The 142,294-nt window shown below is 45.8% G+C and overlaps 4 protein-coding genes and 1 pseudogene across 12 annotated transcripts; 2 read left to right on the top strand and 3 right to left on the bottom strand.

The window, feature by feature from the left end:
• The first annotated feature begins 44,291 nt into the window (after positions 1-44,291).
• On the top strand, positions 44,292-45,038 carry LOC128578008 (actin-related protein 2/3 complex subunit 3-like). The gene has a single exon (XM_053580409.1). The coding sequence runs from the start codon at positions 44,314-44,316 to the stop codon at positions 44,818-44,820; it is 507 nt and encodes a 168-aa protein (XP_053436384.1). The 5' UTR covers positions 44,292-44,313; the 3' UTR covers positions 44,821-45,038.
• Positions 45,039-55,566: 10,528 nt separating this feature from the next.
• LOC128576799 (U4/U6 small nuclear ribonucleoprotein Prp4-like) lies at positions 55,567-59,462 on the top strand (annotated as a pseudogene).
• A 10,512-nt stretch (positions 59,463-69,974) lies between these two features.
• Positions 69,975-87,278, bottom strand: USP11 (ubiquitin specific peptidase 11). Of its 3 annotated transcripts, none has more exons than XM_053579242.1 (21): positions 87,071-87,277; positions 79,608-79,717; positions 79,304-79,434; positions 78,851-78,968; positions 78,333-78,478; positions 78,125-78,186; positions 77,895-77,997; positions 77,165-77,338; positions 76,915-77,073; positions 76,364-76,588; positions 76,150-76,233; positions 75,946-76,040; positions 73,992-74,198; positions 73,098-73,150; positions 72,653-72,898; positions 72,486-72,556; positions 72,093-72,205; positions 70,710-70,859; positions 70,508-70,623; positions 70,224-70,312; positions 69,975-70,134 (listed from the first exon to the last, which is right to left on the bottom strand). In XM_053579242.1, the coding sequence occupies exons 1-21, from the start codon at positions 87,229-87,231 to the stop codon at positions 69,997-69,999; spliced, it is 2,751 nt and encodes a 916-aa protein (XP_053435217.1). In that variant the 5' UTR covers positions 87,232-87,277; the 3' UTR covers positions 69,975-69,996. The 3 variants fall into 3 exon arrangements, with proteins under 3 accessions (XP_053435217.1, XP_053435218.1, XP_053435219.1); XM_053579243.1 differs by having other exon boundaries at positions 72,653-72,895; XM_053579244.1 differs by lacking the exon at positions 70,508-70,623 and having other exon boundaries at positions 70,116-70,134; positions 87,071-87,278.
• Positions 87,279-90,433: 3,155 nt separating this feature from the next.
• Positions 90,434-104,197, bottom strand: CDK16 (cyclin dependent kinase 16). 5 transcript variants are annotated; one of them, XM_053579760.1, is made up of 16 exons: positions 103,988-104,197; positions 98,206-98,413; positions 97,451-97,584; positions 97,239-97,364; positions 97,086-97,142; positions 96,802-96,988; positions 95,311-95,405; positions 95,160-95,222; positions 94,784-94,907; positions 94,465-94,585; positions 94,281-94,378; positions 94,090-94,195; positions 93,962-94,025; positions 93,713-93,803; positions 91,747-91,824; positions 90,434-91,666 (listed from the first exon to the last, which is right to left on the bottom strand). In XM_053579760.1, exons 2-16 carry the CDS (start codon positions 98,405-98,407, stop codon positions 91,629-91,631), a joined length of 1,584 nt encoding a protein of 527 aa, XP_053435735.1. In that variant the 5' UTR covers positions 98,408-98,413; positions 103,988-104,197; the 3' UTR covers positions 90,434-91,628. The 5 variants fall into 5 exon arrangements, with proteins under 5 accessions (XP_053435735.1, XP_053435732.1, XP_053435733.1 ...); XM_053579757.1 differs by lacking the exon at positions 103,988-104,197 and adding an exon at positions 103,548-103,970; XM_053579758.1 differs by lacking the exon at positions 103,988-104,197 and adding an exon at positions 103,548-103,970 and having other exon boundaries at positions 96,874-96,988.
• A 6,276-nt stretch (positions 104,198-110,473) lies between these two features.
• On the bottom strand, positions 110,474-135,984 carry UBA1 (ubiquitin like modifier activating enzyme 1). 3 transcript variants are annotated; one of them, XM_053579750.1, is made up of 26 exons: positions 135,854-135,984; positions 127,851-127,967; positions 127,666-127,724; positions 127,397-127,565; positions 127,153-127,287; positions 125,493-125,599; positions 124,600-124,690; positions 124,356-124,488; positions 123,808-123,905; positions 123,561-123,707; positions 123,247-123,423; positions 123,018-123,122; positions 122,851-122,931; positions 122,349-122,504; positions 119,872-120,037; positions 119,544-119,740; positions 116,044-116,108; positions 115,605-115,800; positions 114,806-114,880; positions 114,507-114,696; positions 113,276-113,364; positions 112,921-113,013; positions 112,610-112,801; positions 111,148-111,249; positions 110,937-111,037; positions 110,474-110,805 (listed from the first exon to the last, which is right to left on the bottom strand). In XM_053579750.1, the coding sequence occupies exons 2-26, from the start codon at positions 127,965-127,967 to the stop codon at positions 110,670-110,672; spliced, it is 3,177 nt and encodes a 1,058-aa protein (XP_053435725.1). In that variant the 5' UTR covers positions 135,854-135,984; the 3' UTR covers positions 110,474-110,669. The 3 variants fall into 3 exon arrangements, with proteins under 3 accessions (XP_053435725.1, XP_053435724.1, XP_053435723.1); XM_053579749.1 differs by lacking the exon at positions 135,854-135,984 and adding an exon at positions 132,319-132,565; XM_053579748.1 differs by lacking the exon at positions 135,854-135,984 and adding an exon at positions 128,405-129,382.
• Positions 135,985-142,294: the final 6,310 nt, after the last annotated feature.

Below are 142,294 nucleotides of genomic sequence, written 5' to 3'. Positions count from 1 at the left end.
TGTGGAATCTCCCGTTGTTCCATTTTCAAACCCAGACTTGGCATTGTTAACTGCATTTGTAAAGGCATTTATTATAATTCTCTAATCATTTGCAAGAAGCAGTCCTTTCTGAAACATCAGGGGAAGTCACGGCTAGAGATGAGACTTGAATCACATTGAGTTGCTATAAAAGGTCAAGTTAACATAAAAACTAGAGGTAAAAAAAAGTGTCATTATTCAAATCACTCTGGTTCTGCAGGTTTAGATGTGCTTAGTTTTTTACTACAGGCTTTTTAAAATAATAGTCTCTGTTAGCCTTATAACTACATTGACTCCTGGACCTAAGGTAGGTCTCAGGAGTGAGCACCCTATTTTTATTTTGCATTTTATATCACAATATGAAAGATAATATGGTGCATTAATCTAGATATAAAATGTATTACTTCTTTTTTTTTTTTTTTTTTGTAGAGACAGAGTTTCACTTTATTGCCCTTGGTAGAGTGCCGTGGCGTCACATAGCTCACAGCAGCATCCAACTCCTGGGCTTAGGCGATTCTCCTGCCTCAGCCTCCCGAGTAGCTGGGACTACAGGCACCCGCCACAACGCCCGGCTATTTTTTGGTTGCAGTTTGGCCAGGGCTGGGTTTGAACCCACCACCCTCAGCATATGGAGCCGGCGCCCTACTCACTGAGCCACAGGCGCCGCCCTAAAATGTATTACTTCTTCCCCTCGCCTTCTTCCCTCTGTGAACTGAAACATGGTTCTCTGAAATACTATTTGATGGAGGCTCGGCGCCTGTAGCTCAAGCAGCTAAAGCGCCAGCCACATACACCAGAGGTGGTGGGATCGAATCCAGCCTGAGCCTGCCAAACAACAATGACAACTACAACCAAAAAATAGCTGAGCATTGTGGTGGGCACCTGTAGTCCCAGCTACTTGGGAGGCCGAGGCAAGAGAATTGCGTAAGCCCAGGAGTTGGAAGTTGCTGTGAGCTGTGATGTCATAGCACTCTACCCAGGGCGACAGCTTGAGGCTCTGTCTCAAATAAAAAAAACACTATTTGGTGGAAATCATATCTTTACTTTTTTTTTTTTTTTTTTTGAGACAGAGTCTTATACTGTTGCCCTGGGTAGAGTGCCGTGGTGCCAGAGCTCACAGCAACCTCTAACTCTAGGGCTCAAGTGATCCCCTCGCCTCAGCTTCCTGAGTAGTATGGACTACAGGCACAAACCACAACATCTGGGCAGTTTTTGTATTTTTAGTAGAAACAGGGGTCTCACTCTTGCTCCAGCTGTTCTCGAACTCCTTAGCTCAAGCAATCCACTGGCCTCCCAGAGTGATATCCTTACTTGTAAATATTCAACTACTTTGATTCTAAACATCATAGTCTGTATTTCTGATAGTTCTCTAAACACAAATAGTATCTTGGCTGACACCAAGGGGCAGGGCTTTGAACAATGATCTTTTTAGGAAGACAAGCTCATGAACTCATGGCTAAGGAGAGGACCCAGCTTCTCCAGGAGTACCCAGGAGACCAGAGGCTATGAGATGGCCTGGTCTGCAGCTGGTAGAGTCCCTTCCCGTTGTACCCCTTTGCCTCCAACTTGGGTAGACCCTAAACAAATGCCCACTCTCAATCATCTCTGACCATTTCCCCCTATAGTTTTATATCTCAAGTTCAAATCTATCAAGTCAAAGTATTATTACTGTTTTTATATGATTCTAGTAACTCTATTTTATGTGCAAGATGTTTTTAAAAATGTTTTGAGGGCGGGCGGTGCCTGTGGCTCAAGGAGTAGGGCGCCGGTCCCATATGCCGGAGGTGGCGGGTTCAAACCCAGCCCCGGCCAAAAAAATCACAAAAAAAAAAAAAAAATGTTTTGAGGGCGGGCACCATGCGTGGCTCACACCAGTAATCCTAGCACTCTGGAAGGCTGAGGCAGGTGGATTAGTTGAGCTCAGGAGTTCGAGACCAGCCTGAATAAGAATGAGACCCCCTCTCTAAAAATAGCCAGGCATTGTGGCAGGCATCTGTAGTCCCAGCTACTGAGGCAAGAGAATCTCTTGATTCCAAGAGTTTGAGGTTGCTGTGAGCTATGATGCCATAGCACTCTACCAGGGGCAAGAAAGTCACACTGTCTCAAAAAAAAAAAAATATTTGGAATGCTGTATTAATAGCATCTTACGGCCAAAAGAAAAATGTTTACAATGAATGCACACCAAGCATGATATTATCTCTAGAAAGGTCTCCAGCATTTGACAATGATTTTTACAGAAAATTATTTTAGCCAGGAATGAAAATTTAAATAAAGAAATATGATTTTCCTTCCCAACTTGCAATTTTTCAATAATTATTTGAATGATTAAAAATAAGATTTTTCTTTTTGAGGCAGAGTCTCACTATGTCACCCTCGGTAGAGTGCTGTGGCATCATAGCTGACAGCAACCTCAAACTCTTGGGCTTAAGTGATTCTCTTGCCTCAGCCTCCCAAGTGGCTGGGATTACAGGCACCTGCCACAATGACCAGCTATTTTTTGGTTGTAGTTGTCATTGTTGTTTAGCACGCCTGGGCTGGATTTGTTCCCACCAGCTCCGGTGCCCTAGCCACTGAGCTACAGGCTCCGAGCCTAAAAAAAGAAAAACTATTCTGAGAGATTGGCTCAGTGCCTGTAGGTCAGTGGTTAGGGCGCCAGCCCATACACCAGGGCTGGCGGGTTTCAAACCCGGCTGGGCCTGCTAAACAATGACAACAACAACAACAAAAAAAAATAGCCAGTGTTGTGGTGGGCACCTGTAGCCCGGCTATTTTTTTTTTTTCTTTTTTTTGGTTGCAGCCATCATTGTTGTTTGGCAGGCCCCGGGCTGGATTCGAACCCGCCAGCCCAGGTGTATGTGGCTGGTATATTAGCCACTTGAGCCACAGGCGCCAAGCCTACAATTACCTTTTTCTCTTGTCCTCTTTAACTTCAGCTAACCACTGGACCTCTGGGTGGGCATTCTTCCTTTCTTACTTTGGGATGCCATTCCTTCTTTGCGCTCTCTCCCCTTTCTCTCTTTGCCCACCCTCCTTCCTTCTCACTCTCTTTCCTTCTAAGAAGATGAAATAAAGTGTATACTCGTATATACTAATCTTGGTCTAGAGAAATTCTTTCCTCTACCTGTGCAGAACACTTACTGAGCTTTCCACCCTAACACTTTCTTCTTCCTTTTTTCCTCTTCCCCTTCTAAACATATGTTGGCTCGGTGGCTGTAGCTTAGCGGCTAGGGCGCCAGCCACATACACCAGAGCTGGTGGGTTCGAATCCAGCCCGGGCCAGCTGAACAACATTGACAACTGCAACAAAAAATAGCTGAGCACTGTGGCTGGCACCTGTAGTCCCAGCTACTTGTGAGGCTGAGGCAAGAGAATCACTTAAGCCCAAGAGTTTGAGGTTGTTGTGAGCTGTGACTCCATGGCACTCTCTACCCAAGGCAACATAGTGAGACTCTGTCTCAAAAAAATTAAAATTAATAAAAGCAATTTAGATATTTGTGGGGTTTTGTTTGTTTGTTTTTGTTTTTGAGACAATCTCACTATGTCACCCTCAGTAGAGTACTGCGGTGAAAGAAAATATTACCATGAGAATGTGACCACTTCTCGCTCCCTACCATAGGAATGTGACCTTTTGTAACTGTTCCAGGAGATAGCCCCAGGAGCTGCAGCAAATGTTTACTATTAAGCAAATATTTGATTGTTAGTCTTGTCTTAAGACAGTTGAATAATGAACCAGAGTTCTTCTTATCTGGTTACAGCCCCAGCTGTGTCTATACCCTCTTACTTTATTGTTAGAGTCCTCGGCATGTCTGCTATTCCCGCCTACTTTGTAGTTTTTGCCTTTATAAGTTTGTAAAAAACTGCTGTGCGGGGCTTGACTTCTCGGCTCCTAAAAGAGTTGTGAGTCAAGTCCCAGCATGCTGGAATAAAAATCCTCTTGCGTTTTTGCATCAAGCGACGTCTCTTGCGGTTGATTGGGGTGGTCAGAGCTCCGGGCAGAGTGGGGGTTCTGCCCCAAGTCTTTCAGCGGCATCACAGCTCACAGCAACCTCAAACTCTTAGGCTTAAGCGATTCTCTTACCTCAGCCTCCCAGTAGCTGGGACTACAGGCGCCTGCCAGGACGCCCAGCTATTTTTTTGTTGCAGTTGCCGTTGTTTAGCTGGCCCAGGCTGGGTTCAAACCCACCAGACTGGGTATATGTGGCTGACGCCGTAACCACTGTGAGACGCACACCAAGCCAGAAATCCAGATATTCGGATAGTAATGTTGATTTAAATAAAAGTCTCTGGCAGCAGAAAGCTGTTTTATTTACAGCCCTTGAGGGTTTACAAACAGTGACTAAGAACGTACAGTAACCGGACAAATATCAGAATGCAAAGGATGTTTACATTTAAATGTGCAAGATTATTCTATCCTAAGGCAGGAAGATTTTACCTTATCTACTTAACCTCTTATTAAATTACTAGAGCTGAATTACTGGAGCCTTATTTCACTTATAATTCTTATTTTATTTATTTGCATCTACAATTTTATTGGGAGAATTCCAAAGTTGTAATAATGTCATGATGCATGAATAAGAAAACACTTATTTTTGAGTTCTAATACTTTTTAAAATGTTTTCATTTATTTATTTATCTATCTATCTTTAAGGCTAGTTATGTGAAGTGGTGGGAATGGAGAAGGAATAAAGGAATCAGTAACTCGTTGTGATCAATTAGTTGTAAACACCCCTGCACTCAGACCAGCTGTGTTCTAATATTTTTAACAAAATATTTTCTAACCAAATCACATAAATCAAGGCTTAATAAGATCATCTTACAGGTAATGGTACCACTTAAAATTCCCTATTCACTTGTCATTCACGACTAGGCTGTCATTTCTTACAAAATGCTGATAAGATTCTAAGCTGCAGGGCGGCGCCTGTGGCTCAAGGAGTAGGGCGCAGGTCCCATATGCCGGAGGTGGCGGGTTCAAACCCAGCCCCGGCCAAAAAAAAAAAAAAGATTCTAAGCTCCAAGGCCTGAGTCTTCTTGTATAAATTATAGGCAAAGGGCCCCAGAAAGGTATCCTGACAACCTTGCATTTGTCCCCATAGGGCCTGGAGTCAAAGCTCGACCACAGTGACCGGAGTCCTGCTGTACCCCATGAATATGAGGCCTGCACAGAAAGTATACATCCATGTATGTCTCTATTTTTTTTTCTTTTTTTTTTTTTTGTAGAGACAGAGTCTCACTTTATGGCCCTCGGTAGAGTGCTATGGCATCACACAGCTCACAGCAACCTCCAACTCCTTGGCTTAAGCGATTCTCTTGCCTCAGCCTCCCGAGTAGCTGGGACTACAGGCGCCCGCCACAACGCCTGGCTATTTTTTGGTTGCAGTTTGGCGGGGGCCGGGTTTGAACCCACCACCCTCGGTATATGGGGCCGGCGCCTTACCGACTGAGCCACAGGTGCCGCCCTCTTTTTTTTTTTTTTGAGATAGTCTCACTATGTCACCCTCGGTAGAGTGCTGTGGCATCACAGCTCACATCAACCTCAAACTCTAGGGATCAAGTGATTCCCTTGCCTCAGCCTCCCAAGTAGCTGGGACTACAGGTGCCCACCACAATGCCTGGCTATTTTTTGTTGTTGTTGCAGTTGTCTTTGTTTAGCTAGCCCGGGCTGGGTTCAAACCCGCCAGCCTGGGTATATGGCCGGCGCCCTACCCACTGAGCTTCAGGTGCCACCATACATCTCTATTTTTAATAGTATGTGGCTGGATACTTTCTGGACAGCCCTGGGGTGTGTGTGTATGCATATACAAATATATATGCATGTATAAAAAATAAATGGAAAAAAATGGCCCCATTGTAGTTTGGAGGACAGTCCTCCATGACAGGTGAGTTATAACATGTTTTCTGTCATCTGGTCCCTGTGGTTCAGTGTCATCCTCTGGGATGAGGCACATGAGAAGTAACACGATACTGACCTTGCTTTTACTGTCTGTGTACATAACACACTTGATGGGTTTAAGGTTAGCACAGGGGCTCACACCTGAAATCCTAGCACTCTGGAAGGCTGAGGCAGGGGGCTTGCTTGAGCTCAGAAAAAACTAGCCAGACGTTGTGCCAGGTGCCTGTAGTCCCACCTACTTGGGAGACTGAGACAGGAGAATTCCTCAAGCTCAGGAGTTTGAAGTTGCAGTGAGCTAGGCTGACACCACAGCTCTCTAGCCTGTGCAAAAGAGTGAGACTGTTTCGGGCGGTGCCTGTGGCTCAAGGAGTAGGGCGCCGGTCCCATATGCCGGAGGTGGCGGGTTCAAACCCAGCCCCGGCCAAAAAAAAAAAAAAAAATCACACTCACAAAAAAAGAGTGAGACTGTTTCAAAAATAAAAATCCTTATGAGTTTGTTGTCTCCTTACCAACTGACTCTATAGAAATATGAAAATGTGACGAACCGATTTAACTACTGCTGCTTAGACACTGTTTCACCACTTGACCAACTAGCACCCAACATTAGGTCACAATGCCTCTTTGGAGATGAGGCAGACATGAGGAGACCCCCTGGGATCTGGAAGTGTATGTTCTTTCTCACATGTAAAAGGCACTTATGGGGAAAACTCCTGCTAGCATTCATCACCAGTATGTGAATCTAGATTCAGTGCAAGCAGACGGGCCCGTGGATCAAATGGGTAGGGCACCAGCCCCATATGCCGGAAGTGGTGTGTTCGAACCCAACCCCGGCCAAAAACTGCAAAAAAAAAAAAAAAAAATTCAGTGCAAGTACTTCTGTCTTCTGATGTCCAAAGCTTTCACTATATAGATGATGTCCTTGTTGGTTGGCAGATCAAAAGCCTTAATCTCAACAGTCCTGACTCTGGGTGTTATCTCACCTCCACCAGCAGGGGTAGCTGGTCAACCCTAAAGACAATCCGGAGTCTCCTTTGCCAAGTAAAGTTTCTTATGCTGTATCTGTGTGGGCAGATTTACAACAGCCCTCTGGAAGCCAAGAAAAAAAAAAACTGCTGTTTTTTTACAAAGTAAAGGACACCATGACTGTGTGCCAGACCATTAGTCTTATAGTCTTATAGCCAAAGAGTCCCCATTACACAAGACATTGGCTTCACCTGCTCCTAATAGATCAACTATGTTGGACCTGTGACTCTTTTCATTTCTCAGTGGTCCCTTACCATAGTTGATACCTGTTCAAACTGTGTCATGCTTCAATTAACAGAGGCACCCCCAAGTGATTTGAACTGATGCTGCTAAAAGTACTATAATAATTGATGATTTAGGTATGTGTATTACTTCTCCTGATTATATGGGATGTTTCTGATGGAGAAATGCCACAATTAAAACCATAGCCATAGGATAAGGTACAACCACGAGCCCACCTGTCTTCCCCAGCCCAACCAGGTGGTATCAGTAAAACAACACAAGATAGAGGGTGCAGGAACAAGAACAACCTATTAAACAAAAACCTAATAGATATGGAAATATCTGAAAATAGATTGCCATCCCACTCCTAATGGGCCTTTTGAACTGCAAATGCCAGTGACCAACAATTATGCAGACTGGGTGCTGTGCCAAATAGAAGCTGCCACTACAGCAATACTTCCCCCTGGGGGGTTGCATATGGTTCTTGCCTTCTATATAGAGATTTCTGTGGATAACTGGAGCTGATTCACAGGCAAATCAGCTAAGTTAGTTAAGTCTGATGGGGTATCCTGGGCCCCTTGCAGCAGTACAACCACACACACACAAAAATCCTTTTTAAAACTTTGCATCATAAAGCCCCGGAAAGGCTTTGCATCCCTAAGGGTGGCTCCAGAGCAGATGGAGCAGGAAGGCTTGTCAGCATCAGAAGCTGATAAAAAGACTCCCACTTCCCAATCCCACATCTTCCCTCCCTCACCCAGCAGGAACAGATGTGACCAGGGAAGCAATATACACCCTTCCCACCAACAAAGACTGAGATGGTGTTCCAGTGGCATTGGGCAAATGAAGCAGGCCAGAAGGGTATTGCAAGTTCTCTGAAAACTAAATTGTAATTGGAACCCCAGGTCAAACGGTCAAGACCAGCACACTTAAACCTAAACACAATGCCTACTAAAATATAAGATTTGAATAGGATCTTGAATGTCCTAACATAATAGACAAAATGTCCAGGATACAATAAAACAAATCAAATCTCATCCCAAAACCCAGAAAAATATAATGTTAATGAAAGAAGACCATCGACAGAAGCCAGCATCAAGATTAATCAGATGCTGGAATTCTCTGACAGGATTTTAAAGTGGTCACTACAAAAAATGATTCAATATGGAATTACTAATAAACTGGGAAAAATGTAGCCGGGCATTGTGGTAAGTGCTTGTAGTCACAGCTACTCCGGAAGCTGAGGCAAAAGGATCACTTGACTCCAAGAGTTTGAGGTTGCTGTGAGCTATGAGGCCCTGGCACTTCTTGGAGGGTGACAAAGTAAGACTGTCTCACAAAAACAAAAAGAAAGAAAAATTAGTAAAAATAACAAAATTAGCGAGCTGTGTGGCAGGCACCAGTAGACCCAGCTACTCCAGAAGCTGAGGCAAGAGGATCACTTGAGCCCAGGAGTTATAGGTTGTTGTGAGTTATGACACCATGGCACTCAACCCAGGGTGACTAAGTAAGACTCTGTCTCAAAAAAAAAAAAAGAAAGAAAACAAAACAAAAAGGAAGAAATAGAAATTCTCACCACATTAGATGTATTAAAAAGAACCAAATGGAAATGACAAAACTGAAAATTATAAATGAAGGCCGGTCACGGTGCCTCACACTCGTAATCCTAGCACTCTGGGAAGCCAAGGCAGTTGGATTCCTTGAGCTCAGGAGTTTGAGACCAGCCTGAGCAAAAGCAAGACCTTGAATGTACTAAAAATAGAAAAATCAGCCGGGTGTTGTGGTGAGTGCCTGTAGTGCCAGCTACTCAGGAAGTTGAGGCAAGAGGATCTCTTGAGCCCAAGAGTTTCAGGTTGCTGTGAGCTATGACACCATGACAGTCTACCCAGGGTGACTGAATGAGACTCTTTTTTTTATAATAATCTTTATTATTATTTATTTATTTTTTTTATTTTTTTTTTGTAGAGACAGAGTCTCACTTTATGGCCCTCAGTGGAGTGCCATGGCATCACACAGCTCACAGCAACCTCCAACTCCTGGGCTTAAGCAATTCTCTTGCCTCAGCCTCCCAAGTAGCTGGGACTACAGGCGCCCACCACAACGCCCAGCTATTTTTTTTTTGGTTGCAGTTCAGCCAGGGCCGGGTTTGAACCCGCCACCCTCGGTATATGGGGCCGGTGCCTTACCGACTGAGCCACAGGGGCCGCCCGACTGAATGAGACTCTATCTCAAAAAAAAAAAAAAAAAAACTATAAATGAAATTTAAAACTTACGAAAAAGGGCTGGGCTCAGTGGTTCACTCCTATAATCCTAGCACTCTTGAAGGTCAAGGTGGGTGGATTGCTTGAGCTCAGGAGTTAGAGACCAGCCTGAGCAAGAGCAAGACCATATCTCTAATAAAAAGAGAAAAACTATTGTAGCACTGTGGTGGGTGCCCGTAGTCCCAGCTAGTGGGGAGGCTGAGGCAAGAGGTTCTCTTGAGCCCAAGTTTCATGTTGCTATGAGCTATGACGACACCATGGCACTCTACCCAGCCTGACAGAGTGAGATTCTGTCTCAAAGAAAAAAAAAAAAAAAGGGCCCCTGGGTGGTGCCTGTGGCTCAGTGGGTAGGGCTCTGGCCCCATATACCAAGGGTGGCAGGTTCAAACCCGGCCCCTGCCAAACTGCAACAAAAAACTAGCCGGGCGTTGTGGTAGTTGCCTATAGTCCCAGCTACACGGGAGGCTGAGGCAAGAGAATCCCCTAAGCCCAGGAGATGGGGGTTGCTATGAGCTATGACACCATGCCACTCTACCAAGGACGATAAAGTGAGACTCTGTCTCTAAAAAAAGTAAATAAATAAATAAAAATAAAAAAAAGAAGGGCCCATGATGACTTCATCTAAACCTAGTTATCTCCCCAAAATTCCCATCTCTAAATACCATCACATTTGGGATTAGGGCTTCAATATATGAATTAAATTCAGGCTATAGCAAATTTGTAGCCAGGATCTATTCCCTTAAAGAAAGGCTAAAGGCATTTATTTAAACAGAGATAAAATAACAGACAAAGGCTTGGAACTTCAGAAAAGAAAGAGGTTTTTTCTTTTCTTTCCTTTTTTTTTTTAGACAGAGTCTCACTCTGTCCCCCTGTGTAGAGTGCCAGTAGTGTCATAGCTCACAGCAACCTTGAATTCTAGGGCTCAAGCGATCCTCCTGCCTCAGCCTCCTGAGTAGTTGGGACTACAGACGTTCATCACTACACCTGGCTAGTTTTTCTATGGTTAGGAGAGATGGGGTCTTACTCTTGCTCAGGCTGATCTTGAAATCCTGAGCTTAAGCAATCCACCCTTCTTGGCCTCCCAGAGTGCTAGGATTACAGATGTGAGCCATGGATCCTGGTCTCTTCATGAGGTTTTAAAATCATATTTGAATAAAAATTATAACACTAATATGATGCTCACTGTATATAAAGGAAATATTTAGGACAATTGTATTTTAAAAGAAGGGTATTGATAGGGCGGTGCCTGTGGCTCAAAGGGGTAGGGTGCCAGCCCCATTTGCTGGAGGTGGTGGTTTCAAACCCAGCCCCAGCCAAAAACTGCAAAAAAAAGAAGGGTATTGATAGAATCAGGTGTACCTGCCCAAATAAACTTGTCCCACCAAGACAGGATCAGGTTCATGGCCTGCCCAGGAAGGGTCAGACTCACGTCCCTCCTAGGAAATAGAAATGCCACCAATTGCTGCCCTCCCTGGCCCTTTAAGTCCCCATCTGCCATAACCCACATGTGGAATTCCTTTCTTGATTTCACCCTATCTGCATCCAGGTGGAAATAAAGACCACTTATTTCTACAGAACAGAGATTTTGTTTTCCTTTGTTTCACGTCTTTGAATAATCTTTCTTCCTTGGGCCCCGGGCCTTTCAGGTATAGGGATCTACAGGGAAGTAAAGATTCTCTACTTTAATCTAAGTGGTAAAACATTGATATTAGTAGACAAATACATGGAGTAATCACTAACAAATCTGCACAAAAGAGATGGTCTTAGTCTGTTTTGTGCTGCGATGACAGACTACCTTAGACCAGGTAATTTAAAAAACACAAACAATTATTAATTTGGTGCATTTAAAAAATTTGTATATTTTCTTTTTTTTTACAGTTTTTGGCTGGGGCCGGGTTTGAACCCACCACCTCCACCATATGGGGCTGGCGCCCTTACCCCTTTGAGCCACAGGCACTGCCTAAAAATTTGTATATTTTCATGGAGCACAAGAAAGAATCGTTTTACTACATTGATAAATTGCATGGAAAAATTTATTTCTCATAGTTCTAGAAGCTGGGAAGTTTAATATCAAGGCAATGGCAGTTTTAGTGTCTGATGAGATCTGCTGAGCGTGCAGTCTCTGCTACCAACCTAAGTGTCTCAGATGGTGCTTTGAACACTGCGTCCTAACATGAAGGAAAACAGAAGGGCCCAAAGGGAGGAATTCCCTCCATCAAGCCCCTTTGTTTTTTTTGTTTTTTTTTTCTTTTCAGTTTTTGGCGGGGGCTGGGTTTGAACCCACCACCTGCAGCATATGGGGCAGGTGCCCCACTCCTTTGAGCCACAGGCACCACCCTCATCAAGCCCCTTTGTAACAGCATTAATACCTTCATATAACCAAAGCCTTCATGACTTAAACATCTCCCAGAAAGCCCTACTCCCAACACTATTGCATTGGGGATTAAGTTTCAACACAAATTTTTGGAAAGAACAAAACATTCAAATAACAGCAATGATATTCTCAAAAATTATATATAACAATTAATTCAAAATGGAATTCAAAAAAATGTTCATGGACCCAAAGGAAGGCAAGGGAAAGAAACAGGAATGAGAAGCAGAGGGAAAAATAGCAAAAACTAAAATATGCAAATTTAAACCACAATGAGATCTCACCTTATATAAACCAGAATGGCTATTGTCAAAAAGATGAACAATAAAAAATGTTGGCAAGAATGTGGAGAAAATTCATCCTGATACACTGTTGGCAGGAATTTAAAATAGTATGGTTAAAACTTTGTCACGCCAGGCACAGAGGCTTATACCTGTAATCTTACCACTCTGGGAGGCTGAGGCAAGAGACTACCTTAACTCCAAGATGAGGTTGATGTGAACTATGATATCATGGCACTCTACCCAGAGAGACAGAGTGGGACTCTGTCTCAAAAAAAAAAAAAAAAGGGTGGCACCTGTGGCTCAAGGAGTAGGGCGCCGGTCCCATATGCCGGAGGTGGCGGGTTCAAACCCAGCCCTGGCCAAAAACCAAAAAAACAAAAACAACAAAAAAAAAAAAAGAAGAAGGAAATCCTGTTGTTGCAATAACATGAATGAACCTGGAGGACATTATACTTATGTGAAATAAGCCTGGCACAGAAACACATCTATTGCATATTTACACTTATATGTGTAATCTAAGACAATCAACAATCAAACTCACAGAAGCAAAAAGTAGAGAGGTGGTCACCAGGGGCTGGAGGATGAGGGAAATGGGGTAGATGTTAGTCAAGGGGTACAAAGTTTCAGTTAAACAGAAAGAGTAAGTTTTTTGAGATCTATCACACAACTTGGTGGCGATAATTAATATTCGTGCATTAGGCTTGGTACCTGTGGCTCAAGCAGCTAAGGTGCCAGCAACATACACTGAGCTGGCAGGTTTGAATACAGCCTGGGCCAACCAAACAACAATGACAGCTACAACCAAAAAATAGCTGGGCATTGTGGGAGGCTACTTGGGAGGCGGAGGCAGGAGGATCCCTTGAGCCCAGGAGTTGGAGGTTTCTGTGAGCTGTGATGCTATGGCACTCTACCCAGGGTGACAGCTTGAGGCTCTGTCTCAAAAAAAAAAATAAATAATAATAATAATAATGCACTATATATTATTTTTGAGACAAAGTCTCACTCTATTTCCTGGGCTAGAGTGCCCTGGTGACAGCCTCGCTCATAGCAATCTCAAAATCCTGGCCTCAAGTGATCCTCCTGCCTCGGCCTCCCAAGTAGCTGGGACTACAGGCACACATCACCAAGCTCAGCTAGTTTTTCTATTCTTAATAGGGAAGGGGCCTTGCTCTTGCTCTGGCTGGTCTTCTAACTCCTGAGCTTAAGAGATCCTCCTGCCTCGAGAGGCGGAGCAAGATGGCAGCCGAGTAACAGCTTCCTTGCATCTGGGCACCATGAGTCTGGAGAGATAGGACTCCAGGCATCTCTGGCTGGTGGGATCTGCCTATCATCACCCCTGAGAGGATACAGGGAGTCAGCGAGAGACTTCTGGACCCCAAGAGGAGGACTAAAACAGTGGAAAACCAGCAAGTGGTCGCGTGTGTTCAATCCATCTAAACCCGCCCGCAACTGTAAGTTCAGTAGCAGCGAGACTGCAAACCAGAAAGGCCTTACCTGTGAACTGTTTTGGTGTCTTTGGACTTGGCACTCAGCTGAACTGCCTTGGGGAGAGCCTGAGCGGGAGTGCGGAGAACTTTGGCCTTTGTCTAGGGCCCCACTCTGAGCCGCTGAGCCAGACGGAGCTAAAAGTGTTTGGCTCTGGGTCACAGGCAGCCATTGTGAGCAATCTGCCCCGGCAAGCTCCGACCTCAGGGTCGCAGAGCTAGAATTGGGTGGGAACTGGTAACCCAGCGACCAAGTAGCCTAAGGGCGGGGTCTGAGCCGCCTTGCAGCCCTAACCCTCGGGGGCAGAGGGAGACCAGTTTTGGCACACAGGGTAAGAGGATAGCCACTTCAGCAGTGATTCCAGCGACAAGCACTTCCCTGGGAAAGCTTCTGCTCAGCAAGTGAACAAGTTCAAAGAGCCTTTTAAGTGGGCTGAAGAGAGATCTAGGGTGTCTACCTGCTGGGGTTTGAGAAACTAGCAGCCTCCAGTCATATCAGAACTGTGATTAACATCTCATACCCCAGAAGACCACGTGTTACCCAGACAATATTCAATAACATATACATACTGCTTTGTTTTTGGTTGTGGGTTTTTTTTTTGTTTGGTTGTTTTTCTTGTTCATTTTGATGTTGTAGATGGTTGCTTTGTTTTTTAAGTTCAACCTTTTCCATACAGATCCTTTTTCTTTCTCAATTTTGCTAGTTTAATTATAATTTCCCATTGCTGCCTATTTCAATAATTAGAACTTCATTTTTGTTAGTGTTTCTACCGCTATTATTTGGTTTTCCACCCAATTTTATCCCGTAAAGTTTTCTGTTTGCTTGTTTTGGTTTGATTTATAGCATTTTTGTCTTTCCTCTCTACTTGGTGGAGGTGGGGTACTGTGTCTGATCAGGTTAGCAAAGAGCTGCTGACCTCAAGGGAACCACCCAACTGGGCACCCCCAGAAGGTGTTTTTTTTTTAAGGTTGTATCAAAGTACCCTACTGTACACCTATATTGCTCTGTCTCCCTCTTTCTGTGCCTCTCTTCTTTTTGTCAATATTCCTTTTACCCACCCACTCTCCTTTCTCTATTTTTCTTTTTTTTTCTTATCACTCGGTCCTCCTTTCTTTCATCCCTTTTTTGCTCTTCAACCTTCTCACCCTTCTGGTCCTGTAACCCTTAGTCCACAGGCACGAGAACTTAAAGAGGAAGAGGAACTGAAAGGTAAATTAGGGCAAGGAAACAGATAAAAGAAATCACTCATGAGGAAGAATCAGCAGAAAACTCTAGGCAACATGAAGAACAACCCCGCCAAGGGACCATGAGGTAGCTACTGCAGAGGATTCCACCTATACAGAAATGTTAGGAATGACAGAAAGGGAATTTAGAATACACATGTTGAAAACAATGAAAGAAATGATGGAAACAATGAAGGAAACTGCTAATAAAGTGGAAAATAACCAAAAGGAAATCCAAAAACAGAATCAAATAAGAGATGAACGATATGAAGAATATAAAAAGGATATAGCAGAGCTGAAGGAACTGAAACAGTCAATTAGGGAACTTAAAGATGCAATGGAAAGTATCAGCAACAGGTTAGACCATGCAGAAGAAAGAATTTCAGAGGTAGAAGACAAAGTTCTTGAGATAACTCAGATAGTAAAAGAGGCAGAAAAGAAGAGAGAGAAAGCAGAACGTTCACTGTCAGAATTATGGGACTTTATGAAGCGTTCCAACATACGAGTTATAGGAATTCCAGAAGGGGAAGAAGAATGCCCCAGAGGAATGGAAGCCATACTAGAGAATATTATAAAAGAAAATTTCCCAAATATCACCAAAGATTCTGACACACTGCTTTCAGAGGGATATCGGACCCCAGGTCACCTCAACTCTAACCGAGCTTCTCCAAGACACATTGTGATGAACCTGTCCAAAGTCAAGACAAAAGAAAAGATTCTGCAAGCTGCCGGGAGTAAGCGCCAGTTGACCTACAGGGGCAAATCCATCAGAGTGACCGCAGACTTCTCTAATGAAACTTTCCAAGCAAGAAGACAATGGTCATCTACCTTTAATCTACTTAAACAGAACAATTTCCAGCCCAGAATTCTGTATCCTGCTAAGCTAAGCTTCAAAATTGATGGAGAAATCAAATCATTTATGGATATACAAACATTGAGGAAATTCGCCACAACAAGACCAGCTCTACAGGAAATACTTCAACCTGTTGTGCACACTGACCACCACAATGGATCAGCAGCAAAGTAAGAACTCAGAAATTAAAGGACAGAACATAACCTCCACACTGATGCAAAAGATAAAACTAAGCAATGGACTCTCAAAAAATGAGACGAATAGAATACTACCACACTTATCAATTATCTCAATAAATGTTAATGGCTTGAATTCCCCACTGAAGAGACATAGATTGGTTGACTGGATTAAAAAACACAAGCCATCCATTTGCTGTCTGCAAGAAACACACCTGGCTTCAAAAGACAAATTAAAGCTCTGAGTCAAGGGTTGGAAGACAATTTTTCAGGCAAATGGAATTCAGAAGAAAAGAGGAGTTGCAATCTTATTTTCAGATACATGTGGATTTAAAGCAACTAAAGTCAAAAAAGACAAAGACGGTCACTTTATATTGGTCAAGGGAAAAATACAACAAGAAGACATTTCATTTCTAAATATTTATGCACCCAATTTAAATGCTCCCAGATTCTTGAAACAGACCTTACTCAGTCTGAGCAATATGATATCTGATAATACCATAGTAACAGGGGACCTTAACACTCCTCTTACAGAGCTGGACAGATCCTCTAAACAGAAATTAAACAAGGATATAAGAGATTTAAATGGGACCCTAGAACAACTGTGCTTGATAGCCGCATATAGAACACTCTATCCCAAAGATAAAGAGTATACATTCTTCTCATCACCCCATGGAACATTCTCCAAAATTCATCATATCCTGGGACACAAAACAAATATCAACAGAATCAAAAGAATTGAAATTTTGCCTTGTATCTTCTCAGACAATAAGGCACTAAAGGTGGAACTCAACTCTAACAAAAATGCTCGACCCCACCCAAAGGCATGGAAATTAAACAATCTTCTGTTGAATAAGAGATGGGTGCAGGAAGAAATAAAACAGGAAATCATTAACTTCCTTGAGCATAACAACAATGAAGATGCAAGCTACCAAAACCTGTGGGATACTGCAAAAGCAGTTTTGAGAGGAAAATTCATCGCTTTAGATGCCTACATTCGAAAAACAGAAAGAGAGCACATCAACAATCTCACAAGAGATCTTATGGAATTGGAAAAAGAAGAACAATCTTATCCTAAACTCAGTAGAAGAAAAGAAATATCCAAAATCAAATCAGAGATCAATGAAATTGAAAACAAAAGAATCATTCAGATAATTAATGAAACAAGGAGTTGGTTTTTTGAAAAAATAAATAAAATAGATAAACCATTGGCCAGACTAACGAAGAATAGAAAAGTAAAATCTCTAGTAACCTCAATCAGAAATGATAAAAGGGAAATAACAACTGATCCCACAGAGATACAAGAGATCATCTCTGAATACTACCAGAAACTCTATGCCCAGAAATTTGATAATGTGAAAGAAATGGATCGATATTTGGAATCACACCCTCTCCCTATACTCAGCCAGGAAGAAATAGAGCTCCTGAACAGACCAATTTCAAGCACTGAGATCAAAGAAACAATAAAAAATCTTCCAACCAAAAAATGCCCTGGTCCAGATGGCTTCACACCAGAATTCTATCAAACCTTCAAGGAAGAGCTTATTCCTGTACTGCAGAAATTATTCCAAAAAATTGAGGAAGACGGAATCTTCCCCAACACATTCTATGAAGCAAACATCACCCTGATACCAAAACCAGGAAAAGACCCAAACAAAAAGGAGAATTTCAGACCAATCTCACTCATGAATATAGACGCAAAAATTCTCAACAAAATCCTAGCCAATAGATTACAGCTTATCATCAAAAAAGTCATTCATCATGATCAAGTAGGCTTCATCCCAGGGATGCAAGGCTGGTTTAATATACACAAGTCCATAAATGTTATCCACCATATTAACAGAGGCAAAAATAAAGATCACATGATCCTCTCAATAGATGCAGAAAAAGCATTTGATAAAATGCAGCATCCTTTTCTAATTAGAACACTGAAGAGTATAGGCATAGGTGGCACATTTTTTAAACTGATTGAAGCTATCTATGACAAACCCACAGACAATATTTTACTGAATGGAGTAAAACTGAAAGCTTTTCCCCTTAGAACTGGAACCAGACAAGGTTGTCCTCTGTCACCTTTACTATTCAACGTAGTGCTGGAAGTTCTAGCCAATACAATTAGGCAAGACAAGGAAATAAAGGGAATCCAAATGGGATCAGAGGAGGTCAAACTCTACCTCTTTGCTGACCACATGATCTTATACTTAGAGAATCCCAAAGACTCAACCACAAGACTACTAGAAGTCATCAAAAAATACAGTAATGTTTCAGGATATAAAATCAATGTCCACAAGTCAGTAGCCTTTGTGTACACCAATAACAGTCAAGATGAGAAGCTAATTAAGGACACAACTCCCTTCACCATAGTTTCAAAGAAAATGAAATACCTAGGAATATACCTAACGAAGGAGGTGAAGGACCTTTATAAAGAAAATTATGAAATCCTCAGAAAGGAAATAGCAGAGGATATTAACAAATGGAAGAACATACCATGCTCATGGATGGGAAGAATCAACATTGTTAAAATGTCTATACTTCCCAAAGCAATCTACCTATTCAATGCCATTCCTATCAAAATACCAACATCGTACTTTCAGGATTTGGAAAAAATGATTCTGCGTTTTGTATGGAACCGGAAAAAAAACCGTATAGCTAAGGCAGTTCTCTGTAACAAAAATAAAGCTGGGGGCATCAGCATACCAGATTTTAGTCTGTACTACAAAGCCATAGTGCTCAAGACAGCATGGTACTGGAACAAAAACGGAGACATAGACACTTGGAATCGAATTGAAAACCAAGAAATGAAACTAACATTTTACAACCACCTAATCTTTGATAAACCAAACAAGAACATACCTTGGGGGAAAGACTCCCTATTCAATAAATGGTGTAGGGAGAACTGGATGTTTACATGTAAAAGACTGAAACTGGACCCACACCTTTCCCCACTCACAAAAATTGATTCAAGATGGATAAAGGACTTAAATTTAAGGCATGAAACAATAAAAATCCTCCAAGAAAGCATAGGAAAAACACTGGAAGATATTGGCCTGGGGAAAGACTTCATGAAGAAGACTGCCATGGCAATTGCAACAACAACAAAAATAAACAAATGGGACTTCATTAAACAGAAAAGCTTCTGTACAGCTAAGGAGACAATAACCAAAGCAAAGAGACAACCTACACAATGGGAAAGGATATTTGCATATTTTCAATCAGACAAAAGCTTGATAACTAGGATCTATAGAGAACTCAAATTAATCCACATGAAAAAAGCCAACAATCCCATATATCAATGGGCAAGAGACATGAATAGAACTTTCTCTAAAGACGACAGACGAATGGCTAACAAACACATGAAAAAATGTTCATCATCTCTATATATTAGAGAAATGCAAATCAAAACAACCCTGAGATATCATCTAACCCCAGTGAGAATGGCCCACATCACAAAATCTCAAAACTGCAGATGCTGGCGTGGATGTGGAGAGAAGGGAACACTTCTACCCTGCTGGTGGGACTGCAAACTAGTACAACCTTTCTGGAAGGAAGTATGGAGAAACCTCAAAGCACTCAACCTAGACCTCCCATTTGATCCTGCAATCCCATTACTGGGCATCTACCTAGAAGGAAAAAAATCCTTTTATCATAAGGACACTTGTACTAGACTGTTTATTGCAGCTCAATTTACAATTGCCAAAATGTGGAAACAGCCTAAATGCCCACCAACCCAGGAATGGATTAACAAGCTGTGGTATATCTATACCATGGAATACTATTCAGCCATTAAAAAAATGGAGACCTCAGAGGCGGAGCAAGATGGCAGCCGAGTAACAGCTTCCTTGTATCTGGGCACCGTGAGTCTGGGGAGATAGGACTCCAGGCATCTCTGGCTGGTGGGAACTGACTATCATCACTCCTATGAAGATACAGGGAGTCAGTGAGAGACTTCTGGACCCCAAGAGGAGGACTAAAACAGTGGAAAACCGGCAAGTGGTCGCGTGTGTTCAATCCGTCTAAACCCGCCCACAACTGTAAGTTCAGTAGCAGCGAGACTGCAAACCAGAAAGGCCTTACCTGTGAACTGTTTTGATGTCCTTGGACTTGGCACTGAGTTGAACTGCCTTGGGGAAGGCCTGAGCGGGAGTGCGGAGAACTTTGGCCGTTGTCTAGGGCCCCAGTCTGAGCCGCTGAGCCAGACGGAGCTAATAGTGTTTGGCGGTGGGTCACACAGATCCATTGTCAGTGATCTGCCCCGGCAAGCTCCGCCCTCAGGGTCGCAGAGCTAGAAACGGGTGGGAGCTGGTAACCCAGCAACCAAGTAGCCTAAGGGTGGGGTTTGAGCCGCCTTGCAGCCCTAACCCTCAGGGGCAGAGTGAGACGGGTTTTGGCACACTGAGTAAGTGGATAGCCACTTCAGCAACGATTCCAGCGAGAAAGCTGGGAAAGCTTCTGCTCAGCAAGTTTACAAGTTCAAAGTGCCTTTTAAGTAGGCTGAAGAGAGATTTAGGGTGTCTACCTGCTGGGGTTTGAGAAATCAGCAGCCTCCAGTCGTATCAGAACTGTGACTAACATCTCATACCCCAGAAGACCACGTGTTGCCCAGACAATATTCAATAACATATACAAACTGCTTTGTTTTTGGTTGTGTATTTTTTTCTTCTTTTTTTTTTTGGTTTGGTTGTTTTTTTTGTTTGTTTATTTTGACGTTGCTGATGTTCTTTTGTTTTTTTAATTTCAATCTTTTCCACACAGATCCCTTTTTCTTTCTCAATTTTCCTAGTTTAATTATAATTTCCCATTGCTGCCTTTTTTAATAACTTCAACTTCATTTTTGCTAGTGTTTCTACCGATATAATTTGGGTTTTCACCCAATATTTCCCCGTAAAGTTTTCTGTTTGCTTCCTTTGGTTTGATTTATAGCATTTTTGTCTTTCCCCTCTACTTGGTGGAGGTGGGGTACTGTGTCTGATCAGGTTAGCAAAGAGCTGCTGACCTCAAGGGAACCACGCAACTGGGCACCCCCAGAAGGTGGGGTTTTTTAAGGTTGTGTCAAAGTACCCTACTGTACACCTATATTGCCCTGTCTCCCTCTTTCTGTGCCTCTCTTCTTTTTGTCAATATTCCTTATACCCACCCCCTCTCCTTTCTCTATCTTTCTTTTTTTCTTATCACTCGGTCCTCCTTTCTTTCATCCCCCTTTTTTTGCTCTTCAACCTTCTCACCCTTCTGGTCCTGTAACCCTTAGTCCACAGGCACGAGAACTTAAAGAGCAAGAGGAAGTGAAAGGAAAATTAGGGCAAGGAAACAGATAAAAGAAATCACTCATGAGGAAGAATCAGCAGAAAACTCCAGGCAACATGAAGAACCAGTCTAGAACAACCCCACCAAGGGACCATGAGGTAGCTACTGCAGATGATTCCACCAGTATAGAAATGTTAGGAATGACAGAAAGGGAATTTAGAATTCACATGTTGAAAACAATGAAAGAAATGATGGAAACAATGAAGGAAATTGCTAATAAAGTGGAAAATAACCAAAAGGAAATCCAAAAACAGAATCAAATAAGAGATGAACGATATGAAGAATATAAAAAGGATATAGTAGACCTGAAGGAACTGAAACAGTCAATTAGGGAACTTAAAGATACAATGGAAAGTATCAGCAACAGGTTAGACCATGCAGAAGAAAGAATTTCAGAGGTAGAAGACAAAGTTCTTGAGATAACTCAGACAGTAAAAGAGGCAGAAAAGAAGAGAGAGAAAGCAGAACGTTCACTGTCAGAATTATGGGACTTTATGAAGCGTTCCAACATACGAGTTATAGGAATTCCAGAAGGGGAAGAAGAATGCCCCAGAGGAATGGAAGCCATACTAGAGAATATTATAAAAGAAAATTTCCCAAACATCACCAAAGAGTCTGACACACTGCTTTCAGAGGGATATCGGACCCCAGGTCGCCTCAACTCTAACCGAGCTTCTCCAAGACACATTGTGATGAACCTGTCCAAAGTCAAGACAAAAGAAAAGATTCTGCAAGCTGCCGGGAGTAAGCGCCAGTTGACCTACAGGGGCAAATCCATCAGAGTGACCGCAGACTTCTCTAATGAAACTTTCCAAGCAAGAAGACAATGGTCATCTACCTTTAACCTACTTAAAGAGAACAATTTTCAGCCCAGAATTCTGTACCCTGCTAAGCTAAGCTTCAGAATTGACGGAGAAATCAAATCATTTACGGATATACAAACATTGAGGAAATTCGCCACAACAAGACCAGCTCTACAGGAAATACTTCAACCTGTTGTGCACACTGACCACCACAATGGATCAGCAGCAAGGTAAGAACTCAGAAATCAAAGGACAAAACCTAACCTCCACACTGATGCAAAAGATAAAACTAAGCAATGGACTCTCACCAAATAAGATGAATAGAATACTACCACACTTATCAATTATCTCAATAAATGTTAATGGCTTGAATTCCCCACTGAAGAGACATAGATTGGCTGACTGGATTAAAAAACACAAGCCATCCATTTGCTGTCTGCAAGAAACACACCTGGCCTCAAAAGACAAATTAAAGCTCCGAGTCAAGGGTTGGAAGACAATTTTTCAGGCAAACGGAATTCAGAAGAAAAGAGGAGTTGCAATCTTATTTTCAGATACATGTGGATTTAAAGCAACTAAAGTCAAAAAAGACAAAGATGGTCACTTTATATTGGTCAAGGGAAAACTACAACAAGAAGACATTTCCATTCTAAATATTTATGCACCCAAATTTAAATGCTCCCAGATTCTTGAAGCAGACCTTACTCAGTCTGAGCAATATGATATCTGATAATACCATCATAACAGGGGACTTTAACACACCTCTTACAGAGCTGGACAGATCCTCTAAACAGAAATTAAACAAAGATGTAAGAGATTTAAATGAGACCCTAGAACAACTATGCTTGATAGATGCATATAGAACACTCCACCCCAAAGATAAAGAATATACATTCTTCTCATCACCCCATGGAACATTCTCCAAAATTGATCATATCCTGGGACACAAAACAAATATCCACAGAATCAAAAGAATTGAAATTTTACCTTGTATCTTTTCAGACCATTAGGCACTAAAGGTGGAACTCAACTCTAACAAAAATGCTCAAGCCCACCCAAAGGCATGGAAATTAAACAATCTTCTGTTGAATAACACATGGGTGAAGGAAGAAATAAAACAGGAAATCATTAACTTCCTTGAGCATAACAACAATGAAGACACAAGCTACCAAAACCTGTGGGATACTGCAAAAGCAGTTTTGAGAGGAAAATTCATCGCTTGAGATGCCTACATTCAAAAAACAGAAAGAGAGCACATCAACAATCTCACAAGAGATCTTATGGAATTGGAAAAAGAAGAACAATCTAAGCCTAAACTCAGTAGAAGAAAAGAAATATCCAAAATCAAATCAGAGATCAATGAAATTGAAAACAAAAGAATCATTCAGAAAATTAATGAAACAAGGAGTTGGTTGTTTGAAAAAATAAATAAAATAGATAAACCATTAGCCAGACTAACTAGAAATAGAAAAGTAAAATCTCTAATAACCTCAATCAGAAACGATAAAGGGGAAATAACAACTGATCCCACAGAGATACAAGAGATCATCTCTGAATACTACCAGAAACTCTATGCCCAGAAATTTGACAATGTGAAGGAAATGGATCAATATTTGGAATCACACCCTCTCCCTAGACTTAGCCAGGAAGAAATAGAGCTCCTGAACAGACCAATTTCAAGCACTGAGATCAAAGAAACAATAAAAAAGCTTCCAACTAAAAAATGCCCTGGTCCAGATGGCTTCACTCCAGAATTCTATCAAACCTTCAAGGAAGAGCTTATTCCTGTACTGCAGAAATTATTCCAAAAAACTGAGGAAGAAGGAATCTTCCCCAACACATTCTATGAAGCAAACATCACCCTGATACCAAAACCAGGAAAAGACCCAAACAAAAAGGAGAATTTCAGACCAATCTCACTCATGAACATAGACGCAAAAATTCTCAACAAAATCCTAGCCAATAGATTACAGCTTATCATCAAAAAAGTCATTCATCATGATCAAGTAGGCTTCATCCCAGGGATGCAAGGCTGGTTTAACATACGCAAGTCTATAAACGTTATCCACCATATTAACAGAGGCAAAAATAAAGATCACATGATCCTCTCAATAGATGCAGAAAAAGCATTTGATAAAATCCAGCATCCTTTTCTAATTAGAACTCTGAAGAGTATAGGCATAGGTGGCACATTTCTAAAACTGATTGAAGCTATCTATGACAAACCCACAGACAATATTTTACTGAATGGAGTAAAACTGAAAGCTTTTCCCCTTAGAACTGGAACCAGACAAGGTTGTCCTCTGTCACCTTTACTATTCAACGTAGTGCTGGAAGTTCTAGCCAATACAATTAGGCAAGACAAGGAAATAAAGGGAATCCAAATGGGAGCAGAGGAGGTCAAACTCTCCCTCTTTGCTGACGACATGATCTTATACTTAGAGAACCCCAAAGACTCAACCACAAGACTCCTAGAAGTCATCAAAAAATACAGTAATGTTTCAGGATATAAAATCAATGTCCACAAGTCAGTAGCCTTTGTATACACCAATAACAGTCAAGATGAGAAGCTAATTAAGGACACAACTCCCTTCACCATAGTTTCAAAGAAAATGAAATACCTAGGAATATACCTAACGAAGGAGGTGAAGGACCTCTATAAAGAAAACTATGAAATCCTCAGAAAGGAAATAGCAGAGGATATTAACAAATGGAAGAACATACCATGCTCATGGATGGGAAGAATCAACATTGTTAAAATGTCTATACTTCCCAAAGCTATCTACCTATTCAATGCCATTCCTATGAAAGTACCTACATCGTACTTTCAAGATTTGGAAAAAATGATTCTGCCATTCAGACGAATGGCTAACAAACATATGAAAAAATGTTCATCATCTCTATATATTAGAGAAATGCAAATCAAAACAACCCTGAGATATCATCTAACCCCAGTGAGAATGGCCCACATCACAAAATCTCAAAACTGCAGATGCTGGCGTGGATGTGGAGAGAAGGGAACACTTTTACACTGCTGGTGGGACTGCAAACTAGTACAACCTTTCTGGAGGGAAGTATGGAGAAACCTCAAAGCACTCAACCTAGACCTCCCATTCGATCCTGCAATCCCATTACTGGGCATCTACCCAGAAGGAAAAAAATCCTTTTATCATAAGGACACTTGTACTAGACTGTTTATGGCAGCTCAATTTACCATTGCCAAAATGTGGAAACAGCCTAAATGCCCACCAACCCAGGAATGGATTAACAAGCTGTGGTATATGTATACCATGGAATACTATTCAGCCATTAAAAAAAATGGAGACTTTACATCCTTCGTATTAACCTGGATGGAAGTGGAAGACATTATTCTTAGTAAAGCATCACAAAAATGGAGAAGCATGAATCCTATGTACTCAATCTTGATATGAGGACAATTAATGACAATTAAGTTTATGGGGGGGAAGCAGAAAGAGGGATGGAGGGAGGAGGGTGGGGCCTTAGTGTGTGTCACACTTTATGGGGGCAAGACATGATTGCAAGAGGGACTTTACCTAACAATTGCAATCAGTGTAACTGGCTTATTGTACCCTCAACGAATCCCCAACAATAAAAAAAAAAAAAGAAAAGGAAAAAAAAAAAATTAAAAAAAAAAAAATGGAGACTTTACATCGTTCGTATTAACCTGGATGGACGTGGAAGACATTATTCTTAGTAAAGCATCACAAGAATGGAGAAGCATGAATCCTATGTACTCAATTTTGATATGAGGACAATTAATGACAATTATGGTTATGGGGGGGGACAGAAAGAGGGAAGGAGGGAGGGGGGTGGGGCCTTGGTGTGTGTCACACTTTATGGGGGCAAGACATGATTGCAAGAGGGACTTTACCTAACAATTGCAATCAGTGTAACCTGGCTTATTGTACCCTCAATGAATCCCCAACAATAAAAAAGAAAAAAAAAAAAAAAAAGAGAGATCCTCCTGCCTCAGCTTCCCAGAGGTACTATATTTTTTAAATGGCTTAACAGAGTTAATCTCAAATTTCTCACCACAAAAAAGGTAAGTATTTGAGGTGACTGAGGTGATGAACCTGTTAATTAGCTTGATTTAATCATTTCGCATTGCATACATATAACATCACTTTGTACTGCATAAATATATATAATTTGTCAACTGAAATGAAAACGAAATAAAGTGGCAAGCACAAGCCCAAACATATCACCAGTTACTTAAAATGTAAAAGATCCTAATAAACCAAGTAAATGATAGAGATTGGCAGAGTGGGTAAAAAACACAACCCAATTATATGCAATCCATGAAAAATTCACTTTAAATACAATGACATAGATAGCTTGAAAGTAAAAGGATGGAGAAAGACAAGCAATGAGAACATAAATTTTAAAAAGCAGGCTCGGCGCCCGTGGCTCAGTGGTTAGGGCCCCAGCCACATACACTGAAGCTGGCAGGTTCGAACCCAGCCTGCTAAACAACAAAGACAACTGCAACCAAATAATAGCCAGGCGTTGTGGCGGGCGCCTGTAGTCCCAGCTACTTGGGAGGCTGAGGCAAGAGAATCGCTTAAGCCCAAGAGTTTGAGGTTGCTGTAAGCTGTGATACCATGGCACTCTATGAAGGGTGACAAAGTGAGACTCTGTCTCAAAAAAATAAGTAAATAAATAAATAAATGAAACGTAGACTCCTGAGTAAATCAACTTAAGGGGAAAAAGGGGGACATTATATAATGGTAAAGAACCAATCCACTATTAAGATACAGCAATCCCAATGCACAGGCACTAAAGAAAAGAACTTCAGGGCGGTGCCTGTGGCTCAGTGGGTAGGGCGCCAGCCCCATATACCAAGGGTGGCAGGTTCAAACCGGGCCAAACTGCAACAAAAAAATAGCCAGATGTTGTGGCAGGCGCCTGTAGTCCCAGCTACTCAGGAGGCTGAAGCAAGAGAATTGCCTAAGCCCAGGATTTGGAGGTTGCTGTGAGCTGTGTGACGACACAGCACTCTACAGAGGGCTATAAAGTGAGACTCTGTCTCTATTAAAAAAAAAAAAGAAAGAAAGAAAGAAAAGCACTTCAAAATACATGCAGCAAAGACTTATCAGACTGAGAGGAGAATAGGTAAATCCACAATTATAATTGAGGATATCAACACCCCATCTCAGCAATAAATATAAGTACTAAAATTCAGGCCAGAGGCCAGACACTATGGCGCATGCTTGTAATCCTAGCACTTTGGGAGACCAGAGAAGGAAGATCACTTGAGTCCAGGAGTTCAAAATCAGCCTGAAAAATAGCAAGATCCCCACCTCTACAAAAATTAGAAAAAATTAACCAGACATGGTGGCAGGCACCTATGTCCTGGCTACTCAGAAGGCTGAGGCAGGAGGATCACTTGAACCTAGGCGTTTGAGTTTGGAGTCAGCTATGATGAAACCACTGCACTCTAGCCTGAAAAACAGAGCAAGAACCCATCTTCAAAAAAAAGAACTACTAAAATTCAACAATAAAGAAGTGAGCAACACCATTAATCAACAGGAACTAATCGACATTTATAGAACATTTGCCCCAACAACAATAGAATAAACTTTTTTTTTGAGACAGAGTCTCACTTTATCACTCTGTGTAGAGTGGTCTGGAGTCATAGCTCACAGCAACCTCACACTCTTGGGCTCAAGAGATCCTCTTACCTCAGCCCCCCTAGTAGCTGCGACTACAGACACCCACCACAACGCCCAGCTAGTTTTAGAGACAGTGTGTCACTATGGCTTAGGCTGGCCTCCAGCTCCTGAGCTCAAGAGATCCACCCACCTTGGCCTCCCAGAGTGTTAGGAGTACAGGCATGAGCCACCTCAGCTGGTGGAATACATGTTCTTTTTTTCTTTTTTCTGTTTTTTTTTTTTTTGCAGTTTTTCGACAGGGCTGGCTTTGAACCAGCCACCTCCAGTATATGGGACTGTCACCCTACTCCTTTGAGCCACAGACACCGCCCTACACGTTATTTTTGATTGCTCACGAAATATTTAGCAAGTTAGACTGTTAACTGTTTCATAAAACAAACCTCAACAAATTTATAAGAATTGAAATCTGTATGATTTCAATTCTGATCCTCTGACCATACAGAATCAAAATAAAAAACAGAAAGCAGGCTGGGCACAGTGGCTCATGTCAGTAATCCTAGCACTCGGGGAGGCCTAGGCAGGAGGATCCCTTGAGCTCAGGAGTTGGAGACCATCCTGAGCAAGAGTGAGACCCCCATCTACTAAAAATAGAAGAACTAGCCGGCCTTGTGGTGGCTGCCTGTAGTCTCAGCTATTCAGGAGGCTGAGACAAGAGGATCGCTTGAGCTCAAGAGTTTGAGGTTGCTGACACCCCCCATTAGGGTGACCAAATGAGATTCTGTCCCAAAAGAAAAGAAAACAAAAAACAAGAAGACGACATGAAAATCTCCAAATACTTGCTTATTTAGGGTAGCGCCTGTGGCTCAGTGAGTAGGGCGCTGGCCCCATATACCAATGGTGGCAGGTTCAAACCCTGCCCCAGACAAACTGCAACGAAAAATAGCCAGGCGTTGTGGCGGGCGCCTGTAGTCCCAGCTACACGGGAGGCTAAGGCAAGAGAATCGCCTAAGCCCAAGAGCTGGAGGTTGCTGTGAGCTGTGATGCCACAGCACTCTACCGAGGGCAACAGAGTCTCTGTCTCTAAAAAAAAAAAAAAAAAGTATATATATACACACACACACACAAATGCTTGCTTATTTAAAAACATGCTTCCCATGTGTTTAAAGTAAGATGAAGAGGTTCATGCCTGTTATTCTAGAACTCTGGGAGGCCGAGGCAAGTGGATTGTTTAAGCTCGGGAGTTCAAGACCAGCCTGAGCAAGGGCCAGATACTGTCTCTACTAAAAATAGAAAAAGTAGCGAGGTGTGGTGGTGGGTGCCTGAAGTCTCAGCTAGTGGGGAGGCTGAGGCAAGAGGATCACTCCAAGAGACTGAGGTTGTTGTGAGCTATGATGATGCCACAGCACTCTACCCAGGGAGACAGAGTGAGACTGTCTCAAGAAAAGGAAAAGTAACACAAAAAGGAAATTTTATAAATACATAGAACCAAAAAAAATGGAAATACAACCTGTCCAAACAAAATATGTGCAATGCACTAGTGCAGAGCTAAAGGGGAAAATTATAGTACTAGATGTTTACATTAGAAAAAAGAAAAGCACGGGTGGCGCTTGTAGCTCAAGCGGCTAAAGGTGCCAGCCAGCCACATATACTAGAGCTGTCGGGTTCAAATCCGGCCCGGGCCTGCCAAACAATGACAGCTACAACCAAAAAATAGTCCGGCATTGTGGCGGGCGCCTGTAGTCCCAGCTACTTGGGAGGCTGAGGCAAGACAATCGCTTAAACCCAGAAGTTTGAGGTTGCTGTCAGCTGTGATGCCATGGCACTGTACCCAGGGCTATAGCTTGAGGCTCTGTCTCAAAAAAAAAAAAAAAAAACACAAGAACAAAAATAAACAAATGGGACTTAATTAAGCTGAAAAGCTTCTGCACGGCTAAGAACACAATACTTAAAGCAAATAGACAACCTTGAGATTGGGAAAAGATATTTGCATGTTACAAATCTGATAAAGCGTTGACAACTAGAATCTACAGAATCAAAGTAATCAACAACAAAAAAATACAAACAATCCCATCTATCACTGGGCAAGAGGCACGAACAGAACCTTCTCTGAAGAAGACAGACAAATAGCTGACAGACATATGAAAAAATGGTCATGGTCCCTAATCATCAAGGAAATGCATATAAAAACCATCCTGAGATATCATCTAACCCCAGTGAGAATAGCTCACGTCACAAAATCTCAACGCTGCGGATGCTGGTGCACATGTGGAGAGACGGGAACGCTTTTACACTGTTGCTGGGACTGCAAACTAATACAGCCTCTTTGGCTTTATTAAAAGAAGTGTGGGCTGGCGCCTGTGGCTCAGTGAGTAGGGCGCCGGCCCCATATGCCGAGGGTGATGGGTTCAAACCCGGCCCTGGCCAAACTGCAACAAAAAAATAGCCGGGTGTTGTGGCAGGCGCCTGTAGTCCCAGCTACTTGGGAGGCTGAGGCAAGAGAATCGCCTAAACTCAGGAGTTGGAGGTTGCTGTGAGCTGTGATGCCACAGCACTCTACCGAGGGTGACAAAGTGAGACTCTGTCTCTACAAAAAAAAAAAAAAAAAGTGTGGAGAATCCTCAACAGACTCAAAATACACCTTCCATTTGATCCCAATCCCATTACCAGGCATCTACCCAGAAGAAAAAAAAATCATTTTATCATAGGGACATTTGCACTAAATTGTTTAATCAAAACTCAATTTGCAGGGTGGCAACCATAACTCAGTGGTTGTGGTGCCGGCCACATACACCAGGGCTGGCAGGTTCAAACCCACCTCAGGCCAGCTAAAACAACAATGACAAATGCAACAACAAAAAAACAGCTGGGCGTTGTGGCGGGTACCTGTAGTCCCAGCTACTTGGAGGCTGAGGCAAGAGAATCTCTTAAGCCCAAGAGTTTGAGGTTGCTGTGAGCTGTGACACCACAGCACTCTACTAAGAGTGACATAATGAGACTCTGTCTTAAAAAAGAAAAAAAGAATTTGAGGTTGCCATGAGTTATGATGATGCCAGGACATTCTACCCAGGGCAAGCAAGAGAGTGAGACTGTGTCTCAAAAAAAAAAAAAAAAATATATATATATATATATAATAGAAAAGGCAGAAAAAAAATCAATGAACTGAAAACTGGATCTTTGAAAAGCTCAATAAAATTGAAAAACTTCTAGCAAAATCCTCTGTGTAAATGTTTCATCTGGGGGAGAAACATCAAAGAGATTATTTTCATTTGATTAGGAGATAAGTAATTGGGATTTAGAATTGGTATGGTTTGGCCATGGAGATATGCTTTAGCTTATGTGACTCTGAATGACAATTAACCATAATATTACTAATAAGAATCATGCATTAGAAATTTTTATTTTATTTATTTATTTTTTTGAGACAGAGTCTCATTTTGTCACCCTCAGTAGAGTGCCATGAAGTCACAGCCAACAGCAACCTCAAACTCTTGGGCTCAAGCGATTCTCTTGCTTCAGCCTCCCAAGTAGCTGGGACTACCGGCGCCTGCCACAATGCCCAGCTGTTTTTAGAGATGAAGTCTCACTATGGATCAGGCTGGTCTCCAACCTGTGAGCTCAAGCAATCCACCTGCCTCGGCCTCCCAGAGTGCTAAGATTATAGGTGTGAGCCACCAGGCGTGGCCTTAGAAATTTTTAAAGATGGAAAAGATAATTAATTGTCATTTTTTGCTTATTTACTAATAATGGAAATCTGTCTTTAAGAAGAAACCCTGAATATATCTGCTTTATTTTTATGTTCTCTTGGAGTAGGGTTAAAGTTTTATTGGAACATATAAAAAAATCAATAGCAGGGCGGCACCTGTGGCTCAGTCGGTGGGGCGCCGGCCCCATATACTGAAGGTGACGGGTTCAAACCTGGCCCCGGCCGAACTGCAACCAAAAAATAGCCAGGAGTTGTGGCAGGCGCCTGTAGTCCCAGCTACTCGGGAGGCTGAGGCAAGAGAATCGCTTAGGCCCAGGAGTTGGAGGTTGCTGTGAGCTGTGTGAGGCCACAGCACTCTACCGAGGGCCATAAAGTAAGACTCTGTCTCTACAAAAAAAAAAAAATCAATAGCATTTCTATATATTATACTAACAATCAAAATTAAAAAAACAATACCATATACATTTGCTCGAAAGAATATGAAATATTTAGGTATATAGCTAAAAAAATACATGAGGAGGAATCAGTATGCTAAAAATCTCTAAATATCTATGGGAGAAATCACAAGAGATCTAAATAAATGCAGAGACGTATTGTGTTCATGGACTGAAAGACTCAACCTGATCAAAAAGGTTAAGTGTCCCCAGACCAATCTGAAGGGTTAATGTGTTATAATTACCATGAAAATACCAGCAAAATTCTCATAGATAGCTAAAATAATTTTGAAACAGAAAAAAAAAAGTAAGAGGAATCATGCTATTTGATTAAGGCTTAGTATATACAGTAATCAAGAAAGTTCAGGGCGGCAGATGAATAAGACACAGAGATCAATGGAACTAAGTAGAGAACCCAGAAAGGGTACTACAGAAACATGCCCGGAGAATTTTTAACAGTCATGCAAGAGCAATTGAACAGAGCCAGGGCAGCCTTCTCAACAGATGGTGCTACAGCCATTGGACATCTATAGGCCAAAAAAAATTAACTACAACCTAAATCTCACACCTTATACAAAAACTAACTTAAAATGGATCACCAGCTTAAATATAAAACCTAAAACTTTAAACGTTTAAAGAAAGACATGTGAGCAAATCTTTGGGCACTCGGGCCTAAGAGTTCTTTTTTTTTTTGAGACAGAGCCTCAAGCTGTCACCCTGGGTAGAGTGCTATGGCATCACAGCTCACAGCAACCTCCAACTCCCTCTCAAGCGATTCTCCTGCCTCTGCCTCCCAAGTAGCTGGGACTACAGGCGCCCACCACAACGCCCAGCTTTTTTTTTTTTTTTTTTTTTGTAGAGACAGAGTTTCACTTTATGGCCCTTGGTAGAGTGCCGTGGCATCACACAGCTCACAGCAACCTCCAACTCCTGGGCTTAGGCGATTCTCCTGCCTCAGCCTCCCGAGTAGCTGGGACTACAGGCGCCCGCCACAAGCTATTTTTTTTTTTGGTTGCAGCCATTATTGTTGTTTGGCAGGCCCCAGGCTGGATTCAAACCCGCCAGCTCAGGTGTATGTGGCTGGCGCCTTAGCCGCTTGAGCCACAGGTGCCAAGCCCTGACTAAGAGTTCTTATACACAACATGAATGGCACAATCGATAAAAGGAAAATTTGATTAATTGGGTGTCATCAAAACTAAAAATGTTTGCCCTGAGAGAATGAGAAGAGAATGAAAAGACAAGCTACAGACTAGGAGAAAATATTTTGACAGTTTCTTTTTTTTTGCTTTTTTTTTTTTTTTTTTGTGTAGAGACAGAGTCTCACTTTATGGCCCTCAGTAGAGTGCTGTGGCATCACACTGCTCACAGCAACCTCTAACTCCTGGGCTTAAGCGATTCTCTTGCCTCAGCCTCCTGAGTAGCTGGGACTACAGGTGCCTGCCACAACGCCTGGCTATTTTTTGGTTGCAGTTTTGGCCCAGGTCGGGTTTGAACCCGCCACCCTCGGTATATGGGGCCGGCGCCTTACCGACTGAGCCACAGGCACCGCCCTATTTTGACAGTTTCTTATAAAACTAAACATGCATTCCTGGGAATTTCTCCCAGAGAAATGAAAACTTACATTCACGCATAAACCTGTATACAAATGGTCTTAGTAGCATCATCCGTACATAATAGCCAAAAACTGGAATTAGCCCAGATGTCTTCAGATAGCCCAGGGTTAAACCGTGGTACTACCATACGTTACACTCAGCAATAAAAAAAGGAATGAACTGGCTGGGTGCAGTGGTTCACCCTGTAATCCTAAGGCTCTGGAAGGCTGATGCAGGAGTTTGACACCAGCCTGAGCAAGAGCAAGAGTTGGTCTCTACCAAAAATAAAAAAAATTAGTTGAGCAAAAATTAGCTGATAGATGCCTATAGTCCCAGCTACTCTGCAGGCTGAGGCAGGAGGATGGCTTAAGCCAGGAGTCTGAGGTTGCAGTGAGCTAGGCTGATGCCACTGCACTCTAGCCTGGGCAATAGAGTGAGATTCTGTCTAAAAAAAAAGTTAATAAAAATAAGTAAATAAAAAGGAATGAACTAATGATAAATGCAATAGCATTTATCCAACTAAGGATCTCAAAAGAAGTATGCAGAGTGGGAATAAAAAGCCAATCTCAAAGGATTTCTAGTATGTGATTCCACATATGTACCATTCTCGAAAGAACACAATTATAAAGATGGAGAAGGGATTAGTGGTTGCCAAGGAGACAGGGATGGGGGAAGGGCTAGCACGCAGTTATTTGTGCTGAGGAACCACTTCCCAATCTTAATGATAGTGGTCATTATACACATCTACACAGGTGATAAAATTGCATATCACTATACACACCCACATGCACAGGAATCAGTACAGCTAAAACTGTTGAAAGCTAAATAAAATTGGTGGATTGTACTAGTATCAATCTCCTCCTTTTGATAGTATACAAAAACTGTATAAATGATACATGGAACCACTTTGTATTCACTTTTTTCAACTTTATCTGAATTTATCATTATCTCAAAATGAAGTCCAGGCACAGTGACTTACACCTGTGAGAGGCCAATGTAGGTGGATTGTTTGAGCTCAGGAGTCCAAGACCAGCCCGAGCAAGAGGCACACCCTGTCTCTATTAAAAATAGAAAAAGTAACCAGGCTTTGTGGTGGGTCCCTTGTAGTCCCAGCTTCTCAGGAGGCTGAGGCAAGAGAATTGCTTGAGCCCAGGAGTTTGAGATTGCTGTGAGCTGGACTGACCCCACGGCACTCTAGTCTGAGGCAACAGAGCGAGACTCTGTCTCTAAATAAATAAATAAATAAATAAATAAATAAAAGGACTGGTTAAAGAAAAACTAAATAACCAACCTTTAGCTTCTAGTGGAGCACATATCTAAAATGGGCAATGGCCAAGTACAGTAGCTTGTACCTACAATCCTAGCACTCTGGGAGGTCAAGGTGAGAGGATCACTTGAGGCCAGGAGTTTGAGACTAGCTTGAGCAAGAGTGAGACCCCCATCTGTATAAAAAATATATAAAACTTAGCAGTTTGGGCTCAACTCCTCAAGCAGCTAAGGCGCCAGCTACATACACCTGAGCTGGCAGGTTTGAATCCAGCCCGGGGCCTGCCAAACAACAATGACAGCTGCAACCAAAAAATAGTCGGGTGTTGTGGCAGGCACCTGTAGTCCCAGCTACTTGGGAGGCTGAGGCAAGAGAATCGCTGAAGCCCAGGAGTTGGAGGTCGCTGTAAGCTATGATGCCACGGCACTCTACCCAGGGTGACAGCTTGAGGCTCTGTCTCAAAAAAAAAAAAAAACTTAGCAGTTTGTTTAATTTCTAGGACTTTGCGTACATTTGAATATTTTTCTTGGAGTTGATTTTTAGTTGTATTCCACTGTGGCCTGAGAAGACACATGGTATGATTTCAATTTTTTTGAAGTTGTGGAGATACATTTTGTGGCCTAAGATATAATCAATCTTGTCTTGGTGCCTGTAGCTCAAGCAGCTAAGGCACCAGCCACATACACCAGAGCTGGCGGGTTTGATTCCAGCCCGGGCCTGCCAAACAACAATGACAACTACAACCAAAAAATAGCCAGGTGTTGTGGCAGGCACCTTTAGTCCCAGCTACTTGGGAGGCTGAGGCAAAAGAATCGCTTAAACCCAGGAGTTGGAGGTTTCTGTGAGCTGTGGTGCCACGGCACTCCACCCTCTGGCCCGTATCTCTGAGGAAGGGCGGCATTCCCTTTGGCCTCAGGCTTAACAGGGTGCACAACTTCAGAGAATTGGCCTGTGGAATTTTAACTCCAGGCAAGCTAACTCTGCACGTGTCCCAGGGGGGCCCAGGTCCCTTAAGCCTCTGCAAGAATAGCAAGCCGTTTTTGTTTTTTTTTTTTATTAAATCATAGCTGCGTACATTAATGCAATCATGGAGCATCATACACTGGTTTTATAGACCGTTTGACACATTTTCCTTTTTTTTTTTGTAGAGACAGCGTCTCACTTTATGGCCCTCGGTAGAGTGCCGTGGCCTCACACAGCTCACAGCAACCTCCAATTCCTGGGCTTAAGCGATTCTCTTGCCTCAGCCTCCCGAGTAGCTGGGACTACAGGTGCCCGCCACAACGCCAGGCTATTTTTTGGTTGCAGTTTGGCCAGGGCCGGGTTTGAACCCACCACCCTCGGTATATGGGGCCGGCGCCTTACCGACTGAGCCACAGGCGCCACCCTGGGTTATAGCTTTCATGTGAAAGCCATAAATTAGTTTCATAGTAGGGCTGAGTACATTGGATACTTTTTCTTCCATTCTGGAGATACTTTACTAAGAAGAATGTGTTCCAGCTCCATCCATGTAAACATGAAAGAGGTTAAGTCTCCATCTTTCTTTAAGGTTGCGTAATATTCCATGTTGTACATATACCACAATTTATTAATCCATTCATGGATTGATTGGGCTTTTTCCATGACTTAGCAATTATGAATTGGGCCGCAATAAACATTCTGGTACAAATATCTTTGTTATGATGTGATTTTTGGTCTTCTGGGTATATGCCTAGCAGAGGAATTATATGATTGAATGGCAGGTCTATTTTTAGATCTCTAAGTGTTGTCCAAACATCTTTCCAAAAGGAATGTATTAATTTGCATTCCCACCGGCAGTGTAGAAGTGTTCCCTTTTCTCCACATCCACGTCAACATCTCTGGTCTTGGGATTTTGTGATATGGCTAATCTTACTAGAGTTAGATGATATCTCAAGGTAGTTTTGATTTGCATTTCTCTGATGATTAAGGATGATGAGCATTTTTCATATGTCTGTAGGCCGTGCGCCTGTCTTCTTCAGAGAAGTTTCTCTTCAAGTCCCTTAGCAAGCCGTTTTAAACTCACACTGAGTTCACTTTGTGTGCTTGATGTAGAATATGTTTATTTCTAAATATTATCCTACAACAGCTTGAGGCTCTGTCTCAAAAGAAAAAAAATGCTATAATCAATCTCGGAGAATGTCCCATGTGCTGGTGAGAAGAATGTATATTCAGTAGTTTTGGAGTAGAATGTTCTGTAAATGTCTGTTGGGTCCACGTGTTTTAGAGCCTCATTTAAGTCCAGTGTTTATTACTTATTTTCTGCTCTGATGCTCTGTCCAGGTCTGACAGTGGGGTGTTGAAGTCCCTGGCAGGCAATTACAATGCTACTACTTATTTCTTTGCTTAGCTCTAGTAGAATTTTCCTAATTACCTGGGAGCTCCTGTGTTTATAGCCCTGACTCAAGCATTGTAAAAGTTATCTGGGTAGGGGGTGGCGCCTGTGGCTCAAGGAGTGGGGCCCATTCCCATGTGCCGTAGGTGGCGGGTTCAAACCCAGCCCCGGCCAAAAACCACACACACACACACACAAAAGTTATCTGGGTAGCACCTGTGACTCAAGGTGCCAGTCCCATATACCAGAGGTGGTGGGTTCAAACCCAGCCCTGGCCAAAAACTGCAAAAAATAAAAAAATAATAAAAGTTATCCATGCAACGAAAGCATGTGTACTCCCTTAATGTTTTGAAATGAAAACAAATTGGCTCAGTGCCTGTAGCTCAAGCGGCTAAGGAGCCAGCCACATACATCAGAGCTAGCAGGTTCAAATCCAGCACAGGCCCGCCAAATGATGACAACTATAACTAAAAAATAGCCAGAATGTTGTGGCAGGTGCCTGTAGTCCCAGCTACTTGAGAGGCTGAGGCAAGAGAATCACTTAAGCCCAAGAGTTGGAGGTTGCTATGAGCAGTGACGCCACAGTACTCTACCCAGGGTGACAGCTTGAGACTCTGTCTCAAAAACAAAGAAAAAGAAATAAAACAAATTTAAAAAAAAGAAAAGAAAAATTATCTGGGGCTGGGCATGGTGGCTCACACCTGTAATTCTAGTACTCTGGGAGGCCATTTCTGTAGGATCTCTTGAGCCCAGGAATTTGATACCAGCCTGAGCAACAGCAAGATCCTGTCTCTATTGGAAATCGAAAAAATTAGCAGTGTGTGGTGGTGTGCACTTGTTATTAGCAGGGTGTGGTGATGTGCACTTGTTTACCTGGGAGGCCTATCTGAGCAGGAGAAGAGCTTGAGCCCAGGAGTTTTAGGTTATAGTGAGCCATGATGATGCCACTGCACTCCAGCCCAGGCAACAGAGAGAGACCCTGTCTCAAAACAAACACACACAAATAGCCTGGTTTTGAGGCAGGTGCCTGTAGTCCCAGGTACTTGGGAGGCTGAGACAAAAGAATCACTTAAGCCCAAGAGTTAGAGGTTGCTGTGAGCTGTGCCACCACGGCACTCTACTGAGGGCAACACAGTGAGACTCTGTCTCAAAAAAAACCAAAACACACACACATAATAATAATAATAATAATAATAATAAAAAAACAGGTAATAAGGGCTGTACATATGGCAATTTTCCAAAAGAGCACTTCCCATCTCCCATTTGGATAAAATGTTTAATTATGAAGTTAGGGGCAAGGATAAGAGACCCTATCCTGCATGTGGGTCTGATCATTCTACTTGGGGCCATAGCCACAGTTACTCTCATCTGATGTCGCGTAAGACAAATAGGAAGGATTCCATCCAATTACAATTAACCCTCTGGGTACAATTAAACAGGGCATCTGATGGGGTGGCGTATGCTTCTTGAATGAATTGTTAGCTGGCTCCATGATGGTCGGGTGGTACACTTGTAGGGGATCAGCTCTGCCATGATGCCATTGGGACCTCTCACGTGTCCACATATGGCCACATAGGCAAAGGCCTTACTGAAGTCTGTCTTGTGTCCTGTGATTGTTCCTAGAACAGAGCATTTCAAGCAGCCTGGGGACGCACTGCCCTGAGGTGATTTTTCCTTGGCCTCCCTGGCTCTGGTGAGGCCTAGTGCCTTCCACCCAGACCACGCTCAGGACACCGCTGCAGGCTGCTATGTGAGTCTTCCATAAAATTGCTTGGCTGTTAGTTCAGAGTTGGCTCTTCAGTGACACAGTGACTCACTACCTGTGCTGCCTGTCACCTGGCCCTTCTGATTTAGTGTCATCTTGTGGGACTGGGGACATGGGAGCTGACATCATGCTGGCCTTACTGTCTCTTTAAGCAATTTAACTATCTGAATGCACTAGCTCTTTATCGCTGAATCTGGGGACATGTGACAAGCCAACCTAGCAACCACCTCCACACGGTTGCTTAGGAACTGCTTGACCACTTGACATAATGTGCAGAGATAGGAGGGAGGGATGTGCTTTCGTACACTTTGGCATTTTGATGAAACATCTTTCCAATGTCACCTTATCTTACAACTTCCCACATCAGCTTCCTGTGTCGCATTGCCCTGACACATAAACACCTTTGAGGACTATGGAAATCTGCATCATATTTGTGACTGGGAACCCACTGGGAGCTTGAATGCAGAGTGTTACTTAAGATGTTCTAAAAGAGAAGACAGGAAATCATAACAATACATTTCAAAGAAAAAAATTCCAGTGAAAAGAAAGTGCATGTGTATAATGTAAGAATGCAGGCGGCGCCTGTGGCTCAGTCGGTAAGGCGCCGGCCCCATATACCGAGGGTGGCAGGTTCAAACCCGGCCCCGGCCAAACTGCAACCAAAAAATAGCCAGGCGTTATGGCGGGTGCCTGTAGTCCCAGCTGCTTGGGAGGCTGAGGCAAGAGAATTGCTTAAGCCCAGGAGTTGGAGGTTGCTGTGAGCTGTGTGAGGCCACGGCACTCTACACAGGGCCATAAAGTGAGACTCTGTCTCTACAAAAAAAAAAAGAATGCAGATCACAGACATTTCACAGTGAAAAGGATATATGCAGACTAGATAAGCCAAAAACCTAAACGAAATGGGGATGTAGCCTTGTACCTATTGAAGGAGCACAGGGAATTTCACCCCGAAATATGGCTTCCTGGTATAATGAATATTTTGGATTAAAGACCCTGAGAGATCAACAGATACTAGAAGAGACTTTCGCCCATCTACATAAAGTCTGGACAGATCCACCAAGAAAAGAATTGTTTTCCCTCCTCTCCTTCCTATCTCTCAATCTTCTACCTCTCTCAAAGCACAGGCTGAAGTTCCTCTATCTGCCTAAAGTATGGACCTACCAAAGAAAAAACAATTAACCTCTGGTCCCTTCCCTGAGCCTTTTTTCTTTCTTTTTTTTTTTTTTTTTTTTTTTGAGACCAAGTCTCACTCTGTCACCCTGGGTAGAGTGCCTTGGCCTCATCATAGCTCACAGCAACCTCAAACTCCTGGGCTCAAGCAATCCTCTTGCCTCAGCCTCTCAAGTAGCTGGGATTACAGGCACCTGCCACACATCTGGCTAATTTTGCTATTTTTACTAATTTTTCTCCTTGTATGTGTGTGTGTGAGACAGTGTCTCACTTTATTACCCTCCATAAAGTGCCAGAGCCTCATAGCTCACAGCAACCTCCAACTCTTGGAGTCAAGCAATCCTCTTGCCTCAGCCTCCCGAGTAGCTGGGACTACAGGCCCCTGACACAAAACACCTGGCTATTTTTTAGAGATTGGGGGTCTCACTCTTGCTCAGGCTGGTCTCGAACCAGCGAGCTCAGGCAATCCATCCATCTCGGCATGAGCCACCATACCAAGCCCAAAATTTTCACTCTTATGGAAAATGTATGCCCTAAAAATGGGACTCCGTGGAGTGTTCTGGTTAGCATTTGTAGTTGTGAGGGTACAAGGAACAGCCTTTCTCTCAGTAGACACACATGATGGGCACCATTTGCCTGCATGCCCCTGTGCTCCCATTGTAACAGCTTCTCCTCTGTAGCTGGCTCTGCTGTCACTCTTAATGACTGTTTGGATGTTATTAGGCCATCACTCCACTCTTGCCTATTGCATATTAAGATGTCTGGGCTATGTGCCTGTAGTTCAGTGAGTAGGGCACCGGCCACATACACCAAGGCTGGCAGGTTTGACCCTGGCCTGGGCCTGCTAAACAACAATGACAACTGCAACAACAGCAACAAAAAATAGGTGAGCACCTGTCGTCCCAGCTACTTGGGAGGCTGAGGCAAGAGAATTGCTTAAGCCCAAGAATTTAAGGTTGCTGTGAGCTGTGACGCCACGACACTCTACTGAGGGTGACATAATGAGACTCTGTCTCAAAAAAAAAAAATGTCTGTTTGTGCTTGTGGAGCGAGATTAGTAAGAGAACCAAATGCTTATTTTATTTGCAGGTTTTTTTTTTTTTTTTTTGGTTTTTGGCTGGAGCTGAACCCGCCACCTCCAGCATATGGGACTGGCACCCTACTCCTTGAGCCACAGGCGCCGCCTTATTTGCAGGTTTTGATTACACACATCAATCAAATCTGTAATTGCACCATGGTTATATAGCTATTTACAGTTAGTTACATAGCAAACATAGTCTCAATATTGGGCAAGAAGCAAAATATTGCCTTCTTGACCTGGCATTCCTATTTCTTTACTGAGTTTCAGTGTTGCTGTTTGAAAAATTCCTACAATATCGGGAGGCTGAAGCAGGAGAATCGCCTAAGCCAAGGAGTTGGAGGTAGCTGTGAGCTGTGTGATGCCACGGCACTCTACCCAGGGCAATAAAGTGAAACTCTGTCTCTACAAAAAAAAAAAAGAAAGAAAGAAAAATTCCTACAATAACTATGAACTATTTTGATTAAAGTAGCAGCAACGTGCTAAATTCTAACATGTTGCTTCTATCTTTTTGAATAAAATTAACTTTATTTCACAATTTATGTTCTTCAAGAAGAATATTTATATGATCACAAAGCTTTTTTTCGAAGTGATTGGTTTTCCTTCCTTATAGTCTGTGGTTAGTACAACAAAAACAAAACAGTTACTGAATTTTAGCTAAATACTACTATTTGATGGAGGCTCTGAGCATGATATTTGCTCTTCTATTGTCAAAATATGTACTAGTTCTAAACTGAGACTTTCTCCCCTTGACATCACAGGACTGAAAGAGACTAGGGAATGGATCATCTCTCTCACTCTGTGAATCACTAGTTTTAGTGCTATGCCCATCCGTGTCACCAGGGATAAATGTACCCTGCACTTTAGACTGAGCATCAGTTTATTTAAATTTTAAAATGTCTCCCAATTTAAAGAAATATGTTGAGTTGGGCATGATACTACACGCGCATAGTCCCATCTGCCCAGGAGGCTGAGACAGGAGGATCACTTGAGCCCAGGAGTTCAAAGCTGTAGTGTGCTATGATTGTCTTTGTGAGTAGTCACTGCACTCCAGCCTAGGTAACATCGTGAGACCCGGCCTTCCCTCCCCAAAAGACAACTAACAACCTGAAAAAAATGTGTTAAGTAAATCATGCTCATTTGTCATATGCATATGGCAAAAGTAGTTGTATAGGAAATTCTGAAGTCTGCAGTCTTATGTGCATATGGTTTTGTGTGTGCTATATGTCACATATAACATATATGACATAAAATATGAATATATTTTAATAATATATACCCTATATGTTAAAACCTGGAAATTATGAAAAAAGTATCACAATCTCTAGATTTCTGTTATTCTTCCAAAGATGACAATTACAGCTTTTTATGGGTGTTTGTACCATAGGCTGAGAAAGAATTCTCAACTCAAACATTAAGATATGTTTTTTGTTTGTTTGTTTTGAGACAGAGTCTCACTTTTTCATGCTGGGGTTGAGTGCCATGGCATCATCATAGCTCACAGTAACCTGAAACTCTTGGGTTCAAGTGATCCTCATGCCTCAGCCTTCTGAGTAGCTGGGACTACAAGCGCCCTCCATAACAGTCAGCTCATTTTCCTGTTTTAGTAGAGATGGGGTCACTCTTTCTCAGGCTGGTCTCAAACCCCTAAGCTCAAGTGATCTGCCCACCGTGGCCTACCATAGTGCTCCAGCCTCTAAGACAGTTGTTTTTTGTTTCTTTTTTGGGGGGGGGCCTGGGGCTGGGTTTGAACCCCCAACCTCCAGTATATGGGGCCGGCGCCCTACTCCTTTGAGCCACAGGTGCCACTATAAGACAGGTTTTTTTTTTTTTTTTTTTTTTTGTAGAGACAGAGTTTCACTTTATTGCCCTCGGTAGAGTGCTGTGGCATCACACAGCTCACAGCAACCTCCAACTCCTGGGCTTAGGCGATTCTCCTGCCTCAGCCTCCCGAGTAGCTGGGACTACAGGCGCCCGCCACAAAGCCTGGCTATTTTTTTGTTGCAGTTTGGCCAGGGCTGGGTTTGAACCCGCTACCCTCGGTATATGGGGCCGGCGCCCTGCTCACTGAGCCACAGGCGCCACCCCATAAGACAGGTTTTAAAGCAAGTTTATTTTACTTTCCAAGACAGGAAAAGGATTGGCATGAAAGCAAGAAGAAATGGCAAAGGTATAAAGAGTAAAAGGCAGTCTATTTTCCAGAGCAGTGGTTTTCTGTTAGGCTGGTCTTACTTGACTTCTTGGAACAGGGTCTGGTAGATGCTGAAGTGGCTATGTGCCCCTTTTTCTTTTTCTTTCTCTCTCTCTCTCTCTTTTTTTTTTTTTTTTTGAGACAGAATCTCACTATGTTGCCCTGGGTAGAGTGCTGTGGCATCACAGCTCACAGCAATCTCAAACTCTTGGGCTTAAGCGATTCTCTTGCCTCAGCCTCCCAAGTAGCTGGGGACTACAGGCACCTGCCACAACGCCCAGCTATTTTTTGATTGCAGTTGCCATTGTTGTTTGGCAGGCCCTGGCTGTGTTTGAACCCACCAGCCCTGGTGTATGTGGCTGGCACCCTACCCGCTGAGCTACAGGCACTGAGCCAATGCCCCTTTTTCTGTTTGTTCAGTATTTTTCCAGTTCTGCAAAACAAGCTCTTAAAAAGAAGAGAAAAATGAGTTAACACCTCAGGTTGTCAAGAAAGAAGCAAACACTGGGGCCAGCATACTATCGCATATAGTGATGTTTTTGTGTTTGGTGATTTACCTTTTACATCTATAATCTTTTTATTCAGTGCATTGAGGAGAAGTCAAATAGAGAATTAGGCTACAAATTTACACATCACACACCAACTTCAGAGAATGGCCTTCCATGGTCTTTAGCCCACCACTGTGTTTTGAGCACCACCTGGTTAGTAAGTTGGAGCTCAAAACCCAGTTCTCTTAACCCCAGTGCTAGAGTGGTTTACACCATGTTAGCTACTGCAAAAACCATAAGTGATGAAAAAAATGTATGGCCATGGCAATCAAAATGGATTCATTTCATAGTGTTTACACAATACAAAAATGTCAAAGGAAGCTATGTTCCCAGCTACTTGGGAGGCTGAGGCAGGGAATTGCTTGAGGCCAGGAATTGCAGGTTGCAGTAAGCTATGATGATACCACTATACTTTACCCAGGGTGACAGAGTGAGACTCTGTCTAAAAAAAAGAGAGAGAGAAAGAGACAGAGAGTGAGAGGGAGGGAGGAAGGGAGGGAGAAAAAAGGAAAGAAGGAAGGGATGGAGGGAGGGGGAAAGAAAGAGAAGGGGAGAGAGAAAGGAAGAAAGTTACAATCCTGTTGTGTTGCAGGTGTCCATGTTCTAGACTTTTGCTAAACAAAGATATCCTTTCTGTCTATGCTGGTTTGAGACCCAGTTGCCGCTGAGATGCCGGCTTACCATTCTTTTCTCATGGACCCTGACACCAAACTCATTGGATACATGGCACTCTTACCTATCAGAAATCAGTTCAAAGGACCTGCCCCTAGAGAGACGAAAGATACAGATATTGTGGATGAAGCCATAGATTACTTCAAGGCCAATGTCTTCTTCAAAAACTATGAAATTAAGAATGAAGCTGATAGGACCTTGATATATATAACTCTCTATATTTCTGAGTGTCTAAAGAAACTCCAAAAGTGCAATTCCAAAAGCCAAGGTGAGAAAGAAATGTATACACTGGAAATCACTAATTTTCTCATTCCTGGAGAGCCTGGTTTTCCACTTAATGCAATTTATGCCAAACCTGCAAACAAACAGGAAGATGAAGTGATGAGAGCCTATTTACAACAGCTAAGGCAAGAGACTGGACTGAGACTTTGTGAGAAAGTTTTTGACCCTCAGAATGATAAACTCAGCAAGTGGTGGACTTGCTTTGTGAGAGACAATTCATGAACAAGAGTCTGTCAGAACATGGACAGTGAAAGCAGCCTGAGCAGCCACTATCTCCAGAACCCTGGACAGCATTTTCTACAAGATGTACACAATCCTTTGCCTTTATTTCATAACATTATATACAGAAGAGAGATCAACATGTCTGTACTTGAAAAGCTCTTGATTAAGATTTGGGTGGGGGAAGGAGGTGAGTTGTCAATAGTGATTGAAATTTTCTGCAATATACACTTAATGGGGGCAAGACATGATTGCAAGAGGGACTTTACCTAACAATTGCAATCAGTGTAACCTGGCTTATTGTACCCTCGATGAATCCCCAACAATAAAAAAAAAATAAATTTTCTGCAATATTAAGCTGGTCTTGAGACAAGAAATAAAAAAAAAAATTCTATATAAAAAAAAGAAAAAAGATGGGCAGCACCTGTGGCTCAAAGGGGTAAGGCGCTGGTTCCCATATGCCGGAGGTGGCGGGTTCTAACCCAGCCCCGGCCAAAAAAAAAACAAAAAAACAAAAAAAGATACCCTTTCTGTATCACAAACTGTTCCCTGGTCATTTCACAATCTTTGTTGCATTCATCAGAGTTTTTTAATAATGATAAGAATGAGTTTATTTTTTTTCTTTTTTATCATTATGGCCTTTAAAAGGGTAGCAAGTCGTTTTGCTGTCCTTTCAAAATAAGCAGCCAGGAAAATAACAATGTAGCAGAGCCAAAGCTGAAAATTATTTTCAAGGACTACGTAAAGGAATGTGTGGTATTTGCTACATGTTATCTATTAAAATAGCCAACTGTGCTGAGATAGCTTCCACAAAAAAGAAGGGATTTTTACAAATGCAAAACAAAGTGTTACTTCTCTGGGTATAATAACTACAGTTTCAAGGACAGGGAAAAGTACATCAGAACAAAAGAAAAAAATGGGTTATATGTCCTGAGAATCAAAACCTCCTATTCATTCCCAATAAGAGAATGACCGTGAATAAGAAACTGTGTTTCATTTACAGCAACACACACACAAAAAGAAAAAACAGAGAGTGACAAAAGCAGAAAGAAAGTTCTGGTAGGCATAGGAGTTAGTTGCTTTGACTATGGGCATGATAGTATCAGAATTTCAAAAATGATAGCGAAAGCAGGCAGACAGATGGCAGGGATGTCTGCTCGAACCCTCAAGCCATAGGAAGGGTCTTGGTTATGTTATCATTACTTTTTTGTTTTGTTTTGTTGAGACAGGGTCTTGCTCTGTTGCTTAGGCTAGAGTGCAGTGGCCGGATCACAGCTCACTGAGACCTCAAACTCCTAGGCTCAAGTGATTGATCCTCTTGTCTCAGCCTCCCAAGCCTGGGACCATAGGCACCTGCTATGATACCCGGCTAGTTTTCCTATTTTTTGTAGAGATGGGGTCTGGCTCTTGTTCAGGCTGATCTCCAATTCCTGGGCTTCAGGGATCCTCCCTCCTCAGCCTTTCGAGTAGCTAGGACTACAGATGCATGCCATCGCGCCCCAAAGCACTACCCTCTGTGATGATAGTTCAGTCACTCCTTCAACCCTGATCCCTCCACAACACCCAAACAGAATAAAATCATGCTTCCTTTGGCCAACATGACATCTTTGTCACAGCCTATGGATCACAGAGGAATCCTGCTTCATGTGGATCCTTCTTATAACATGCATTTTCATAGGTCACAGGGTAGATAGTGAATTTGGCTAATTCTAATTCACCAGGGAGCATGGGATACATTTCTTTTTTTTTTTTTTTTTTTTGTAGAGACAGAGTTTCACTTTATTGCCCTCGGTAGAGTGCCGTGGGGTCACACAGCTCACAGCAACCTCCAACTCCTGGGCTTAGGCGATTCTCCGGCCTCAGCCTCCCAAGTAGCTGGGACTACAGGTGCCCGCCACAACACCCGGCTATTTTTTTGTTGCAGTTTGGCCGAGGCTGGGTTTGAACCCGCCACCCTTGGTATATGGGGCCGGCGCCTTACCGACTGAGCCACAGGTGCTGCCCTACATTTCTAATACTATGACAGAAATTAGTGGAAGGCCAAGGAAAGAAGTGAATTATCAACCACATGTACCTGGCCCGATGTCATGGCCCGAATCTATAGCTGACTGTCTTTTTTTTTTGTAGCGACAGAGTCTCACTGTACCGCCCTCGGGTAGAGTGCCGTGGCGTCACACGGCTCACAGCAACCTCTAACTCCTGAGCTTACGCGATTCTCTTGCCTCAGCCTCCCAAGCAGCTGGGACTACAGGCACCCGCCACAACGCCCGGCTATTTTTTTTTTGTTGTTGCAGTTTGGCCGGGGCTGGGTTTGAACCCACCACCCTCGGCATATGGGGCCGGTGCCCTACTCACTGAGCCCCAGGCGCCGCCCTATAGCTTACTGTCTTAACTGTGACCTCAGGAAGCCTCCAATTTGCCATGTGAACACTTTTTACAGCCATCTGATTTCATGAGGCTAGATAAGATGCTCTGTAGCAGTTTTTAAATTCTCATCATGGAACGTTAGAAAATGAGGCCCTCAAGGAGTTGTCCCCAGCAAGCATAAGGCAACTGAGCCTCTCTACCAAAAGGATTCCCCACATTCATTTGAACGCAAAGTGCTCTCAAGTCCACACAGCCCCAGACCAACTGCAGGGATTGAAAGGTAAGGTCAGTGCATATATATGTCACCACAAAAGGCTTGTGGAGGTGGTAAGAAGGAGTAAATACTAAAATCATCTTTTTCCAAAGTAATCACCTGTTTGTTCCAGAAAAGGTTAAAATGAGTCATCTCTCTCCTGGTGTCTCCCCCAGCCACCTCCTCCACACAGCTTTTATAAGATTCCAGAGCAGAAAGAATAGCAGAGTCACCACAGTCACAAATAACGAATGGTCACAAATGCATGATCATGAACATAAGACCATTTACATTTTTAAATGAAATTTACTGAAATGAGTAAAATATATGCATATCCATAGTCGATAGAGGTTGCCATAGAGACAGTCAGCCACATTGTACCCAATTTTATTGTTTATCATTGCTCAGGATTGTGTTCACTGTAATTATATACTTCAGAGAATACTAAAACACACACGCAGACATACACACACAGGCTAAATGCAGTCAAGCGACACATCCCTATAATTTTTTTTTGCAGTTTTTGGCCGGGGCTGGGTTTGAACCCACCACCTCCGGTATATGGGGCCAGCACCCTACTCCTTTGAGCCACAGGCGCCACCCATCCCTATAAAATTTGGGTTACACTGTTATTTCATTCACACTCTTGAAACCATGAAAACTCAGAGCAACAAGAGCTTTCTGTTCAGAGCATCGTTTGACATATTACTCTTACAGCTGCAGAGAAAAAGGCTAAGTCCAGAAATGCAAGTTAGGAGCAGGTGGGGTTCTGACTAGAATTCAACTGTGCTTGCTTCCTTGTGAGAAAGGTGGCAGGGACAAGCACCTGGAAAATGCTAACTTCAGATGAAGGAAGCACCTGTGGCTTCTGAGGCTGGTATCTATCACACATGCAATGCAACTGTAATCTGAATTGTTCCATCGTCTCTAATTTTATCATCTGAATGCTTTAAAAGTTCAAATATCACCTTTTGAAGCTATACTTTCAGTGAAATTAATAAGTGCCTGCTGCAGTTTTTAAAATTGTACTTCCAAGGGCGGTGCCTGTGGCTCAAGGAGTAGGGTACCGGTCCCATATGCCAGAGGTGGTGGGTTCAAACCCAGCCCTGGCCAAAAAATAAAAAAAAAATAAAAAAAAAAATACAGTTAAAAAAAAAATTGTACTTCCAAAACAGACAAATAATTTCTGATTTCTTGGGAAGACACGTAAAATGCTAATTTACAAAACCAACCAAGCAGGTTCTCCACAAATTCGATTTAGGAGACTGCCAGAGAAAAAGTGGGGGAAGGGAGGAGGAGGAATGTGAGGAGGGTGCTATGGGGAAAGGAAGAAACATGGTAGCATTTCAATAAGAAACTAAAGATGCCTGTTCTTCTTCAAAACACTCTTTGGAGAACACTGGCTATAGGTTCAGTGCACACTCTTCCTGTGTGCTCAGATCTCTTTGCTAAGATTAGGACTTCAGAAGTATCTACTACAAGTAAAATACCACACGCATTGAACACATTACCTTGTCATCTATTCAGTTCAGTAAATTCCATAAAAGTAGTCTATTTGGTGATGGGCATGATTCTGCTGGGTGGTTCTCAGACCTATCTCCAATTTTTTGTTGGCATTTTCTACTAAGTTATTGATTTATTGATAGATTGTAGAGATGGGGGGGTCTCACTATGTTGCCCAGGCTGGTCCCAAATTCCTGAGCTAAAGCAATTCTCCCCACCCCAGCCTCCCAAATAGCTGGGATTATAGATGTGAGCCACTCTACACAGATTCTGCCAAATTTAACGTCAAAAGAGATGTAAGCTTTGGAATATAATTATTATAAACTCTCTTCATTCTCCAAATACACAAAATAAATTTATTTAACTTCTTCTTCTTTGTTTTTTTTTTTTTTCTTTTTGAGACAGATTCTCACTTTGTTGCCCAGGCTAGAGTGCCATGGAGTCATAGCTCACCAACCTCAAACTCCTGGGTTCAAGTGCTCCTCCTACCTCAGCTTCCCAAGTAGCTGGGATTACAGGTGCCCACCACAACAACCCGCTAGTTTTCTACTTTTACTAGAAATGGGGTCTTGCTCTTGCTCAGGCTGGTCTCAAAGTCCTGAGCTCATGGGATCTACCCATCTTGGCCTCCCAAGTGCTAAGATTACTGGCTTGAGCCATCACCCAGACACTTTAACTTCTTTTCTTGTTAAAAAAAAAAAAAAAGACCTTGCTGAACACTTTCACAACAGCACAATCTGAAGATTTCTGTGTTTCTATGTTCTGTAAAAACAGGGAGGCAGCCTGTTCTCCCAAACAGAACAGTTGGTTCTGTTATGGGAGTCTTCAAAACATGCCAAAGATAGGAATGAAGACACAGATAAGTGACATTGTAGTCATCACAGCAGGTAATGTTTGTTCTCTGCTTGGGCAACAGAATAACAGCCTCCACTAATTTGATTCTGAGTTGAGACAAAGAGCTACTACAAATAGCTGAAATTTTGGGGAAAAAATTCCCAGAGAAAGTTAATCAGCTTTGTTAAATCAGTTACTTTCAAACTTCATGCCAAAAACACTAAGTAGAAATGATAGATTTATCTGTGTAGTTTTCAGATTGCAGATTGCTTTATATTCAGTCTCCTCATTCTTTGTCAAGTTATTTATTTATTTATTTTATTTATTTTTTTTTTTTTTTGAGACAGAGTCTCACTTTGTTACTCTGGGTAGAGTGCTGTAGCATCATAGCTTACAGCAACCTCAAACTTTTGGGCTCCTGCCTCAGCCTCCCAAGTAGCTAGGACTATAGGTACCCACCACAATGCCTGGCTAGTTTTAGAGACAGGGTCTTACTCTGGCTCAGGCTGGTCAAGAACTCCTGAGCTCAGCTCGGCACCTGTGGCTCAAGCGGCTAAGGCACCAGCCACATACACTGGAGCTGGCAGGTTTGAATCCAGCTCAGGCCTGCCAAACAACAATGACAGCTGCAACCAAAAAATAGCCGGGTGTTGTGGCAGGTGCCTGTAGTCCCAGCTACTTGGGAGGCAGAGGCAGGAGAATCGCTTGAGCCCAGGAGCTTGAGGTTGCAGTGAGCTGTGATGCCATAGCACTCTACGCAGGGTGACAGCTTGAGGCTCTGTCTCAAAAAAAAAAAAAACTCCTGAGCTTAAAAGAGATCTACCTGCCTCAACCTCCAACGTGCTAGGATTACAGGTGTGAGCCACCTCCCCTGGTCTAACTTGTAATTATTATTATTTTTTTTTGAGACAGAATCTCACTCTGCTGCCCCAGGTTAGAATGCCATGGCCTCAGCAACCTCAAACTCCTGAGCTCAAGCAACCCTCCTACCTCAGCCTCCTGAGTAGCTAGGACTACCGGTACCCGCCACCATGACCAGCTAATTTTTCTATTTTTAGTAGAGATGAGTCTCAGTCTTGCTCAGGCTGGTCTCAAACTCCTGACCTAAAGGGATCCACCTTCCTCGCTTCCCAGGTATAAGCCACTGTGCCCAGCCTAAATTGTAAATTCTCATTTGAGGTCCAGTTGCTACTCATAAAAACAGAGAAATGGCAAGTTAAATTCACTTCAATACATCCTTTTTCTCTTTTCTTTCTTATTTAAATTTTTTATATTGCAGACCAGTAAAGAAAAGTAATAATGAGGTTGTTGGTATTTTTTTCAGGATTTGATTTTTGATTGTACTGAATTTGAGGCCTTAGTAGTTGTCTTTTTTTTTCACTAATCAAATTAAAATTTTAAAAATTGGTTCATATTATGTATCAGTTGATATTTATAACTCAAAAGCTTTCAGCTCTGCAGTTCCAACTTAGAACTTCACTATTGTTAATATGATATTAGGATTAAATTTCAATAATAAACAGGAACACACACACAAAAAATAATTAACTGATTTTTTTTTTTTTTTTTTTTTTTTTTTGTAGAGACAGAGTTTCACTTTATTGCCCTCGGTAGAGTGCCATGGCATCACACAGCTCACAGCAACCTCCAATCCTGGGCTTAGGCGATTCTCCTGCCTCAGCCTCCCGAGTAGCTGGGACTACAGGCGACCGCCACAACACCCGGCTATTTTTTTGTTGTTGTTGCAGTTCAGCCAGGACCGGGTTCAACCCTCGGTATATGGGGCCAGTGCCCTACCGACTGAGCCACAGGTGCCGCCCAATTAATTGATTTCTAAAGAGTTGACCCTACCAGCATGACTCACCCCTTTGAATAATAGGAATACATGTTATTTTTTATTTTTTATTTTTATTTATTTATTTTTTTTGAGACAGAGCCTCAAGCTGTCACCCTGGGTAGAGTGCTGTGGCATCACAGCTCATAGCAACTTCCAACTCCTGACTTAAGCTATTCTCTTGCCTCAGCCTCCCAAGTAGCTGGGAATACAGGCACCTGCCACAACACCCGGCTATTTTTTGGTTTAGTTGTCATTGTTGTTTGGCAGGCCCAGGCTGGATTCAAACTGCCAGCTCTGGTGTATGTGGCTAGAGCCTTAGCTACTTGAACGTTTTCTTTTTTAAAAGTTTACATATAATTATACTCATTAGGAGTGTTGAAAAGTGCTTTCTTTTTCTGTAAGCAAAATTGCTTTCAGGCAGATGCTTAGAAGAAAAGTAGTAGAAAGGGGGCGCTTTGGAGAGAAGAGCTGGCTAAAGATACCACTTACTTGCTACATGACCTTGGGCCAAATGCCCCACCTCCAGGAAGCAGCTGCTCCATCATCTGTAACATGAGAACGGTAATACCACATTCCAGAGTGCTATCCCAGAGGGCAAATGAGAATATACCTGAAAGCTGTTTGTAATGGGGTTTCTGATAACCCCATTATTGTTTTTATGACATTAGAGCAGTGCACAGTTTTTAGCAATTATTTAAAAAGTATTTTGGTTCCCAGGATAGATGTGAAGGCAGATTTTATTTTAAAGCACACATACTACCTAAAACGTGTTTTCACATACCAAAACTCATAGTCCTATCCATATGTCACAAAAAGAAAGGGTCAGCTTAAAGCTGGAAACAGTGGCAGAAACTTGGAGAAAGGCAACGAATGGGACACAAAATCAGCTGTCTTCAGAACCATTTCTTTTTTTTGTTGTTGTTGTTTGTTTTTGTTTTGAGACAGTCTTAAGCTATTGCCCTGGGTAGAGTGCCCTGGCCTCCCAGGGTGCTAGGATTACAGTGAGCAGTGGCTGAGCAGTGGCTCACGCCCATTTTCCCTATTTTCTGTCCTCCTTCCTTGCTTTCTTCCACCTTCATGGCTTTTTTTTTTTAATTTTTTTTTTTTTTTGAGAAAGACTCTCACTATGTTGCCCTCAGTAGAGGGCTGTGGTGTCACAGCTCACAGCAACCTCAGACTCTTGGGCTTAAGTGATTGTCTTGCCTCAGCCTTCCAAGTAGCTGGGACTACAGGCACCCGCCACTGCCTTCATCTCTTTTTAATTTCCATATTTCTCTTTATCTCCTTATTACACTAAAAGAATGTGCAAACTTTAATTTTTATTTTTTATGAACAAAATTTTAAAAGGTACAATATGAAAAAGTTTATCTTACAAGGGTACATGTGAAACTTAGTAAATGTAGAATATAATTGTCTTAACACAATAACTAAGAAAATGCCAGAAAGGCTATGTTAACCAGTGTGATGAGAATGTGTCAAACTGTTTATAAAACCAGTGTATGGGGCCCCATGATCGCATTAATGTACACAGATATGATTTAATATTAATAAAAATATATATATGAAAAAGTTTAAAAACATATAGATACACATGTTAATATTCTCTTTTCCCTAATGATTAAGGAAACTTTTTTTTTTTTTGAGACAGAGCCTCAAGCTGTCACACTGGGTAGAGTGCTGTAGCAGCACAGCTCACAGCAACCTCCAACTCCTGGGCTCAAGCAATTCTTCTGCCGGCCTCCCAGGTAGCTGGGACTACAGGCACCCACCACAATGCTCGGTTATTTTTTTTTTTGCAATTTTTGGCCGGGGCTGGGCTTGAACCCACCACCTCCAGCATATGGGGCCGGCGCCCTACTCCTTTGAGCCACAGGCGCCGCCCTGCCTGGCTATTTTTTGGTTGCAACCGTCGTTGTTTGGCGAGCCCAGGCTGGATTCGAACCCGCCAGCTCAGGTATATGTGGCTGGTGCCTTAGCCGCTTGAACCACAGGCGCCGAGCCGATTAAGGAAACTTTTTTTTTTTTTTTTTTGTAGAGACAGAGTCTCACTGTACCGCCCTCGGGTAGAGTGCCTTGGCGTCACACGGCTCACAGCAACCTCTTAACTCCTGGGCTTACGCGATTCTCCTGCCTCAGCCTCCCGAGCAGCGGGGACTACAGGCACCCGCCACAACGCCCGGCTACGATTAAGGAAACTTTTTTTTTTTTTTTATGATCTATGAATTATATCTCAGTAAAGGTATTCTTTTTTTTTTTTTTTTTTGTAGAGACAGAGTCTCACTGTACCGCCCTCGGGTAGAGTGCCGTGGCGTCACACGGCTCACAGCAACCTCTAACTCTTGGGCTTACGCGATTCTCTTGCCTCAGCCTCCCGAGCAGCTGGGACTACAGGCGCCCGCCACAACGCCTGGCTATTTTTTGGTTGCAGTTTGGCCGGGGCCGGGTTTGAACCCGCCACCCTCGGTATATGGGGCCGGCACCTTACTGACTGAGCCACAGGGGCCGCCCGATTAAGGAAACTTTTTAATGATGAGAACTTTTTTCCCCCTGAGTCTGCTTGCTAGGGAAATGATGTGGGCTTTGATGTCACAAACAACTGTAAGCATTCCACAAAAAGGTCAAGGTCAAACAATTGTAAAGGTACTAGAAAGGGAGCAGATTGTAATTACATCTCAAGAATTGAGAAAAAGAAGTGGAAAGCAATTTTGTTTTTTCGACAGAGTCTCACTGTGTTACCCTGGGTAAAGTGCTATCGCATCATAGCTCACAGCAACCTCAAACTCTTGGCCTCAAGAAATCCTCTTGCCTATGGCGGCACCTGTGGCTCCAGGAGTAGGGCGCCGGTCCCATTTGCCAGAGGTGGCGGGTTCAAACCTGGCCCTGGCCAAAAACCAAAAAAAAAGAAATCCTCTTGCCTCAGCCTCCTGAGTAGCTGGGAGCTGGTACTATAGGCACCCACCATAACACCAGGCTATTTTTAGAGATGAGGTCTCACTGTTGCTCAGGGCAATCCACCTGTCTCAGCCTCCCAGAGTGCTAGGATTACAGGTGTGAACCACTGCTCCTGGCCAGCAAAGTAAATATTTAAAAGTAGAGAGAAAGCCAAGTGCATTGGTTCACACCTATAATCCCAGCACATTGGGAGGTAGAGGCTGCAGGATCACTTGAGGCCAGGAGTTTGGGGCTACAGTGAGCTATGATCAAGCCAATATACTCTAGCAGTGACAGAGAAATGTCTCTATCTCAAAAAAAAATTTTTTTTTTTCAAGAAAGCATTTCTGTTTCCAACCAAGATGGGCAACAGGGACAGGACTTACTTTCCTGCTTGAAACAACAATAGAACCAGATAAAACACAAGCAGCAACAGTTTGAAAAACAATGGACATCAGAAAATGAAGGGTAGTTGAAACAAATGAGGTGAGCCCTAAGAATTCCCCAGCTTACGGCTTTGGTGGGTTTTCCAGGCGTCTACTCAGGAAGAAGAACCCAGGCAGGGCCCTGCACACTTCCCAAGTAGAGGAGACAAAGCTGAGAGTCCAGGTAGACCAGCACAGCTAGAGTTCATAGGTCACAGAACCAAAGAGGAGAACCAGCTGCTAATAGAGAACCCTAGGCAGAGGGTCCTCCTGGGAACTTCAGCAGACTATTGATCACTACATTTGTGTGAGGAAACTACATGAAGCCTGGGCAAGAAAGAACCATCCAGAAAGATTATAGCAGCAATCTGCAATCTTTTTGGTACCAGGGACTAGTTTCATGGAAGGCAATTTTTCCATGGACTGGGGATGTGGGGCATGGTTTCAAGACTATTCAAACACATTATGCCTCCACCTCACATCATCAGGCATTAGATTCTCATAAGAAGTATGCAATCTAGATCCCTCACATGCATGATTTGATAGTAGGGTTTGTGCTCCTATAAGAATCTAATGCCACTGTTTATCCCAATGACAAGATGAGGAGCTCAGGAGGTGATGTGAGTGATGGGGAGCAGCTGCAAATACGGATGAAACTTTCTCACTCAAGCACTGCTCACCTCTTCCTGTGCAGCTTGGTTCCTAACTACCCATGGATTGGTACCGGTGTGTGACCTGGGAGTTGGGCACTGCAGAATTATAGAGAACAGTGCCTGCCATTCACACAGGGTGGGCAACACTGCCTGTTCCCACCAGGCAAATTGGAAAAGCTCATAATTCACAAGTCATTGGATAGAGAACTCAAAGTCTTGCCCCAGTACCAAGAAATAATTAGTCCTAGACTAACCACTTCTTTGGAACTGCCTAACAAATCATAAAGCAAGACCTGAAAGGCTCAAACTATTCCTAAGAAAATGAAATGCGCTATACTTCCCAAAGTGATCTACAGATTCAATGCAATCCATATCAAAATCCCAGTAACTCAAAATCCCAGTAACTTGAGCGGCGCCTGTGGCTCAAGTGGTAGGGTGCCGGTCCCATATGCCGGAGGTGGCGGGTTCAAACCCACCCCCGGCCAAAAATAAAATAAAATAAAATAAAAAAATCCCAGTAACTTGGCAGTGCCCATAACTCAGTGGGTAGGGCGTCAGCCACATACGCTGAGGCTGGCAGGTTCAAACCCGGTCCATGCTGGCTAAAAAACAATGACAAAAACAACAACAACAAAGAATAGCTGGGTGTTGCGGCGGGCACCTATAGTCCCAGCTAGGGACGCTGAGGCAAGAGAATCACTTAAGCCCAAGAGTTTGAAGTTGCTATGAACTGTGACGTCACAGCACTCTATCCAGGGCAACAGTTTGAGACTCTGTCTCAAAAAAAAATCCCAATGACTTTCTTCACAGAAAAAGAAAAATAATCCTAAAATTTAAATGGACCCACAAAAGAGCAAATAGCCAAAGCAATCTTGAACAAAAAGAACAAAGCTGGGTAGGGCACCATGGCTCACACCTGCAATCCTAACACTCTGGGAGGCCAACGCTGGTAGATGGCTTGAACTCAGGAGCTCAAGACCAGCTTGAACAAGGGCCAGCCCACTGTTGTGGTGGGCCCCTATAGTCTCTCCTACTTGGGAGGCTGAGGCAAGAGGATTATCTGAGCCTGAGAGTTTGAGGTTGCTGTGAGCTAAGATACCGTGGCATTCTACCAAGGTCCACAGAGTGAAACTCTGTCACAAGGGAAAACAAAACAAAGCTGAAGGCATCATACTACCTCGTTTCAAACTATGCCAGGAAGTTTTGGTATCCCAAACAGCATGCTACTACCATAAAAATAGACATATAGACCAATGGAACAGAATAGAGAGCCCAGACATAAATCTATACACATTTACAGCCAAATGATTTTCTTTCTTTCTTTCTTTTTTATTTATTTATTTTTTTTTTTTGAGACAGAGTCTCAAGCTGTCCCCTGGGTAGAGTGCCATGGCATCACAGCTCACAGCAACCTCAAACTCTTGGGCTCAAGCGATTCTCTTGCCTTAGCCTCCCGAGTAGCTGGGACTACAGGCGTCTGCCACAAGGTCCGGCTATTTTTTGGTTGCAGTTGTCATTGTCGCTTAGCAGGCCCAGGCTAGGTTTGTAGGTGTATGTGGCCATCGCCCTGCTGACTGAGCTACGGGCGCCGTCATGCAAATGATTTTCTACAAAGGTGTGAAAAACACCCAACAAGGAAAGGGGAGTCTCTTTATAAATAGCATTGGGAAAACTGGATATCCACATTCTTTAGTTTTTTTTTTTTTTTTGTGAAACGGAGTCTTATTATGTTGCCCTCGGTAGAGTACTATGTCGTCACAGCTCACAGCAACCTCGAACTGCTGGGCTTAAGCAATTCTGTTGCCTCAGCCTACCAAGTAGCTGGGACTACAGGCGCCCGCCACAACGCCCAGCTATTTTTTTTTTTTTTTTTGTAGTTGTCATTGTTGATTTTAGCAGGCCCAGCTCGGTTCAAACCCACCAGTCCCCGTGTATGTGGCTGGCGCTCTACCCACTGAGAGACGGATGCTGAGCCTGGATAGCCACATTCCGAAGAATGAAATTACAACATTCTCTCACACCGCATTAAAAGAAAATCAACTTAATGCTTTTCTTGGAAGCTCTAGGGAACATGTCACCTGCAGGCAACTGACTCTCTTGTACTATAACTCCCATCATGCCATGGGCCACCTAGGGTGGGGCCGACAGCTCTGAGCTCTCTTCTGGTCGATGACACAATTCTGCTTTGCTGACACAGTTCCGCTTTGTAGAGCGTGCGGAGGGACCCGCTTGAGCTCAGCATAGCTTCTTCAAGCGCTTCCGCGTGCTCTTCCTTGCGGGATTCCTCACGGGATTCCCCGCAGATTTCCTCAACGGCAGCCAAACCTGAAGCGTCTGATGATTTAGTAGCTCCTGTTGGAAAGAAACTACACATTCGTTATAGAAGTTTGGAAGAGAAGGAGAGGGAGAATCTGGCTAAAGTCTGAGATTTGGGAGGAAAAAGGACTTAAAGCAGGAATCAAAGCAAGACATACCTTTGGAGAAGTTTTTGAAACTGAGGAAGACACCAGAGTGAGTGCCTAGCAGAAGCGTTGGCTGAGTTTGGAAGATGGAAGCAAACTCAGCAAATCACTGTTTCCACAGATAACTCGGAGGTCCAGACTTGCCTTAGAGCTTTGGGGGAACTCATCACATTTTTTGGAGAAGGCCCTGTTGAAAGAAGAGAAAGGCTTAAAAATATTCTCTCAGTATTTTGTAGTGATGCCTTAAAAAAGATCAAGAAGGATGATAAGAAATCTAAGAAGTCCAAAGGACTGTATGGGCAAACCTGGTACCATGAAGGACCAAACAGCTTGAAAGTGGCTAGACTGTGGATCGCTAATTATTCACTGCCCAGGGCAATGAAACGCTTGAATGAGGCTTGTCTCCATAAAGAGATCCCTGAGACAACTAGAACCTCCCAGATCCAGGAGCTGCACAAATTTCTGTGTTCTTTGAATAATTTCTGCAGTCAGATTGGAGATGATCGGCCTATCTCCTACTGTCACTTTAGTCCCAATTCCATGATGCTGGCCACAGCTTGTTGGAGTGGGCTGTGCAAGCTCTGGTCTATTCCTGATTGCATCCTCCTTCGCACTCTTTGCGGCCATAACACAAAAGTAGGGACAATTGTATTCCATCCCCAAGCCACTATCTCCTTGGACCAAAAAGATGTCAGTCTGGCTTCTTGTGTTGCTGATGGCTCTGTGAAGCTTTGGAGTCTTGCCAGTGATGAACCACTGGCAAATATTGAAGGCCATATGATGCATGTGGCCCGGGTAATGTGGCATCCATCAGGACATTTTTTGGGCACCACTTGCTGTGACCATTCATGGCGCTTATGGGATTTGGAGGCTCAAGAGGAGATCTTGCATCAGGAAGGCCACTGCAGGGGTGTGCATGACATTGCCTTCCATCCAGATGGCTCTTTGGCAGGTACTGGGGGACTGGATGCATTTGGCTGAGTTTGGGACCTATGCATGGGACATTGTATCATGTTCCTAGAAGGCCACCTGAAGGAAATCTATGGAATAAATTTCTCCCCCAATAGCTACTACATTGCAACTGGCAGTGGTGACAACACCTGCTAAGTGTGGGACCTTCGTCAGTGGTGTTGCATCTATACCATCCCTGCCCATCAGAACTTAGTGACTGGTGTTAAGTTTGAGCCCATCCATGGGAACTTCCTGCTCACTGGTTCCTGTGATTACACAGCCAAGATCTGGACCCACCCAGGTTGGTCCCCACTGAAGACTCTGGCTGGCCATGAAGGAAAAGTGATGGGTCTAGACATTTCTTTAAATGGGCAGCTCATAGCCACGTGCTCATATGATAGGACCTTCACGCTCTGGATGGCTGAATAGGCAAGACTGGAAAAAGGGCCCTAACTTCATGCCCTCTCTTAGGAGCTATTTTCCTCAAAAGAAAAGAATCGAAGTGTTTAGTTCTGGCATGTTTTCTGCCAGACCACATACAGACTCTCAATAGAATCGGATTTCCATGTCATCTCCTGCTCCAGGTAAGCATCTCCTACTCCTACCCTGTTTCCCCAAAAATAAGACAGTGTCTTAAAAATTTTAAGGTGTGCTCCCAAAGATGCGCTAGGTCTTATTTTCAGGGGACGTCTTATCTTTCCTGTAAGTAGGTCTTATTTTCGGAGGATGTCTTATTTTCGGGAAAACAGGGTAGGTGATGACTAACCCATTTTATGGTTGAAAGTTTAAGTTTCCTCTTCATGACTTGCCACAAACTGTGTAGACTTTGCCTTTGTTAAGCTTTTGTTTGAATACTCTATAGCCTACCTCACAGTACTCTGAGGGAGTGACTGCCTCTGCTTATAATTCTTAAAACTTGGGTTGATATATCGTGGTGCATGCTTCAGGACTACATGTGACTCAGAGCAAGGTGGCTGGACTATAGTCTGGAAGCCTTCAAGTAAAGAGGCACATACCACCACTCATTGGTTAAATAATGCCTGACAGCAAGCACCTTTCCTCTCCCTTGAGAATGAAAACAAAACAGTAGACCACAGCTGTGCTGATGGCTATGCAGTGAAGATTTTACGTCTTCTTGTTGATTTCACTTGGAATGCTAACTGTACCAGGAAGCCTTGGGAAACTTGACCTGAACATTTGCCTTGTCAGAAAATGTCTTCCATTTTGCTTTGAAGTTTGGCATCCTTCAGGTTACTCTAAAGCAAGATGGTTGTGTCAAGATTCAGAGAAACTTTTAGAAAGTAAACATGATGTCTCTATTGTTAAAACAAAAAATACAAAATGTATTAAAGGACTGGGTACAGTGGTTCAGGTCTGTAATCCCAGCACTTTGGGAAGTTGGATGGGAGCTCAACCCTTGCCATGTGGTACCCTAAGCTGCCTCAAGACTGCAGAGTTCCCAGCAACAAACAGGCTACCACCAGATGTAGCCCCTTGACCTTGGGCTCACCATGCAAAAGTGTAAGAAATAAATTCCTTTTCTTTTTAGATTCTTCAGTTTTAGGTATCCTTGTTATAAGCAACAGAAAACAGACTAAGACAGTGGCTAAGGGTGGAGGTGAAATAAGTGAAATAAGCTGGGCACAGAAAGAAAAATGCTTCGTGGCTCTGTGCCCATAGCACAGTGGTTACAGCGCTGGCCACATGCACTGAGGCTAGTGGGTTCAAACTCAGCCCGAGCCAGCTAAAACAACAATGACAACTGCAACAAGAAAAAATTGCTGGGCGTTGTGGCAGGCACCTGTAGTCCCAGCTACTTGGGAGGCTGAGGCAAGAGAATCACTTAAGCCTAAGAGATTGAGATTGCTGTGAGCCGTGACAGCACATCACTCTACTGAGGGCGCCATAGTGAGACTCTGCCTCAAAAAAAAAAAAAAAAAGAGAGAGAGAGAGAGAGAAAAAGAAAAATGCTTTGTGAACTCACTGATATGTGAAATCTAGAAAAGTTGATCTCAGAGAAGTAGAGAGTAGAATAGTGGTTACCAGGGGCTGGGATGATTGGTGGGGAAGTTGGGGAGATGTTGGTCAAAGAATACAAAATTTCAATTAGATAGTAGGAATAAGTTTTAAAAAATCTGTTGCATAACATGTTGACTATAGTTAATAGCTATATTGTATTCTTGAAAAATGCTGAGAGTGGATGTAGTGTTCTCACCACAAAAGCGATAACTAAAAGGCCAGGTGTGGCCAAATCTGTTAATCATCAGGTTAATGGTCTGTATGATGGTTATTTCTTTTTTCTTTTTTTTTTTTAGAGACAGAGTCTCACTTTATTGCCCTTGGTAGAGTGCCTTGGCGTCACAGCTTACAGCTACTGCCAACTCCTGGGCTTAGGCGATTCGCTTGCCTCAGCCTCCTGAGTAGCTGGGACTACAGGCACCGGCCACAACGCCTGGCTATTTTTTGGTGCAGTTTGGCTGGGGCCGGGTTTGAACCTGCCACACCCTTGGTATATGGGGCTGGTGCCCTACCCACCGAGCCACAGGTGCTGCCCTGATGTTTTTTTCAATAAGGATTTTCTTTGGTTATTCTTTGGATTGTTATATTTAATTTACCTACCTATATCACATAAGTATATGGTATTTTTAGTATGCGTTTGAAATTATCCCCTATATAAGTTGTTGAAGTTTGTTGAATAGGCAGAACAGTCTTGGAGAGGCTACTCTCATTGTTCTCCAGAATTGCCAGCCTTCTGACAAAGTTTGGTGGACTTAATCCTGTCTCTGTGTATTGGCTGATAGTGACAGGTGGCTGGACCCTCTTTGTCCGGTAACACTAAAAAATGATTATTAGGCGATTTTGTCATAGTGCAAACAACATGGACTGATCTAGTTACTATAGCCTATGACACGCCCAGGTTATATATATAGTACAGCCTATTCCTTCTAGGCTACTAGCCTGCACAGCATGTGACTGTACTGCATACTGTAGGCAACTGTAACACAAATCACTAGGTGATAGGATTTTTTCAGTTCCATTAAAACCTTACAGAGTCACTGTCATATATGGAGTCCATCATTGAGCAAAAACTTCATTATGCAGTACATGACTGTACTTCAAAACATTGTGTTTTACATGATAAATACATACAATTTTATTTGTCAGTGAAAGAGAGCAAACACAATAGCAAGCAAGCTCCAGGTGATTTATAAGAATACAAAAATATCCAGCAACCAGTAAGATAAAATGCACAGTGTCTGGGATCTAACCAAAGATTGCCTTTGCAGGGAAATGTGATCCACAATAAGAGAATGATCAATCAATCAATTGAAATTGATTCTGAACTGATAAAGATGTTCAAATTAGCAGAGAAGGACATCAACACAGTTATATAATTGCATGTGTGATATTATGATGGAATAAGAAATATATATTTGGTCTTCATTCCTGGTTCCTGGCACAGATCTTCTAAAACTTTTTTTTTGTGTGTGTGTGTGTTTTTTTTTGGCCGGGGATGGGTTTGAACCCGCCACCTCCAGCATATGGGACCGGCGCCCTACTCCTTGAGCCACAGGCGCCGCCCAAAAAAACCCTTGTAATTTCCTGAGAAATGAGGTAAAGGAGCGTCTTATTACTCATAGTAAGCCCCTTTCAACTATACTTGAGTTTATGCTAATGAGATGACTTTGGTGGGCCCCTAGAAAGCTTCAGAGGGGGCTAATTGCCCGAGAAACCAACCAAGTGATTAGAGGGTTGGAACTTCCAGTCCCACCCTGGGCCTCTGGGGAGGTGAGAGGGGCTGGAGATTGAGTTAATCACTAGCGGCCAATAGTTTAATCAATTATGCCTATGTAATGAACCATTTATAAAAAACTCTAATTGAAGGATTTGGAGAGCTTCTGGGTTGGTGAACACGTCAAGGTGCTAGGAAGGCCCCCTGCCTTTTCCATTTCCATTCCTATATCTTTTCCATTTAAGTGTTCCTGAATTGTATGCTTTATAACAAACCAGTAAATAAAGTAGCTTTCTGAGTTCTGTGAGCCATTCTTACAAATTATCAAGCCTGAGGAGGGACTATGGGAACCTCTCTCTGATTTATAGCTGGTCAGTCAGAAGTATGGGAAACATGGGATTTCCAATTGACATCTCAAGCGGAGGCAGTTTTATAGAATGAAGCGCTTAATTTGTGTGTTCTGATGCAGACTCCAGGTAGCTAATGTCAGAATTGAAATGTTGGACTCCCAGTTGGTATCTGGATAGTTGGAGAATGGTTGTTGGTGTAGAAAACCCCCACACGTTTGATGTCATAAATGTTCTGAGTATTTTTTTTTTTTTGGTTTTTGGCCGGGGCTGGGTTTGAACCCGCCACCTCCAGCATATGGGACTGGCGCCCTACTCCTTGAGCCACAGGCGCCGCCCAATCATAAATGTTCTGAGTAAAAACAGTTCAGAGTATGCCATATGTTCAGAAAGTTAAAGAGAGACATTGAAGATATAAAAAAAATACATTGAATGCGGCGCCTGTGGCTCAAGGAGTAGGGCGCAGTCCCATATGCTGGAGGTGGCAGGTTCAAACCTAGCCCCGGCCAAAAACCAAAAAAAAAAAAGAAAAAAAAATACATTGAATGGAATTAATAGCACATTAGACATTGCAGAAGAAAATATTAATAGCACATTAGACATTGCAGAAGAAAATATTAGTCAACATGAAGGCAAAGCAATAGAAACTATTAAAAAAGAATTTGAAAAAAGTAAAGAGCATCAGTAAACTGTGAGACAACTTCCAGCAGCTCATATAAGAGTAATTTGAATTTGGCTTAGTGCCCATAGCTCAGTGAGTAGGGCGCTGGCCACATACACCGAGGCTGGAGAGTTTGAGCCCCGCCTGGGCCTGCCAAACAACGACAAATGCAACCAAAAAATAGCCAGGCATTGTGGCGGGTGCCTATAGTCCCAGCTACTCAGGAGGCTGAGGCAAGAGAATCGCTTAAACCCAAGAGTTTGAGGTTGCTGTGAGCTGTGATACCACAGCACCCTACTGAGGGCGACATAGTGAGACTCTGTATCAAAAAAAAAAAAAAAAAAGAAAGAAAGAAAAGAAAAGAAAAAGGTAATCCACTGTTTAAATAAACATAACAGGGTGGTGCCTGTGGCTCAGTAAGTAAGGCACCAGCTCCATATACTGAGGGTGGCAGGTTTGAACCTGGCCCCGGCCAAACTGCAATGAGTACTGTTTTTTTAAAAAAAAAAAACATAGCAATGTATTTTGGGGTTTAAAACATATGTAAAAGTAAAATGCATGATAACAACAGCATAAAGGCTGAGCAAGAAGAAATAGGAGACACAGCAAAGTGGTATATATCACTTGAAAGTAGACTTTAGTGAGTTAATGATGTATACTATAAACCCTAACACAATCAGGAAAATAAAACCAAGGGTTATGGCTAATAAGTCAACAAAACAAAATGGAATCATAAAAAATATTTCATTGGTCATTGTATCCTCAATGATTCCCCAACAATAAAAAATATATACATTTGACTGGCTGGGTGTGGTGGCTCACGCTTGTAATCCTAGCACTCTGTAAGGTGGAAGCCTGTGGACTGCTTGAGCTCAGGAATTCAAGACCAGCCTGAGCAAGAGCAAGACCTCATATCTAAAAAAAAATAGCCAGGCATTGTAGCAGGCATCTGTAGTCCCAGCTACTTGGGGGGCTGAGTCAAGGGAATCACTTGAGCCCAAGAGTTTGAGATTGCTGTGAGCAATGACGACACAGCACTCTACCAAGGATGACAAAGTAAGACTCTGTCTCACTTGAGGAAAAAAAAAAAAAAAAACAGGCTAGACAAGGTGGCTCAATCTCAAAACTTTGGGAGGCCGAGGTGAAGGGATGCCTGAGCCAACCAGTTCTGAGACTAGCCTGAACTAGAGCAAGACTCCATCTCTAAAAATAGCCGGGCGTTGTGGCTGGGGCCTGTAGTCCCAGCTACTTGGGAGGCTGAAGCAAGAGAATTGCTTGAGCCCAAGAGTTAGAGCTGTGATGCCATGGCACTCTACCAAGGGCTCACATAGTGAGACTCTGTCTCAAAAAAAAAGAAAGAAAGAAAAGAAAGAGAATAGGACAAACAGAAAACAAATAGGTGAAGAACCAAACTTAAATATATCAATAATCATGTTAAATAACATAAAAAGGCCAGATGTGGGTGGCCTATGTCTGTAATCCTAGCATTTGGGAAGCTGAGGCTAGAGGATGGCTTAAGGCCAGGAGTTTGAGACCAGCCTGCGCAACACAGTGCAATCCCATCTGTACAAATAATACAAAGCTGGGCGCAATAGTGCTGGCCCGTAATCCCATCTACTCTGGAGGCTGAGATAGCAGGGTTGCTTGAGCCCAGAAGTTTCATAATGCAGTGAGATATGACGACACCACTGCAGTCTAGTCCAGGGCAACAAGAGTGAAGCTCTCTGTCTCAAAATAAAAATAAATAGGCTCGGCACCTGTAGCTCAAGCAGCTAAGGTGCCAGCCACATACACCAGAGTTGGTGGTTTCAAATCCAGCCCGGGCCTGCCAAACAACAATGACAACTACAACCAAAATAAAAGAAAAATAGCTGGGCGTTGTGGTGGCCGCCTGTAGTCCCAGCTACTTGGGAGGCTGAGGCAGAAGAATTGCTTGAGCCCACGAGTTGGAGGTTGCTGTGAGCTGTGATGCCATGGCACTATACCCAGAGCGACAGCTTGAGGCTCTGTCTCAAATAAATAAATACATAATTTAAAAATAAAAATAAAGAAAAGATTCTATAAAAAGCTGTCACTACCTGCTACCTACAGGAAATACACTTAAAACATAACACACAAGGGAAACGACATCAGCAAAATGGCTGATGGTTCCAGGCTCTGGTTCCCCGACAGAAACATCAAAAAAACAAAGGCTAGGTGCAGTTGCTCACACCTATAATCCTGGAAGTCTGGGAGGCCAAGGCAAGAGGATTGCTTGAGCTCAGGAGTTCAAGGTCAGCCTGAGCAACAGTTAAGACCCCATCTCTAAAAAATAGCCCGGCAAAAATGGCAGGCACCTGTAATCCCAGCTACTTGGGAGGCTGAAGGCAGGAGGATAGCTTGAGGCCAGGAGTTTGAGGTTGCTGTGAGCTAGGTTGAGGCCACGGTACTCTAGTCTGGCAACAGAGTGAGATTTTGCCTCAAAATAAAACAAATCCAAAACACAAGCAGAATTCCCAACTCTGCCAGAGTTTTGGAGAAGAGTCGAAGGTTTCCAGTAACCAAGTTTCCAATCAAGAAAAAGCCATCTTCAAATGGGAGGAGAGGCTCAGTGCCTGTGGCTCAAGCCGCTAAGGCGCCAGCCACATACACCTGAGCTGGCGGGTTCAAATCCAGCCCAGGCCCGCCAAACGACAACGGCTACAACCAAAAAATAGCTGGGCGTTGTGGCGGGCGCCTGTAGTCCCAGCTACTTGGGAGGCTGAGGCAAGAGAAACGCTTAAGCCCAGGAGTTTGAGGTTGCTGTGAGCTGTGATGCTATGACACTCTACCCAGGGAGACAGCTTGAGGCTCTGTCTCAAAAAAAAAAAAAAAAAAATGGGGAGGAGAGTTTTCCAGCGTTTCACTTGCACTTGCCCCACCTGGCATGGTGGAAGTCTTGGTCCGCCTGGAAATAGCCACCTAGTCCCCATCACACCTGGCATTCAGTAAGCATGCAGACAGTTAGGCATAGCTATTCCCTCACTTGAACTGGACCTGTGTGGAGTGGAGACTTTCTTGGTAAATTGTTGGGTAAATACTTTTTTTTTTTTGAGATAGAGTCTCAAGCTGTTGCCCTGGGTAAAGTGCAGTGGTGTCATAGCTCATAGCAACCTCCAACTCAGGCCCAAGTGATCCTCTTGCCTCAGTTTTTTTTCCATATATATATATATATATATATATATATATATATTTTTTTTTTTTTTTTTTAGTAGAGACAGTGTCTCACTTTTTGCTCAGGCTGGTCTTGAACCTGAGAGCTCAAGCAATCCACCCACCTCGGCCTCCCAGAGTGCTAGGATTACAGGTGTGAGCCACCATGCTAAAGACTTTCTATTTGTTCACCTGTTCTATGTTCCTTTCTTCTTGCCATCTGTTGAATTGACTATTGATCATTCTATTCCCCGTATTTGTTTGAAATTTATACTTATTCTGTTTCCTTATTTATTTTGCAGTTTTTGGCCGGGGCTGGGTTTGAACCTGCCACCTCCGGCATATGGGGCCTGCGCCCTACCCCTTTGAGCCACAGGCACCGCCCTTATTCTGTTCTTTAGTTTGATACCCTTAATTTTTTTAAATATTAGTCTAGGTTCAACACTTATAGTACCTATAGTTACGGCACCAGCCACATACACCGAAGTTGGCAGGTTCGAACCCAGCCTGGGCCAGCTAAAACAATGACAACTGCAACAACAACAACAAAATAGCCGGGGGTTGTGGTGGGCACCTGTAGTCCCAACTACTTGGGAGGCTGAGGCAAGAGAATCACTTAAGCCCAAGAGTTTGAGATTGCTGTGAGCTATGACGCCACAGAACTCTACCGAGGGTGACATAATGAGACTGTCTCAAAAAATAATATTAGTCTAATGTAAAATCTTTTACAAGATGCATACCTTAATACACTTTAACCTATATTCCAATTCACACAAACTCCCTCTTCCACTTTGCCTCACTGATGTTAAACTCATCCATTGACTTCTCAAAATGTTTTGTTGTTGTCGTTTGGGATTCTTTGAGGGTACCAAGAATTAGGTTTACCCTGATTGCATTTGTTGGGTAAAATCCCTCTTAGAATTGTGTCCTGTCCTAAAGAGGTGTGCCATACACCCTGACCCCCTCCACTCTCCTCCCCTCTCCCTCATTCCCTTACCCCCCCCCCACCTTGTATTAGATCATCTATTGCCTTCATATTAGAACTGAGTACATTGGATTCTTGCTTCTCCATTTGACTTCTCAAATTTTGTTATCTGTCTCAGGTCCATCACTTCTACTTGGTTCTTTTTTAACCTATTTTTTCAAAGTTTAAAATTTCTAGTTCACTTTTAATCATTTTTCTATCCAGGATCATAGCAAGATAACTATTTTATGTTGATGTCTCATCATTCTAATATGAACAGTCTGTGTGTATCCATTATCTCTTATTTTTCCTGAGTCATACACATGTTGCCTTGATTCAGGATGCCTTTGGTTACATCAGGGATATTATTGTAATCAGATTCACTTTAGATGGGCCTGGTCTGGTACTGATTACCAGTAGGTAATGAGGCATTTCTGTACTTTCGGCCCATTCCGAGCCATTTCTATAGACCTGCTTTCTTATCTGCAAAATGAGGTGATAATCATGCTTCAATCATATGGTCTTCGTTAAGTCAGTGACAGCTTCTGAGTTCCTGTATCTAGTCATACCTGAAACTAATATTTGTTTTTTGCTTAAGTCAGTATGAACTGGGTTCCTCACAGCAACTACCTTGACTGGGAGGTTTGTGGGTGGCAACGCTGGGGCTGAGTGGCCCTGAGCGAGTCTTGCCAGAGCCAATGAAAAGGCAGCATACTGGGTGGGGGTGGGGGAGCATGGTCCCTTAGGTGCCACTGAACAGGATTCCCTCAAGTATGCAGGATTGGGTGGCCTGTATATGTCCAGATACCACACATCCATGTTATTCCACCCCACAGTTGTCCCCACAGGGTCTCTATTTCTCAGAGTTAACAGTTGGCTCCTCTGGGAGGGGTCTGGTGGGAGATGCTTAGTGCTTAAATGGCCTCTTTTTCTCACACTATGCTTCTCTGTTTAGTATCCATCATCTTGGGGTAGGTGCTCCATCTCACTTTTCTCTGGGGTGAGGCTGGAGAGACCCTCCCTGCTGGGGGAGCAGGGATTGAATGCAGAGGTCACACAGACACACATTTGTCCTGTCATGTTCACGGATTTGCCAAGGGTATGCACTATCTCTATAGTTCTCCTTAGGGGACTGATTTTTCCCAGAAGACACAACTGGGGATCTGTGGGGTGGTCTGGTGAGTATCTTCATGTCCCCAGACCACACATTCGCCCACATGGATGCCTGCTCCAGCTGTACCCTTTCCATATTAGCAGTAGTGCAGCTCATGGCCACAGAAAGCTTTGCAGTCCTGGGTCCAGAGAGGCCAAACACCCCTCTCTAGGGACAGACTTCTGTGTAATGCATGAGATAACACTGATCTCCTGATGGAACCCTAGCAATTCCTTAGCCTCAGGTTTCCCCATCTGAAACTGGAGATGACAACTCCTACATGAGATTGCTTGTGAAGATTACTGAGTCAGTATTTGTAAAATGCTTTAGAAAAACATGGCACACATCTGGTGCTTGGAATAGTGCCTGGCACCCAGATGGTGATTCAAAAGCACTTAGAATAGCAGCACCTGGCACATTGTTAGTGCTCAGAAACACTCAGAGCAGCGTCCATCACACACCTGGCATTCAACAAGCACACAGAACATAGGCATAAAACTGGTGCTTAGTTAAGTACGTGGGAAATAAAAACCCACACTGCTGAGCGAGGACCAGACTGGCACTTTATATGTACATACACAGTGGAAGGGACAGGGTCTCAATAAGAAAATACACTTTGAGTTCAGGTAAACCCCCATATTCACCCACACAGAACACTCCAAGCTGAGCAGAGGGAAGGGGACGACCATAAAGAAAGACTAGGAGGGAAGGTTTCTGCTCTAAGAGGCAAACAAAGGCGGGGAGCACACTGCCAGGAGGAGATAGGACCTTTTCTTCCCGAGATAGAGCAATGCAGCGGCACAGGAGAACAACAGCCACAACTAAGCCTGTAACGCCTGGAGGGGGCTCCTGACACAGGTAAGAGAAGGGGGGTAGACACGAGAAGCAGGATAGCGGAGAGGGCTACCTTCCCTGGGGCAGGACCCAGGGCCCCTTAGTTAACATCCATGAACTCAGAGGTGGGTGGGGAACTGCAGGCAGGGGAGGCTGGGGGGCTAGATGAGCCAGACTGGGACTTTAGGCGTCGTGCCACATCCTGGCGTTGGTAGAAGAGCACGTATGCTGCCTTGGACTGTGGGGAGAGGACAGGAATCAGTGTGGGTTCCAAGGAAGGGGTGGAGTTGGGAGAAGGGGAGGGAGAAAGGAGGATGGAAGTGGCACCTCAATCTGATTCTCATTCACAGGGGAGACGCTGTTGTCATCAAAGTAGTGCCACTGGCCGCTGTCCTTGTTGCAGGCAAACGTTGTGTCTGAAAGGGAGAGATATGATCTTAACCCATGTTCCTGCTCCTAAGAGATGTCTGGCCAGATCCACTCTCTCACTACTATGCTGACAACCTTGCCACTGGCTCACATGCCTAGTCACCTACTAGGGATGTCCTGACCTCCCAGCCCAGACCCCCATTCCCCAAAAGGCATGCTCCCGCCCACTGCCTGGCACATACAGTGTCCATCACGCATGCCCCCATAGTGGTTGGAAACTGCGATGAGATCATATTTGTAAAGCTCTGGAGCCGACTCATTCTGAGGTTTGAGGACAAACTCAGAGAAATCCAGGTCCCTGTGGTGCAGGAGAGGGTTAATATTGGTGCCCACCTCCCACCCCCCACCCCTGCCATCTTCAGCCATTCTCCCCCGGCCCCTGACCGGATAGGAAACTGCACAAGGGTATCCAGCTTCTCTCGGGAGAACTTAGTGTAGGAAAAGCGTTTCAGGTGGATGATGAGAATCTCAGGCAGCATCCACAGGTCCAGCTTCTTGGTGGCCAACTGGTGCTGCTTGCAGGAGGGGCAGTACCTACAGACAAGATGGAGTCAGAGACATTTCTAGGGCAACCACCGCACACCCACTGCACTACTGGTCTTTCGTGTGCTGTGTGGCCCACAGAGACACTGTTCTTACCGTCAGTCTGCCCAGTGCTCTAGCTCGCTCTATTCCCATTAAAATCCTTTCATTCACTCATCAAGTATTTACTGGTTGCCTTTTTTTTTTTTGTACAGAGTCTCACTTTATCTCTCGGTAGAATGCCGTGGTACCACACGCCTCACAGCAACCTCCAATTCCTGGGCTTAGGCCATTCTCTTGCCTCAGCCTCCAGAGTAGCTAGGACTACAGGCACCCGCCACAACACCCAGCTATTTTTTTTGTTGCAGTTTGGCCGGGGCGGGGTTTGAACCCGCCACCCTCAGTATATGGGGCTGGCACCCTACCCACTAAGCCACAGGCGCCACCCTACTGATTGCCTTTTATATGTGCTTTCAAACTACTTTATATTTTTGTTTGATTTCTGGCCCATGAGTTGCTAGTCTTATTTTAGAGTCTGCCACTATCCCTGTAAGTTTCTTCTCTTCCTAATTCAGTCACTGATTCATTCCACAGGTATTTACTGATTGCCTACTGTTTAATTCTGCTGTACTATTTTGTATTTCTGTTCCACTTTTGCTCCATGGAGATGCTGCTCTTATTTTTGAGAGTGGCTTTATGGTTTTGGTTCTCTCTTCTGGCTTATTCTGCAAGTGTCTACTGAGCATCTATTGAACATCCAATACTGCTTTAAGCAGTGAGAAGCTACACACAGTGAACCTAAAAGTCTTCACCCTCAAGGAGTTTACTATCTAATGGAGATGACAGCACAGAAGAGGATATAGGACATCACATCAAGTGGCATCAGAGCTAGAAAGAGAGGAAGGCTTAGCTAAGAAGAAAAGAGCATGGAGAGGATGAAGAGATGACGTTGGTTGGGGGGATGACTTTTAACAGGACAGTCACAGTAGGTCTCCCTGATGAGGTCATATTTTATCATAGAAGTGAGCAAAGGAGCAAAGAAGTCTGTAGATACCTGGGGGAAGAACATTCCTGAGCGAAGAGCCCAGGCAAAGGCCTATGGTGGGAGTATGCTTGAGTGTTGGAGGCCAGGGTGGCAGGAAAGGTCGGAGCACAGAGGACAGTGGAAGGAGAGCGAGCTAATAGGGGATCAGGCAGGTAATGCTACCCAATGAAACCCCCACAAGCCCCGTTCTGGCCCCTCACCAGGGGTTTTCCTTCTCCAGGGTCTCCACAGTGGTGAAGAGCTCAATGCACTCCTGCAGCTGTACTGGAGCTTTCTTTAGCACGTACCCAACACATTCATGCTTCACGTAGCCCTGGGGTTGGGTGAACAGATGGCCAGAAGGCTGGGTATGAGTAGGGGTGGAGAAATGGGGAGTGGGGGTGGGAGACATGCTGAGTGGGTCAGAGCGCACAGACCCTGAAGTTAGGAGCCTGAGGCCCTGGAGCTCTCAGCAGGTGTTCAGGTTCCAAGGCCAGGCTGGACCTGGACCTGGATCTCTTGGCTCTGTTCCCAGCTGGAGAAGTTGTGGGGAGGACGAGCAAGAGTTAAAGGGCAAGACCGGAAAGTGCCCCCCTCCCTGAGATCTTGTTTACCTCAGCCTCTGCCTCATCATAGTAACGCTTCTTCATGTCTGGCTCCCAGTCGATGGCAATGTACGGCTGGGCTGGGGGTAAGGGAGAGGCAAGTGGTCATGGGTCCTGCTGCTGCTAGGAAACCTATCTCCCACCTCCCCACCCTGGCTCCCAACCAAAGGAGATACTTTGGACTTCTTCAGGGGAGGTTGTGCGGTCGCTGGTCCCATTAGAGTTCACTGTCTGCAGGGTGAACAGCTGTTTGCGCCGTCGCCTTGGGGGCCACTGAGATGTGCCAAGGCAGTTGTCCAAGAGGAAAGGGCACCTGCTTGTGACCCCAGAACTGGGCCCAGGCTGCTCTGGCTCAGGGTCTCGGAGACTGCCCCCAGTTGAGGGTCCAGGGATATCATCTTTATCTTCCTCATCATCATCTGCTATGGGAGGTGTCAGAGATGGGAAGATGTGACCCCAAAGGGCTGAGCTGCAACACACACCTACACGAACCCTGTGTGGGCCAGACTTATCCCAGCTCCCCCCCAACGACCCTCAGCCCCTCACCCCCACTCAGGCCAGGGGACCACTTATACAGACCCGCATTATCCTTGTCAACCCTCTTTCCCTCCTCTCCCTCACCTTTCTCATCCCCATCGTCCTCGTCATCTGAGCTGGGTTTGGTCACATAGCGTCTGCAACAGAGCAGAGGAAGACTCCCAGATAGATAGATAAAGAGCCCAAGATTTTACTCTGGTGATGATGGGAAGCCATTAGTAAACCCGTACACGAAACATTATTAATTATGGGCCTGGGAGGTCTGAGGGGGTGACATGTAAATGCATAAATAGGCCAAGGCTGTCAGCAGGGGCCTCAGAGTGCAAACTTGTGTGCCAGTCAGGAGTGTGGAGTTTCAGTTTAGTAAAGCTGCAGGTGAACACACAACCAGCTATAACTGCCCTCAGGGAAGACCTCTGGGGAGTGAAATATTCAGTGTAAAATGAGGGAGGAGAGATTAATCCAGGTAAGACGCTGCTTTGTCTGCCAGGGTAAGGACTCTGGATTTGGGGCACAATGAAAATCTACTGGCAAAAGAACAAATAACCTAGGGCGGTGCCTGTGGTTCAAAGGGGCAGGGCGCACAAATAACCTAGGGAGGCGCCTGTGGCTCAAAGGGGTAGGGCGCCGGCCCCATATGCCAGAGGTGGCGGGTTCAAACCCAGCCCTGGCCAAAAACTGCAAAAAAACAAACAAACAAAAAAAAACACAAATAACCAAGTCTCTCCCAGGAGGAGACAAGTGAATAAATGGCAAAGATGTATGTGTTTGGTTTGTCTTATTCACCTGTGTCCAGCACCTAAGAGATGCAGTAGTGAAGTCATAGGTTGAGAGAAAAGTAAACCCTGTATGTTCTTCTATGGCCACATTAAGTTCGAATTATCTTTCAGATGTTAAAGGGGAGATGCCAAATAAGCAGCTAAACACCCAGGTCTGAGTTCATACCCCTCCCCCAGTCCCTGGGAAAGGGACACTTACGAGAGCCGGTACATTAAGATGTTATACAGGCCCTCCCAGGTGAACCGATCCCGAGGCACGGACACCAGGAGTGGGTGCCCAAAAAGCATCAAGCCATAGTAGGAGTTGTTGTAGTCACGGGCAGGGGTGCGCTCCCGCAGGTAGACAGGAACCACAATGTCCTCTCTCGAGCCCTCGAGGGGTTCCAACCGTCCTGATACCTCATAGCTGTGGGGGTAAATATCAGGTTATGCCTAATCAGGGCCTCCCCGGGACAACTCCTTGGTGGCTCCATCCACTCACCCCTAACCACCTGAAAATATTTTTAAAAGGGTCTGAAAAGGTGGCTCACGTCAGTAATCCCAGCACTTGGGAGACCGAGGCAGGTGAATTGCCTAAGCTCATGAGTTTGAGACCAGCCTGAGCAAGAATGAAACCCTGTCTCTAAAAAAAAAATATCTGGGTGCTGGTGGTGGGCGCCTGTAGTCCCAGCTACTTGGGAGGCTGAGGCAAGACAATCGCTTAAGCCCAAGAGTTTGAAGTTGCTGTGAGCTGTGACTTCACGGCATTCTACCGAGGGTGACAAAATCAGACTCTGTCTCAAAAAAAAAGGGGGGAGGATACAGAGCCTGTTGCTCGGTAGGCAGGGCGCTGGCCACATACATCGAGGGTGGCAGGTTCAAACCTGGCCCAGGCCAGCTAAAGTAACAATGACAACTGTACAAAAAAAAAAAAAGAAAGAAAATAGCGGGGTGTTGTGGTGAGAGCCTATAGTTCCAGCTACTTGGGAGGCTAAGGCAAGAGAATCGCTTAAGCCCAAGAGTTTGAGGTTGCTGTGAGCTGTGACGCTACAGCACTCTTACCTAGGGTGACAGCTTGAGACTCTGTCTCAAAAAAAAAAAAAAATTTAGAAAAGAGGGGGCGGTCTGAAAAGTTACTAAATTTTCTCTGCCTTCCAAACTGTTAGATGATTTGCATAGCACTTTGTGTGCTTTTTTTTTTTAACCCACTTTAAAAAAAAAAAAAATTAAAGTTCTTTTTTTTTTTTTGCAATTTTTGGCCAGGCCGGGTTTGAACCCACCACCCCTGGCATATGGGGCCGGCACCCTACTCCTTGAGCCACAGGTGCCACCCTGTATGCTGTTTTTTATAAAGTACTTTGGTGTTATCAGAGTGCTGAGAGGGTTAAAAATTTTTAGTGACAGAGGGATTTAAAAACCGTTTTCTTTTTGGAAGACATTGCTTTGTTTACAAAGACCTTCTATTCTTAAGTCACTATTTCAGTTCTCATTTTTTTTTTTTTTTTGAGACAGAGTCTTACTATGTCGCCCTCAGTAGAGTGCTATCACATCACAGCTCACAGCAACCTCCAATTCTTGGGCTTAAGTGATTCTCTTGCCTCAGCCTCCCAAGTAGCTGGGACTACAGATACCCGCCACAATGCCCAGCTATTTTTTTTGTTTGTTTTTGTTGTTGTAGTTGTCATTGTTTAGCAGGCCCAGGCCAGGTTCAAACCCACCAGCCCTTGTGTATGTGGCCAGTGCCCTAGCTACTGAGCCATATTTCAGTTATTAGTTACCCAAAGATACAACAAGTTTGTTGAATGCTCTTATATTCAGAAAGTGTCTTAGCATTTTGTATTTGAAAAATCTTTTTGTTTTTGAGAACTATAATACAGGGAGGAGTTCAGCTCAGCATTTGGTATACAGAAGGGGCCTAGTAAGTGCTGAATGAGGTAAATAAGAAACAGTAGCCTCCTTCTGATAATAAGGAAGGAAATGCTCAAGGACACCACGTCTAAGACTCTGTCACCTCAGCCATTGATAATGACAAGCCCCTTGGCTGCCAAGGGACATGGCTGAAGCTCTGCACAGGGCAGGTACCCAGTGGATGAGGCAGAGGATGCAGGAGCATACAAAAGAAGTGCACCAGGTTCCCAAGGAACCACCATCTCCTCTTGGGTCCCCTCACTCACACGAAGATATCATCGCGGTCCAAGATGCTACTCAGAGATTCCTCCAGCTGGTAGAGCTTATAGAAGCGGTGGCTGAAGACATCAGCCACCATCATCTGGGAACAGGATGCAGAGAAGGGGGCTGTCAGTCTGCAAGCTCTCCCCAGCCCCTCTGCCTCCTTGCTCCTGAATCCTACCACCCCTCCCTGGTCCACAGAGTCTCACCCTCTCTGGAGAGATACCCGTGTGTTTGGACAGAGCTACACACAGATCCGAGATTTTGCCTTTCTTGGGGACCACAAGCCGGTGCTAAGGGAGAAATAGCATCCATAAAAAATCAAAAGAGCTTGCAGTGAGTCAATGTAGGAAACCTTGAGGTGTGGCACAGTAATCCAACTCTGACTACATGTTCCTCATTATGTCCCCATTCCTCTCATACCTGCTCTGGCTTGCGGCGGGGATCCATGGGAATAAAGAAGACCTCCAAGATCCTCTTGTGGGTGACAGGCAGTGGGACACTGAGGTAGCAGAAGGGGTCGAAGGTCACAGACACATTGCCACAATCGGGACACACCAGCGTGGACTTGAAGAGGCCATGGAAAGTGTCCACGATCACAGAATCATTCCGCCGTTTGTGGTTTTGCCAGGCCTCCTGAGCCACCTCCTGTTGACGGTGTCATGGTAATGGTGGGGCTTGCCTGGGGCAGGGGTAACTATGGTCTGGGGTGGATTTGTACGGGGTTAAGTCCAGAGGCAGAGTTACAGCTAGGAAGACTATATTCACTGTAGGACAGGGGTTTATATGGACAGGACACTGCCAGGGCTCACCAGGTTGGGTGTGGGGGCAAATGTGGTACTAGAGCGAAGTAAGGTTGGACTGAGGGTGGAGGTGAGGTCAGGGTAGAGGATACCCCAGGGAAGCCAGAGAATCCCTGAGTTCTCAGTAGTTTTAGTAGGACTCTCAGGATGGGATCCCTGGGAGCAGCCCACCTGATCCGGTCGCCCTGCAGCATCGCACAGCTCCACATACTCCTTCTTCTTGACCCGATTGAGGTCCTCATGCAGCCCATCCAGGAGAAATGACAGCAGCTCCTGCGAGTCATGCTGCTGATAGCCCAGAAACTGGGATGCAAAATGGCCAACCTTGGTCTGAGAAGATGGGCAGGGCCGTCAAGAATGAGAGAGGTTAGGCAAACCAAGAGGAGTGGGGGTTGGGGGAGTGCCCAGGGTTGATTCACACCTTAAACACTTGGGGCACGATAGAGCGGTGGTGCCCAGACCATGCCTGCTTCACCAGGTCTGCATAGGCCTCTGCGATCTCACCCTTCATGCCCAGTGGGTTACGGAAGTTCAGCTCCTCCAGGTAGCGGTTGTTGAGGAAATACTCAGTGAGCTGTGGCACATTGCTGAGGCACTGCATGGGGCAGGGGCCGGGTGAATGGGACAGAGGACAAAGATGGCAAAAGAGAAAAGGAAGCGAAGAGGGAAGAGAAAGTAAAATGGGGGAAAGGGAGAAGCAGGAGAGAAAGGATCAGGAGAGTGGGGAAGAGACAATATTAGTATTTCATAAGAAGAAAGAATGTGGTAGCAAAGGAGAGAAGAGGGAGAGTGAAGACAAGCATAGGGAGAAGGTACAGGCAGTCCCCGGATTACGAACGAGACAGGTTCTGTAGGTTTGTTCTTAAGTTGGATTTGTATGTAAGTTGGAACAGGTACATTTACCTATTACCTGTAATAGCCTCCCTTCGTAAGTGCGAGTTGTACGTCAGTCGGATGTTTGTAACTCAGGGACTGCCTGTATTGATATTGCAGGAATGAATGTGGGCATGTCATTTCAGATTTGTGGGGCCTTAGCTGTCAGCCCAACCCCTTGCACTGCAGTTCTCCCAGGTCACCTGGGTGTGTCCCCAATCCCCAGCTCTTGCAGCCCACCCCTGCATCTGTGCCAGACACAGCTCGAAGGGCCCAACCTGCAGAGCTGAGTTCATGAAGCACGTGTTGCCCAGATTGGTGAGGCCACAGATGCCCGGCTGGCCTTTGAAATCCTCATCCTCTTCTGACACATTGTTGTTCCTAGGGTTGGATGAGAAACTATAAGCTGAGGGCCTACTATTCACGAGTATGATGAGCTCATGGGCTCAGTCATTTTTTGCCTAATGTGGGATGCCCCCATTCTGAACCAGATACCCCAAGGGCTCACATGGCATGCAGCTGTGCGCTGGGCCAAGTGCCATCTTTGTTTCGAGTCTCCATGACGACCAACTGGGTTGGAGGAAGAGAAAGAAGAGAAGGAAAGACATTACCGGAGGGCCTTATGGGCACCTAGCCTTCACTTTTCCCAACCTGAATACTGCCAGGTGACTCTATCTGCTGGTCTGCCTGAGCAAAAAAGCTCTTCCTACCCTCACCTGCCCAGTCTCCAGGGCGGCGTCAAGCACTGTGACCTGTGTGTCACACAACCGATCCAAAGAGCCTTCTGAGTTCTTGATCCAAAGCCGTGTCTCTTCCTGAGGATCCACCAGAAACTGTTCCCGAGCTGTGCGCAATACTAGATCTGTGGAGAGTGAGGGAGCACATTCCAGGTCTTCCTGAGACTCAAAATGATAGACCCATCTTGGCATCCCTGACTCATCCCCATAGACCTTACATACTTGGTCGATACTTGTGTTCCCAATCAATCTTCAAATGACTGACCTACACTCAGGACTTGAGCCCCACAACAAACATCCTCTGCCATACCATGCAAGCACCGGATGCAGCTCACATATACCCTCAGTGCATACAACTTGGCTAATGCCTTCTTGGTCCTTCAAAGTCTGACCAGTGCCTTCTCAGTCAGCCACAGCCCAATCCCATGCATGCTCAGGTCACCAAGTAGTGACCCGTAGCTGGGAACACCCAACTCATTCATGACTGTCAGACTCACCAAGTGAATCTGTGTGGCTGAATTGAGCAGTGTGAGCTGTGTCCATATCACTGTGCTGGACAAGCAACAGTTCTACTGGGTATATTTCGACCAGCAGGGTGCTGGGCAGCTCTATGACCTATAAAGGTAGACAGGTGCATACACAGGTGTACTCACATAGATACAGGCACTGTGACCTCTGAGATTAGAGGAGCACACACACTGGCTTACACAAAACATACAAAATCACACATACAATGATCTGTAAAAGGAGCCACATGGGTGAACACACAGCAGACACACAAGGTACCTGGTATAATGCGCTATGAGATGGGAAGAGCACAAACACAGGTGCATCTACCCGGTATACATGGATCTGGACCCATCCCGGGCGCACAAAGCTTTCCTCCTACCCAATGTCACCCAACCACTCATGGAATCTACATTACCCACCACCTTCCCCACCCACGATACCTTGCGTTCAATGGGTGGCTGGCCACGTGCTAGGCCATACCAGCTGACCAGATAATGCCAAGCAACTGCTGGGAGCAGCACATAATCCTTGCCTTCCTCCAGTCCCTCCTTGAGGCGCCAGCTTATCTGATCTGTGGGGAGGAGGCGGGGGTAACAGAGGAAGAATCAGGGAAGGCAACTGATGAATAGTTCTGGCCATCTCCCCAGTGACCTAGTATGGACAATAGGCTTATGATCATTTATAGGGACAGAGGAGACAAGAACTTCAGGGCTAGGTTGATGTGGGGAGGTAAAGGCCCAGTACCTTCAAAGAGCTCAGCATTGTTGATGCAGCCAGGGAAGGTGCTGGAATCCTGGTCCCCTCCCTGCACATACACTTCCCACTGTTTATACCAGTGCTGCTCCACAAGGAACCTGGGGCCCAGACAGGTGACACATGGGTTACATGGTTATCTGAGACCAAATGTACCAACATATTATAATTTAAGATGAAAATATTTTGGCATCATATAAAAGTAAATAAATTACAAGCAAAATTTATTCATAGAAACTCAGATTTGTGGGCGGCGCCTGTTGCTCAACGTAGTAGGGCACTGGCCCCATATGCCGGAGGTGGCGGGTTCAAACCCAGCCCCGGCCAAAAACTGCAAAAAAAAAAGAGAGAAAAAGAAACTCAGATTTGTATATTAGACTACTCAAAGACATGATTAAAAACAGAAAATGGCGCCTGCCCCATATACCGAGGGTGGCAGGTTCAAACCTGGCCCCGGCTGAACTGCAACCAAAAAAAAAAAATAGCCGGGCGTTGTAGTGGGCGCCTGTAGTCCCAGCTACTTGGGAGGCTGAGGCAAGAATCGCTTAAGCCCAGGAGTTAGAGGTTGCTGTGAGTTGTGTGATGTCATGGCACTCTACCGAGGGCCATAAAGTGAGAATCTGTCTCTACAAAAAAAAAAAAAAAAACCAGAAAATGGGGTGGTGCCTGTGGCTCAAAGGGGTAGGGTGCCAGCTCTATAGGCCAGAGGTAGGGGGTTCAAACCCAGACCCGGCCAAAAACAAAACAAAACAAAACCAGAAAATGTACTCAACAATGGTAAACAAAAACCCCATACCCATGGTGCTAGGACACGTGAGCTTTTATTACAGAATAGAAAGCATTCGGGCGGTGCCTGTGGCTCAACAGGGTAGGGCGCTGGCCCTGTACGCTGGAGGTGGTGGGTTCAAACCCAGCCCCAGCCAAAAAAAAAAAAAAAAAAAAACTGCAGAAAAAAAAAGAATAGAAAGAATTAATTCATATTAGTCTATGACACGACAGTTAAATTAGGCTCTGGGTATCTGTTATCTGTAGCTAATGTTATAAGCCTAAAGCCAGTCATTAAGCATGCACCATTTCCAAAGGATTTCAATGGAGCATAAATCTTCAGCTAATAATTTGATAAATTGTGAAAATCTACTCAGACGTTGAAAAGAATTTAAAATACTAAAAAGAATCCTAAAATTTTCCTTCAAAAACTATGTATCATCATTATTCATCATTTTTGTATTTAGGACTTATTTTGGCTCTATACTAGATTTCTGAGATTCTGATTCTCTATTTAAAGTTATGGTGAAGAACACATAACAAAACTGACCATCTTAACCATTTTTCAGCATACGGTCCAACAGCTCTCATTTAAAACAGAAACATATGTACTACAAGGATAAACATTTAGGTCTGATGATTGTCTTTGTAAAATGTGGAGAATTTCTAAAGTCTGAAAAATCAACATATAGTAATGCTAACTATGTTACTTGTTATTGTTCTGTTCCTAGGGCAGGGACATAAAAGCTCACATACACACAACCCCCTCCCACATAAACCTATTCTGCTATGGCATTTCTGATACATAAAAAGCTGTCCCAATTATTTAAGTGCCTCAAATAAACTTTTTAAAAAATAACCAAATTGGTGAAATTTACATAACAGCCTACTGGTTGGTTTTCCAGCAACCTCACAAATTTGACTCTTTAAAATGTCAACTTTCCCTTGTTCACAAAAGGATCAGAAATGGGGGGACGGAGGCATAGAAAAATCTTGAAATAGTCACAAGTCACCTAAATAGGTACACATTTCTGCAGGGTTTTTTTGCTGGGTTTGTTTTGGGCTGCACTTGACCTGTACAGACTCTGCCATATCACTCCCCCCACACCCTATCCTGCACACCTTCATCCCCTTTGGTGGCTCTACTTTCCTCCATAGCTAATCTGTGAGGTTAACTTATTTAGTAAAGGTAATTTATAGTTAATGGGACCTTTAATGCACAGGGAGGTACTGCTCAATTTCTCTTTTAAGAGCAAATTTTTAACAAAAATTAACATTAAAATCACCCTTCATTGTGGTAATCAAAACTTCCAGACCTGGCTACAACGTGAATTTCGGAAGACTTCAGGGAGAACTGACTTTTACACAAATTTTCACAAAATATTACAATATTGCTTCAAATTCAAAGACACTTTAAAAAAGCCACAACATTGTAACATCTTAGAAATCAAGATGGCTCACAATCTTTGTCAGGTGGCAGTCACCACAAAGTTGTCATTGTTTCTACCAAGAACACCCACATTATTATATTTACTCCTAGGTATTCAATCTTTTGGATACTATCATAAATGGTATCTTAAAATTTAATTTTCTATTTTCTTATTGCTAGTATATAGAAATACAACTTATCTTGATAAAGTCACTTATGTTTATTTGTGCTCCCTCAAATTTGTTAATATGATTATGAGCTTATAGAAAGTTACTAAGCAATTCTTTTCTTTTTTTTTTTTTTAGAGAGTTTTACTATATCCCCCTTGGTAGAGTGCTGTGGCATCACAGCTCATAGCAACCTCCAACTCTTTGGCTTAAGTGATTCTCTTGCCTCAGCCTCCCAAGTAGCTGGGACTACAGGCGCCCCCCACAATGCCTGGCTATTTTTTGGTTGCAGTTTTCATTGCTGTCTGGCAGGCCTGGGCTGGGTTGGAACCCACCAGCTCCAGTGTATGTGGCCAACGCCCTAGCCGCGAGCTACAGGCACAGAGCCACTAAGCAATTATTTTCTGTCTTCTAGTTTTTCTCTTGTCTTTGGAGAAAATTGGTTATTTTGGTTAAGGTAATTTACATAAATGGTTGATTATACTAAGTACAATAATTACAGAGAGGGCAGCGCCTGTTGCTCAGTGGGTAGGGCGCCAGTTCCATATAACCAAGGGTGGCGGGTTCAAACCCAGCCCCAGCCAAAGTGCAACAAAAAAATATCTGGGCGTTGTGGTGGGCGCCTATAGTCCCAGCTACTCCGGAGGCTGAGGCAAGAGAACGGCCTAAGCCCAGGAGTTAGAGGTTGCTGTGAGCTGTGTGACGCTACAGCACTCTACTGAGGGCAATGAAGTGACTCTACCGAGGGCAATGAAGTGAGACTATCTCTACAAAAAAAAAAAAAAAAAAAAAAAAAATTACAGAGAAACAGATGAAAGTTAGGAAATAGGATTTCCTACTTGATGATTAAAAGGCTGCCAGTTCAGATAGTAAATGTAACATAACAATGCTTTATTAAATTTATTATCTATGTCTGCATAAACCTGAACACATATACAGAAGGTGCCCCCAAAATGTACACACGTTTTAAGGAAAAAATTGCATTAAAATTGTAATATTCAATGTATACTGATTAACAAAAGATGAACACAAGTCATGTTGACCACCTCTTGTAATTGCAGAAGTCAAATCTGACGTATTATAAATTTAATAGTTTTTTCCTTTCCTAAAGTGTGTATATATTTTTTGAGCACCCTGTGGGTATACCTTTCCTCTCCAGGCTTAACCTCCTACAACACAATGTTGCTTCACTTTCACATACCACTTACTACCCACTGCTGCAGCACTCTGAACACAGCCATCCTCCTTTACCTGAACAAGGAGAACCCATGATGGCTTACCTGTTAGCAAACTATTCACATCCTGTGCAGACCTGCTAAAGACTCCCTTGGCTTTCCTTGATTTAGGTGCCTTTGTATTTTTTGTTTTTGATTTTGAATTGTGTTTGTAGATGGTTTATCCATAAAATCTAAAAATTTCCAAGAAGGCTATACTACCACAGATTCAAATTTACTCTTAAAATATAAATCTCTACCAGAAATTAAATCAGTCTAGATGACCAAATCGATTACCTGCCCTTGCCCAGATCTGTCAGCTGACAAGACAGAAGATGCAAGTATTTTTTTTTTTTTTTTGTAGAGACACAGTCTCACTTTATGGCCCTTGGTAAAGTACCGTGGCATCACAGCTCACAGCAACCTCCAACTCCTGGGCTTAAGCGATTCTCTTGCCTCAGCCTCCCAAGTAGCTGAAACTACAGGCGCCCGCCACAACGCCCGGCTATTTTTTGGTTGCGGTTCAGCCGGGGCCGGGTTTGAACCCGCCACCCTCAGTATATGGGGCCAGCGCCTTACTGATTGAGCCGCCCAGAAGATGCAAGTATTAATACTGATACAAAGTATATGATTTGGGGTTCATCCATAACTTCAAAATGCTTTATAAACACATATTTCCTGACCACTGCAGCAAATCTCTATAAAATGCACAGCAAATTAAAGAACCCTGAGATGCTCTGCTCTAACCTAAATAAGTAAGCATTAAAAAAGTAGAGTTTAGTGAAAATGCTTCATGATAATACCCACCATAGCAAAGACAAACTGGCTTCAATACTGAACCAACACTGGTGTGGTAATTTTTTTCAATGAGATGAAATTCACATAACATAAAGTTAACCATTTTAAGGTGAACAATTCAGAGGCATTTAGTACATTCACAATATTGTGCAACCACAATCTCTGCCTAGTTGCAAAATATTTTCATTACCCCCAAAGGAAACACAGAATAGGTGGAGTAATTTTAAAGGGTACTGCCCACGATGACAGGATTTTATGCCCAATCTTCCAATACAAACATGACAAAGCTGTAAAGGTAAGAGGAGGCAAGAACCAAAGCCTTGAGGCCCTTTTGAACATCTCCCAATGGACTATTAAAAAACATTCCAGTTACTGTTGTTTCTCAGGATGGAATGAGGCTTTTCCTGCTGGAAAGCTATGATGTAATTGTAAAAAAAGACACACATGGTTTGGATTTGTATTCCCAATTTGAGAAATCTCAATTTATCTTCCCAGTAACAGGGATACACACTTTACTGGTAATGTTATTAGAGAATCACATAAGCCCAGGAGTTAGAGGTTGCTGTGAGCCGTGTGACGCCACGGCACTCTACCCGAGGGCGGTACAGTGAGACTCTGTCTCTATAAAAAAAAAAAAAAAAAAAAAAAAAGAACTCTGTAAAGTAAGCAAACCTTGCTCAAAAAGGCCCTAAGGTTTAATGTGTTTGAGGAACAGCAAGAGTCCAATATGGCCGCCCTGATGAAGAAAGGGAGGGAGTGCGTAGAGGAGAAAAAAGAACGGAAGCAGGAGACTAGCTTTGTAAAGCCTTGCAAGTCATTGCAAGGATTTTAGCATTTACACTGCAGGAGACAGGAAACTGTTGAGAACCTTCTGAGGAATAGATGGACATGATCTATGTTTTGAAAAGAATTACTACATATGTGAAAAGGAAAATGGTACCTTTACAATTGAGAAACCTGGCAGACACCACAGTAACCAAGTGACCAATGATGTCATGTGGATACCATGTATCACCTGATATGAAAAAGGCTCACAGTATACATCAGTATGATTTCATATTTATATATAAAGTATGATTTCACATACACACTGCATCTATATGAAGTGAAAGCTTATAGACAGCCACTACTATTTAGAAATGCATACAGTGATGGTAAAATATTAAACAAAAGGAAGAGACAGTTTACTCGAAATTCAGAGTAACAGTTCTCCATGAAATAAGGAGGATAATTTCCATCTAGGAGGGGCACAGAAGGATTTCTTAAGGTAATATTCACCTGGGTAATAATTTTAACCTGAGTGGTTAATTCACATGTCTTTATTATTCTTTAATTTTTTTTACTTTGAAATCTTCACAAAATGGCAAAATACAAATAATTTCCCCATATGTCCTTATTCTCCAAATCAAACATTTTATCCATTTTCCCAATCGTTGTTTATTATATGTATTTGTATTTATTTTAAAATGACAAAAATTATGTGCATTTATGGTGTACAGCATGTTTTGATATAGGTATACTTTGTGGAATGACTAAATCAAGTGAATTAACATAACCATTACGTCACATCCTTATTCTTTTTGTGGTAAGAACATTTAAAATCCACACTTAGCAATTTTCAAGTATACATTATTCACTATAATTATGTTGTACAACAGACTTCCTGAACTCCTTCTCCAATTGAAATTTTGTATCCTTTGACAAACACCTCCCCAACTTCCCTTCCTCCCCCACCACATAAATTTTCACACATGCTAATTTTTCAACCATTTGAGCGTTAAGTTGCTTATATGATGGTTCCTTACCCCTAAAAATTTCAGTATGTATTCTCTAAAAAAAAAATATTACCTTAAACACACTTCAAACATCACAATCATGAAATTAGCAGTACTAAGATCTAATCGATTCCTTAGTCAAATTTCACCAACTTTCCATTGTTTTTTTCTTTTATGGCAAACGAGAAAAAAAATGTGAGGAAGAAACCCTGATTTTTATTAATGATTTATTTTTTCCTGTTCCAGGATCCAATCAAGGATCACGATGCATTTAATTATCATGACTCGGTAAATTACATTAATTCCTTCCATCTGGAACAGTTCTTCAGCCTTTGTCTTTCACGACCTTGACATTTTTGAAGAGTACAGGCCGTTTAATCGGATGTCCGTCAATCTGGGCAGCTTAAACGTTTTATTAATCTTTTTAGGTCTTATACATTTCACAATTTAAAAACGAGGGGCAACTCGGCGAGAAATAAAATGAACCCAAAGGCAGTAAATTTCAAGAGGCACTAGTTAGCAAGGAAATCAGTAAAACAAGCCGATTTATCAAAATACGCACTGATTTTTTAAAATATTTTTTCTGAGTTAAAAAACAAAACAACACTAAAAACAGAAAACAAATAAAATATCGCAGGCCCCTTCCGGGCTAATCACCTGCACTTTCTCCCGACCCGAGAAGGCCTCCTCCAGAGCCAAAAATCTCGCCGCGTCACAAACTTTGCTCTTTCGCAGACGCCATTTTCCGTCTCATAAGTACCAACTCCCCTCCTCCAGCCTCCCTCGGCCTCAGACCACGCCTTTCGGCTTACGTCACGGCTTAGCCTGGTTCCCAGGCGCCAGACTCCAACCACGCGTAGACTCCCGCTCCCTCCCTCGGCCCAGAGCCGTTAGGCTGTTTTCGCTCTTCTGCTGACGTCATAAGGCTCGCCTAGTTCGTTCCCGCCCCTGGAAACTGCGACGCACGCAGACACCACCTTCTCAGGGTCCAAGTCCCACCACGCAGGCGCAGCCCTACCCCCCAAAACCGTTTCCTCTCAGGCCCCGCCCCTAGGGCGCTTAACAACAAACCCCATTTTCTTCTTGGGCGTCAGACTGCACCATACAGGTCCCGCCCCTTTCCCAGATGCTGCTATTCAATCACAAACACTTCCCCGCCCATCTCTCCGGCTGTCCCACCGGTCGGTCCCCTACCTCCCCCCCGCCACCCGGGAGTTACCCCGCAGACCTCTGTCGCTAAGTCCCCGGCGGTCGCCAACGCCCCCACTGTCCCCTAAGCCGAGGCTCCACTGCAGCCCAGCCTCACCAGCTTTCGCCCGCCCGCAGTGGACGTTCTCGCCCACTCTCGCCATTCTCAATCTGGCGTAGCTGGCTGTCCAGGCCTGGCACCACCTCGCGCTGTGCCTGTCTGTTCTCAGCCGCTGTTGCAGCCGCGACGGCGGCACTAGTCGCCGCGACCGTAGCCATGGCCGTACGTCTTCCTCTCAGCCAACGCAGCTGAAGATAGGATGACGCCCCCCAACTGCCACTTCCGGATTCTAGTCCCGGAAACGGAAGCAGAGCCCCCCAAACAGCGATGGGGGTACTGCCATATTGGAAATGGACCCCCAAGCTCCAAGGCGTCAAAGAGCTAGGCGGACATCGGACTGTGGGCAGTGAAGCCTGCGACTAATAGGTGGGGTAGAACCTTCAGTGGGAACTAAGAAAGACAAAAGTGCCTTGTAGGATTTTAATGCCACGTTGTTAGAGCAAAGGGTTGCGTGAAAGGCGGAGCCTGACGTCCCCGACGTAGGAAGAGGTCCCCCTACCCTAGGAGCAGTTTTTGTTAGCCTGACCAGAATGCCCTTCCTTCGTTGCAGTACCTTTCTTATCCATCAAAACCCAATGCAAAAGAGAACTCTATCTACTGAGACTAGTTCACTTAGGCCTGCAGGCTATTGTTTCCCTTTATCACAAATCGGTGGAAGGCAAGTCAGACCCAGGTCTTGCAATGATGACTGTCCTTGTCACCATGGAAAATAATAAGTGGCTAGTTTAGCAGGATCTGTATTCAAACCCAGGAAGCATGTGGTAGTAAGTGGCTAGTTTGGCAGGAACTGTATTCAAACCCAGGAAGCAAGAAGTATGGTTCCAGAGGTGTGATCTTAAATAATCGGGCCAGTCTCAAACTGTGTTGTTCCCAGGCAGTCCAGGGTTTCAGAGTCAAAACTATTTTCACAATACTTTTTCACGTTTTCTCCGTGTGTACAGTGGAATTGTGCAGAGGCTACCTGATATAAAGCTGTTTAGGTTGTCCTCAATTTTTAGGAGTTAGAAAGGGATTCTGAGGCAGGGTTTCTCAACCTTAGCACTCTTGTCATTTGCTATGAGGAGCACTGCAGGACATGTAGCTGCATCCCTGGCCTCTACCTACTAGGTAACTGTACAGCCCCTCAGGACAATAAAGTGTCTCCTTCCAAACATTACCAAACGTCCTTTGGGGGAAAATTGTCTCTGGTTGAGAACCATTACACTAGGCTATGCTATCCTGTTTTCTACCAGGGCTCCCAGCTCTTATGGCAATTATTTTAATATTTCCCTCTCTGGCTCCGGCCACCTGACCATTCTACAAACTCCCCAAGAGTCTTGTGATCCTAGGGCTGTTTCAATGACTTCCTTCAGCCATCACTACCCAGTGTTTTGTTTTTTTTTTGAGATGAGTCTCACTTTGTCAGCCTCAGTAGAGTGCTGTGGCATCATAGCTCACAGCAACCTCAACTCTTGGGCTCAAGCGATTCTCTTGCCTCAGCCTCCCAAGTAGCTGGGACTACAAGAATCCGCCACATTGCCTGTTTTTAGAGATGGGGTCGCGATCTTGCTCAGGCTGGTCTGGAACCTGTGAGCTCAGGGCAATCCACCGGCCTAGGCCTCTTAGAGCGCACCCAGTGTTTCTTTACCCACATCTAAGAATAAACCTTTCCACACCCCTAAGCCCATGCACACACAGGTCTCTCCCTGAACAATTTCAACCCTTCCTCTCCTTGCTCCAGTCTTGCAATTTCTAATTTTAACATCTGAGAGCCATGGATTATATCTTTATTACTGTGATTCCAGCCCCTAGCCCAGACCTGGCACAAGTGAGGGGTTACAACCCAGTTAGGTAAGACCTGAAGGGGGAAATAAGCAGTCCTGGCAGTTGAGTTGGCTCTGGCACATTGCAGTTGTTCAAGTGCAGCTGAATCCTGTGCTTCTCTGAATTGACTCTCATTTCCTCTCCCCATTTACCTGGGTAGCCAGGTAAATCCAACAAGAGGCCTCTCTCCCCAGCCTTGGACTGTTTCTTCACCTTCCAGAGGGCAACTTCTGCTCATACCAAGTACCACTTCCCAGAGCAGTTGTGTGAATTCTATTTTTTTTTGCAGTTTTTGGCTGGGGCCGGGTTTGAACCCACCACCTCTGGTATATGGGGCCAGCACCCTACTCCTTGAGCCACAGGCACCGCCCTGAATTCTAGTCTTTTAAGTCCAGCCCAGCAAACTTGTACCTCTTTGCAAGGCCCTCATTTTTTTCTATCTTCTTTTGAGGTGGCCATGTTATCTGATTCTAGCCACAGAAAGACTGAAGAACTTGTTAAAGTTCTAGCCCTATTACAAGAAAACAAATAGGGAGGGCACCATAAGGCTGCAAGCTGAGACATCACCAAAGCACTTACTGGGACACAGTAGCATTGCTTAGAGGTCTATAGGCCACTACCGTGAGGCTTTATTAAACAATCACTTAATTAGGTTTACTATTACTTAATACATTTGCCTGGCCCTGCCCAGCCCACTTCTTTTACCTGGAAAACTATCTTTGACTTTGCCCAAAATGGTGGTACCAGGGCTATAAACTCAGAACAAGGGAACTTAAGGCCTCAACTATCCACATACTAGGTCTTGCCATTTGACCTCCTGCCTCTCACAAACTATCCTAACCTTCCCAGTCATGTCACCTGCACTCAAGATTTCCATTTCTTCCTAGACATCAATAATCAAAATTTTTAGCTCCATCTATGGCCCCACTTCTTAATTTGACCTATGTATTAAAGGATGCCTACTCAGTGGTCCAAAATCCACCCTCTCACTTTCCCTCTCGATTTAGACCTCTTCATAGTGTCCTGGTCAGATTATGTGATCATAGTGGGTCTCTCTGCCTCATCTCCCTACCCCTAGTTGTATTAGGTCTTTTAGTATCTTTCAAACAGCCTCTCTAGGTGGTGCCTGTGGCTCAAAGGAGTACAGCGCCAGCCCCATATGCCGGAGGTGGTGGGTTCAAACCCAGCCCCAGCCAAAATAAAAACAAACAGAAAGAAAAAAAAACAAAACAAAACAAAACAAAAAAAACGGCCTCTCTAATCCTACCTACACCCTCTATCTGGCTTCCTCTTATTTTTAATAAAATGTAACCTTTCTCTGCTTGATTCTCAACTCAGCATTATTGAGCCTGCTGTAGCTGTTTCAACTTGATGTTCCACTGCTACATGGGTGATCCCTCAGATGGCTTTTTCATACTTATGATGTGTCTCTGGGCCCACCCCCAATGCTCCCCTAGACAATGGGGACCAGGTATGAATTCTCCCAGGTCCCAGTAATCACCTCAGCTTGAGGTATACACCCCTTAATACACCCCCTACAGGCATTTGCAATCAGGCTTTTCACTTAGTTTTTTAATATTTCATACGATTATGGTGCATTCAGGAACCCAAACCCTACAAGGAGAGCTCCCACCCCTGCCCTCCCACCCCGTTTCAGGGCCCCAGGGCTTAGGGTAGAAGAAGGGGAGGTAATCACCCATCCAGGAACTGACCCTGGAGACTGTCCCTGCCCTGCCTCACCTGGGCACAACACCCCTCACATACCCCTCTGACCCTGCTTGTGTACGTATACACACTATGGCTCCTCACTGCGTTGGGTGGTTACTGGCAGGGCCCCTACTCAACAGCACTGAGTGGGATGGGAGCAGGAGGGCTAGTCTGGGGAGACCCTGAGAAGGAAGGAGGCCCCGGCTACAGGACTGCAGGAAGGAAAGAGTGGGGTCCCCCACCTTGTCCATTTCTCAGTCTCTCCAGTAGTCCTCAGAGCTCCCTGCAGCTGGGGGTAGGAAGGTGAGTGGCCGTAGCATGCTTTCCCATAGCCGATCCCAGGGTCTGGTGATGGTCAGGGTTCCAAATAGGGGCTGTGTCCCTGCCTCTGAAAGGCTGGGAGCGGGGCTTCATTGCACAAAATACTGTGGAAGGGCCTCACACAGGGGGTGAGGCCCAGCCAGTCTGTATACAGAGATATTGCATTTAAAAAAAGGAAAACCTCTTCAAAGTAATTAAAAAAAAAAAGAAAAAAAACAATGAAACAGACAAAAAAAAAAAAAAGGCTCATACAACATGAGGCAGGTGGAACACGCAGGAAAGCAGGCAGGGGATGCCTCAGACCCAAGGCATCACCACCATCTTGAGTTGAGATCCCCAGCCTGGGCTAACTCTGGACCCCTGGCTGGTCATGGGGGAGTGGTCCTGGGAAAGGTATGAAGAGGAGCGGTAGGTCTGGCCTCAGTGTGGGAGGCTGGCACGGCCATGCTGTCCGCCGGCAACTACTGAGACAGAGACAGACAAGACAAACCAGGCGAAGGAGTGATGAGAGCTTTGTTAGCACCCAGCAGACAGGCCAATGGGTGGGTTGACAGGCCAATGGTCGGGTGTTCAGGTGGGCAGCAGGGGACAAGTGGGCAGGTGAACATGGCTCAGGCAGGTAGGCAGGCAGCAAGCACGGAGGATGCAGTTGGGGGCTGCCCTGTGAGGGGTGTGGCATCCCTCCAGCTGCTGCCTGCTGGGGCCTTGGTCTGTGGCTTAGAACTCAGAACTCGGTGTCCACCACGCGGAAAGCTGGCCTGCCTGCGGGGGAAAGCAGAGCAGATGGCTGTTGTTGGGCAGATAGGCAGGTAGGCAGGGGGAAGACAAGGGGCCGCATCTACCTGAGTCAGGCATTGATGAAGACCGAAGGCTGGCCTCCTTTTGTAGCTGAATCTCCTTTAGTGCAAATATGGAAGTAGCTGTGAGTGGAGAAGACACAGGAGTGGGGAATGACCCACGGAACTATCTAGGATCAGCCCCCAAATGATTCCATTGGGGGAATAGAAAGAGTTACCCCTTCTTTGAGAGGAATGACTTTTATCTGTCAAATAATTCCACATACAAACCAGCTACAGCTAGGGAAGATGGGAAGATGGAATATGGACCATTACATGACACAAAGAAATAAACCATTATTGATTTTGTTAAGTATACCAAGGGTATTACAATTACCACCTGTTAAGTCCAGGTGGTGGATGGTGTTTTAGGATTTTATCTGTTAATCTGGGAAGAGACAGGGTAAAGTGGCAAATTTTTTAGGTGTGTTAATACTGTTATGTTTAAAAAAATCTTTAGAGGTATATGCTAAAATTATGGAAGAACGTACCTGGGATTGGATTTGATTCAAAATAATCAGAATATAGATAAAACCAGATTTGCCACAAATTGATGACTTGGTGTACTTAGAGACTCATCCTATTATTTTGTCTAATATACAATTTGAAAATATCCACATTAAAAATGTTTTTTTTTGGGGAGAGACAGAGTCTTGCTCTGTCACCTGGGCTAGAGTGCCATGGCCTCAGCCTAACTCCCAGCAACCTCAAACTCTTAGGCTCAAGTAATCCTCCTGCCTCAGCCTCTGGAGCAGCTGGGACTACAGGCATTTGCCACATGTCTGACTAATTTTTGCTCAGGCTGGTCTCGAACTTCTGAGCTCAAGCAGTCCACCCACCTTGGCTTCCCAGAGTGCTAGGATTACAGGCAAGAGCCACCATGCCCGGCTTAAAAACTTTTAGTGGCTCATGCCTATAATCCGAGCACACTGGGAGGCCAAGGCCAGTGGATTGCTTGAGCTCAGGAGTTCGAGACCAGCCTGAGCAAAAGTAAGACTCTGTCTCCTAAATAGAAAAACAAACAAACAAACATTCAAAAAAAAAAAAAAAAAAACTAGCTGGGTGTGGTGGCAGGAGCCTGTCGTCCTAGCTATTGGGAAGACTGGGACAAGATCTCTTCAGGCCAAGAGTCCCAAGGCTGCTATGAGCTATGATAATGCCATGGCACTCTACCCAGAGGAACAGAGTGAGACTCTGTCTCAAAATATAAGATAGGCGGCGCTCGTAGCTCAGTGGGTAGAGCACCAGCCATGTACACTGAGGCTGGCAGGTTCAAACCCGGCCCAGGCCTGCCAAACAACAATGACAACTACAACCAAAAAATAGTCAGATGTTGTGGTAGGCGCCTGTAGTCCCAGCTACTTGGGAGGCTGAGGCAAGAGAATCGCTTAAGCCCAAGAGTTAGAGGTTGCTGTGAGCTGGGACACCATGGCACTCTACCGAGGGTGACACAGTGGGACTCTGTCTCAAAAATATTAAAAATAAATATTCCATTTCTATAAAGTAGGACAGGGAAAACTTATCTATGCTGTTAGAAGTCAAAACAGTGGTAACCCTTGGGGGGGAGCCATGAATAACTAAAGGAGATACAAGGGAGCTGGGGGAGTTCTAATGTTCTGTTTCCTGACCTGTATGCTGGTTATATAGATGTGCAGTTTGTGAAAATTCATTGTATTGTATATTTAAGATCTGTGCATTTTAAGCATATATAAGGAAGTGTCTACTTTAAAAAAGATAGTGCTATTGTATCTATTTTTATGTTGTTTGAAAATTTTCCTGAAAAGTAAAAGGAAATGAAAACTAAAAAAAAAAAAAGTTCACAAGAAACACAAACCATCACATTATGTGATCAAGGATGTCTCCCTGTTTAAGACAGCACAGCCAGAACCTTACAAAATCCACCTCGCTGTCCCTAGCAATACTGGTCCCCAAAGTCCCTGCCTTGGCTGGTTCTTTCCCCAGCTCCACTCACTGTCAGGAAGTTTGTGGATCCGCTCTCCCAGACTGAAGAAGAATGGATGTTTCATGGCATCCTCTGCAGAGATCCGATTTCGACCCTCAAACTGAATTAGGGAAGAGCATTAGAACCTTTAACAAGTAGGTCTATTTCTACCTGCCTCAGACCCCGCCCCTGGGTGTGTGTGTGTGTGTGGTGGGGTGGGCTGTTTCCCCACACCTGGGATCCCTTACCCTCAAGGATGACCTAGGAAGTTGGTCTCACCTGTAGCAGCTTAGAGAGGAGGTCAGCCCCGTCGCTATCAAGTCTACCGCAAGGACAAGGACACCTGTTTTAAATTGAGTTTGGGCACTCTGGCCCTTAATGCCCACCAGCCCACCCACCAGCCTCACCGGGGTGCATGGCTCAAAAGGGCCTCGGCTCGGTACTTGGGATAGTTGTAGGTCTTAAACTCCTCATTGGACAGGATGCCTGGCCATGTGTCCTCAGTTGGGGTTCCTGGCAGGGAAGAGGAGTTACCTCTAACATCTCGCAGGTCCTCACCTGCATGTCCCCACAGCTTCTAAGGCTCATGTCTCCTCACCTAAGATGCGGAAAATGAAGTGCAGCTGTTCTTCCACTGTGGAGCCAGGGAAGAGGGGTCGGCCTGTGGCCATCTCATAGAAGATGCAGCCCACACCCCTGGGCAGAAAGGGCAGAGTGAACAGGGAGGCAATTGGCCACCGCCTTTACAGCATGCCCCTTGCCACAATTCCACCTGTCCTCACCACATGTCAATCTGAGTGGAGTAGTCCGTGGACCCAAGCAGAATGTCAGGTGGCCGGTACCACAGTGTCACCACCTCATTAGAGTATGTCTTTGTTGGGATTGACTTGGCCCGGGCCAGGCCTGGGAAGCAGAGAGGAGAGGCAGCTAAAATGAGGACGCTGTGGGCAAAGTCCAGAGAAAAGCAGAGCTGGGACTGAGGGCACCCTAGGCAAAGTCTGAAGAAGCTGAGAAGAATGAGACTAAGTGGTCACAGGAAGCAGGGAGGCTGGGATAATAAGGCTGGTGGATCAATGGGAAGAAGCAGGAGGCTAGTGGTACCAAAGTCAGCCAGCTTGAGCTCTCCCCTCTCGTTGATAAGCAGGTTCTGGGGCTTGAGGTCTCGGTGTAGCACCTTCTGCCGGTGGCAGTAGGCCAGGCCACGGAGCAACTGGAACAGGAACAGCTGGGGAGCCAGGAATGGCAGGCAGAGTCAAAGAAGATGCATGAGCCTGACCCTCCCCCACAGGCACTGTTCCCCTCCCAAACACAGACACTGAGCCTAGTATATTGTCACACACAAGAGGACAGGGTACTAGTCCCCTCCAAGGCCTCCCAGTAAAAAAATCCAAACGGGAAAGTCAGTTTCTGGGAGTTTTGTGGGGTGAGTGGGTAAGTGAGAGCCCCCTTGTGCCTCTGCTTCCTGCCCCACACCCACTTTCACGTTGTGCATGTTGATGACGTTCCCACAATCATCCAGGTACTGCTTCAGGTCCTTGTCCTGAGGAGAGAAGAGGTAGTACAGGAACAAGGGATCCTGGCCATCTTGCCACCCCCCAACCCCCAAGCCCAGGAACCACCCAACTTACCAGGTACTCAAAGACAAGGGTGAGGGATTTCTCCGTGTGGATAATGTCATGTAGCGTAACAATATTGGCATGTTTGAGGTCCTTGAGCAGAGACACTGCATGAAGCATGGGAGTAGGACAGGGAAGAGTCAGGGTCCCAGCCCCAGGACAGACAGGGATGAGCCCAGGGTTTCCTTCTTCCCCTAGGCAGCTTGGGGTAATGCCTCACAATCGCAGGGTCTAACTCATCCTATATCTAAAAGAAATTGTACTTTCATGTTCCAGATGTGGAAAATAAAGCTCAGAGAGTACCTAGCAAGAAGCTAGAATTATAGCCCCAGGCTCCTGGACACTTCATCTTCAATCTGTTTTTGGTTTTTGAGAAGGGGCTATGTTCCAACTTTTAGTACACAGGCCTGTAGCATTGTGTGAAACTAGGTTTGCACATTGAATTTCTGTGCAATTCAAAACCATTCTATGTGATACTTTGACTGGAAACTGTTACAAGTAACTGGTGAGCACTTTCAGAGATGCTCCCAGGGCGGTGCCTGTGGCTCAGTATGTATGGCGCTGGCCCTATATATCAAGAGTAGTGGGTTTGAACCTGGCCCTGGCCAAACTCCAACAAAAAATAGCCGGGCGTTGTGGCGGGCACCTGTAGTCCCAGCTACTCAGGAGGCTGAGGCAAAAGAATCGCCTAAGCCCAGGAGTTGGAAGTTGCTCTGAGCTGTGACGCCATGGCACTCTACCAAGGGTGATAAAGTGAGACTCTGTCTCTAAAAAAATAAAAATAAAATAAAAATAAAAACAGAGATGCTCCCAAAACCAAAGCAAGCACCTGGTTTGCAATTTACCCACTTTTTCTCCAAACAGGAACAAATTTCTGTTTTTTTTTGTTTTTGTTTTTATGAGACAGTTTTACTTTATCACCCTTGGTAGAGTACTGTGGCATCATAGCTCACACCAACCTCAAACTCTTAGGCAAGCGATTCTCTTGCCTCAGACTCCCAAGTAGCTGGGACTACAGGTGCCCACCACAATGCCTGGCTATTTTTTTTTTCCTTTTTTTTAGAGACAGAGTCTCACTTTGTCACCCTCAGTAGAGTGCTGTAGCATCAGAGCTCACAGCAACCTCTAGCTCTTGGGCTTAAGTGATTCTCTTGCCTCAGCCTCCCAAGTAGCTATGACTACAGGCACCCACCACAACACCCGGCTATTTTTTTGTTGCAGTTTGGTTGGGGCCGGGTTCGAACCCGCCATCCTTGGTATATGGGGCCAGTGCCCTACTCACTGAGCCATAGGCACCACCCACCTAGCTATGTTTTGGAGACGGAGTCTTGCTGTTACTCAGGCTATCCACCCACCTCAGCCTCCCAAGTGCTGGGATTACAGGCATGAGCTACCACGCCCGGCCTCTGGTTACTCTGATTAATACCTGAATAATATGTAGGTGATAAGCATTCTCATGAAGGCCAGGTATTCCTGAAACCCCCCCGCAATCTCCATTCTTACCATGAAGTGTGTGTACATGTGCCATGGGGAGAGTCCAGGAAGCCTGGGACAAATAGGATGGGGGGATTATACCTTCCCTGATGGCGGTGCAGGGTGCCCCCTCTTCGTGTTCCAGTCTGATCTCCTTGAGTGCTACAAGGTTGTCTGTAAGCTTGCTTTTGCCTTTGTATACCGTGGCATAGGTACCCTGGGGTTTGGGAGGTATGACAGAAGAGATGGTAAGAGACTGCAGGGAGTTCCCACTGACCCCTAGCCCCTGCACGGGCCTCCTGGCTATCTCTCACCTCACCCAGTTTGTCCAGCTTGATGTAGGTCTCTAGTTTTCCAAAGCCAATCTCGGACTGTAGATTAAAGGAGGCAGGCTGAAACAAGCTCAGCAGAAGGGACTGGGAGAGGATGAGGAAGCGAAGGAAAGAATAGGAACAGAACATGCTTACCAGGCTGACACGACGGAGGCGGCGGCTGAGGGGCTTGTCAAAGATGGGACTATTTAGAGTCAGCTTCTCAAGGTAACCCTCAGGCAGCCGGATGTCAGCTGGTAGTGACAGGCGCTTGTTAATGTCCTAGCAGAGAAATAGAACCATGAGCTCCACCTCTCCAGGTCCAACCCCCTTTCCAGCTCCTCCACCACCCAGACGGGATTAAGCACCTCAGTGGAGATCTTGCGTGGGGGATGGTTGCGCATGCGCACCCTCACTGGAGACTGCACCTCATCCGAGGATGTGGCCGAAGCCTGGTCACTCTCCCCATCAGACCCCATCTTCAAGTCCTCGTGCACAATCTCTGGTGGCGGGGAGAGGGGAAGGGCAGGCCAGGTGGGGTCAGGAACTCTAGGACACCCACCCCCAGATTATCATATTCGATTATCATACACGTGCACATGATCCCCAGAGCAGCCTGGAGTCCCTCAGGAAGATGTTACTGAGGCCCAGGGAAGCTCAGGTAGGTCCAGGACAGGTTGAGTATGTGTGTGGGAAAACAAAAGTCATCTAGTGGAACAGCCCATTCCAAGGGCAAACAGATTGTGTGGTTGCCCCAGAGTCAGTATGTATGTGGTACCATAGGTAGCTAAGGGTCCTGGGAAGGTCCAGAAGGCCTGAGGGGGCTACCACTGAGTGCAGGAGAAGGGCAGAGGGAAGCCTTGGGGCAGCTGTGACAATGAAGCATTTTCCCCCTCTAAGGCCAGGGCACAAAGCCAAGGTAAAGGACACAGGCGGACAGACATAGGTACTGAGAGAAGATGGGAGGGAAAGGAAAGAAGAGTACGTGGTGGGCAGGGAAAGAGAAGACGACAAAGAAAGGAAAATGAAAATAACACAAGTCTGAGTAAGAGGAACTTGGCCAGAAGACAGAACCTGAGAACCAGCCTGGGGGCAGGGAACAGAGAGCAGTCAGTGTACTTACCTGGTGCAGAGCTGAGTGGGCCGCGTACAGACCGAGGTTCCCCAGGGGCGACACGTGTGGGGACCTCTCCAGGGTCACTGCCACCACCACAGCCACTTTCATCCAGGCCTATCTGCTCAGAGGCACCATTGGTCTTATCTATGCCTCGGCCACCTCGGAGTGTCATGGACAGCTGCCGTTTGATCTTCTTCATCCGATCCATGGCGACCTGAGCAAGGGGCATGAATGGGAATGGGTCTTACATGAGCATTCACTTGACCACCACGGGTTCTCTAAAATCCATAACTTAGTGGGAGATATCTAGATGAACTTGTATCAGGTCCTACCCAACCATTATGGACCCGTGGAACCACCCAAGATTTATGGAAACCTGGCACAGATGTTAGTGCCTGCTCACCCATAGCCAGCCCTTTGGGATCCTGTTCCTCAGTAGCTCACCTGGGTATTCAGGCTTGGGTGGCTGGCTGAGGGCAAAGGCCCACCCAATAGACTGTTGGTCTCTAGGGGGACAGCCTCACTGTGGGAACAGAGGGCTCCACAGATGTTCTCAGGTGCAGCGGCAGTAATAGGACCAGCCATGGATGGGATAAGGGGTTCACTCAGCCGGGGAACACTGATTCGGCCCCGGGCACGCCCATAGAATGGCATATTTTGCCGGCACCAGCCCCACATCACCCAACTGCCCAGGCAGAATGCTTCTTGTGGCCACAGGGACCCTCTTGACTCTCCTAGCAACCATCATCACGGCAACCAGTGGACTACCCCACTAGTCTACTGAGCAGAGGGTCCTGTCCAGACCCAACCACTGGGTGGGGCTGGGGGGATCTCAATACACACCAGCTGTCCTCAGGACTCCTGGAAGAGTTGGATCAGGTCAAAAACCCCTAGGGTCCAGCCTAGACTTTACAAGCCTGGTCATATTTCTCTTCTTTTGGCGAATATACATCTCCCTTCCCACCCCAAATAAATGCCCTAGTCCTCCTTGGCTCGGCACCTATAGCTCAAGTGGCTAAGGCGCTGGCCACATACACTATAGAGCTGACGGGTTCAAATCCAGCCTGGGCCCACCAAACAGCAACAACAACTACAACCAAAAAATGGCTGGGTGTTGTGGCAGGCACCTGTAGTCCCAGCTACTTGGGAGGCCGAGGCAAGAGAATCGCTTAAGCCCAGGAGTTGGAGGTTGCTATGAGCTGTGATGCCACAGCACTCTACCCAGAGCAACAGCTTGAGGGTCTGTCTCAAAAAAAAAGAAATGCCCTAAGTCCTCAATGTGGCTCACTGGTCTTTATTCCACTGGCCCACTACCTGTGGTCTCACCTTCCCCTTGGTTAATCTGCAACAATACCCATTAGAGTCCCACCTCAGGGCCTTTGCACTGGCTGTTCCCAGTACCTGGAACACCCTTCCCCCAAATCCAAAATAGTTTATTCCCTTCCCCTTCAGGCCATTGCTCAAAGGTCACTTTTTTTTGTTTGTTTGAGACAGTCTCACTAGGTCGCCCTCTGTAAAGTGTCACGGGATCACAGCTCACAGCAACCTCAAACTCTTGGGCTTAAGCGATTCTCTTGCCTCTCAAAGGTCACCTTTTTCGTGAGTAACCCTATTTAAAACTCAACTATCCTGAGCTCTATCACCTTGGCCATTATCCTCCCAGCACTTATCACCACCTCAGAAATGATACTATCTAAGTATGTTTTTTTATTCTTTACTGTTTGTCTCCTCACTGCCACAACTAGATCAGCCAGGTGATTTCTGTTTAGTTCACAGCTATATTGTAAAGACCTGGAATAGTAGTAACTAACAGAGAAGATGCACAAAAAGTGCTTATGGCAGAAATGAGAGAATTAGGGGACTGAGGGCCTAGGACCAATCCCTCCTGATGTGGTGAATCCCTGCTACTCATGAACAACCCCAAACGAGGTGGCCAAGGGATGCTGGCACCAATAGGAAGATGACCTAGATGGGCTGCAGGAGGGAAGGAAGCAACTAAAAGGCTTAGGCTAACTAAAAGGCTTAGGCTAGCCTTCTTCTGCTTCCTCCTGGGCATAGGCCAGCAAGGAGGGGGAAAGACCTGGCCCAGGACCATCTGGACTCTCAGCAGGGCCTAAGATGGCCCAGGGCCCGAGGGCCCAAGGATGAGGCTGGGACTGGATTTGAGAGAAATGGGTCATCTGTTACCTTGAAATCAGGTGCTTACCCCAGCAGTTCCCACCCCTGGCTCCTGCCTGGCTGAACTCACTGCCCCCACAAGGGATAGAGGGGCCAACCTAGTAGGAAGATCTCAGAGGATAAGGTCCATCTACAGAGAACCCAGGATAACAACAAGAAAAAATATGGACCTAGGAGGTTGAACGCTAGACCTAAGGCTGAGGAAGGTGAAGCATGGCAAGTTCCCAAAGATTACCTTGTGTCCCCATATGGCACAGATTCATAGTTGCTTTACGTGTTGTGACAAGGAATAGGGGTAATGACAGGGAAGTTCTGTAAGTAGAGCCAAATGTGAGATGGGGAGGGAGTGGAAGGAGCTGTGTGTCCATGACCTCTAACTGGAAACTCCAAGGGTGGGAACATGTTCCAGAACTCAAGGAACATGGGGATTTAGGAAGATGGGGTATAAAAAGGTATCATGGGCTTGATGCCTGTAGCTCAGCGACTAGGGCTCCAGCCACATACACTGGAGCTGGCAGGTTTGAACCCAGCCTGGGCCTGCCAAACAACAATGACAACTACAATCAAAAAAATAGCCGGGCGTTATGGTGGGTGCCTATAGTCCCAGCTACTTGGGAGGCTGAGGCAAGAGAATCACTTAAGCCCAAGAGTTTGAGATTGCTGTGAGCTGTGATGCTACAGCACTCTACAGATGGTGACAAAGTGAGACTGTCTTAAAAAATAATAAAATAAAATCAAAACATATCATAAGGGTAGGGCAGCCAGGCTCCTGTGAACATAGACAGTCGAACATTTATATGAAAGACTTTTAAATATTATAATTTCAGTTGTTTGAGCTTTTTATTTTTATTTATTTATTTTTTTTTTTTGCAGTTTTTGGCCAGGGCCAGGCTTGAACCCACCATCCCCCGGTATATGGGGCCGGCACCCTACTCCTTGAACCACGGGTGCCACCCTGAGCTTTTTAAATTTTGGAATAAGTGAGGGAGGAAGAAACTGGACATAGTATTTCACCTCAAAAAGGGTACATGTCCTTCCTGATCCCTGATGACACACACCCATCCTCAAACTACTCTCATGAACTCAAGGATACCTGCCACTTCATACAACATCAACCACTAAGGACTCACACTCTATTGCTCCCATAAACACACACCTCCTCATTCTGTCCTGATCACCACTGGAACACACCCTTAAGAAAGTTCAATACATCTTAACACCTATTAGTACCCACAATTTCCTCATTTATCTCCCCATCAGCATTCAAAGCTGTGAAGTATCGCCTGAATCCTGTTAGCATTGCCACCATTCTTGGGACCACCCTTGGCCTAGCTACCAGTTAGCTTCTCCATAGCACTGACTACTCCCCAACATTAACATACTGTTCCCCCTCCATGATTCTGACGCCTATTAACATGCACTTGTGGTATTCTACAGCTGCCCCACATTAGCACTCACTTAGACCTTCACACTGCCCTGATCCCATTAACCAAAGTGAACCTTGCAGATAAGATCCCTGACCAGTTTTGCCCATTCAGGCCCCCTCATTGCAAGGGCCATTATTAACATCCATTCCATTTCTTCTACTACCCTTTCCCCTCCATCAACACAAGCTGGACCTTCACTCTACCCTGACCTCTATTAGCACATACTGGGCCTCACAGTCCTGCCTCCCATGAGCACACCCTGAACTCTTACTTAGCCCACACACCCACACCCTTTTATAATGGCCTGACACGTATTAATACATGCAGGTCTTTAGTCAGCCCTGGCTCCTATTAGCACACACTTCAGCCCTCCATGGCTCTAATCCATGTTAGTACACCTGGATCACATATTTCTGTCCTCTGCTTCTCTTTGTTTCAACCCATCCACATCTATAATCCCTGCTGGTTCACACTTGGATCCCTTACATAGCCCTGATCCCCCTTATTACACACTAGATCCCCTCAATAGCTCTTTCCCCATTAGCACTCCCCAGAAAGCTCACGGACACAGTCTTCACAATGTTCTGATGTTCATTAGCATATTCCAGGCATCACACTTCTCTGATTTTCCGCTCAATGGCACACATTTATGTGCCCCTATGGTTCTAAACCTACATTAGTAGCACCTAGAACTTTATATATTATCCTGCCCCTTTCTAGTATGTCCTGGAATCTTAATATTCCCTGTGTTCACAGACATATTCCACCTTAACACTTTGTGCACTTAACCTCTTTTTTTTTTTTTTTATTGTTGGGGGCACTTAACCTCTTAACAGCGCTAAGGCCCCTCCCTCCCTACCACCCCTTGCCCACTCCTCACAATTCTGGTATCAGCGCAGGCTCAGGTCTACCACCATCCTGCCCCCATTATACAACCTCAGATCTCTCCACCACTCTGATCCCATTAGCATATACTGGGCCTCACATGACCCAGACCTTTATTACCACATGCACACTTCTACAGTCATGATGCCCATTAGCACAGACACAGCACTGGAGACCTTCAACTACCTGCCCCCCAGAAGCACACCCTGTACTTCACACATCGCAGCCCCTCACAGACAAACACAACATTAACACCATCCCGATCCTCATCACCACATAGGAGGCCTCACGGCCCTGATCCTATTAGTGCACATTCTGGTACCTCTACTACCCTATTCCCTATTAATATACGTTGGGTCTCTCTCTAGCCATGCCCCCTATTAGCGTGTCTGGGAAATTCTCCGACACTCTACTCCCTATTATACGCCCTCAGGTGCCTCGCCTGCCCTGCGCTCCCCCTTCCATTAGCACACAATGGGCCTTAAACCTTACACAGCCTCCTACACAGCCATAAGGCTTATCACCACGTGCTCCAACCCCTGTACAGCTCAGACCCCCTTTAGCAAACCATGAATCTTTCCCACTGCACCACCCACTTCCACACTCTTTGGTCCTTCGATCAACCTGCTCCCCATTAGCACCCCTAGCACTTCCCATCCCTGGCTCCCAGGACGGACCCAGGGCGGGGCCAAGGTCAGGGAGGCCCCAAATGACCCCCGCCCCGATGCACCCTGGGAAACTCGCCGGGGGAGGGGGCACTTGCCAGCCGAGTTGCACAGACCCCAGGGTACCGCGCGGGGTTAGGGTTCCTTCTGTAGGAAGGGCAGCCCCCTCCCCACGACTCGGGGACGCGCTCACCGGCGGGGGCGCGCGAGCAGCCTCAGAGCCGCGGGGCCGACGCGGCGGCGCCTGAGGCGGCGGCCCGGGCTGACGCCGCGCGACCTCCTTCTCCTCCTGTTCGCCGCAGGCGCCCGTCCCAGTAGTCTTCGGCCATGGCTGCTGGGCCCTGGCCGCCGCCGGCTGAGGAGGAGGAGGCGGCGGCGGCGGCGGTGGCTGAGGCGGAGGCGGCGTCCCGCTCAGCCGGCCATGAGCTTGGCCGCTGCGGGTGATGCCCCCGGGCTCGTTGGTGCCGGCTCGAATACGAGTGCTCACGGCGGCTCGCGGCTCAGAGCCGGCTGCTTGCTGGGACTTCGCGGATCTCAACGCCGAATAGCCGACGGCCCAACCGCCGCGCGCGCCGCGCTCCGCGCATGCGCACGCACGCGCTGGACCGGGTAGTAGGTAAGGAGGGGACTCACCTCGGACTGGCTGTACCAAAAGACCCGTCCGCGGCGGGAGGGGGCGCGTCCATTGCGTGCCCACAAGGGAATGTGGCGGCGGCCCTGAAACGGCGCCAGGAGGAAGTGTAGAGGCTGTTTAATACTCAGTTCCGATCTTGCTAGAAGTGTGCTAGCGCTGAGGTGTGCAGCAGCCGGTAAGCAGTCGTTCTGATCACCACTCGCTTCCCCTATTCGGTCTTACTTGGTACATCCCCATGGTGGCAAACGGGACTTTTTTGCAAGAAGGAAAAAGACAAATGAGGCAGTCCCTTGAGGTGCCTTGGAAGACAGGAATTTTAAAGGTTCGCGAGAAGATGACTTTTCTAGGCGAGGCGGCCTGGATAATCATTGGCTTTTACCACCTTAGGACAGTGTAGTCCCGCCCAACTGCCCCCCTCCACCGCTAGCTCTTTCCCACTGTGCACGCGTGCAGCCCCGCCCCCTGAGATTGCCACCCAGCCAATCGGATTTGCTCCCTGTTGTGAGGCAACCCAAGAATGAAGGGCGTGACAGAGTTGAAGAGGCGTGATTTTGCTCCCCCCGCCCCCGCCCGGTTTTCATTGGTTTTTATTGGGAGGGCGCCTCCTTTTTGTTCTAAGCTTGTATTTCACTATAGGCCGAATATTCCGCAAGGTGATTGGTCAAAAGAGTTTTCAATCGGGTTTTGTCCAGCTTTTAAAGCCCCTTTTTCCTATAGCGGGCCTCTTGGGGGTGGAGCTTAGGCTGAGACGACCGGAAAGAAAGGCGGACCTTTAGAAGGGCGGATTTTGTTACTGCGCATGCTTAGAATTTTGGATTGGGGCAGAGCTTTCCGCCTAACGCTACTACCCTGTTTCCCCGAAAATAAGACTGTTTTATTTTAAGGTGTGCTCCCAAAGATGTGCTAGGTCTTAATTTCAGGGGACGTCTTATCTTTCCTGTAAGTAGATCTTATTTTCGGAGGATGTCTTATTTTCGGGGAAACAGGGTATTTGCGAATTCACCCTGAATTGGGTTTTCCTGCCACCTCTCACTGCTTCTTCTTGCCCGCTGCAGCCCTGCCCATGGCTCCCTCAATCTGCGTTTTTTTTTTTTTTAAGACAGACTAATTATGTCGCCCTCGGTAGAGTGCTGTGGCATCACAGCTCACAGCAACCTCCAGCTCCTGGGCTTAAGCGATTCTCTTGCCTCAAGTAGCTGAGACTACAGGCGCCCGCCACAACATCCGGCTTTTTGTTGTAGTTGTCACTGTTGCTTAGCTGGCCAGGGGCAGGGTTCGAACCCGCCAGCCTCGGTGCATGTGGTCGGCGCCATAACCACTGTGCTACGGGCGCGGAGCTTTGCTTCCTTTTTTTTTTTTTTTTTTTTGAGATAGAGTCTTAAGCTGTCACCCTGGGTGGAGTGCTGTAGTGTCATAGCTCACAGCAACCTCCAACTCGGGCTCAAGCGATCCTCTTGCCTCAATTTTTCTATTTTTAGTAGAGACGGGAGTCTCGTACTTGTGAGCTCCAGAATCCACCGGCCTCAACCTCCCAGAGGGCTAAGATTACAGGTGCCCAGCCAGCTTTTTTGTTGTTGTTAAATCTGACTCTTACTGTGTGCCAAGCCACCAAGTAGAACTAATTCCTCACTCCCTCACTCCTCTCTTTTGGTAAACTCCTACACTATTCCCAACTCCTGCTCAAATGGCTGCAGCCTTTGGCAGACATTCTGGAACATAACACCACCCCAGTTCAAAGACGGCCTCCCTGTCTCTTCTGGGTTTCCCTTTATGGCAACCCTGGTCATACCGGTTAGGATTTTCAGTAAGATTTTATTAGCGAGGATGTCTTGGGCCACGATGGAAGTGTAAATACTTGAGAAAGATAAGTCTTTTTTTATTTTTTTATTGAGATAGTCTCAAAAGCTGTTGCCTTGGATAGAGTGCTCTGGCCTCGTAGCTCACAGCAACCTGCAACTCAGGCTCAAGCAATCTTCTTACCTCAGTTTTTCTATTTTTAGTAGAGATGGGGTCTCGTTTTACTCTGGCTGGTCTCGAACTCATGAGCTCAAGCAACCCACCCTCCTCGGTCTCCCAGAGTGCTAGGGTTACAGGGTGAGCTAATGCGCCCAGCCCTGACAAAAACAAGTCTTTACTGCAGCCTAGAAGATTGTGTCTGGCATAGCTGAGCATTGTGATGGGTGCCTGTAGTTCCAGCTACTTAGGAGGCTGAGGCAAGGGAATTGCTTGAGCCCAAGAGTTGGAGGTTGCTGTGAGCTATGATGTTTCAGCACTCTACCAAGGGTGACAAAGTGAGACTCTGTCTCAAAAAAGAAAAAAAGACTGTGTCTGCCACTTAACTGACCTTATCTCTTGCCCTTCCTCTCGCTCTAGCCATACTAACTTCCTTTGTAGCTAGCTGTTCCTGAATAAGGTAGGCCCAATCCAGCCTCGGGGACTTTGCACTTGCTGTTTCCTGTACCTGAAATGCTTTTTGCCGTAGATCCACATGCCTCATTCGTTCTCTTACTTCTTCCAAGTGCTTGCTTCAAAGTCACCTTCCCAAGGAAGTCTTCCCTGACTATTTAAAAATTGCATCTGGCGGGCCGTGCCTGTGGCTCAAAGGAGTAGGGCACTGGCCCCATATGCCGGAGACGGCGCGTTCAAACACAGCCCTGGCCAAAAACTGCAAAAAAAAAAAAAAAAATTCCCTCTGGGGTGGCACCTGTGGCTCAGTGGGTAGGGCACTGACCCCATATACCAAGGGTGGCGGGTTTGAACCCAGCCCTGGCCAAACTGCAACAACAACAAAATAGCTGGGCGTTGTGGCAGGCACCTGTAGTCCCAGCTACTCGGGAGGCTGAGGCAAGAGAATTGCCTAAGCCCCGGAGTTGGAGGTTGCTGTGAGCTGTGGCACTACAGCACTCTACAGAGGGCGACAGAGTGAGACTGTCTCTTAAAAAAAACAAAAATTCTATCTGAAGCACTCTGGGAGGCCGAGGCAGGTGGATTGCTTGAGCTCACGAATTCGAGACCAGCCTGAGCAAAAGCAAGACCCCGTCTCTACTAAAAATAGAAAAACTGAGGCAAAAGGATCATTTGAGCCCAAGTTGGAGGTTGCTGTGAGTTATGACACTACAGCACTCTACCCAGGGTGACTGCTTGAGACTCTATCTCAAAAAAAAAAAAAATTCCATCTGAAGGCTGGGCATAGTGGCTTATGCCTGTAATCCTAGCACTCTGGGAGACCAAGGCAGGTGGATTGCTTGAGCTCATGAGTTTAAGACCAGCCTGAGCAAAAGCAAGACTCATCTCTAAAAATAGCCCAATGCTGTGGTGGGCACCTGTAGTCCCAGGTACTTGGGAGGCTGAGGCAAGAGAATGACTTGAGCCCAAGACTTTGAGGTTGCTGTGAGCTGTGATGACACAGCACTCTATTGGGGGGAACCAAGTGAGACTCTGTCTCAAAAATAAATAAATAAAAATAAAAATTCCATCTGGGTGGGGTAGATCACACCTGTAATCCCAGCTACTCCAGATCGATTGAGGCTAAGATTTCCAGACCAGCCTGGGCAACAACAGCCGCCCTATCTCTAAACATAAAAATTTTGGGCTTGACACCTGTGGCTAAAGCGGCTAAGGCGCCAGCCACATACACCTGAGCTGGCAGGGTCGAATCCAGCCTGGGCCCGCCGAACAACGATAGCTGTAACCAAAAAGTAGCCGGGCATTGTGATGGGCGCCTGTAGTCCCAGCTACTTGGGAGGCGGAGGCAGGAGAATCACTTGAGCCCAGGAGTTGGAGGTTGCTGTGAGCTGTGATGCTATGGCACTCTACCCAGGGTGACAGCTTGAGGCTGTCTCAAAAAATAAAAATAAAAATTTCCAAATCCGGGCGGCACCTGTGGCTCAAGGAGTAGGGCACCGGTCCCATATGGTGGAGGTGGCGGGTTCAAACCCAGCCCCGGCCAAAAAACCACAAAAAAAATCCAAATCCTACCTGCATTCCCATCATTCCAGATGCCTAGACCTGGCCCCATTCTTCACCTTTTGAATACAGCACTGATCAACTTCTAACATACAATTTACTTAACTGTTTATCATCTATCCTGGGTCTCATCCTAGCAGAGCACAAGCTCCAGGAGGACAGAGATCTTTGTTTTGTCCACTGTTTTGGACAATGTCTAGAAAGTGCCTGGCACACAGCATTCAACAAATGTTTGTTGACTGCCTGAATGGTAAATAGTTCCAGGCAGTGACAAAAGGAGAAACACTGTTCCACTCTGTCCTTTGTGCCCTCTACGTACAGGGGGGCTCAGTGCAGTGACACAACCCCTGCCTGCTGAGCCCTGGCCTCTCTAACATCTGGCTAATGTAATGGTAGACAAACATGGTATTAGCAGAATGGGGTGTGTTTGGGGAGGAGAGGGACGATTAAGATGCAACCAAGATTCATAGGTGACCCAGAAGCTGGTTTTGATGGAGAAGGGTGTCGGGCACAAATAAGGTATCAAGGGGATCCAGGAGCTTTGGTGGTGAAGAAGTTATGTGGAGAGTCAGGAGCCGTAATTAGGGAGGTATAGTGAACAAGGTGTTTATAGAATACCAGTGAAGGAGCAGATATAGTACAGAAAGGTGGTAGAACAAAATTTGTGTGTAAGCCTCAGCAGGTGTAATGGTGGGGATGGTGGACAGAGGTGTGAGATGTCTGGGGTACTCTGGAGCAATAATAATGGGAAAGTTCCTTTGATGGGGAAACTTCTTTACTTGACCTTGACAGCTAGCATCAAGGTAAATAGATAAGAGGTATGAATTTCTGTTCCCAGTGTCCTGGTGGCAAAGAAGGAACTACAGCAGGCTAGGTACCGTGGCTCACTCCTATAATCCCAGCACTCTGGGAGGCCAAGGAGGGTGGATTGCTTGAGCACCGGAGTTCAAGTCCAGCCTAAGCAAGATCGAGACCCTGTCTCTACTAAAAATAGAAAAAAAACTAGCCCATGTTGTGGCAGGTACCTGTAGTCTCAGCTACTCTGGAGGCTGAGGCAAGAGGATTGCTTGAGCCAAGGGTTTGGTTTGCAGTGAGCTATGATGCCACAGCACTCTACCTAGGGTGAGGATAGATAGAAAAACTATGGCAAGATGAAGTCACCCAGAGTAGGCCAAGAAAAAATGGTCATGGGCAGCGCTCAATGGGTAGGGCACTGGCCACATACACCCAGGCTGGTGGGTTCGAACCCAGCCTGGGCCAGCTAAACAATGACAACTACAACAACAACAAAAAATAGCCGGGCATTGTAGCGGGTGCTTGTAATCCCAGCTACTTGGGAGGCTGAGGCAAGGGGATCACTTGAGCCCAAGAGTTTGAGGTTGCTGTGAGCTGTGATGCCACTGCACTCTACCAAGGGCGACTTAGTGAGACTCAGTCTCAAAAAAAAATGGTCATGAGAGGGAGGTGGGCAAAGCCTAGAGCCTAGAAGTGGCCTATGAGGCAGCAAATGTGGCATAGGCAATGAGGGGCATGGGGTCAGGTTCAGAGACAGGTTGAGCTATTCCCCTCAGATTTGAGTGGAGAAATGAGGCATTTTGTTTCTAAGTAGGATAGGAAAATTAGTGTCTGGTTAGGTGAGGGGCAGAGGTATGAATACAAATCTTGGGCTCCAGAAGCCAGTACCAATGGAGGAAGGCACAGATGTGCAAGTGGCCAGCCAGACTGGTATTTGCCTTGAACACTAAACCAAGACCCAGGACAGGGCACTACACCTCTGCAGTCCTGGTGGGGTTCATGGTGAGCCTCCTGCTTTTTGCTCTATGCAATGAACAATTCCCTCAGTCCCTAGAGCCAGCTCTCCTCTCCAAGAGGCCTGAAGACCTTCAAGGGGAGTATAGGCAGATGTGGGACTAAGGGGGCAGGGTGAAGCAAGAAGGGGCTTTTCAATTTCATTACTTTTTCTTTATTAAATCATAACTGTACATTGATGCATTTATAGAACGGGCTTTTCTTATACAGATGTTCTCAGCAAGTATTTCCATAAAAACTGCAAAGTATGCCTGAAAACACTGGCATTCCTCAGGCCAGCAGAGATGTTCAAGCTCCCCTGCAGCAGGTTAGTTGAACCAAGAGCATCACAGGTATTCCTGGTGCTGGGAACTATGATTGTAAAGGCCCATCCACAGTCTGAGTGATTTGAGCCAGTTGGGAAGGGATCTGCCCCAAGGACATAAAGCATGCTGACCAAACCCTGGCAGCTTGGTCACCAGAACTTTCCTCTTTACAGAGGGGTAGAATCAGGATATGGAGAAGGTAAGATGTGAACCCAGCTCAAATAATAAAGTCATATAAACCAAGGTACCTACTCTCTATGGCCTCACATGTGCCTCCATTTCTTCGGAAACAGGGCAGGAGAGGTGGCAACTCCCACATTTCTCTGCCCGGGCAACTGGGGTAGGGGTGAGCCCTTTGGGTTACCATCTAAACCAGACAGTTCCAGGAAGCCCCAGGCCACATCAGAGTTTATAATTCTTTATTAGGATTCAGGTTCCAAACAAGGTAAAAAGCAGCGGCTGGATGGGTTCAGGTAGGGGTATGACAAGGGAACACCAAGCTTGGCTAGCTGGGCCACTGCCAGCAACCAAACAGGAGCCCTGGGTTGGAAGGGGTCTGGAGAGGGATGGACTGGGGCCAGCCTAGAGGAGCAGATGGGGGTCAGCGGATGGTATATCGTACATAGGGAACCTCAACATCCTCGCCGGTCTCGTCGTTGCAGCACAGCTCAAGCACCAGCGCCCGCACATGGCGGCCCAGCTTTCGCTTCGACACACGGCTTACAATCTCTGTCATCCTAGGGGTGGAGGGGAGGGTGCAGGGTTAGGAAGGCAGAAAGCAAGAGAGGGCACAGAAGTGAAAGACAGTAAACAGGAGTGAGATAGCTAGAAGTGGAGGCTCCCTGAGCCTGCCCACTGGTCAACTCACGGTTGATCCAACCGTTCCTTAAGCTTGGCGGCTGGCATGAAGAAAGAATAGAGCATGGATACACCCTGGGACAGCATAGTGATCTCTAATTTGTGCTCTGTCTGGAAAGGGAGGTGGGGAGGACAGCAGTGTCATGAGGGTGGGCAGGCCAGCAAATCACCTGGACACTTTGCCCCCCAGATGTAGTAAAAGAGTAAGGAAGGAGCCTTACCTTAAAGTAGTCAAGGAACTGTTTCAGGGTCATCTCTTCACCATTAGGCTGTAGTCCCTGTACCTCAAAGCGATCCCACAATGTCCACTCCTGGTTATAGTACTGTGCGACAAGGAGAAGAGACTAGGACAGGGGGCACCCCAAAGGGTCCAGTCCCCGTCTGTCTCCATTCCCCACTCCTCTCATGCAGACATGCTAAGTCAGATCATAACCCTCTTTTCTTCAAAACCCTCTCTCACTCTCAGTAAACACTGAAACCTTTATGACAACTGATAAAGCCCTACACCACTAGAATCCTATTTTCTTCTCATCTTCTGACTTACTTGGCTCTGCCCACTTTTTATTCCTTGAACATGCCTGGTATACCCCAAACCCTACCTCAGTACCCTTGCAAGGACTGGTCTACCTGGAATGCTCCCTCACTTCCCAAGTCTGAACTCAAATGACATCTTTTCAGCAAGGCCTTTCGAGACCATTCCACATTTAAAAACCCAAACCCACCAGGTGCAGTGGCTCATGACTGTAATCCTAGCACTCTGGGAGGCTGAGATGGGTGGATTTTTTTTAGCTCATGGGTTCGAGACCTGAGTCAGAGGGAGACCTCATCTCTAAAAATAGCTGGGCACCATGGCGGGTACCTGTAGTCCCAGCTACTTGGGAGGCTGAGGCAAGAGAATCGCTTAAGCCCAAGAGTTTGAGGTTGCCATGAGCTGTGACGCCACAGCACTCACTAAGGCCAACAAAGTGAAACTCTGTCTCAAAAAAAAGGAATCAGCTCGGCACCTGTAGCTCAGCAGCTAGGGCACCAGCCATACACCAGAGTTGGCGGGTTTGAACTCAACCCCAGCCTGCCAAACAACATTGACAACTACAACGAAAAAAATAGCCAGGCGTTGTGGCAGGTGCCTATAGTCCCAGCTACTTGGGAGGCTGAGGCAAGAGAATCGCTTAAGCCCAAGAGTTGGAGGTTGCTGTGAGCTGTGACACCATAGCACTCTACCGAAGGTGACACAGTAAGACTCTGTCTAAAAAAAAAAAAAAAAAAATCCAAACCCATCCCCTCATACCCACCCTGGTAATTCTCAAGCCCTCCTTATTCTTTTTTGGTTCCAAAATTATTTAACATGTCCTTTATATAATCTATTTGATAGATATAACCTTAGCACATAGAAAAGAGCATACCTACAGCACATAGTAGGTGCTAAACATTTCAGCGAATTAATAAAACAAGTAAAGCACTTAGCATAACAAGCATTCCAAAAAAATAAAATAAAATAGACATTGATTTTAAATTTGCACATGAATTTTATGGACACTCTTATAAATGAACAAAGGGTGCACAAAAATAGTTAAGTACAAATAGACTGAAACCCTCACCTGGTGACAGGGTATGATGTAAACTTAAACCATCTCTGCAGAGACACATCCACTCATAAACCTACCTCCCGATGTAGGTCCTCACCTGGTGACGTGGTGCAGCAAGGGGTTCAGAGAAACCGAAGAAGGGCAGGGCCAAGTTGAGGAAACCATTCTTGTAGGAGTCAAGCTGTCGGTGCCCCTGCACTACCTTGTACAGCTCCAGACACACAAGGCCAACCACAGCTGCTGTGGTCGTGGCAATGGCTGGGATGATCTTCCCTGCAATCAGCTTACTCTATGAGATAGGAAGGGACCAAGGAAGTTTAAGTTGCAAGCATCTTAGGGGCTACACAGGAGCCTGAATGGAGCTCAAACCTGGGAGGAGACAGAACATCAGACCTAGATTCCTCTTACCTTGTGCCGGTCCGCAGGGGGAATGTCATAGTTTTCTGCCCGGAGGTTGGATGCAGCCACAATAAAATCCATATGGAAGTTGCTATCATCATCCTTTTATAAACGACAAGAGGAACAAATGAGGAAGAAATCTCCTGGCCTCTAGGGACACAAGTATCCACCACTGCAATTATCTGCTGGACTTTCCCAGATCACAAAGGGCTGGTTGGGAGCATCTATTCATTCAGAGCCATGTAGCAGGCCCTCGATCTGATCCCTACAAAGACCTGGAGCTAGGTCCAGATTCCCAGAGACCTATTCTCTCAGCCTATTCAGCTCATCCCCCTGCTCCGCCTGAGGCCCTCCCCCTAAGCACCTTCTCAAAGTCGATGGGATACATCTTGAATCCAGGGAGCTTGTCTGGACTAGGCAGTGTGGTTTTGAGCTCCTCTAGACGGCTGTCATCTGCATGAAGAAAGGAACACTATCAGCCCCCTTGAGATCTAGGGCCAGGATCTCAAGTGGAAACAGGAGCCTCGGGTGGGGCAATAGGTATTCATGCAGAAAAAGGATTTAGGAAGGAGAGACATCCTGGGAGAGAAGAGGTGCAAGGGAAAAGGTAGAACAGGAGAACAGAGTACAAACCTGAAAAAGACACAGAAAGAGGTAAAGCTATCAAGAAATATCTCTCTAGAGACACCGAAGAACAGAAATAAAGATAGGAGAAAGTGGAAATGGAGATCAAGATGGGAGAAGTACAGATCCTTGAGGAAAATGATGTAGAGGGAGATGGGGAGACATGGAGGAGGATACAGGGGACAAAGGGGATAAAAAAGAGGGGAAGTCGGGGGGGCGGAGCATACAGATGTGGATATAGAAGAAAGATATGGAAGAGAAAATGGAGAAGATACAAAAAGGGGGGAGTGGAGGTATATATGAAGGGTGAGACAGGTAGAAGGAGCAAGATGGAAGAACTATATGTTGATGATGGGAGATGTGTACAGAAAGATAGGAAGAAATATACAGGGAGGAACATGAGGGGTAGATATTGCAGAAAGAAGACAGAGACATGGAAGAGGAGATGGGAGATAAATGGAAGTAAAAGGAGAATTACATACCTACAGATACATTACAGGCACAGACAAGGGAGGGGAGGTAGATATATATGTAGATCAAGGGATCACCAAACTGTAGCCCCAAATTATAGAGGGTGAAGATGCATATAGAGAAACATGGGAGTAGCTGTATGAATGGGGAGATGAGAGCAGATCTGGAAGGAGATGAACCGGTGGAGATCATACCACCTAGAAGAACAGATCAAGAAGCAGCAGAGGAAAGAACAAAACCAAGGCAAATACACATAGAGCAAGAGAAACAAACAGCTCATTCTCCTGAAGGCCAAAGAGTGGAAAGGAAGAGGGAGGGAGGGAGATAATTTGCTCCCAGTGGACCCTCTTCATGTCACAGAGAAAGGGAAGCTCAAAGAAGGTGTGGGTAAGCCTCATGCCTGGAGTCAGAGTCAGGGGTAAAGGACTGGTGGGAAGGCTGGACTAGGCCAGGGACAAGTGGGGGTGGTGACTTCTAGCCAAATGGCCAAACACCCTCACCAACAGAAGCATTGGCACTCTGCAGCTCCTGGTCAGAAACATGGATCTTGACACCAGACTTGGGGGTGAACTCAGGGACCTGCACAGACTGCAGGAGTGTGACAACAGCAGCTCGGTCCTGAGAGCCTGTCAGTCCATAGGTCTGGGCAAACAGGTTGGCAGCAGCCATCACATAGTCCAGATGCAGGGGCTAGGAGGAGGCAGGGCAGGGAAGGGTGAGCATATCAGCCCTCAAGTGGGGAGCTGCCTCCTCCTTGCCACCCATTTGCCCTCCACCTGACCCCAGGGAGGAGACTTACGTTGTTGACATCAAAAGTGAGAGGGTGTGGACATCGTTTGGGCCCAGACCAAAATGGGGCTCCAGAGCTTGTAAGCTAAGGGATGGAGATATTTTTGAGGAATAGGACCCAAGAGTAAAGACCTCTCTGACAATCCTGACTCCTCACCTTGGCCCCAGATGTGCCCCTACTCACTATCCCTGGCTGGACACTTGAAGGGGGCTCATTGCAAAGTATCTGGACTATAGGTCCTATAGATGGAAGGTACAAAGCCAGGTTGAATCAGAGATCTGGCTGAGAAAACAAATACCAACTCCTGGGCACTCATTTTGTGCTAACCAGCCATTTAATAAACTCTCATGGATTACTAGGTACTGCACTAATTTAATACATACCAATTCATCCTCAGAAAACCCTGCATGAGGTGGATTACTATTATTTCTGCTTCACAGATGAGGAAAGAGGTACAGAGACAAGTTATGTAACTTGCTTGAGTTCAGACAGGGCTAGGATTTAAACCCATACTGATTCCTATGCTCTTAATTCCCGAGTTTCTTCCCTATAATCCCTACATCTCTGACTGGGAATCAGGTATGAGTAAGCCCATACTACAGGTAAGGGAAACCAAGTCTCTTGCTCAAACAGGGAGTAGGGGGATGAATAGGTTAGGCTTAATCATTCTTCTGAGATTCCCCATGCCTCAGGGTACGTATCACAGCTAGACTAATAGGTGGGAGGAGCCACATCCAGAGCCGACAGCAGGCTCCTATTTCAGGGAAATGCATTCTGCCAAATGGACCCAGCAAGTGGGTATTATTACCTGGTCAGGAGGGAAATTGTGCAGCAGCTGCCGGATGTTGTTAGAGTACTGGGTGTGCCAGTGGTGGCAGGCCCAAGTCACACAGTCAGCCCAGGTCTGTGGTCGTTGCAGCACCAGGCTGCGCTGCACAGCCTCCAGCACCTCCAATGGCTGGGTACCTGCCAGCCGTAATGTCCGTTCCACAAACTTGAGGTCTCTATCAAGAATTGGAGTGTGTAAAGGAAGACTATTAAACCATTAGGCCCAAGAGTGGGCTCTGGGGCAATCCTACTTTCTCCTTGGAAAGCTAGTCCTGACCCCAATAGGAGGAGGTTTGAGCATTCCCTAGTTCATCTGAAACACATGCCTGGTGCTACATGCTACCATGGTAAGGAAAGCAAATAGGTTGCCTTGGCTGGTGGACAGGGGATAGGATGAGAGGGACATCTGAGTTACTCACGTGAGGTACTGATTGACATTTTCCGCTGGCTGCTTGAAGAGGCCTTCAAATTCATCCCGAGCCCACTGCAGACAGAGCAAACAGATTATATGGGTTGATAGTCGACAAAATGGGATTCTGCAAATATTAGAAAGACCATCAATGAATAAAGCAAGTAAGATGTGCACAGCTGCTCTGGGAGAGAGCAAGCTCCCCCCAGCCACTGTTGCCCAACCTTCTCCACTCCTGCAGCCCTATACCTCAATTGAAAAACCAATAAACTTGGCTTGGCACCTGTAGCTCAAGGGGCTAAGGCATCAGCCTCATACACCAGAGCTGGTGGGTTCGAATCCAGCCTGGGCCCGCCAAACAATAACAACTACAACCAAAAAATAGCCGGGAGTTGTGGCAGGTGCCTGTAGTCCCAGCTACTTGGGAGGCGGAGGCAAGAGAACTGCTTAAGCTCAGGAGTTGGAGGTTGCTGTGAGCTGTGATTTCATAGCACTCTACACAGGGTGACAGCTTGAGGCTCTGTCTCAAAACAAAACAAAAACCCAATAAACTTGATCTTGGCAGTGGTTGGTTACTTAAGACCTGTGTGTCTTACTCTAAGTATGTTATGCCTCAATTAATAAAAAGGGGGGGGGCTTGGGCGGCTCCTGTGGCTCAGTCAGTAAGGCGCCGGCCCCATATACCGAGGGTGGCGGGTTCAAACCTGGCCCCGGCCAAACTGCAACAAAAAAATAGCTGGGCGTTGTGGCGGGCGCCTGTAGTCCCAGCTACTCGGGAGGCTGAGGCAGGAGAATCGCTTAAGCCCAGGAGTTGGAGGTTGCTGTGAGCTGTGTGATGCCATGGCACTCTACTGAGGGCCATAAAGTGAGACTCTGTCTCTATTTAAAAAAAAAAAATAAAAAAATAAAAAAAAAAAAGGGGGGGGGGCTGAGGTGAGAATTGCTTAAGCCCAGGAGTTTGAGGTTGCTGTGAACTATGACGCCATGGCACTCTACCAAGGGTGACAAAGTGAAAGAAAAGAAAAAAAAAATGTATTTAAGTGTATCTTGCCACAAAATAAAAAGGCCAGGCACGGTGTCTCACACCTATAATCCTAGCATCCTAGCACTATGGGAGGCTGAGGCAGGCAGATTGCCTAAGCTCACAGGTTTGGGACCAGCCTGAGCCAGAACGAGACTGCATCTCTAAAAACAGCTGGGCCTTGTGGCGGGCACGTGTGGTCCCAACTACTTGGGAGGCTGAGGAAAAAAAACAAAAACAAAAAACACTTAAGCCCAAGAGTTTGACGTTGCTGTGAGCTGTGTCTAAAAGAGACACTACAGTAGTAATACTTGCCTCATAGGATTGTGCTAGGAAGGAATAAGCAAATAAGCTTACGTAAAACAGTGCCAGGGTATCTAGTGTTAAGTGGTTTACGACAGCCCTGTGAGGTACAGAGAGGTTAAGTTCATGGTCTTACATGGCCTAGTGAGACTGTGGTGGGTGCATAACTACAAATATACCCACTCTGGAACTGCAGGGTCAGAAGGAAAAGTGACAGAACTGATTTTTCTCCCTCCCTAGTTTGTTCCCACCCTCATACTCCTACTAAATATTTCTCTTGGGTGGCACCTATGGCTCAAAGGGGTAGGGTGCTGGCCCCATATGCCGGAGGTGGCAGGTTCAAACCCAGCCCCGGCCAAAAACTGCAAAAAAAAAAAAAAAAAAAAAAATTTTTTTTTTTTCTTTGAGACAGAATCTCAGTTTGTCACCCTTGGTACAGTGCCAAGGCCTCATAGCTCACAGCAACCTCAAACTCTTAAGAGTCAAGTGATTCTCTTGCCTCAGCCTCCCAAATAGTTGGGATTATAGGTGCCCACCACAACGCCTGGCTATTTTTAGACAGGCTCTCACTCTTGCTCAAGGCTGGTCTCGAATTCTAAGCTCAAGGTGATCCACCTACCTCGGCCTCCCAGAGTATTAAGATTACAGGTGTGGGGCGGCGCCTGTGGCTCAGTGAGTGGGGCGCCAGCCCCATATGCCAAGGGTGGCGGGTTCAAACCCAGCCCCGGCCAAACTGCAACCAAAAAATGGCCGGGCGTTGTGGCGGGCGCCTGTAGTCCCAGCTGCTCGGGAGGCTGAGGCAAGAGAATCGCGTAAGCCCAAGAGTTAAGAGGTTGCTGTGAGCCGTGTGACGCCACGGCACTCTACCCGAGGGCGGTACAGTGAGACTCTGTCTCTACAAAAAAAAAAAAAAAAAAGATTACAGGTGTGAGCCACTGTACCTGGCGCCTACTAAACATTTTAAATGATTTGGCCTCACACAACACCGCACAGAAAATTATTATACTATAATGATTATCCTTAGGTTCTATTTCTTGGCCTGGGTGCTGGTTGCCTGTGTGTTTACTCTGTAAAGCTTCAGCTAGATGATACATGCACTCTTCTGCACTTAAGTGCACCACACACACACAATCATCCTGACAGACCAGCTGTTAAATTCAATTGTGAGCCACAGCTGGGGAAACCTGAATATGGACTAAGCATTAGACACAAATAAATAACTGGAAGAGATGATAAGATATGACTGTTAATTTTGGTCAGCATGAAAATGGTATTTTGGTCAGACAGCAGTAGTTCTCACCTGGGAATGATTTTTGTTCCCTTGGGGACATCTGGCAATGTCTAAAGACATTTTCAGTTATCACAATAGGGGAGGAGGGGTGCTCTTGCCATCTAGCAGGTAGAAACCAGGGATGCTACAAAAAAATCCTACAGTGAACAGGACCCCGCCCCCAATGACAAAGAAATATCTGGCTCTGGGCGGCGCCTGTGGCTCAGTTGGTGGGGCGCGGGCCCCATATACCGAGGGTGGCGGGTTCGGCCCAGCCCCGGCTGAACTGCAAACAAAAAAATAGCTGGGCGTTGTGGCGGGCACCTGTAGTCCCAGCTGCTTGGGAGGGTGAGGCAAGAGAATCGCTTAAGCCCAGGAGTTGGAGGTTGCTGTGAGCTGTGTGATGCCATGGCACTCTGCCGAGGGCCATAAAGTGAGACTGTCTCTACAAAAAAAAGAAAAAAAAAAATCTGGCCCTAGATGTCAATAGTGCTGAAGTCAAGGAACGGAACCCTGTTATACAGGAATATATCCTTTGCAGAATAATTCTGGAACAGTAGAAATGTTGTAATGTCTGTAACAAACTTAACCACAATGAATAAAAAAATTATATGAATCTAAAAAGAAAATGTGGCAAAACTTTTAACAATTCTTAAATCTAGGTGAACAGTAGTATTTGAGTACTCACCATAATATTCCTTATACTTGGCTACATATTGAAAAAATTTCAAAATACAAGCAAAAAAAGAATGACTCATTCTAGAAATTTAGGCTGCCTGGTGGGAAGTGTGGAAGGCAGGTTAGGAGAAAAGGCACATTTTACACTTAGGCATGCAACACCTGAAGGCCAAGGGCCTGGTGGCTGACAGGCAGCCCAAGTGCCTGCCATTCCCCCACATCCCCCATAGCTGATCACCTGTAGGGTATGCTCGATAGCATTAGGGAAGTTCTTCAGGGTACAGATGGGGATGGACTTCTCAGGTGGGTCCTGGCTGGAGCTGTATGACTCTGTCAGGAAGGGGATCACCACCTGCACATTGCCCTTGGTGCCCAGTGTGCCTGACTCTAGCAGTGGCTTCCGGTAGTACACGCAGCGACGGTCCATGTACATTCCTGTGGGGCAGTTGCAGAGGACAACGTAGGACGTGGGAAAGGAATGTCAGGAGAAAATCAGAAGATAGGAACCCCCTCATACAAACACACACAACTTTGCCCTTGACCACCTCACCCGCCTCTAAACTTACGGGCATCCACATTGTCCAGGGCATTGGCCACGCCATCCAGATTTTGGAAGAAATCGTCATCATAAATGCGCTCTGTATCAGGACCCACCCGGTTCTGATGGCTTGTTACCCGGATGTGTGGATTCATGTGACGCACAGCTGCAGCAGCCGTGTCAGACTTTAACTTCTAGGGGTATGAGGGAATATAATTCCAGGATGGGGGTGAAGGAACAGAGCTCAGTTATTTGTGTTATTTACCCAACAAATGTCTATAGAGAACAGTCCTCCTGAGGACTGATGTACTTAATACTGGGGAAGAACCAGGCCCTAAGTTCGGGAAGTTCCTTGGTTTTACCAGGAGAAACAGTCTGTGACCATACCACATGGCTGGGGATAGGACAGATGTGGCAAGGGCTCAGGGAAAAGGGAAGCTGAGGATAGGCACAGACTGAAGGCAATGGGCCAGACATCTATTCTCCTTTCAGGTAATAGTACTCAGGGTTGGAGTATATTCCCCCAAACAACACCAGAATTCTAGCATACAAACAGGATCCTTTCAAAGTCCAAGTCAGGTCACATCCTTCTTCTGCTCAGAACCCTCCCCTGGATCCCACCCACACTTAGGGCAAAGGAAGTTGGCTCCTGTGACTTCCACCACCTTATCTCCTCCCACTCTCAGGATCTTTTTTTTTTTTTTGAAACAGTCTCAAGCTGTTGCCCTGGGTAGAGTGTCGTGGTGTCACTGCTCATAGGAACCTCAAACTTTTGGGCTTAAGCGATCCTCTTGCCTCAATCTCCCAAGCAGCTGGGACTACAGGCGCCCGCCACAATGCCTGGCTATTTTTGGTTTTAGTTGTCATTGTTGTTTGGCGGGCCCAGACCAGATTCGAACCCACCAGTTCTGGTGTATGTGGCTGGCGCCTTAGCTGCCTGAGCTACAGGCACAGAGCCACTCTCAGGATCTTTGTAGGTACCCTTATCTCAACCTGGAGCACTCTTCACTAGAAAAGGGTTGCTGTTAGTCCCTCAGATCTGAAATCTGTGCAGAAAGGAGGCCTTGCTTAACCACTGCAATCAAATCTGCAAACCAACCTCCCTGGCACCCCAACTTCCCTTATCTGGTCTTTGCTGTTTCCTCTGCAGAGAGAGCACTCATCACTAACATTTACTACATACCTCACTATTGTACTTCATCTATTGTTTACTATCTATCCTCTCCCACTAAAACCCCCCTCCTTGTTTTTTTCCCGAGACAGAGCCTCAAGCCATCGCCCTGGGTAGTGCCGTGATATCACAGCTCACAGCAACCTCCAACTCCTGGGCTCAAGCAATTCTCCTGCCTCTGCCTCCCAAGTAGCTGGGACCACAGGCGCCTACCACAATGCCCGGCTATTTTTTGGTTGCAGCCGTCATTGTTGTTTGGCGGGCCTGGGCTGGATTCAAACTTGCCAGCTCAGGTGTATATGGCTGGTGCCTTAGCCGCTTGAGCCACAGGTGCTGAGCCCCACTCCCTGTTTTATTTCCAGTACCTAGAATAGCACCTACCTCAGTAACTATTTGGTAAATAAAAGAATGAATGAAAAGGGAAACAGATCCTAGGCAAGCAAAAATGACACTGTCCCCCAAAAGGCTTTCCATATATATATCCCTTTATAACTTATTTTCCATCTCTATAGAAGAGTGAGCCTAGCACACTTAAGTTGTAATCCTCAGAAAGGCCGGCCTCCAAGACTATCCTTTGGCTGGAGTCAGGAAACTTGGATTTTGGGAAGGTTTCCACCATTCCCTATCTAATAGGTACTGTGGTTCACTGTGCCTAAACTGTTCATACAAATAACAGTTTCTGCTAAACAACTTCTTTCCTTCTGGGAGTCTGAAATTTTTGTATGTGCTGGGCACAGGGTGCCTACCTGACTAGTCCAAAGGAAAAAAGACTTGGGTGCTGAGTCTCTTTATAACAGTTTCCCTGGTTGGCAACATTGCACATGTTGCTATAACCAATTACTGTTATCATGGTAGTTACTGTTGCTACTGGAGAAATTCAGCACCTAAATTAAGCCCATCCTATGCAACTCCACCTGGAGAAGATTCTTAGAAACTTACAACTAGTCTCTCCCAGACTTTACCCATGAGCCTTTTTCCCTTTGCAGATTGTTTTCTGTATCCTTTTGCTGTAATGAATCATAGATACGAATACAAAATATGCTGAATCCTACAAGTCTTCCTAGTAAAAATCATCTAAGCTTAAGTGGTTTTGGGATCCCCAACACACTGTTCTAGTCAGTATGGATAAGAGATCAAGGAAAAAGAAAAAAAAGGAGATAAATGGTAGATCCAATGGAAGACTCAAGAAATCTCTTATTGAATGAATGAAAGAAAACTGAAAGTAAGAATGGCCAAAGAGGTAGAAAGATCACTGCCAGGAAGAAAGGGAACAAGAACAAGACAAGAGGAAAATGACATTACAAAACCCCATCCCTTCCCCCCACCCCACTCACCGTCACGTCCCAGGGCCGGAACAGAAACTGCCGGTTCAGATTTGACTTCTCAATAGTGTCCATGTCTGTGACAATAATCTCTCCGCCCTCCCCACAGCCTAGCCCAATCATGGCAAAGTTCTTGAGCAGCTCACAGCCAATGGCACCTGCACCCACCTAAGCAGCAGCCAAGAAGAGAAAGAAAGAGGCTGGTCAGAGTAACGTAGGTTAGTATGAAACTGCCCATCACTCCTCACTCCCCCTGGACTCAGCAGGAAAAGAGAAGGTCTAATGCCACATTTTCAGGTCCCAAGGCTGTAAGAAAAAACTCAGTCATTTGAAAAAGGAGGCACTAATTGGCGAAACAGAAGGACATACGGGACTTTCCTTCAAGATAAGGAAAATAACAAAGGGAATGTGATATGACTACAAGACCCTGCTTATGATGCAGAAAGCCGCCTCAGGAGAGAAGGTTAGAGGGTCTGGGAGGGAAAGGTGGTAGATGCCCAAGGAGATCACTCACCAGGAAGTACTTCTGCTTGCCCAGCTTCTCTTGCAGGTCTGAGCCAAATACAGCCACCTGCCCATCATAACGGTTCTGACGCTAAGGAACGCAAAGGGAGGAGGATCAGAAAGAGGCCTCTCCAGAAATGCCAATGATGCCTTCCTTGTACTCCCCCACTCACATACCGGGAGGCACTTGTCCTCCATGAGGGCCCCTTTGTCCTCGGGGAGACACTCAAGGGCATCAAAGTATAGCCACTGCATGATAGGCATAAACTTCCCAGAGCAGGCCTGGGAACGGGGAAGGAGAGAGGCAGGTGGTCAGCAGTTTATTGGTGCCCAACAATACATGGACAGCAAGTGACAGAATCAGGGAAGCACCTGGTCCACCATAACCCTGCCCACCCATGCTGACCTTCATGACCTCCTGGGCAGCCAGGCCCCCAATGAAGGCATTTATGGGTGCCAGATCCCCAGCAGCCACATATGCCAGCTTCCTGATGAGGTCCTCATCTAGGCTGTCTTGCTGCACTGCTGGCAGGGTGCAAGCATTCATGTTCCGTGCCAGAGCCACCAGTTCTGTTGCATCCTCCTAGTGGGCCAGAGGGAACCAAGAGAGGACCTGTCAGGCCACTGTAGGGGGAGGGAGAGTGGACAGGTAAAGAGGGATAGTGGGCTTTTAGCACCAAGGATGTTTGCCCTGGCTGGCTCCCCCGCCCACCCACCCACCTCATTTCGGGGACGAGGTGGCCGGCTGTGCTGAGCACAGAACTGGTGCAGGGCCTGGAAGCCAATGTGCAGCTGAGCAGGGCGAGAAAACTTGGCGAAGTCTGTCATCACAAAATCAGGTTCTGCCAATGAGGCCACCAAGGATTTCTGTAGGAGGCAGGGCATCAGAACCAGAAGAGAGAAATGGAGAACCTAGAAATGTCTATAGAGCCCCCCTGCCAGCCTGCTGCCCCTCCCCAACACTCACAAAACTAATCTTCTTAGGTACTTTGACCTGACTGACGATGCCACCACGGATATAGTCGGAGAAATTGGAGGTGTCACAGATGCTAAAGGTGTACGGACCTATGGTAGATAGGGAAGCTGTCAATCTACTCACCCTCCCTAAAATCTATACCACCTGCAAGATAAGAAAAAACTATCCCTGACTCAGTTCAGACATCAAGAGCCATCTCCACTCTGCCCCAGACCCAAACTCAGATCCCATGAGACCTGGGTCTCTGGCCCCTGTCTACACTGGAAAACCTTCCCTGCTTTGTGTTCAAATCAGCTCACACACAAGTGGATCCTCTGATTTGTCCTGCTCAGACACCAGAGGCCTTTCCTCCTCAGCTCCGATACCAGGGACTCATTCTCCCAGAATAGTTCAAGCACAAGTAGCCCCTCTCCCCGACGCCCATAAGCTCTGGCTGAACATCAGGGGGTTCTGGTTAACTCAGATAGTCAAGATGTGTCTCCCCTCAGTCCAAACCTGGGAGCACTTCCCCTCTGATTTCCCCCAAAGCCCTAGCTTACCCAGGACTTTAATCTCTATGGGCTGATTTCCATTAAGTTCGATCATTCCCTGTACTTCAGAAAAGGAGACAAAGTCGCCACTCTCAAACCCGTGTCGGGCCTCGTCCAGGCAGGTAACCACACCAGGGTTGTCCTGATTGAAGAAGGAGTGAACCTCAGAGGCAGGCTCAGGGTACCAGGGGCGTACAAGAAGGACTGCCACTGCCCATGTGCCTGCCAGGACCCCTGAGGCTGGTCTCCTTACCTTGGTAATCATAGAAATCATAGCACTGAGTGGCTGCTCCCCATTGGAATCTGTGAGGATCATTTCCTTGCCAAAATCACAAAAGAGCTGCCTGTAGAGGGAGGCAATTGGGTTGATGACTAAGTCCCATGCATACACAGACCCTTGCATGGCCCTCAAGATGCAGTGAATAGACTCAGCACCCATAGCTCAGTGGTTAGGGTGCCGACCACATACACCAGAGCTGGAGGGTTCGAACCTGGCCCAGGCCTGCTAAACAATAATGACAACTACCACAAGTAAAAAATAGCTGGGTGTCGGGGCGGCGCCTGTGGCTCAGTGAGTAGGGTGCCGGCCCCATATACCGAGGGTGGCGGGTTCAAACCCAGCCCCGGCCAAACTGCAACCAAAAAATAGCTGGGCGTTGTGGCGGGTGCCTGTAGTCCCAGCTGCTTGGGAGGCTGAGGCAAGAGAATCGCGTAAGCCCAAGAGTTAGAGGTTGCTGTGAGCCGTGTGACGCCACGGCACTCTACCTGAGGGCGGTACAGTGAGACTCTGTCTCTACAAAAAAAAAAAAAAAAAAATAGCTGGGTGTCGTGGCAGGCACCTATAGTCCCAGCTACTCGGGAGGCTGAGGCAAGAGAATTACTTAAGCCCAAGAGTTTGAGGTTGCTGTGAGCTATGATGCCACGGCATTCTACCGAGGGTGACATAGTGAGACTCTGTCTCAAAAAAAAAAAAAAAAAAAAATGCTACCTGGAAATCAGATGGTGTCTGAGCCACATAGTTATTGACACAGAGAATCCAAAATCTGGATTGTCTGAGGAGGCATAAGCGCAGTGAGAGCCTGGTGGTTTTAGCCTGGGTCTGGTTGGGATTAGGGGAAAAAGAGGAGGCAGGGGGATGACACTCACCCAAACAGGCCCCGCGTGTCTGCCACCACCAGCTTGATGCCATGGCTGTGACAGAACTCACCCACTCGCAGCTGGTCCTCCAGGGGGGTGTTGGTGAGGACTACCACCTGTGGAGAGGTACAGGCTCAGGCCAGGCTGGCACTGGAGTGAAGGGGAGACAGAATAATGGAGGAGGGCTGGTGTGGAAGACTCAGGCAGTCCTAAAGGCAGAGATGTCTAGGGGTTTTGCTGGTTCAGCCCTCTATCATAAACACATAGTATCTACCTGTGTGTGAAACTCCATGAGGGGAAAACTCAGTGAAGAGAGAAATGAATCCCAAGACCATACCAAGAAAGGTAAAGAAGTAACTGGAAGGATAGTTTGGAGAACAGCTGACTCATTTGACAGACACCCACTGCCATCTCTGACAAGCCTACCACGCCCCGCAAAACACAGAAGCAATAAAACACTATCCTCCGCCAAAGTCTGAGCACACTCCTACCTCACCCACCTGCTCCCAATTCTCAAGACAATGCCTGCTCAGCCACGATCTTTGGGATTTTGCTCTCTGCCTGTCCTCCCTTCTATACCAGGGTGAGCTCCTACTCTATCAGGTTTCAGCTACCATGCCTTGGCTCTCTGGGTTACCCCAGGGCAGAATCTCAGCTCCCAGAATTCCTCTTTCTGGCCTAGGCTTTTTTTTTTCTTTTGCAGTTTTTTGCCGGGGCTGGGTTTGAACCCGCCACCTCAGGCATATGGGGCCGGCACCCTACTCCTTTGAACCACAGGCGCCACCCAGGCCTAAGCTTTTTAATTAAAAGTTCATCAAAAAAAAAAAAAGGGCGGCGCCTGTGGCTCAAGGAGTAGGGTGCCGGTCCCATATGCCGGAGGTGGCAGGTTCAAACCTAGCCCCGGCCAAAAACCAAAAAAAAAAAAAAAGTTACTTTAAAAAGTTCACATAGGGCGGCGCCTGTGGCTCAGTGAGTAGGGCGCCGGCCCCATATGCCGAGGGTGGCGGGTTCGGACCCAGCCCCGGCCAAACTGCAACCAAAAAATAGCCGGGCGTTGTGGCGGGCGCCTGTAGTCCCAGCTGCTCGGGAGGCTGAGGCTAGAGAATCACGTAAGCCCAAGAGTTAGAGGTTGCTGTGAGCCGTGTGACGCCACGGCACTCTACCCGAGGGCGGTACAGTGAGACTCTGTCTCTACAAAAAAAAATAAATAAATAAAATAAAATAAAATATTCTCAAAAAAAAAAAAAAAAAAAAAAAAAAAGTTCACATAGTCCGTTATGTGCCAGCTGCTTTCTATGTGCTTAACCCTCACAAAATCTCCGTTAAGTTAGTACTGCTATCATGCTCGGTCTACAAATAGGAAAAGTTAAGGCACAGGAGATTTAAGTGGCTTGTCCAAAGTCATACTAATAGAGCTGGAGGCTCACAGAGAAGGCAGACTGGTTCCAAAGTCTGTGCTTATACCCGGTGTGCTGTAAAGTCTGTACACATCTTCCCCCTGAGAAGGTAGGCCCAAGGTCTACATCCTGCCCGCATCCTCTGGGCTCCCCCAGCATAAAACCTGGTAACCAGGGCTGCCCCATTAAATAGATAATGAACAATACTGAACAAACCAGACTTGAGCTCTGAGAGAATTGAACAGGAGAATTGAACTAGTGCCCCATAGTACCTGGAAGCCACTAAGGAAGTCATCAACAAGGGGCCCAGTGTAGGCAGTGACAGGCACGTAGCTGTTGAGCTCAGCAAGGCGGGGCTGTGATACCTCAGCTCGGTTTTTACCGATGTCCTCCTCCCGCAGGTAGAACTGCAAAGGGGGTGCAGCAGGGGAAGAAGTGAAGTGGCTACAGCACCCAGAGGGGCAAGTTCTTCACCAGGGGAAAGGGTGAAGAGGGATAGGGATAGGAAAGAGGTACCTGGGAGGAGAGGTCAGCCCACTGGGCAGTGCCCTGGTCATGTAGGGTGACAGCCTTGACCCCACCAAGGATGATGTTCTTAGCGATCTCCACGCCCAGACCCCGAAGGCCTGACACTAGTACACTGGATGTCTGAAGCCGCTTCATTGCCTCATGGCCCAACACATACCTGCCAGGTTAGGGTATACTCTGGGTTAAGACCTGCATCACACAATCCTATCTTCTCAGTGCCACATGCCAGCTCTCAGCCCAGCCTTGGCCTCACTTACAGCTGCCGGGAGTAAAGGCCCTCATCTATGTCTGCTTCACTGCCGTTCTTCGCCATTCCCTAGGGATGGAGGGGAAGAACAAGTTCAGGGAGACATGCAGGAGTGGGGCATGGACAGATGGAACAGTGATATAAGACTTTCCACCCACCACCCTGCCTGCTGGTCTCTAGGGAGAAGACACTCACGTTGGTTGGTACCAAGGGCACTTCCGACAACACAGACTGGGCAGGGGAGCAGTTAGAACCCGGCTTTGGATCAGGCCCGGACACGCGACGTTTCTTGGACAGCGGCGAGCTGGACATCTGTAGGGAAAAAGGAGGGTCAAAGGTGCACCTGAGGCCCATGAGTTAAGTTTTTCTGTTAGTGGCAACTGGAAGGAAAGGGAAGACTTAAGTATTAGTACCCTCATTTTACAGAAGAGGTGGCAGGCATAGAGGTGAGGTGACTTGCCCAGGGTCACACAGCTATGAGAGCTAAGATTGGAACCTAAGTAGTCTGCTTTGCAAATTCATGCTGTTGACCACTAAGCCTCTCCCCAACCCAGGATAATGAAGGAGTGACTCCAGTCCTGAGAGGTCAAAAGAATGACAAGGATGTACTTGTGGGGAGGTCAGAGAAGGGATGTGGATTCAGAACAAACTCAATTTCAAGTGTTGACCCTGCCACTCCTTGACAAATTATCATTTAACCCCTATGGACCCCTGTTTTCTCACCTATAAGGGGTATTAATACCACTTACCTTCCCCATGGGGTTGTTGAGATGAGAAATAAAACAGACCATAGAGCCTGGCACAGAGTAGGTAGACAACAACAAGCAGCCATTCTCCTCTCCCTTAAGCCCAGGGACGGCGGGGGGGAAGGGGAGAATACAGGTGGGAAATGAGGCTTGGACATCCATCAGGGCGGCATGATGGCAGGAGAGGTACCTTGCTGAGAACCCAGTCCCCAGAGGAGCTCAGAGAGGAAAATTTTACAAAGCCCAACACTGCCTCCCAGCTTTGGGAGGGGAAAACTGACCCAGGCCAATAAAAAAAGTTGAAGAAAGAAAAAAACACACATTTCCCAAGCCTCATCTGCATGTGGAATCCCTTAAATAAGTTAATAATGGTAAACATTTATTATGAATTCTCTCTGTGCCAGAAGACACACTAAGCACTTTATGAGCCTTGTCTCACTGTCCTCAGGGCACCCCTGTGGAGTCTGGAGAGCTATCATAATACTCAACTTACACTGGAGGAAAAAAATATACTCAGAGAATATTTGGTGATTTCACCAAGATTCCCAGAGAGGGAGTGGCAGAGCTGGGACCAGACCAGCATCTGCTGACTCTGAAACCTAAGCTACCTCTCCCAGTGTTATCACATTTCATCTCCTCAGTGGCCTTGACCCTGCAAGGCAGGGTTTGGAGTCCCTGCCAGACAAATGAGAAAACCTGAGCTCATGAGGCCAAGTAACTTGCCAAGGGTCACATACTAGGTCCTAGAGACAGAATAATACAGCCCAGTGTGGAAATAAAATCTGGTGGTAGGGGGTGACGGGATCTAGATGCTGGAGATGACAGGACCCTGAATCATTTCCCCTCATCCCCAAGCCTTTGGTTAAACCCATGTCTTCTGTTCACACAAGTTCTCCTGCACTGAGCAAGTGTTTAGTCCTTTCTGACACTAAACACCCCAATGTACCTAAGATTCCATCTTGGCACCTTTCACTCTAGCACTAACCATGAGGACCAGGGCTTTCTACTACCAAGTGCTAACTACCTGTCAGAGTAAAGGGCTTTCTCTAATCTTTACAATGCCCACAAATCAGATAACCCTATGACCAAATAACAATTGAGAAAACAAAGGCTCAGAGAACTCCATTTACTTGCCCAGAGGGACACAGCTAGTGGGGGAGTTTGCCAAATGCCTCCTGAGTGAATAGTCAGGTGGGCTCAGGGCCTACCCAGAGGGCTAAGGGATGAGGCACGTGGGGAGGCAAGAGCTGGCTAGGGCCTCATGACAGCCAGGCAAATTGGTAGAAATACTAAGAACCAACCTGGGTAGGAAGAAGCTTGGTGAATTAATAGGGAAACAAAGGCAAACCATATTTTCCATTTACTAACTCTCTGACCCAAGGTAGAGATCTAATTTCCTCTGAACCCCATTTTCGCCAAATGCTGGGCCACATGGAACTATTCTCAAGGGGCTGCTGCAAGAATTAGAGAAGCCAAGGTCTATGGTCAGAACTCACTGACCGGAGTTCTTCCACGGGCACCTGCAGTGGCCTCCATTACTTGTCATACTCCTTGCCTTGTCATTGGTCAGTTTGTTTGGGATATACCATCTCCTACCTCCCTAAATCAGAGATGATCCAGGACCAGACAGCTCTTTAACATCTGGACCTTTCATCTCTAGACCCCTCATGCTGGCAGCAAGGGTCTAAGCAAGTTTGGGATGATTGTTCCTGTGGATTTCAATCACAAAGGTTTGGAACAGCTCTGTTTCAAGGCAACGAAAAGCAGTCTGGGGCAAAAACCCCAGAGAGAAACTAAAGATCCCCCCCATCCCCAGCCAAAAAACAAAAAAAAATTTCCTTTTCTTCTTCAACATTTGCTCAAGTCTGTACTAGAATACATACACTGAACTGGAGCTTAAGAGTTTCAAAACATACCTGGGTGATTGCGAAGCCTAAACATTTTCCACACACAAACCAAAGAAGATGGTTTGAGAAGAGTCCTTAAGGTTAGAGAGGGGGGAGGCAAAGGATCAGGTTATCAAGATGAAGAAGCTGGGATACAGAAAAGGGAGGCTGGGGCCTGTTGTCAAGCCTCCTAGGAGGGGTTAACCAAGAAGCTCTTGGGAATCTAAGAGAAGATTCAGGAAGTGGTTGTTTGAGCCCAAGATGCCTTTGGGGGATATGGGAAAGGGGATGTTATTAGTCTGTGGGGTGGAGGGCTGAGTGAAGGTGCTAGAAAAGATTCAAATCTGGGTCTCTGGGGAAGGGCTGGAAAATTGCAGTGGAGGCCCCCAGAGACTGCAAGGAGGTAAGAGAACAGTTGCTGGGCCAAACAGAAGCTGCAAAGGGAATGGGTGGGAGAGAAGGAAGCAAGATGTCAGGGCCTGGAGTGAGGAGTATTTCCCATTCCCAGAGCACGCTGGGGTCTCTGGGGACAGATGTTGGTAGCAAAGAGAAATCCTTAACCAAAAATAGTAAGAGCCTTGCAGGAAAAGTGTCTGTAATGTTTATGCTATAGAGTCCCAGGAGGCTGTGAGAATGGATACCAAGTCTCTGAGGATGGACCCTTGGGGAGGAATTTCTACTAGAGCACAAAGGCCCTGTGTTAATCTCCAACAAGACATGCTAGAAAGAAGCTGAGCCCAGACAGCACAGGCCTTAAAAAGGTTAGTAAGCTAACACTAGCTAGATCCCCAACTGGGGTTAGGTTTCTCTGACCCATTACATTGGACCCTACGGAGGCTCTGAGAGTAGATGCTGAGAAGGGAGTTTTCTACTCTGATAGAAGACAAATGGGCCTGTTGGAGGAAAGGACATCTGACAATGATACTGGGGTCCTATAAGGCTGGAAGCAGCAGCTGAGGGCCCCTGACTGGGGACTAATTCTAAGGCCTGAAGTGAGGTTAAGGGATCTGTAAACAGATAAACTAGAACCCTGGTTGGCTTCTGAAGGCAGAAGGTGGGTATAGGATGGGGTTGGGGAGTGAGTCTCTGATGAACAGTCTGCAAGAGCAGATGCTGGCAAGGGATCTTTGATGGAGAGTGGTTTGTCCAAACAGTTCCTCCCTGGTGTCTGATCCCCTGGAAGGCTTGGGGTTGAGGGTACCTTAGGGATGATGTTGAAGCCTGTGAGTAGTCTCTGAATAATGAAAGCATGAAAAAGGAAGAATTCCCTAAAAGTAGAAAAAGTCTCTAAAGGCAGATTCTAGGAATTCAAAGAGTTTCTCAAAGCAGATGCTGAGAGGGGTCTCTGAATAGAAATGCTGGGCCTAGAGGGATCTCTGATGGAAGATGCTGGGGCAGGGTAGGGTTGGGAGACTTGAGATGCCAGGATGGGGTGTCTCTGACAATAAGGGCAGGTCTAGTCTCCGTACAAGCTCCTAGGGCAGCTAGTGTGCCCAGAGGGAGGAGGATCTGAAAGAAAATGCTAGAGAAGGCTCTTTCAGAAATGAATGCCATATGGACCCTCCACGAGGTATGGCCCCTCTTGGAAGACGTGAAGGCAAATACCGAGGGGCTAAGAGATGTCTCAAGGGAAATTCTGGCAGGTCTTTAACGGCATACAATGGTGAGAGCTCTGACCAGCAGTGCTGACTACGCTAAGCCTCTATTGGAGACTGGGGGAAGTTCTAATCTGACATACAAGGCTCAGGACGGGCTCAGGTCCCAGACGAGATATGTTTGACCTGAGTCTCTAAAAGCATACCCCGGAGGTCCGACCCCAAGGTCAGATTAAGGAGCCCGAGGGAGCAAGGTGGTCTTGCACAGGAAAAGTCGGCCCCGCCCCAGGATCTGCTCCCCCCCCCCCAATCTCCTCCACTGATCCCTGGTGTCCGAGTCACTGCGGCTTGCCCGGACATGAGCTCGGCTTAGGACCCTCCAATGCCTCCCGAAACCCTTGCCCCAGGCAAGGCACTGAGAAAGGCCGTTTTTTACCAATGCCGGTTCCCCGGGTCGCGCCGCCGCCAACTCCTCAAGGAGCCGAAGCCAAGCCCGGCCGCCACCCTCCTCCTTCTCCTCCTCCTCCCCGCCGCCTGGGCCGCCTAGAGTCGCGCCGCCGCCTTCTCCTCCCCTGACCGTTGTGGCTGTGGTTGCCCCTGCACCTCCTTCTGCTCAGCCGCCGACACAAGATGGCGGCTGCAGAGCCCCAGGCCGGAACAAAACCTTGGGCCCCACCCCCAGGAACCCGGATGCAAGCGGGCCGCGCCCACTTATGAATTATGTATAATGTTCCCTGCCCGTTTGTGGCTCAGTCTGTTAGGAGAACAGCACCACCTCGTGGCTACTATGGCAACAACCAGACAAACAGGTAACCTAGCAGAGACCACGCCCCATGGAACGTGAATAATGAATGAATTGTTGCAGCCATGCTGTCATGGAAACCAAGAAAGGAAGGCGAGGCCGCGCTTCATAGAACATGAATTATGCATAAAGCCGGGTGGTTGGCTAACACCGGAAAGCCAATGTTAAAATATGGAAGCCACACCCCACTATTCATGAATAATGAATGACCTGCCGCGGTCCGGAAGCCCATGAGACCAAGGCCACATCTTATCATAAATAATGCACGAGGCCCAATGTGTGTTGGGGGGATGGGGCAAGCCCGCCTATTGCTACGTCTAATACCCGGTAAGCAGGGAAATAGGGCTATAACAGGGAAAACTCACTCCCCTGGCTCCTAAATAATGAATGACGCTACTGCTGCAGCTCGACCCGGAAATTCAGAGAGGTCAAGAAAGGTCCCACCCAGTTTATGAATTATGCATGAGGTTGGATGGACCGAAACACTACAGACAGACCTGCCCAGCAAATAGCGATTATGATACTATAGCCTATATAACCACACCTTCCTATTCATAGATAATGAGAGATGATGTTGCAGAACCGTAAGGGAAACCCGGGGGGACTGTAGATCCCCCAATCCCCACCCGTACTCACGAACCAGTGCTGCCTTGGTCCAACCAAATCCATACTCACTATATGCCTTTGGCAGGTGCCTCAGTTTCCAATTGTAAGATGAGGATAGTAATAGAACCCATCCACTTCATAGAGGTGAAACGTCTTATTATGAAAACCAGAGAATATGAATTGTGGAAAGAGCCCTAAAGCCGGGCGCGGTGGCTCACGCCTGTAATCCTAGCACTCTGGGAGGCAGAAGCGGGTGTATTGCCTGAGTTCACGGGTTGGAGACTAGCCTGAGCCAGAGCGAGACCTCGTCTCTAAAAACAAAAACAAAAAACCCGGGCGTTGTTGCGGGAGCCTGTAGTCCCAGAGTTTGAGGTTGCTGTGAGCTATTGATGCCACAGCACTCTACCAAAGGTGACAAAGTGAGACTCTGTCACAAACAAACAAACAAAAAAGAAAAAGGAAAGAGCCCTAGAATAGTGCTGGCACAAAGCATTGTTAAATTTTTAAAATATTATATATTAATATAAAGGCAATATGTAAATATATATTTGCATCTATATATAATTAGTTACGAGTGAAGATATACACGGGCACTAGAGAAATCCCCAACTTGGGCCACCGTTTTTTCATCCATAAAATGGGCACGACAACAGTAACTTACCTTGTGATGGAGTTTAAAGGAATAAATAATGTAGAAAGGGCTTAGAACAGTGCCTGGCACACACGAAATGCTGTATGACTAACAGTAGTAGTGATATTAAACTGGGGGAGGGAGACTTTATGGCATTTGGTTAAGACTACAGACTGTTTGAATCTTGGCTCAGCCACTCATTGTATGACTTTTTTTTTTTTTTTAAGACGAAGTCTCACTTTGTCGCCCTCGGTAGGGTACCGTGGCGTCACAGCTCACAGCAACCTCCAACTCCTGGGCTTAGGCGATTCTCTTGCCTCAGCCTCACGAGTACCTGGGACCACAGGCACCGGGCACAACACCGGCAATATTTTTGTTGCGGTTTGGCCGGGGCCGGCGCCCTACTCACTAAGCCACAGGCGCCACCCTGATTATGTGACCTTAAGCAAATTTCTTAGCCTTCCGGTGTCCTAGTTTCCTCATCTATAAAGTAGGATATACAATTGTTGTGAAGATTAAATGGGCTAACTGGCTACATGGGTGTAAACTGAACTTTTTTTTTTTTTTTTCTTTTTGAGACAGCCTCACTATGTCGCCCTGGGTTGAGTGCCCGGCCGTCATAACTCACAGCAAACTAAAACTTGAGTTCAAGCGATTCTCTTGCTTCAGCCTCCTGAGTAGCTGAGACTACAGGCACCCGCCGCTATGCCTTGCTAGTTTTTCTAGTTTTAGTAGAGATGGGATCTCGTTCTTGCTGGTCTCTAACTCCTGAGCTCAAGCAATTCACCCGCCTCGGCCGCCCGAGTGCTGGGATTACAGGCGTGAGCCACCGCACCCGGGCAGCTAATCTTCTTAGTGTTATTCTCATACCCAATTTTTTTAGGCTCACATTAAGATTTGCTAAATACCATACAACTGTTAAGGATCGATGAGATTTGAATTCAGCGCCTCGGTCATAATCTGGGATTACTGGGCCGTAAGGAATGAACACTGCAGGAGGCCTTATGCCTTCCCAAGCCGCAAGGCTTAAAACCCTGGAACCTACACCGGAAGGCAAACCGCAGGCCATGCAGCTAAAGCTGTTAAACCACGCCGCAAGAAAGGCCGCGGAAAACTCAGGGCGCTACTCACCTGTGTGAATAGTCAATGAACTCTACTTTGCGAGGCAGACTTCTGAACGCCCCTTAGCACGCTAATCCGCCCCTCATGAATAATTCACAAGCCAATACCTCCAGCAGACCAGGTACAAAAGAGGCAAAAGTCGGCTTCCCACTATAGACCCACCTTCTCATGTATAATGAATAAAACCTTGGCCAAAGAAGGCACTGGGTCCGCTCAGAAAGAGCCTAGAAGACGCGGCTCTAGCGTCCCTTCCTCAGCTTGAGGTGGGGGGTCCTCTCCGTGAAAACTTATGAGCCCCAACGAGTCCAGCCTCGCAGTCCCGAGCATCCAAACCACAAACTGGAGCGCGGACCTTATCATAAAACCAGATGTCACAAAGGCCACAGATACCTTCACAATGCCACGTCGGTCCCGAAAGTTCTCACCGTCACCAGAACCCGTCCTGAAACAAGCCCTCCCCCAAATTCCGCCCCGACTTCAGTAACCTCAAACTTCGCCTCTCCTCTTGAGGAACAACCCAAATCCCGCCCCACGGATAGAGTACCCCATACACGGACCCTAAGAGTCTACCCAACTCCCCCAAGACCTGCTAGGAGGTGTATAAACCTGCTTCTGAGGACTCTCCAAAACAGACCCCCAAATCCCACCCGAGTCCCCAAACACCACTTCCTAAGGGTCTCCTCAAAAGCAGACACGCAGTATATGTGACCCCGGGCCGGAGCCTCCAAATGCGCCTATTAGGAGCTCCCCAAAATTGAGACTAGGAGAGCGCCCTCCTCCAAAGGGTCTTGACAAGATGCTCCAGCTCACCCCCTGTGCTGGGCGGAAGCCTCGCCTTCCTGCGGGAGATGAACTGAAGCCACGGGGCAACGGAAGAGTAAACCACCTCCGTTCTACGAAAGGACTCAAAGTGCCCGGAGCTCTGAAGCGCGGGGCCTCTAAGCGCCCCACCACCACCCCGGCTGGAACGTACCACAAGTGCCTTAGAAAGGGGGTGTCTACCCTTAATCCCACGCGTCTTTCTCCCATTTTGAGACTTAGATACCCCTACAGATTGTGGTACGTCCCGAATGCGCGCGGCATGCTGGGGGTGGTAGTCCTGCCTGGCTAGTGCCTGGTGCACGTGGTGGGTATCAGCGCCCAGAATATGGGAAAATGTAAACTCGAACTGTGGTATTCCGGAAGCCGTGCTCTGGCGAGTGGGAAAAGGGAACGGAACGTGGTGGGGTGGGGGGGTTCCAGCCCTCCAGATGGAACGGCACACCCATCCTACAGATGAGGAGACTGAGGCTCAGGCAGCCAATGAAGTTCATTCAACATTCTGGCTCAAGGTTTGGGCCAGATGCTGGGAATTCTGCCTTGTCCTCATGGAGCTCACATTCTAGCGAGAGAGGCAGACCATAACGTAACAAATAGATAAAAATTTAATTTCACATATGAATTTTTTTTTTTTTTTGAGACAGAGTCTCACTTTGTCACCCTGGATAGAGTGCTATGGGGTCATAGCTCACAGCAACCTCAAACTCTTGGGCTCAAGCAATCCTCTTGCCTCAGCCTCCCGAGTAGCTTTGACTACAGGTGCCCCCACACACAACGCCCGCCTATTGTTTTAATCTTTTTTTAGAGAGAGGTCTCACTCTTGCTCAGGCTGGTCTCAAATTCTAGAGCTCAAGCAATCCACTAGCCTCAGCCTCCAGAGTATTAAGATGCTAAGATTACAGGCATGAGCCACTGCTCCTGGCCAACACATATAAATATTATTATACTAGGTATCTGTAACTATATACAGAAATAGTTATATATATATATATATACACACATACATTCAGTCACGTGCCACAACTTTCAGTCAACGAAGGACCTCATATATCACGATGTTTTTGTTTCTGAGACAGGGTCTCCCTCTATCAATGGGGCTATAGAGCAGTGGCATCATCATAGCTCACTGCAACCTCAAACTTTTGGGCTCAAGATCCTCCTGCGTCAGCCTTCTCAGTAGCTGGGACTACAAGGACTACAGACACTAGCGCACCACCATACCCCAGTAATTTTTCGAATTTTATCAAAGACAAGTTCTAGCCATTTTGCTCAGGATGGTCTCCACCTTGGCCTTCCAAAGTGCTAGGATTACAGGTATAAGACAGAGTATTTTTTACTGTACCTTTTCTATATTTATATATGTTTAGATACACAAATTGCCTACAGAACTCAGTACAACAACGTGCTGTTACTGTAGCCTAGGAGCGGAATGCTCCTAAATCCATCTGATTTACCAAGCAATCAGATGGGGGTGTGAAAAATCCATCCACCACCAAGGCTAGGTGCATGTAGTAGGCTATCCCATCTAAGTTTGCGATCAAAGCACACTCTATGATGTTTAAACAATGACAAAATCGCCTAATGAGACATTTCTCAGAACCTATCTCCGTGTTAAGTGAGTCTGACTGTAATAAAATTTACATATAAGGATTACACGTTTTATGTAACATAATAGTCAATATGCAATATGCAACTAATTACCATCTGTTTGTATATAATAAGTGTCATCTAATGTTATATATTACATATTCATATGTGAATATATTATATAATGAAACATATAAGTAAATATGTATTATGTATACATAGGATGACTGCTAAATGCTATGGAGAGAAATAAAACAAGGTAAGGGTAAATTTGTGGGGATAGGTTGCAATTTTTAAAAATTTTTTTCTTTTCTGACGGCACCTGTGGCTCAGTGAGTAGGGCGCTGGTCCCATATGCCAAGGGTGGCGGGTTCAAACCCAGCCCCGGCCAAACTGCAACAAAAAAATAGCCGGGCGTTGTGGTGGGCGCCTGTGGTCCCAGCTGCTTGGGAGGCTGAGGCAGGAGAATCGCGTAAGCCCAAGAGTTAGAGGTTGCTGTGAGCCGTGTGACGCCACGGCACTCTACCCAAGGGTGGTACAGTGAGACTCTGTCTCTACAAAAAAAAAAAAAAAAAAAATTTCTTTTCTTTTTTATTGTAATGATGTCAGCACAAAGGAGGTTGCATCATTTGATAGTGTGGTCAAGGAGCGTGGTTTGGAGCAAAGTTGTTTAACACAAAATGCCTTTATCATCTCACCCCAAAATTTGTATCTCATATCCTGCCAATAACCTTCACATTTGAAAAAGATTTAGAGTGCCAGTTAAGTGCAGAGTACTGGGGACATAGCAAGGAACATAGCAAGGAGACTGAGTACCCTTACGATAGTCAAGAAAAACCTCTTCCGGGCGGCGCCTGTGGCTCAGTCAGTAAGGCGCCGGCCCCATATACCGAGGGTGGCAGGTTCAAACCCGGCCCCGGCCAAACTGCAACCAAAAAATAGCCGGGCGTTGAACTGGCGGGCGCCTGTAGTCCCAGCTACTTGGGAGGCTGAGGCAAGAGAATCGCTTAAGCCCAGGAGTTGGAGGTTGCTGTGAGCTGTGTGAGGCCATGGCACTCTACCGAGGGCCATAAAGTGAGACTCTGTCTCTACAAAAAAAAAAAAAAAAAAAAAGAAAAACCTCTTCCTTCAGATCTTTTTCTTATTTCTCCCTTGAATTACCTCAGCAAGACCTTCCCTGGCAACCCATCTAAAGTGGTCAGGGAATGCACATGAGTGGTGAGAGTAAGAAGTGAGGGAGTGACCCATGTGTAGGCATAGAGCAGGGGTTCTCAACCTTCCTAATGCCACAAACTTTTTTTTTTTTTGCAGTTTTGGCCGGGGCTGGGCTTGAACCCACCACCTCCGGTATATGGGGCCAGCGCCCTATCCCTTTGAGCCACAGGCACCGCCCATGCCGCGAACTTTATTTTAATACAGTTCAAAGGGGTCTCAACCCAAAGGTTGAGAACTGCTGGCATAGAGGAAAGTATGGCAGGCAGAGGGAACATCATGTGTAAAGCTGTGAGGTTGGAGGGATGTTGGCACATTTGAGGATGAGCAGAGAAGTCTGTATAGTTGGAGGGGTGTGAGGAAGAGCAAACATTGGGTGAGATACAGGGCAAGGTCAAATAGGGCAGTGTAAGCTAGGCTAGGTGTTTGGTTTTTTAAATTCTAAATCCATGGAGAGGGGAGTCACATAATATAAATTGTTTTGGAACACACATCTTGGCTGATCTGTGCAGAGAGAATGAAATGTAGAGGGAAAGGTGGAAGCAGGGAAACCAGTGGAAAGACTCCTGCAGGAGTCCAGAAATTGATGATAGAGGATCAGCTCCAGGTGATGAGAGTGGAAGTGGTGAGAATAAATTAGATTTGGATTGGTTCTAAAGATGCCAGGATTTACCAAGCAATCAGATGGGGGTGTGAAAAATCAAGAGGCATCATGGCTGACCCCAGGTTTTTAGCCTGAGCAGCTGGAAAGGGTGGAGTTGCCATCAACTGACATGGGAGATACTCAGTTAGAAGCAGATGTAGGCAAGATCAGGTGTTTGCTTTTGAACATGTTACATTTCAGATGTCTGTTAGACATTCAGGTAGAGATGTCCATGAACACTTGGGGACTGTCTGAAATTCAGGAGATGGGGGAAGTCTGCACTGGAGATATGGATTTGGGAATCATGAGAGGTGGTAACTGAAGCCATGAGTATGGCCAAGTTCTCTTTCTTTCTTTCTTTTTTTTTTTTTTTTTGAGACAGAGTCTCACTATGTCACCCTGGGTAGAGTGCCGTAGAGTCACAGCTCACAGCAACCTCAAACTCTTGGGCTTCAGTGATTTTCTTGCCTCAGCCTCCCAAGTAGCTGGGACTACAGGCACCCACCACAACGCCCAGCTATTTTTCTGTTGCAGTTGTCATTGTTGCTTAGCTGGCCCAGGCTGGGTTTGAACCTGCCAGCCTCCCAAAGTGCTATGTAGCTAGCGCTGTAACCACTGTGCTACGGGTGCCAAGCCCCAAGTTATCTCTGAAAGATTGCCTTCAAATGTATCGGTGGGAGTAATTGAGGCAGAATTTGGACTTTCACAAACAAGAGGGAAGAACTGGAGGAAAAACTTGTGGCAATAGGAAGGTAGACAAAGGAGATGGAAAGAGTAGGGAGAAAGGGGGGTTTATATATTGCATTGCCTCCAGCCATGCATGAGAGTTCTTGTTCCTTTGCATCCTCACTGAGGGTATGAATTATTATGGAGTTTTAGGAACTCTTTATACTAGCCTTTTAAAAATTGAACTCTTGTGGCCAGGTGTGGTAGCTCACGCCTGTAATCCCAGCACTTGGGAGGCCGAGGTGGGTGGATTGCCTGAGTTAACAGGTTTGAGACCAGCCTGAGCAAGAGACCCTGTCTCTAAAAAATAGCCAGGCGTTGTGGCAGGCACCTGTAGTCCCAGCTACTTAAGAGGCTGAGGCAAGAGAATCACTTGAGCCCAAGAGTTTGAGGTTGCTGTGAGCTAAGACACCACAGCATTCTACCGAGGGTGACATAATGAGACTGTCTCCAAAAAAAAAAAAAAAGAAGTTTTGAGGATGAGAGTGACTTGGACACCAAACTCTGTTCTAGGCACTAGGGACACACTAGTGGGCAAGGTAGACAGAAGCTTTTGTTTCTAGTGAGGGAAATAGTATAGAAAAACAAGAAAATTAACATGTTGCAAGTTATACTATGTTCCTATGGAGAAAAGTTAACAAATGTACTATGTATCAAATAAAAAGCAAAGACAGAAATAAAAAGTAATCCAAGAGGCATAAGGAATATGTTTAGGGAGGGTTGGTAATTTCAAGTAGGGTAGCCAGAGCAGACCTTATTAAAGAGGTGCCTTTTCAACATTCAGATGACACATCTGCTTCAGTTTGGAACAGTTCTTCAGCCTTCCCTTAGCTTTCATGATTTTGATGCTTTGGGAGATTACAAACCAGTGCTTTGTAGATTGCCCATGTTTCCTCAAGTTTGAGTCCAGGCTCTGCATCTTAGATAGCACGATCACAGAGGCGACACTGTGTACTCACTTCATCCCGTCAGGTGGCACACAATTTTAGTTATCAGTGATGTTCACTTTGATCCCTTCGTTAAGATGTCTGCCAGGTTTCTATCTTGCAGAGAAACTATTTTTCCCTTTGGAATAAGTACTTAGTGGGGAAGTACTTTTGAGTCTATGCAAATATCCTGTTCCTCTGTCACCCTGTATAGAATGCCATGGTGTCCTAGTTCATAGCAACCTCAAACTCTTGGGCTCAAGAAATCGTCTTGGCTCGCACCTGTGGCTCAAGCGCCTAAGGCGCCAGTCACATACACCTGAGCTGGTGGGTTTGAATCCATCCTGGGCCCGCCAAACAATGATGGCTGCAACCAAAAAATAGCCAGGCATTGTGGCAGGCTCCTATAATCCCAGCTACTTGGGAAGTGGAGGCAGGAGAATCGATTGAGTTGGAGGTTGCTGTTAGCTGTGATGCCACAGCACTCTACCCAGGGTGACAGCTTGAGGCTGTCTCAAAAAAAAAAAAAAAAAAAAGAAAAGAAATAGCCTTGCCTCAGCCTCCCCAGTAGCTGGGACTACAGGCACCCGCCATAATGCCCAGCTAGTTTTTTTGTATTTCTAGTAGAGACCAGGTCTCACTTTTTTTTTTTTTTTGAGACAGAGTTTCATTATGTTGCCCTTGGTAGAGTGCTATGGAGTCACAGCTCATAGCAACCTCAAACTCTTAGGCTTAAGTGATTCTCTTGCCTCAGCCTCCCAAGTAGCTGGGACTACAGGCACCTGCCACAACACCTCGCTATTTTTTGGTTGTTGTCGTTGTTTAGCAGGCCCAGGCTGGGTTTGAACTGGCTAGCCCTGGTGTACGTGGCTGGCACCCTAATTACTAAGCTATGGGTGCGGAGCCAGGTCTCACTCTTGCTCAGGCTCGTCTTGAACCCTTGAGCTCAGGGGATCCACCTGCCTGGGCCTCCCAAAGTGCTACAATTATAAGTGTGAGCCACTGCGCCAGCCTTTTTTATTTTTGTTGAGACAGTCATAGTTTGTCACCGTGAGTAGAATGCCATGGTATCATAGCTCACAACCTCAAACTCTTGGGCCCCACTGATCCTCATACCTCAGCCTCTTTAGTAGCTAGGACTACAGGTACCCACGTCAACACCTGGCTATTTTTAGAGGGGTCTTGCACTCCTGAGCTCAAGCAATCTACCTGTGTTGGCCTCCCAGAGTGCTGGGATTACAGGCATGAGCCACTGATCCTGGCCCTAGCTTTGGGATTGCAGGTCAAGTGCAGCTGGGGAGGAGGGCAGCAAGGACAGGGCGATCCCCAGTCCTAGCT

The sequence above is a fragment of the Nycticebus coucang genome, chromosome X (genome assembly GCF_027406575.1).
Source record: "Nycticebus coucang isolate mNycCou1 chromosome X, mNycCou1.pri, whole genome shotgun sequence".
NCBI lineage: Eukaryota > Metazoa > Chordata > Mammalia > Primates > Lorisidae > Nycticebus > Nycticebus coucang.
Note: the sequence above shows the minus strand (reverse complement) of the source record. Positions and strands in the feature narration are given on the sequence as shown.

Bases quoted from the DNA above. Each gene is read 5' to 3' on its own strand.
- LOC128578008 (XM_053580409.1), top strand. From the start codon at position 44,314: ATGCCGGCTTACCATTCTTTTCTCATGGACCCTGACACCAAACTCATT.
- USP11 (XM_053579242.1), bottom strand. From the start codon at position 87,231: ATGGCTACGGTCGCGGCGACTAGTGCCGCCGTCGCGGCTGCAACAGCG. The intron at 79,435-79,607 runs GTACTGGGCCTT...TCCTCCCCACAG, and splicing joins CAATGCTGAGCTCTTTGAAG to ATCAGATAAGCTGGCGCCTC. The intron at 77,339-77,894 runs GTTGGGCCCTTC...TGCCCCATGCAG, and splicing joins TCATGAACTCAGCTCTGCAG to TGCCTCAGCAATGTGCCACA.
- CDK16 (XM_053579760.1), bottom strand. From the start codon at position 98,407: ATGGATCGGATGAAGAAGATCAAACGGCAGCTGTCCATGACACTCCGA. The intron at 95,406-96,801 runs GTAAGAATGGAG...TGCTTCATGCAG, and splicing joins ACATGTACACACACTTCATG to TGTCTCTGCTCAAGGACCTC. The intron at 94,379-94,464 runs GTGAGGACAGGT...CTTTCTGCCCAG, and splicing joins TCCACTCAGATTGACATGTG to GGGTGTGGGCTGCATCTTCT.
- UBA1 (XM_053579748.1), bottom strand. From the start codon at position 128,563: ATGGATGTCCAAGCCTCATTTCCCACCTGTATTCTCCCCTTCCCCCCC. The intron at 122,505-122,850 runs GTGAGTGATCTC...GCTGCTGCTTAG, and splicing joins GCAAGCAGAAGTACTTCCTG to GTGGGTGCAGGTGCCATTGG. The intron at 113,014-113,275 runs GTGCTTAGGGGG...CGTTTATAAAAG, and splicing joins ATCCCATCGACTTTGAGAAG to GATGATGATAGCAACTTCCA.